Source organism: Oncorhynchus keta, chromosome 32 (genome assembly GCF_023373465.1).
Source record: "Oncorhynchus keta strain PuntledgeMale-10-30-2019 chromosome 32, Oket_V2, whole genome shotgun sequence".
NCBI classification, from domain to species: domain Eukaryota; kingdom Metazoa; phylum Chordata; class Actinopteri; order Salmoniformes; family Salmonidae; genus Oncorhynchus; species Oncorhynchus keta.
Window position 1 is genome coordinate 35,964,568 of NC_068452.1, and position 118,743 is coordinate 36,083,310.

General features: G+C 43.1%; 5 protein-coding genes across 16 annotated transcripts; 3 read left to right on the forward strand and 2 right to left on the reverse strand.

Moving 5' to 3' along the window:
* Positions 1 to 3,053: 3,053 nt before the first annotated feature.
* On the reverse strand, positions 3,054 to 9,534 carry LOC118378153 (4-galactosyl-N-acetylglucosaminide 3-alpha-L-fucosyltransferase 9-like). Of its 7 annotated transcripts, none has more exons than XM_035765103.2 (3): positions 9,463 to 9,534; positions 8,976 to 9,008; positions 3,054 to 8,205 (listed from the first exon to the last, which is right to left on the reverse strand). In XM_035765103.2, exon 3 carries the CDS (start codon positions 8,198 to 8,200, stop codon positions 7,154 to 7,156), a length of 1,047 nt encoding a protein of 348 aa, XP_035620996.2. In that variant the 5' UTR covers positions 8,201 to 8,205; positions 8,976 to 9,008; positions 9,463 to 9,534; the 3' UTR covers positions 3,054 to 7,153. The 7 variants fall into 7 exon arrangements, with proteins under 7 accessions (XP_035620996.2, XP_035620991.2, XP_035620994.2 ...); XM_035765098.2 differs by having other exon boundaries at positions 9,213 to 9,524; XM_035765101.2 differs by having other exon boundaries at positions 3,054 to 8,221; positions 9,213 to 9,524.
* A 40,150-nt stretch (positions 9,535 to 49,684) lies between these two features.
* LOC118365664 (adhesion G protein-coupled receptor E5-like) lies at positions 49,685 to 72,244 on the forward strand. 4 transcript variants are annotated; one of them, XM_052491586.1, is made up of 19 exons: positions 49,685 to 50,104; positions 55,286 to 55,363; positions 56,943 to 57,116; positions 58,645 to 58,797; positions 58,948 to 59,169; positions 59,486 to 59,614; positions 59,786 to 59,829; positions 59,954 to 60,058; positions 60,658 to 60,811; positions 61,131 to 61,250; positions 61,409 to 61,599; positions 61,792 to 61,953; positions 62,426 to 62,620; positions 62,968 to 63,185; positions 63,298 to 63,364; positions 63,463 to 63,554; positions 63,728 to 63,896; positions 64,413 to 64,514; positions 70,539 to 72,244. In XM_052491586.1, exons 1-19 carry the CDS (start codon positions 50,074 to 50,076, stop codon positions 70,578 to 70,580), a joined length of 2,448 nt encoding a protein of 815 aa, XP_052347546.1. In that variant the 5' UTR covers positions 49,685 to 50,073; the 3' UTR covers positions 70,581 to 72,244. The 4 variants fall into 4 exon arrangements, with proteins under 4 accessions (XP_052347546.1, XP_052347548.1, XP_052347547.1 ...); XM_052491588.1 differs by having other exon boundaries at positions 58,948 to 59,145; XM_052491587.1 differs by having other exon boundaries at positions 49,686 to 50,104; positions 58,948 to 59,160.
* Positions 72,245 to 80,805: 8,561 nt separating this feature from the next.
* LOC118364774 (prostaglandin E2 receptor EP1 subtype-like) lies at positions 80,806 to 91,891 on the forward strand. The gene is made up of 3 exons (XM_035746478.2): positions 80,806 to 81,077; positions 89,660 to 90,624; positions 90,876 to 91,891. Exons 1-3 carry the CDS (start codon positions 81,074 to 81,076, stop codon positions 91,137 to 91,139), a joined length of 1,233 nt encoding a protein of 410 aa, XP_035602371.2. The 5' UTR covers positions 80,806 to 81,073; the 3' UTR covers positions 91,140 to 91,891.
* A 351-nt stretch (positions 91,892 to 92,242) lies between these two features.
* LOC118365665 (long-chain fatty acid transport protein 1-like) lies at positions 92,243 to 103,101 on the forward strand. Its single transcript, XM_035748034.2, has 13 exons — positions 92,243 to 92,739; positions 93,097 to 93,264; positions 93,461 to 93,855; positions 95,147 to 95,314; positions 98,593 to 98,662; positions 98,819 to 98,910; positions 99,073 to 99,182; positions 99,333 to 99,542; positions 99,750 to 99,876; positions 100,030 to 100,167; positions 100,320 to 100,484; positions 101,135 to 101,281; positions 101,430 to 103,101. The coding sequence occupies exons 2-13, from the start codon at positions 93,098 to 93,100 to the stop codon at positions 101,585 to 101,587; spliced, it is 1,947 nt and encodes a 648-aa protein (XP_035603927.2). The 5' UTR covers positions 92,243 to 92,739; position 93,097; the 3' UTR covers positions 101,588 to 103,101.
* Positions 103,102 to 103,364: 263 nt separating this feature from the next.
* Positions 103,365 to 109,330, reverse strand: LOC118365666 (zinc-binding protein A33). Of its 3 annotated transcripts, XR_008088867.1 has the most exons (7): positions 107,252 to 108,084; positions 106,222 to 106,317; positions 105,835 to 106,065; positions 105,669 to 105,691; positions 104,590 to 104,708; positions 103,758 to 104,445; positions 103,365 to 103,664 (listed from the first exon to the last, which is right to left on the reverse strand). XR_008088867.1 is itself a non-coding variant. In XM_035748036.2 (6 exons), the coding sequence occupies exons 1-6, from the start codon at positions 109,295 to 109,297 to the stop codon at positions 103,904 to 103,906; spliced, it is 1,350 nt and encodes a 449-aa protein (XP_035603929.2). In that variant the 5' UTR covers positions 109,298 to 109,330; the 3' UTR covers positions 103,365 to 103,903. The 3 variants fall into 3 exon arrangements, 2 of the variants coding, with proteins under 2 accessions (XP_035603929.2, XP_035603928.2); XM_035748036.2 differs by lacking the exon at positions 107,252 to 108,084 and adding an exon at positions 108,959 to 109,330 and having other exon boundaries at positions 103,365 to 104,445; XM_035748035.2 differs by having other exon boundaries at positions 103,365 to 104,445.
* Between the last annotated feature and the right edge of the window lie 9,413 nt (positions 109,331 to 118,743).

Sequence of the window (118,743 nt, forward strand, 5' to 3'; positions counted from 1 at the left end):
TCAGTCCACCCAGACTGAGAGGTTTGGCCACAATGCAGATCCCTCAGTCCACCCAGACTGAGAGGTTTGGCCACAATGCAGATCCCTCAGTCCACCCAGACTGAGAGGTTTGGCCACAATGCAGATCCCTCAGCCCACCCAGACTGAGAGGTTTAGCCACAATGCAGATCCCTCAGCCCACCCAGACTGAGAGGTTTGGCCACAATGCAGATCCCTCAGTCCACCCAGACTGAGAGGTTTGGCCACAATGCCGCGGCACCCAGCCAGCCCTTTGTGCCGAAGCAGAGGAATGGGAAACAGATGTCACATAAAATACCCCGGCAGGGGGTTTGTTTATTGATTCATTTGTTGTATTTACTCCCTTTAAACAAAGCTGGATTACTGTGTGTGTGTGAAAGAGAGAGAGAGAGAGAGAGAGAGAGAGAGAGAGAGAGAGAGAGATAAAAAAGTGTGGTATGTGCGTGTGTGTACGTGCATTCGTGTGTGTCTGTGTGTGTGTTCGCACAAGTTTGTGTTGTGTGTGACATTCGAACACAGTCTACCGGTGATCAACAAGATGTCGACGACAAACACCATTTCCCTGTTTGTAACTCTTAGCCAAAAAGCGTTGATGTGATGTGATAGCTGCTGGGGAGACGATACCAACCACTATGACACTGGTGTTCAGCTAGAAGTTCACAGGGAAAACACTGACGTAATAAGCCCCAGGGCCTGTGGTTAAACTGCACATTTACTGCGGGGTCTGCTGCAGGTGAAACTTCTCTACTTCTCTCCTGTGTTCCACTGAGAGCGTCCTTAGCTACATCCTCAGGTGCTCTACACATCTGAAGTGGAGGACGGAGAGAAGAGAGAAGAAAAGAGGAGCGGGAGGTAAGATCTCTCCAGTCTCGCAGACCTACCTGGAGTGACTCATCAACATGATCTGTCTATTTTTACTCTGAGTCTCTGACACCAATCTACTGTAATGGAGAAGAGACGTTTCCTCTACTTCTCTAGTTATTCCCTAATTGCACATGGTGAAGTGGGAGCAGGGTGCTACTGTGTTTTCTCCTTCTCAAGAGTTCATAAGAGCCAGTTCTTCAACTCCTAACCTATCTAGGAGCAACTTTAATCGACTTCCTCTCGTCACTCAGACGACTTCTATCCAGCTCTTCCGTTGTGGCTCCCGGCCTCCCACTCTGCAGCCAGCCCACTCTGCAGCCAGCCCACTCTGCAGCCAGCCCACTCTGCAGCGTTCTGCTCTGCTCCCGCTGAAGTCACAGAGGTTGATAGCTGTCTCATAACTGTCAAGCACTCACTTTCACCGCGCCGGGTTGTCGGTGGCTAGCTAGACGCAGCATACCTCAAGCTGTTTTTACCCATCAGTAGGTAGAGGGGGGAAATGAAAAAGCATGTGTGACGAATTGAGGGTGAGGGTGAGAAAGCAAGCAAGTGGAGGAGGAGAGGAGATGGAGATTGGAGGGCAGAGAGGAAGATGAGGAAGGTGTGAAGAAATGCCGAGTTGTGGGGATCGGGAGACCCGAATCAGCACTTATGCAAACGCACCGTGGCGCCAGCCACACACACACACACACACACACACACACACACACACACACACACACACCTGTAAACAGCCACCCAGCATGTTTGTGTTTGTTGTGGAGCTGTGAGTATCTCCCATATTGCGGTGTCCTCCAGGCTACAGGGGGCTGGTGGAATAGAGAGGCCCCCTGTTGCGCACAGAGACTATTACATGGTCTAACAGAGCTCAACTAATAACCTACACCAGATCATCCAATTCCCACTTCCTCCTTTACAGATCATCACCTATCAGAGGAGCTGGGGCACTCCTACCTCGACTCCGATCTACACCTCTCTGCTCTGCTCTGCTGGTGGCCACTCTCTCTCTCTCCTCTCTGTCTCTATACTTCTGTAAAACAGGTAGCGTAGAGTTGCAGTCTTAGGGCAGAGATTCCGCGGGAGGCAAGAGGCTCTGATGCAAAAGTGTCCATATTTATTTACAATGCTCAATAGGTGATAGGCGGTGATGAATGTTTACCAGACTTACTTCTCAACCAAACCCAGTAAGTCTAGAACAGGCTTACCCTGTAGCTTTCATAGCTGTTACAGGTTGGGGGTGTCACTGGATCAAGCTGCCTCCCGACTTGAATTCCTCCCTCACTCTGTCTGTTTGTGTTTTATTTTGATCCCGTCTGCTGTTTGTTGCTGTTAATCTGTTTGATTAGCTGTCATGGAGCTCCAAAACAACATTTCACACCAAATATGTGGTTTTGGTGGTCGAGGACATCTGTCCCTTCTGCAAACATGATTCACACACAAATTCACAAAAATCGTAAGGCCAAGCCTACGTTCAGGTAACTGACAAAATAAAGGAAACACTGGAGTAAATGAAGGACACAAATTATATTGAAAGCAGGTGCTTCCACACAGGTCTGATTCCTTAGTTACTTAAGCAAATAAAACATCCCATCATGCTTAAGGTCATGTATAAAAATGTTCCGTTGCCCATTATTTTAGCTACCCTGGCAAACCAACTGAACACATATTGGAGATTCTGGAGTGGCGCCTGAGACTGTGTTTTCCACCACCGTCAACAGAACACCAAATGATGGAATTTCTCGTGGAAGAATGGTGTCGGATCCCTCTAATAGAGTTCCAGACATGTGTAGAATCTATGCCAAGGTGCATTGAAGATGTTCTGGCAGCCATTTGTTTTGACAGTTACCTGTACATACACTCCTCTGATCACCACCTGGTTGTGTTCACTCAGGCACCTTTATTTATTTGTGTGTGTTTGTAGGTTCATGTTTGTATGTGTATCATGGTTTGTTCAGGGGTTGGTGGGGGCCCGTCCAATCAAAATGAGCTTAGGGCCCCAAAAGAGCTAGAACCGGTTGACACTGTCCCCATTTGAGGTATTAGTGCTGTTTATATGCATTTGGTTTGCTTTGTGGACAGTTGTTTTTTGTGTCTATGCCTTTGTCCTGCTGGTGGTGATTGAATCAATGTATTGACTGACCTCCCAGGTAAAGAAAGATGACACGTGAACATCATTGTATTAAACAGTGCAGTCGTGTATTGACTTTTTAATGTTGCTGTTGGACCCAGGCAAAATGGCTCACTGATTGTGTTTTAGATCAGAGACAGTGGCAGCTTCTAAAATGGACTGTTAGGGTCTGCTTCACTGCTTTCTGCCAGGAACACAATGAACCCAACACAACAAGGACTGTCTGGGGAGGGAGGGGGGAGAGAGAGAGCATAGGAGGCTGGTGGGTGGAGCTGTAGGAGGACAGGCTCATTGTAATAGCTGAAATGGAATATGGTTTCCATATGTTTGATACTGTTCCATTACAATGAACCCATCCTCCTATATAGCTCTTCCCACCAGCCTCCTCAGAGAGTGAGAGAGACATATTTCCCACAGATCACACAAACCCACATAGAATTTGAAAACAAATCAAACGTGGATAAACTTCCATATCTGTTAGTCTAAATACAGCAGTGTGCCGTCGCAACAAGATCTTTGGCCCGTTGCCATGAGAAAAGGGAAACCAGTGGAGTGCAAACATTGTAAATACAACCTATATTTATCTACCTGCACATTGTTACAACACTGTACATAGCCAATAATATAACATTTAAAATGTCTATATTCTGTTAACTTGTGAGTGTAATGTTTACTTTGTCTGTCTGTTCCATTTGCTTTGGCAATATAAACATGCTTCTCATGTCAGTAAATCCCTTTGAATTGAATATATATGAGAGAGAGAGAGAGTGTGTTCTCTGTACAATCAAACCAGGCATTTACTAATCTACCAGAGAGAGTTCTGAACTACACACTAAAGAATGAAATAGATCAACAGAATATGACATGTAATGAGATGAATATGAAAAGGGAGAACGGAAACAACCTGTTCAAATTGTATTATCCCACGTAATGTCATGTAATCATCCAACAGAAGTGTTACTCACTGTCAGAGGTTGCTGATAACATTCTAAACAACACGTTGCATTAAACCATAGGTTTGCCAGGATGGACATGAGAAAGAGATGTGAGTCGGTGAGGGGGGTATTTTGGGGGACTGTACGTGAACATCACTTGGGAAGTCAGTGTGTAGCACCAGTCTACATGGAACTGTAATAGTTATAGTAGGGGGAGGTGCATCGACTGACTGTCTGCTGTTTCTTCACCGAGCTGGAACATTTTACCATCAGACAAATCTCCCTCCCCCACTCGTTCCCTCACCTCTTCCTCAAGTCTTTCACAAAATGTACACACACACACACACACACCCTTGCGTCAACCCTCCTTCCATTGCCTCACGCCTCCATTATTTTTCCTCTCCATCAACTCCGTGACACTCAGCAGTGAGCCGTGACATTACAGAAAAACAGAGAGGGTGGTAGAGAAAAGAGGGAGGTTGGGGAAGTAACACACGAGAGGGAGAATGTTGAAAGGGAGGAGAGAGCTAAATTTACAGCAAGCAAGCGTGCGAGAGAGAGTGGTAGAAAAGAGAGTGAGGGACATGTGATTTCTTCAATGTCAGGAGGTGACGTGGGGACGGCTGTTGCTGGGGGTGAAGGAGCGGTGAAGCAGCAACTCGATGGCCCACAGATCTGATGAGGGAGTGGTCCCCTTGAAAGAAAGAGCTCAATAATTTACAGCCAAGCGGGGGAAAGAGGGAGAGAAGAGAGCAGCAAGAAGAAAGGATAACAGAAGGGACTGGTGGGAGACAGCCATCAGTAATGGACAGGTACACTACGTGACCAAACGTATGTGGACACCTGCTCGTAGAACATCTCATTCCAAAATCATGAGCATTAATATGGAGTTGGTCCCCCCTTTGCTGCTATAACAGCCTCCACTCTTCTGGAAAGGCTTTCCACTAGATGTTGGAACATTGTTGCGGGGACTTGCTTCCATTCAGCCACAAGAGCATTAGTGAGGTCGGGCGCTGATGTTGGGCGATTAGGCCTGGCTTGCAGTCGACGTTCCAATTCATCCCAAAGGCATTCGATGGGGTTGAGGTCAGGGCTCTGCAGGCCAGTCAAGTTCTTCCACACCAATCTTGACAATCCATTTCTGCATGGACCTTGCTTTGTGCACGCGGGCATTGTCATGCTGAAACAGGAAAGGGCCTTCTCCGAACTGTTGCCACATAGCCGGAAGCACAGAATCATCTAGAATGACATTGTATGCTGTAGCGGTAAGATTTCCCTTCACTGGAACTAATGGGCCTAGCCCAAACAATGAAAAACAGCCACAGACATTATTTCGCCACCAAACTTTACGGTTGGCACTACACATCCAGTGTTCTCCTGGTATCTCTCTCTCTGTAGATGTATTCTACCTCTTTTTGAAAACCAGAGCAGGTCCCTAGACGCATGACTAAGTCTCAGAGTAAACACTGTCATCTATCTCATACGTGTTACCACATAGGGAGGTAATGATGACATCAATATGGGAAATTAACTGACATTAGTGGAGGTCGGAGATAGAAATAGACCGGAAATATAGAAATAGGAGGTAGAAAGTGATATTCGAATCGTTTCCATGACCAAAACATAATGAAACTTGCGGAAGAATGTAGGGGTTTTCTGTATGTACTGTACAGTTAATAAAGCATTAGAAGGGATCCTTCAAAGGCCAAGGGGATGTAAGAATGAAAGGGTGAACGTTGTGGGCAGACTTAAGAGTTCTTCATGATGCAGTCATTTTACACTCATTCCCAGGGCCACATTCTATTCTCTACATTTGAAAGAGCCGAAGACAAAAATCATGGAGTTGTTCATAAGTTTAGGTGATTATAGCCATAGCTAATTAGCAGCAGGTTTCAATTTAAACCATTAAGCAACAAGCTAATCTCCACCATTTCTCCAACCTCTCATTTGAGCTCAGATATTCATTCATTTGACAAATGGTATTCATTTTCTCACATATATAAATATTCATATTCACACTGAAGCAAATGGTTTTTCAACAAGGTAACATGCATGTGTACAGTGGGGTTGCAGTGCTGTCCAGTGGTCACCAGGTGTACTGCAACATATATTAATTTACATCTTTGAAACTCCCTTGGGTGGCAGTAAAGAGTGGTGTCTCATACTAACCCATTGTATTGTATTGGAACAGGTGTGTAAACTGGGTTTAGTAAAATCATTGTGCTGGAGACCACTGTACTACATCAATCTTTCTTCTCCTAATTCATACACTGAATCTCTGAGTCTGTGATCAATCCCTGTTGCCTAACAGTGGAGCGAACAAGGTCCCTCAACGTGTGAAAATACATGACACATTCATTGTGACAACCTAGCAACCATAGTACAGTAAAAGGCAATTGCCTAACAACTGTTGACAGTATGAGCAAGACCTTAACCTTCATCACATCACCACGAAACAGCCAAAAAGAGTAGAACCAACTAACACTATGATTTGACTATTAGATGTTCTATTTAACAAAAATGAATAGTTTCACCATATAAAAACGACAGGCCAGTTCACATAACAGGGTTGACCTTACAATGAGGGACAGAGGTAAATGAATCACATGAAACAAATTCATCTTCAGAGATGACTTTGTTAAAGTACAATAACTATGGCTTTACAATGATGTTGAAACTTGGGGATTAAGGGGGTTCAAATGTTCCTAGAAGTGACACAGGGTTGATGGAGGGACATGTCAATAGGCTACATTTTGGCACTTCAGCAAGCCTTTATACCTATCTGATTTATTGAATTCTTCATTAGGTCTCTATTAAAAAAGGTCACTTTGTTATAACAGGCTTTTAAAATGTAATATTAGTGCAGAACATTGTGCACCAATATAAAAGGGATGCGAAAGGCACTCTTTTAGTGGAACGACCCAATAGTAAACAAGTAGATAACGGTGGTGGTCACCTCCACACTGTTTTCATCAGTTAACATGCGATGGCGCAGGAGCAAAAGACAGAAGTCAAAAATATATACAATTTTGACTTGTAATGCCCCATTAATTGTTCAAGTGGGGAAAGTTCGGTGAATGCACTTTAATGAAATATCATTTTTGGCACTTCTGCCGTTGTGTAAAAGATACATATTGCTCAGTCCCCCCTGACTATGGACAAGTGGATATCGTTCATTTGCAGTAGATTTACTCCAAATGTCTCAGCATCACTCCTCCCAGAACCATTTATAGAGCTCAGTAACCATCCTATTCTCAGGGTGGCCTCTGATGTACTCACAGCTGTTGCAGGCATTCTGAATGGGGAAGTTGTTGATACGGACCGTGTGGATCCTCTGCCACTTGAAGTATTTACGGTATATGTCCTCATTCTTGTCCAAGAAGATGAGGTGTTTGGCCAGGGCTCTGGGCGAGCGGAAGTCATCCACATGGATGAAGGAATCTCCAGGGATGAACTTCTCATAGTTCCCTCTTGTCGGGCCCATGACCACAGGAACTGCGCCCAACTTGAGAGCGTTATATAGTTTTTCTGTGATGTAGTCCTTATGGACGGAGTTCTCAAAAGACAAGTAGAATTTACAGCTGGCCACGATCATTCTGTATTCACTAAGAGATACCTTTTTGTTGAAAGGGTCCCCGTAGGTGTGAATCCTGATAAATTTGCGCAGCTCCATGTAGTACCAAGTCCTCTTGTGTCCTGGGTTCCAGTTGCTAACGATCCAACAGACCAGTCGGTTTTTATGCGGGACAAACTCCTCCCTCTCTTCAGTCAGAGGGACGAGAGATCCATAAGGCATGTTGATGTCTGCATCCTGCCTGTAGTTCAAAGTCACATTAAACAGATCTTCCAAGCCAGGTATTCTATTCGTGTGTGCCGGCGATTCGAAATTCATCCACACCCATTTCTGGAAGGAGGGCCGTGGTTCTTGGGGCAGGTTGGATAAATCCTCTTCGATTTCTCTGTGGTGGATGAGAACGGCATCCGCTTGACTGTACAGCTCTCTGTCCGCTGTCAGGTGACAGCCTTCGATGTTGTACAAGGACCTGCAGGAGTTCAGTTTAAAGGGATGGTCAAAGGGCCAGTGCCAGACCAGCACGGTAACATCCTGTTTGTGCTCCGCCTGGAAGTGCTTGGCCAGGACAGGGAGCCAGGTGATAGCAGGTCGGTACAGTAGACAGGTCAGCAAGCAGCCCAGCAGCAGAATGCCCATCAGGCTCTGGTGCCCAATTCTACAATTTGGTCCAAGACACGTCATTTGGCCTGCCAAAAGGAAAGGCTGTTCGTTTATAAGTTTATTAAGAAAAGGCAAACACATCTAATCACTATTATTGCATGTATTCGTAAAATTGACAATGATTATTTTAGCACGAGGAATACTGGTCAATCATAAACTCAAACCACAGACAGGTTTTAGGGTGCGGGCAGACATCTGCTGACGAGGCTAGTTCTCTATCAGCAGACCGTTTCATTGGTTCACTAGTCATGCATATTATGTGGTTGTCATAACAGTAATCAAAGTCAATAAGACAAGCTTAGGTTTCTGTTAGGTTAGTGACTGAGGCAGTGATTGTCACTAAGATCCTGAGTTCACAGGACATGCTTTCCACCCAGAGAAACAAATTAGCCATGTGGTCAAACTAAACAAATACTCTGGATACTTATCCGGGCTATTGTGTGTAGACTCCACCCTCTGAACCAGAATATACCAATAACTATTGAAGATACAGTAAGACTATTGAACTAAGGAGTCATGGGACCCAATGTGTTGGGGGCTGTGATTTCACCCTTGCCCGGGGTAATTAACTACAGGTTGCAGGATATGTAACCTAAAGGTTACAGAGAGGACAGGTTCTACGTAAACATACTACACAGTAAAATAAAGACAGCACGTTATACACATGGGAAATACCAGAGTAGACAATAAATGACATGGTAATAACAAACCTGTGTGACTGTTTTGATAACAAGTTGCCATAAAGCCAGCTAATATTTAAATGTAGGATCTATACACACACGGTATCTGACCAAACCTTTGTTCCGATGTTCTTTCTGTTTCAACTTGTCTGTTCAAAGAAACACAAAATCATTTTTAACACAACCAATTATATAGACTTGATAAAAGACAAACACATACTAAACTCAACACTAAATCAGACAGACAGAGACTCCATTCAAACATAGAGAACAGCTACATCCAATAATTCATATCTACACCACATTCCACACTGCTCTTCAAGGAAATAATATTCTGGGTGAGGGGTGCTTACCTGCTCGCTCTGAGATTTGACTTTGAACTTAAACAGAATTATGTTGCTAGCTTTGACTAAAAGCCACACCTGACACCTAGCTGAGTCACATTGCAGTCATGTGTCTCCACATCCTTGAGTGAGGATAAGCCTAGAACTGGTGTGCTACTACAGGCAGAGGGACAGCCTCTCCAGCCTTTGCCCTTCATGTCACACCTTAGACGCACTGCCCACTTCCCTGCCGTGTGCAATTTGTCAAAGAAATACACACCTTCATAATGTGCTTAGTTTTGTCAATGTGGGTTGGAGAGCGACCCTCCTGAAGGTTCTCACTCCTGCCCCAGAGTTGTAAATGACCTGGTGCAGTTTATCAACCAGCTAATTATTAGAATCAGGTGCGCTAGATTAAGGTTGGAGCGAAAACCTACAGGATGATAGCTATAGGGGAACAGGGTTGGAGAGCCCTAGTATATCATGTGTAAGTAGTGTTATGAAATGTAAATAATATTTTAAAAGAGAATACATACGTGTAATGCAGTGTAAATATCAGAGAAGGAGGAAGTAAATACTCAAAATATTAATCGTAAATTAAAGATTAAACTTATCAGACAGTAAAGATTTGCTCTTTGGTAGGAGTCCTTTTGAAACCAGATATTAATTAGCTTCTTCTATAGCTGCATTTACACAGGCAGCCCAATTCTGATATTTTTCCACTAATTGGTCTTTTGACCAATCACATCAGATTATTTCACATCAGCTCTTTTTCAGACTTGTGAGGCATCTGTTTCTTAAACTAGACACTCACATGTACTTGTCCTCTTGCTCAGTTGTGCACTAGACACTCTTTCTATTCTGGTTAGATCCAGTTTGCACTATTCTGTGAAGGGAGAAGTACACAACGTTGTACGAGATCTTTAGTTTCTTGGCAATTTCTCGCATAGAATAGCCTTCATTTCTCAGAACAAGAATAGCCTGATGAATTTCAGAAGAAAGGTCTTTGTTTCTGGCCATTTTGAGCCTGTAATCGAACCCACAAATGCTGATGCTCCAGATACTCAACTAGCCTAAAGAAGTTTTATTGCTTCTTTAAATCAGCACAACAGTTTTCAGCTGTGCTAACATAATTGCAAAAGGGCTTCCTAATGATAAATGTGCCTTTTAAAATTATAAACTTGGATTAGCTAACACAATGTGCCATTGGAACACAGGAGTGATGGTTGATGATAAAGGGCCTCTGTACGCCTACGTAGATATTCCATAAAGAAATCTGCCATTTCCAGCTACAATAGTCATTTACAACATTAGCAATGTCTACACTGTATTTCTGATCAATTTGATGTGATTTTAATGGACAACAAAAATTATTCTTTCTAAAACAAGGACATTTTTAAATGACTCCAAATGTTTGAAAGGTAGTGTACACATATTATCGCTAAAAACTGCTTGCCATTAAACAGCTTTAGTACAAACTTTCACCACCTGTGATGAGCCAAACATCCTTCAGTTCTTGTTTATCTCACAAGCCTTCTGTAAACTATGAAAGCCCTCTATGTTCATGATAGATAGAGCTAAGGTTGCAAATCAGCAGGGAATAAGTGAGGATTTCTGAAAAAACAGGGAATTTATTGAAAGTTCCCTGAATTTTGCAACCCTAAATAGAGCACTATAATGTAAACAGACAGGCAATTCTCACATAAAAACTACACAAAAGTATGTGGCTCGTCAAACATCTCATTCCAAAATCATGGGCATTATTATGGAGTTGGTCCCCCCTTTGCTGCTATAACAGCCTCCACTCTTCTGGGAAGGCTTTCCACTAGATGTTGGAATATTGTTGCGGGGACTTGCTTCCATTCAGCCACAAGAGCATTAGTGAGGTCGGGAGCTGATGTTGGGCGATTAGGCCTGGCTTGCAGTCGGCGTTCCAATAAATCCCAAAGGTGTCCGATGGGGCTGAAGTCAGGGCTCTGTGCAGGCAAGTCAAGTTCTTCCACACTGATCTCGACAAACCATTTCTGTATGGCCCTCGCTTTGTGCACGGGGGCATTGTCATGCTGAAACAGGAAAGGGCCTTCTCCAACTGTTGCCACAAAGTAGGAAGCACAGAATCATCTAGAATGTCATTGTATGCTGTAGCATTCAAATTTGCCTTCACTGGAACTAAGGGGCCTAGCCTGAACCATGATAACAGACCCAGACCATTATTCTTCCTCCACCAAACTTTAGTTGGCACTATGCATTGGGGCAGGTATCGTGCTCCTTGCATCTGCCAAACCGTGATTCATCACTCCAGAGAATGTGTTTCCACTGCTCCAGAGTCCAATGGCTGCAAGCTTTATACCGATGCTCGGCCATGGAAACCAATTTCATGAAGCTCCAGACGAACAGTTTTTGTGCTGACTTTGCTTCCAGAGGCAGTTTGGAACTTGGTAGTGAGTATTACAACCGAGGACAGAAGATTTTTACGCGTTACGCGCTTCAGCGGTTCTGTTCTGTGAGATTGTGTGGCCTACCACTTTGGGGCTGAACCGTTGTGGCTCCTAGACATTTCCACTTCACAATAACAGCACTTACATTTGACCGGGGCAGCTCCAACAGGGCCAAAATTTGACATATTGACTTGTTGGAAAGGTGGCATCATATGACGGTGCCACGTTGAAGGTCAATGAGCTCTTCAATAAGGCCATTCTACTGCTAATGTTTGTCTATGGTGATTGCATGGCTGTGTGCTCAATTATATACACCTGTCAAAGGGATTGGCTGAAATAGACAAATCCACTAATTTGAAGGTGTCACCATATACATTTGTATATATGGTGTATATTGGCAGGAAGGATGTTTGGCATGCATTTTACATTTACAATAAATCATTAAAGTGGCCATTTTAGGCCATTTTTAGAGCTTATGTGTCCTGTAAGACCCTATGATCTGTAAACCCTACGTGATACAGAAAACAGAGTGTTAAGATTCAACATTTTCCATTAATTTATTCAACATTAAAAATATTTATATTTCAAAAGTACCCTTTTTGATTTTGTTAATTTTAAGATTGTTTGGATAATACACTCTACAAGTACATACAAGTTGAAGTCGGAAGTTTAGCCAAATACAATTAATGTAAGGGGTGCGTGTTGGTGGCAGGGAAGTCAGGTGCAGGAGAACGAACTTGGTATCAACGGAGTTAATAAATGCTGACAAAACTCAAACAACCAAAATGTACAAAATAACAAAGTGGGTAAAAACCTGTCACACACCAACACTAAATAGCACATCACATACAATCAAAACATTCTCTGACAAGGACATGAGGGGAAACAGAGGGTTAAATACACAACATGTAATTGATGAGATTGGAAATAGGTGAGTTGGAAGACAAGACAAAACCAATGGAAAATGAATCAGTGATGGTTAAAAGGTTGGTGAAGTCGACAGCCGAACATCGCCCAAACAAGGAGAGGGACAGACTTCTACGAAAGTCGTGACAATTAAACTATTTTTTTCACAATTCCTGACATTTAATCCAAGTAAAAATTCCCGGTCTCAAGTCAGTTAGGATCATCACTTTATTTTAAGAATGTGAAATGTCAGAATAATAGTAGGGAGAATGATTTATTTCAGCTTATTTCTTTCATCACATTCCTAGTGGGTCATAAGTTTACATACTCAATTAGTATTTGGTAGCATTGCCTTTAAATTGTTTAATTTGGGTCAAACATTTCAGGTAGCCTTCCAAAAACTCCCACCATAAGTTGGGTGAATTGTGGCCCATTCCTCCAAAAGAGCTGGTGTAACTGAGTCAGGTTTGTAGGCCTCCTTGCTCGCACAGGCTTTTTTAGTTCTGCCCACAAATTTTCTATAGGATTGAGGTCAGGGCTTTGTGATGGCAACTCCAATACTTTGACTTTGTTATCCATAAGCCATTTTGCCACAACTTTGGAAGTATGCTTGGGGTCATTGTTCATTTAGAAGACCCATTTGCAAACAAGCTTTAACTTCTTGACTGATGTCTTGAGATGTTGCTTCAATATATTCACATAATTTTCCTACCTCATGATGCCATCTACAGTGAAGCAGTGGCTTCTTCCTTGCTGAGCGGCCTTTCAGGTTATATCGATATAGGACTCGTTTTACTGTGGATATAGAAACTTTTGTACCCATTTCCTCCAGGATCTTCACAAGGTCCTTTGCTGTTGTTCTAGGATTGATTTGTACTTTTCACACCAAAGTACGTTCCTCTTTACGAGACAGAACGCGTCTCCTTCCTGAGCGGTATCACGGCTGCGTGGTCCCATGGTGTTTATACTTGCGTACTATTGTTTGTACAGATGAATGTGCTACCTTCAGGTGTTTGGAAATTACTCCCAAGGATGAACCAGACTTGTGGAGGTCTACCATTTATTTTCTGAGGTCTTGGCTGATTTCTTTTGATTTTCCCATGATGTCTAGCAAAGAGGCACTGAGTTTGAAGGTAGGCCTTGAAATACATCCACAGGTACACCTCCAATTGACTCAAATTATGTCAATTAGCCTATCAGAAGCTTCTAAAGCCTTGACATAATTTTCTGGAATTTTCCAAGCTGTTTAAAGGCACAGTCAATTTAGTGTTTGTAAACTTCTGACCCACTGGAATTGTGATACAGTGAATTATAAGTTAATTTTATAATCTGTCTGGAAACAGTTGTTGGAAAAATGCACAAAGTAGATGTCCGAACCGACTTGCCAAAACTATAGTTTGTTTACAAGAAATTTGTGGAGTGGTTGGAAAACAAGTTAATGACTCCAACATAAGTGTATGTAAACTTCCGACTTCAACTGCAACATTTCCAGAGTGGGCTCTGCTAAGCTATGATACATTTTGTAAGCACCACCAATACAGTGAATGGGAAAATGTATTAAAAGGGAACTCCCTCCGCTTGTGATTTGTTGAATGTGCAACCCTAAAGGAGAGATGTGATTGGTTAATCCCCTTTAATAATCTATTCAAAGGTACCAGAGACCCAACTCTGGAAATGTTACATGTTTGAAGATTATTATTGTTCCAAACAATATGTCAAAACATTTGGTGCCATATTATTAGCACACAATGATTACATCAAGGCTGTGACTCCACAAACATTTGGTGCCATATTATTAGCACACAATGATTACATCAAGGCTGTGACTCCAAACATTTGGTGCCATATTATTAGCACACAATGATTACATCAAGGCTGTGACTCCACAAACATTTGGTGCCATATTATTAGCACACAATGATTACATCAAGGCTGTGACTCCACAAACATTTGGTGCCATATTATTAGCACACAATGATTACATCAAGGTTGTGACTCCACAAACATTTGGTGCCATATTATTAGCACACAATGATTACATCAAGGCTGTGACTCCACAAACATTTGGTGCCATATTATTAGCACACAATGATTACATCAAGGCTGTGACTCCACAAACATTTGGTGCCATATTATTAGCACACAATGATTACATCAAGGCTGTGACTCCACAAACATTTGGTGCCATATTATTAGCACACAATGATTACATCAAGGTTGTGACTCCAAACATTTGGTGCCATATTATTAGCACACAATGATTACATCAAGGTTGTGACTCCACAAACATTTGGTGCCATATTATTAGCACACAATGATTACATCAAGGCTGTGACTCCACAAACATTTGGTGCCATATTATTAGCACACAATGATTACATCAAGGTTGTGACTCCACAAACATTTGCTGTTTGTTTATAATGTCACACCCCCCAGAAATGCTAACCTCCCATGTAATTGTAATGGTGAGAGGTTAGCATGTCTTGGGCCTTTTTTCACCCAACTTTTAATCTAAATCCAATGACATGGTGACATTTTCTGTTGACTTCAAGTTGAATTCACGTTAGTTGAAATCTCAACCAAATGTAAATTAAACTAGACTTTGAACTGACATCTGTGCCCAGTGGGTGGGACCAAATTTGGTTTATATTCAAAATTTGGATAACGAGGTTGCCTAGACTTATTCAATACAAAATTATTAACTGGAATTTTATTAGGCCTACAGTTGCATTGGGCAGGACTAGACGATGCAAACCTGCATATAGCAAGCTCAGAACTGTGAGTTTTATTGTCCAATCATGTTGTTTTCTCTGTGTCTGTGCATAGGAAACCCAACTAGTCCTTCTTTCAAATATAATTCATATGAACAAGTTTTCATCCTCCACAAGTCCAGGTGTTTTTCCAGGAGATTTTTTAAAACCATCCCAGCTAGCACATACCATTCTGAGAACTCCCCTCACTCCAGCCTCAACACTTGGCTCCCTGCAACCCGCCCAAGCCCTCCCTAGCCTGCACCCCATTGTCTCCCTGTTTTTCAGTAAATACCTGGGTTACCTTATCCCAGTCTCCTCGTCTGAGTCTGCTCTTGGGTTCACCTGCTCGCTCCGCGTAACATAATCTCCAATCCAAGAACCTGAAGTAAATCATTAGGCCATGGCTATCCTCTTCCTTTATTTAAAAAAAACCTCACATTAAATTAAATCAACTGTCATTATTATGTCTCCTAACAACTATAGAAAAGCTCAGTGTATTAGTAAGCAGTTATCTACATATTATTCCTATAACTGCATTCTCCCTGTTCTCCTCTTTATCTCAGTGAGACGTGGCTATTGTTGAGCAGAGGACGTCTCACCTGGTTGTGTTTCTACTCCCCATTCAGCACCAGGTATGTTTCCCTCACCCTTAATTACCTAAGGATATGGACATGACCTGGTGAACAGGACCTTGGTATTTGCCTCCTTTGTATTCATTAGGGCAAAATGGAAAATAAGCATTTCTTATTGGACAACTTCTGTTTGCTGTAGGGTTGCAACACTAACATAACAGGGAGGCTTTGTATGGACAAGTCCATGCTTTGCTGAACTTTAATGGCTCTAATTGCCATATTGTGTGTATTAATATGATGAGATGTAGGGTGTTTTAATGCCGTTTAGCAGGGGTGTCAAACTCCTTCCATGGAGGGCCTACTGTCGACAGGTTTTTGTTTTTTCCTTTCAGTTATGCCCTGGACAACCAGGTGTAGGAGTTCCTTACTAATTAGTGACCTTAATTCATCAATCAAGTACAATGGAGGAGCGAAAACCTGCAGACACTTGGCCCTCTGTGGAATGAGTTTGACTCCTGTGCCGTATTGGATCAGTGAAATGACTGATTATGGACACATTGGGTAAAGTAGGATTACCTACGTCTACTCTATCATGTTGAATGCTGGCCTTGTGCCTTTAACCCCTATTTTACAGTTGTTAATAAAGTTGCATTGCAATTTAGGCATTCATTCTTGAATAATGTTACTTGTAAAATGTCTCGTGAGCTGAGACCATCATAACCGAAAACATTCTTCTTTTTTTTTACTCCATTGCTTGTAAACAATGCAATTATATATAATTAAAGTTAATTAGATCATTACACTGCATAGCTTCAAAACATAGTTAAAACTATAATTTTGATCTCATGGCTGGTCCTGAGAGTGATTACATTTCTCAGCCCCACAGCTCAGCTGGTTACCAAACTGCCCTTATTGTGGAACACGCAAATTAGTAATGAGGAATATACAAGCATTGTGGCCAGCTGTAAGTTCCACTTGTCATTTGACAATACGAGAGAACACCCTGACTATATGACTGAGAAACTGTTCAATGCAATGAAGTTTATGAGAAGTTCATCCCAGGTGATGCCTTTGTCCATGTGGATGATTTCTCCAAACCGGAGAAGTTGGTTCAGTATCTACAGAGCATGAGTGAGGATGAATACTCTAAGTTGTTCAGGTGGAGGAAGTTCTTCAAAGTTAATTGATGTGTCTTTCCTATTAACCATTCCGGTCGACCGTGCCAATTTGTCCATCAGAAACAGCAATACCAGGTCACAACCAATCTGATCCAAATGGCACTGGGTTAGGTGCATGAATTGTTTCAGCAACTGAGCAGATATCTGCCTGATCCACTTTAGGCTGCGGCCTGTGAAGCCTAAGCTAAATTGGACAGACGTATGTATGTAAATAGTGGTGGAAACCCTTGATATTGCAGTAGACTTGAGCTTATTGTTCTTGGACATACAGTTCATTGTAATATGACATGTCTATGTTAAACATACCTAGAGCCAAGAAACTCAATATTAGGTCAAAGGTGATTGCCTAAAAATGTTAGGCTATTCTGCCCTACGAGGGCAAAGTGCAGTAAAAGTGAAGTAACTACGAATTCGTCAAATATATTTGATCTGTTGTAATGGCCAGGTATATTCTCTGATTAATGTGATATTTAGTTTCCTGACACAAGAACAAGCAAGTCGATCAGAATATATCATGAAGTACCCAAAATTGCTCTCTGTCGAGACAGAAATGACTTTGAAGTCAGATTTTGCAGTTACTTCTTTACATAGCTACTGCTTTTGCCTTTGAGGGCAGTATTGTGGGTTTGCTTTGTATTGAAATAACATTATTGTGTATACTTTATTTTATGTATGTAACTTTCTTCATTTAAAATGTGTTTGAAGGCGTTCTGTTGTGGGAATAAGTTGAGAATGTGTTGGGAGCAGGTTTAGGTAGGTTACTTTCTAAATGCAATCCGTTACAGTTGCTAGTTACCTGTCCAAAAGTGTAATCAGCGACATTACATTACGGAGTTTGGGTAATCCAAATGTTATCTGATTACTTTCAGTTACTTTTGGATTACTTTCCCTTTAAGCAGCATTAGAAGGTGACAACAATGTATATTACCAATTGAACAACATCTATTGCAGGATAAATCAATGTTAGAGTTTACATAGATGGCCATTAATGGATGTTGCAGGTGCGTCGGCCGTGTCGGAGGGGGATCAGGGGTTGTCGGTGAACCGCAAACATTTTTGCTCCATGAACTGTGGCCTCTCGCTCTGGAGAAGGGCGGTGGGGGAAAGGAGGGCAACCTCCCCCTTGTTACCCACATGTGCCCCACTACCTCCTCTCCTCCCCCATCTGATGATTAGCAGAACGGAAGCAGGCTTCCTACAGTCTGCATCAAGGGCCCCCTATGGGCTTTGGCCCCAGGGATTCAGACCCTGTAAGCCCTCGCATTAATCAGGCCCTTGATCCGCACTGTGCAGCCATTTTTCACTGGCTGGCCACTGATCGGCAGTTTAAACTTCTTCAATTCAACCATTATTTGGTTTAAATACACATACAGCACCAGTCAAAACTTTGGACACACCTACTCATTGCAGGGTTTTTCTTTATTTTTATTATTTTCTATATTTCCTCAGATTTCAGCCCAAATAAATGCTTCACAGAGTTCAAGTAACAGACACATCTCAACATCAACTGTTCAGAGGAGATTGTGTGAATCAGGCCTTAATGATCGAATTGCTGCAAAGAAACCACTACTAAAGGACACCAATACAAAGAAAAGATTTTTGGGCCAAAAAACACAAGCAATGGACATTAGACCGGTGGAAATCTGTCCATTGGTCTGAGTTCAAATTTGAGATTTTTGGTTCCAAATGCCGTGTCTTTGTGAGACGCAGAGTAGGTGAACGGATTATCTCTGCATGTTTGGTTCCCACCGTGAAGCATGGAGGAGGTGGTGTAATTGTGTGGGGGTGCTTTGCTGTTGACACTGTCAGTGATTTATTTAGAATTCAAGGCACACTTAACCAGCATGGCTACTACAGCATTCTGCAGCGATACGCCATCTCATCTGGTTAGCGCTTAGTGGGACAATCATTTGTTTTTCAACACACCTTCAGGCTTTGACCAAGAAGGAGAGTGATGGAGTGCTGCATCAGATGACTTGGCCTCCACAATCACCCGACCAACCCAATTGAGATGGTTTGGGATGAGTTGGACCGCAGAGTGAAGGATTAGCAGCCAACAAGTGTTCAACATATGTGGGAACTCCTTCAAGACTGTTAGAAAAGCATTCCAGGTGAAGCTGGTTGAGAGAATACCAAGAATGTGCAAAGCTGTCATCAAGGTAAAGGGTGGCTACTTTGAAGAATCTCAAATATAAAATGCATTGAGTTGGTTACTTCATGATTCAATATGTGTTATTTCATAGTTGTGATGTCTTCACTACTATTCTACGATGTAGAAAATGTTTTTTTTTTTTTATCAAGAAAAACCCTGCAATGAGTAGGTGTGTCCAAACTTTTGACTGGTACTGTATACATTTGTGAGAAGCAATCCACAACAACCACTATCCATAATTTGCAAAAAGCTAATAGCTAAATAAGAGAGCAGCAGTGTGATTCACATCAATGCGCTATGTAGATATCAATAATAAGTGATATCTGTACGCCCTTAAACTACACCACTGCTGTCGTCCTCCAAGTGTTTATTCAAATGTTATAATCTTTGGATAATGACAACAGTCACAGCATTGGAAGGCATAGTTTGGACTGTAGCCTATAAAAACCTGTTCCTACAATTTTCTCGCGATCGTTCAAACAAACATTTGATGTGTCGTCATAGTGGTCTCTGATTTCTGGTCAGACTCGGGCAGAAAAATGTCACCTTTTTTCAATGCTGATTTAAATGTAATTGAGGATATGGAAAGGTGCAAACATCCTTCTTTCTGAATTTAAACGTAATCCAATAAATAATCGTCTGGTTTTAAAAAAAGTAGTCTAATCTGCTGGTAAGAGATTACAGTTACCGGTTTTTGTATTCCGTTGGGAAATGAAAGATTTTCGGTGAACGAACGTAAAGGTGAAAAATGTACAATACTTTTTTTATAAAAGCGTTGCAAAAAGTCTGTGTGTCCACAAGATGTCGCTACATCCCTTTGTAAATCACTCAACACTTGAGATCACAGCTACTGGTATGCTGATCGTCTGCCTATTTAAGTAACACTGTTTGCTAAATGACTGCTTGATGGTCCTAAAATTCTTTAACAAAGCGAATGCTGGGGTTGATTGTGCCGTGTGTCCTGTCCTGTCCTCTCCACCGTATCACCCCTGAACCACATATGACCTGGACAACTTTCTCACAGCCTTCAGTCATCACATTGACTAATTTACACTACAGGACAACAGGAGGAATTTACAAACGAGAAGTGGGAACATTGACTATTGTATACGGGCACTTATTTATGGCATCAGATTCAGTAGTAGTTGCACAACGTTTGGGCCCTTCCTACTTGTACACTAGCAGTAGCATCCTGTGTGAACACCACAAGAGTTTCTGGAACCTGCTCTCCTCTCTAGCGTTACTGCGTTGATTGAAATAAACAATCTGGCCTTCCCAGTTTACAGGCCTGTCACTGCTATAACTTCATCAATTCACATCTGTGCAGGCAACAGTATGAACTGTGCTGTATGGGAGAAGGAGCTGGTTGTCACATGGGTTGGGGGTCATTTAAAACAAACTACTTAATTACACCTGTAATAACACTGTAACAAGGACCCTTTAAAATGAAGTGTTACCCCATGTTGTTCATATTGTTGGTGTCGCACAACTTCCAGAGGCAGACAGATTGAGATATGAGCAAAGAAACATGACACAACCAATCCTTAATCACGCAGAGCTTTGGGAGTGTTGGTATGGCAGAGCTGATGGTGATGGTGAGGTGTTAGTGGTTTAAAAAGGCCTGGATGAAGATGAGGAAGTTGCCTAGAGAGTGTGACACTAGCTAGGTTTCCATCCAATGTGCAACAGATTTTCATGCAACTATTCTAAAATCTGCATAAACCAACATGCCATTTTCCCACCAGAGATGAGTTTCCATCAAACAGACTTTTTGTGGTTAAAAGGCTGTGCGTGATGACGTAACGCACATAGAAATAAATTCCCATGCGATGAATGAAAAACGCATGGACTCTAGCGAACACCTCGTGGATAAGGTGCATTGAGATTATTATTGATAAAAACAATATTTCATCTGTCAAACGGCAGTCTGTCCTGGTGTGCGTCGGGTTATGTACCCATAATTTGATTGTTCTGTTTTCCGGTGAGTTTTTTTGTTATTAAACTGCCCGTTTGTAAACACAGTTTTTGCTCTCCTGTGTATGACTTCTCTGCCGCCAGTATGCACCCCTTACAGAATCACCGACCCGACTATGCAGTTAGCAGAAGCAGGTACCTCGGGTATAGGGATGGAGGAGCGCGTCCAGGAGCACGCAGCAATGCTCCTCCATCTTGACACCGCCATGGACCGCGTTGTCCAGACTATGGACCACTGGGAGAGACAGGGAGTTGTTCCAGCGCCTCCACCAGCACAACCGGGGTCTCCCCTCTTCCTCCTGGTCCCAGTGGGATTCATCTCCCCCTACCCCAGGAATACGACGGAAAGGCTGCAAACTGCCAGGGGTTCCTTCTTCAACTGGACCTATACCTCAAATCAAATCAAATTTTATGTCACATACACATGGTTAGCAGATGTTAATGCGAGTGTAGCGAAATGCTTGTGCTTCTAGTTCCGACAATGCAGTAATAACCAACAAGTAATCTAACTAACAATTCCAAAACTACTGTCTTATACACAGTGTAAGGGGATAAAGAATATGTACATAAGGATATATGAATGAGTGATGGTACAGAGCAGCATAGGCAAGATACAGTAGATGGTATTGAGTACAGTATATACATATGAGATGAGTATGTAAACAAAGTGGCATAGTTAAAGTGGCTAGTGATACATGTATTACATAAGGATGCAGTCGATGATATAGAGTACAGTATATACGTATGCATATGAGATGAATAATGTAGGGTAAGTAACATTATATAAGGTAGCATTGTTTAAAGTGGATAGTGATATATTTCCATCATTTCCCATCAATTCCCATTATTAAAGTGGCTGGAGTTGAGTCAGTGTCAGTGTCAGTGTTTGCCCCCGGTGATGCGTTGTGCAGACCTCACTACCCTCTGGAGAGCCTTACGGTTGTGGGCGGAGCAGTTGCCGTACCAGGCGGTGATACAGCCCGCCAGGATGCTCTCGATTGTGCATCTGTAGAAGTTTGCTTTTGGTGACAAGCTGAATTTCTTCAGCCTCCTGAGGTTGAAGAGGCGCTGCTGCGCCTTCTTCACGATGCCGTCTGTGTGAGTGGACCAATTCAGTTTGTCTGTGATGTGTATGCCGAGGAACTTAAAACTTGCTACCCTCTCCACTACTGTTCCATTGATGTGGATAGGGGGGTGTTCCCTCTGCTGTTTCCTGAAGTCCACAATCATCTCCTTAGTTTTGTTGACGTTGAGTGTGAGGTTATTTTCCTGACAACACACTCGGAGGGCCCTCACCTCCTCCCTGTAGGCCGTCTCGTCGTTGTTGGTAATCAAGCCTACCACTGTTGTGTCGTCCGCAAACTTGATGATTGAGTTGGAGGCGTGCGTGGCTACGCGGTCGTGGGTGAACAGGAGAGGGCTCAGAACGCACCCTTGTGGGGCCCCAGTGTTGAGGATCAGCGGGGTGGAGATGTTGCCTACCCTCACCACCTGGGGGCGGCCCGTCAGGAAGTCCAGTACCCAGTTGCACAGGGCAGGGTCGAGACCCAGGGTCTCGAGCTTAATGACGAGTTTGGAGGGTACTATGGTGTTGAATGCCGAGCTGTAGTCGATGAACAGCATTCTCACATAGGTATTCCTCTTGTCCAGATGGGTTAGGGCAGTGTGCAGTGTGGTTGAGATTGCATCGTCTGTGGACCTATTTGGGCGGTAAGCAAATTGGAGTGGGTCTAGGGTGTCAGGTAGGGTGGAGGTGATATGGTCCTTGACTAGTCTCTCAAAGCACTTCATGATGACGGAAGTGAGTGCTACTGGGCGGTAGTCATTTAGCTCAGTTACCTTAGCTTTCTTGGGAACGGGAACAATGGTGGCCCTCTTGAAGCATGTGGGAACAGCAGACTGGTATAGGGATTGATTGAATATGTCCGTAAAAACACACCGGCCAGCTGGTCAGCGCATGCTCTGAGGGCGCGGCTGCTGCAGCCTTGCGAGGGTTAACACGTTTAAATGTCTTACTCACCTCGGCTGCAGTGAAGGAGAGTCCGCATGTTTTCGTTGCAGGCCGTGTCAGTGGCACTGTATTGTCCTCAAAGCGGGCAAAAAAGTTATTTTGTCTGCCTGGGAGCAAGACATCCTGGTCCGTGACTGGGCTGGATTTCTTCTTGTAATCCGTGATTGACTGTAGACCCTGCCACATGCCTCTTGTGTCTGAGCCGTTGAATTGAGATTCTACTTTGTCTCTGTACTGACGCATAGCTTGTTTGATAGCCTTGCGGAGGGAATAGCTGCACTGTTTGTATTCGGTCATGTTACCAGTCACCTTGCCCTGATTAAAAGCAGTGGTTCGCACTTTCAGTTCCACGCGAATGCTGCCATCAATCCACGGTTTCTGGTTAGGGAATGTTTTAATCGTTGCTATGGGAACGACATCTTCAACGCACCTTCTAATGAACTCGCACACCGAATCAGCGTATTCGTCAATATTGTTATCTGACGCAATACGAAACATATCCCAGTCCACGTGATGGAAGCAGTCTTTGAGTGTGGAGTCAGCTTGGTCGGACCAGCGTTGGACAGACCTCAGCGTGGGAGCCTCTTGTTTTAGTTTCTGTCTGTAGGCAGGGATCAACAAAATTGAGTCGTGGTCAGCTTTTCCGAAAGGAGGGCGGGGCAGGGCCTTATATGCGTCGCGGAAGTTAGAGTAACAATGATCCAAGTTTTTTCCACCCCTGGTTGCGCAATCGATATGCTGATAAAATTTAGGGAGTCTTGTTTTCAGATTAGGCTTGTTAAAATCCCCAGCTACAATGAATGCAGCCTCCGGATAAATGGATTCCAGTTTGCAAAGAGTCAAATAAAGTTCATTCAGAGCCATCGATGTGTCTGCTTGGGGGAGGATATATACGGCTGTGATTATAATCGAAGAGAATTCTCTTGGTAGATAATGCGGTCTACATTTGATTGTGAGGAATTCTAAATCAGGTGAACAGAAGGATTTGAGTTCATGTATGTTTCTTTCATCACACCATGTCTCGTTAGCCATGAGGCATACGCCCCCGCCTCTCTTCTTACCAGAGATATGTTTGTTTCTGTTGGCGCGATGCGTGGAGAAACCCGCTGGCTGCACCGATTCCGATAGAGTCTCTCCAGTGAGCCATGTTTCCGTGAAGCAAAGAACGTTACAGTCTCTGATGTCCCTCTGGAATGCTACCCTTGCTCGGATTTCATCAACCTTGTTGTCAAGAGACTGGACGTTGGCGAGAAGAATGCTAGGGAGTGGTGCACGATGTGCCCGTCTCCAGAGTCTGACCAGAAGACCGCCTCGTTTCCCTCTTTTTCAGAGTCGTTTTTTTGGGTCGCTGCATGGGATCCATTCCGTTGTCCTGTTTGAAAGGCAGAACACAGGATCCGCGTCGCGACAAACATATTATTGGTCGTACTGACGGTGAGTTGACGCTGATCTTATATTCAGTAGTTCTTCTCGACTGTATGTAATGAAACCTAAGATGACCTGGGGTACTAATGTAAGAAATAACACGTAAAAAAAAAAAAAAAAAAAAAAACTCCCGACGGACGTGAGAGGGTGTCCGCTCTCGTCTCGTGCCTCACCGAGATAGCCCTGGAGTGGGCCAACGGCGTGTGGAGAGAGGGAGGTGGCGTTGGACCAGTTTGAGGAGTTCACCCCGGTGAGCGCCTCTTCCATCTGAGGCAGGAGACGAGTAGTGCCCAGGAGTAACGCCCTGGAGTTTAGGACCCTGGCTGCCGGCGCGGGATGGAGCGACAGGGCCCTGATCGACCATTACCGCTGCAGTCTGCGAGGACGTCCGTCGGGAGTTGGCCTGCAGAGACACCACCCTCACGTTCAACCAGCTGGTGGACTTGTCCATCCGGTTGGAGAACCTGCTAGCTACCCGCGGACGTTCTGATCGGGGCCTGGTGGTTCCATCCTCCCGCACCCCCTCTCCGATACCCATGGAGCTTGGAGGGGCCGTGCACAGGGAGACCGGAGGGGGTTCCAGCTCGTGCACATCTGTGGCCGCAGAGGTCACACTGCCGGTCGGTGCCAGGTTGGTTCCTCTGGGGATCGAGGCAGCAGGCAGGGCACTCTGGCATCACCCCAGGTGTGCCGGCACCATTCTCACCCAGAGCCCTCTGTTGCACATAGGTTTGTGTATGTCACTTTCCCAAAGTTTTCCCCGCATTCCCAGTATAAGGCGCTCGTCGATTCAGACGCGGCTGGGAATTTTATTGATAGAGCGTTAGCCTATAGTTTAGGGATCCACATTGTTCCAGTGGCTGTGCCTTTCCCCGTTCACTCTTTAGATAGTCAACCATTAGGGTCAGGGTTGATTAGGGAGGTCACCGCTCCTTTGGGCATGGTGGCGCAGGGAGGGGGTCACAAGGAGAGAATTAGTCTCTTCCTTATTGACTCTCCTGCGTTTCCCGTGGTGCTGCCTACCTTGATTAGCTTGTCATAACCCCACTGTTCTTTGACCACAGAGGGTTCTAACGGGGTGGTCGCAAGAGTGCTCAGGTAGGTGTTTAGAGGTTTCCGTTGGTGCTACTACGGTGGAGAGTCCAGATCAGGTCTCCACCATGCGCATTCCCCCTGAATATGCCAATTTGGCTCTTGCCTTCTCCAAAAAGAAGGCGACTCAATTACCACCTCATCGATGGGGAGATTGTGCGATAAATCTCCTGGTAGACGCTGTACTTCCCAGGAGTCACATGTATCCTTCAGTACCACCTCAGGGCACTATGAGTACCTCGTCATTCCATACGGGTTGATGAATGCGCCATCAGTCTTCCAAGCCTTTGTAGATGAGATTTTCAGGGACCTGCACAGGCAGGGTGTGGTGGTGTATATTGATGACATTTTGATATACTCCGCTACACGCGCCGAGCATGTGTCCCTGATGCGCAGGGTGCTTGGTCGCCTGTTGGTGCATGACCTGTAAATCAAGGCTGAGAAATGCCTGTTCTTCCAACAGTCTGTCTCCTTCCTAGGGTATCGCATTTCCACCTCAGGGGTGGAGATGGAGAGAGACTGCTTTTCAGCTGTGTGTAATTGGCCGACTCCCACCACAGTAAAGGAGGAGGTGCAGCGGTTTTTAGAGTTTGCCAACTACTACCGGAGGTTTATCTAGGGTTTTGGTCAGGTAGGGGCTCACATTACCTCACTACTGAAGGGGAGCTCGGTACTCTTGCAGTGGTCAGCTGAGGCGGACAGGGCCTTTAGTCACCTGAGGGCTCTGTTTACCTCAGCTCCCATGCTGGCCCATCCGGATCCCTCTTTGGCGTTCATAGTGGAGGTGGACACATCCAAGGCTGGGATAGGAGCTATGCGCTCTCAGCGCTCCGGTACGCCACCGAAGCTCCGCCCCTGTGCCTTCTTCTCGAAGAAGCTCAGCCCGGTGGAGCAAAACTATGATGTGGGGGGCCCGGACCTGTTGACTGTCATCAAGCCTTTGAAGGTGTGGAGACATTGGCTTAAGGGGGCTAGACACCCTTTTCTCATCTGGACTGACCACCACAATCTGGAGTACATCCGGGCAGCAAGGAGACTGAACCCTCTCCAGGCAAGGTGGGCCATGTTTTTCAACTGTTTTGTGTTTACCCTTTCTTACAGACCAGGCTCCTAGAACGCTAAGGCAGACGCATTGTCCCGGCTGTATGACACAGAGGAGCGGCCCATGCATCCCACTCCCATACTCCCCGCCTCCTGACTGGTGGCGCCGGTAGTGTGGGAGCTGGACACGGACATTGAGCAGGCGTTACATGCAGAGCTTAGTGAAATAATGTACAGGAATTCTCAATTACCTACAATCCTCAAGCAAACTTGCTACAATATTGTTTGTTTTACAGAGCATGTTCATCCATAAAACCAGTCAACATTGCAGTCTGAGCTAGGACTGGGCTGTGCCAACTAGTAACCATGAATTCCAGTCTGGTCTCAGACGAGACGTAACATGGTAAAAGTAAATCCGGGAAACTCAAATTAGCATAATATGTTATGTTTGGTATGGTTATATAAGACAGAAGGTTACTTGAGGCAAAATCGAAAGGAGGGTGGTTATTCGGAGTGGATTGGTGGGCGTATAACACAAATTTCATCAAGGACAACTTTAGCATTTTAGCTAATTAGCCACATTTTAGCTAATTAACCATCAGTCATTTGCCACACTTGATGTTCTGACTCATTTTCTGTATTCTGACACACGTTATGTTCTGAGTTCATCTTCTGTCTCACTTTGTAAAAAAGAAATTCTGCAATCCAGAGACAGAGTCCAGAAACAGACAGAGAGATACAATAGCTGACCCACTCAATCTCTCAGCACACTTTCCTGTGTGGGATGGTGGATAAAGTCCAAGAGGAAACCGTGTGTGTGTGTGTGTGTGTGTGTGTGTGTGTGTGTGTGTGTGTGTGTGTGTGTGTGTGTGTGCAAATTTACAGCTGGTCGCTGTGTGCCTATGGTTTAAACACAGCTGTCTGTGTCGAATACAATACTTCTAAGCTCACATCTCAATGTGAACAGCCACTGGTGTTGTTCTATGTACTGCCTGTCATACAATAAGTAACCTGTAGCCATACTGTCATACAATAAGTAACCTATAGCCATACTGTCATACAATAAGTAACCTATAGCCATACTGTCATACAATAAGTAACCTATAGCCACACTGCCTGTCATACAATAAGTAACCTATAGCCATACAATAAGTAACCTATAGCCACACTGCCTGTCATACAATAAGTAACCTATAGCCACACTGCCTGTCATACAATAAGTAACCTATAGCCACACTGCCTGTCATACAATAAGTAACCTATAGCCACACAGTCATACAATAAGTAACCTATAGCCACACTGTCATACAATAAGTAACCTATAGCCATACTGTCATACAATAAGTAACCTATAGCCACACAGTCATACAATAAGTAACCTATAGCCATACTGTCATACAATAAGTAACCTATAGCCATACTGCCTGTCATACAATAAGTAACCTATAGCCACACTGCCTGTCATACAATAAGTAACCTATAGCCACACTGCCTGTCATACAATAAGTAACCTATAGCCACACTGCCTGTCATACAATAAGTAACCTATAGCCACACTGCCTGTCATACAATAAGTAACCTATAGCCACACTGCCTGTCATACAATAAGTAACCTATAGCCACACTGCCTGTCATACAATAAGTAACCTATAGCCACATGCCTGTCATACAATAAGTAACCTGCCTGTCATACAATAAGTAACCTATAGCCACACTGCCTGTCATACAATAAGTAACCTATAGCCACACTGCCTGTCATACAATAAGTAACCTATAGCCACACTGCCTGTCATACAATAAGTAACCTATAGCCACACTGCCTGTCATACAATAAGTAACCTATAGCCACACTGCCTGTCATACAATAAGTAACCTATTGCCATACTGCCTGTCATACAATAAGTAACCTATAGCCATACTGTCATACAATAAGTAACATATAGCCATACTGTCATACATTAAGTAACCTATAGCCATACTGTCATACAATAAGTAACATATAGCCATACTGTCATACAATAAGTAACATATAGCCATACAATAAGTAACATATAGCCATACTGTCATACAATAAGTAACATATAGCCATACTGTCATACAATAAGTAACCTATAGCCATACTGTCATACAATAAGTAACCTATAGCCATACTGTCATACATTAAGTAACCTATAGCCATACTGTCATACAATAAGTAACATATAGCCATACTGTCATACAATAAGTAACATATAGCCATACTGTCATACAATAAGTAACATATAGCCATACTGTCATACAATAAGTAACATATAGCCATACTGTCATACAATAAGTAACCTATAGCCATACTGTCATACAATAAGTAACCTATAGCCATACTGTCATACAATAAGTAACCTATAGCCATACTGTCATACAATAAGTAACCTATAGCCACACTGCCTGTCATACAATAAGTAACCTATAGCCACACTGCCTGTCATACAATAAGTAACCTATAGCCACACTGCCTGTCATACAATAAGTAACCTATAGCCACACAGTCATACAATAAGTAACCTATAGCCACACAGTCATACAATAAGTAACCTATAGCCACACAGTCATACAATAAGTAACCTATAGCCACACAGTCATACAATAAGTAACCTATAGCCACACAGTCATACAATAAGTAACCTATAGCCACACAGTCATACAATAAGTAACCTATAGCCACACAGTCATACAATAAGTAACCTATAGCCACACAGTCATACAATAGGTAACCTATAGCCACACAGTCATACAATAGGTAACCTATAGCCACACAGTCATACAATAGGTAACCTATAGCCACACAGTCATACAATAAGTAACCTATAGCCACACAGTCATACAATAAGTAACCTATAGCCACACAGTCATACAATAAGTAACCTATAGCCACACAGTCATACAATAAGTAACCTATAGCCACACAGTCATACAATAAGTAACCTATAGCCACAGTCATACAATAGGTAACCTATAGCCACACAGTCATACAATAAGTAACCTATAGCCACACAGTCATACAATAAGTAACCTATAGCCACACAGTCATACAATAAGTAACCTATAGCCACACTGTCATACAATAAGTAACCTATAGCCACACAGTCATACAATAAGTAACCTATAGCCACACAGTCATACAATAAGTAACCTATAGCCACACAGTCATACAATAAGTAACCTATAGCCACACAGTCATACAATAAGTAACCTATAGCCACACAGTCATACAATAAGTAACCTATAGCCACACAGTCATACAATAAGTAACCTATAGCCACACAGTCATACAATAAGTAACCTATAGCCACACTGTCATACAACAAGTAACCTATAGCCATACAGTCATACAATAAGTAACCTATAGCCACACTGCCTGTCATACAATAAGTAACCTATAGCCACACTGCCTGTCATACAATAAGTAACCGATAGCCACACTGCCTGTCATACAATAAGTAACCTATAGCCACACTGCCTGTCATACAATAAGTAACCTATAGCCACACTGCCTGTCATACAATAAGTAACCTATAGCCACACTGCCTGTCATACAATAAGTAACCTATAGCCATACTGTCATACAATAAGTAACCTATAGCCACACTGCCTGTCATACAATAAGTAACCTATAGCCACACTGCCTGTCATACAATAAGTAACCTATAGCCACACTGCCTGTCATACAATAAGTAACCTATAGCCACACTGCCTGTCATACAATAAGTAACCTATAGCCACACTGCCTGTCATACAATAAGTAACCTATAGCCATACTGTCATACAATAAGTAACCTATAGCCATACTGCCTGTCATACAATAAGTAACCTATAGCCATACTGCCTGTCATACAATAAGTAACCTATAGCCATACTGCCTGTCATACAATAAGTAACCTATAGCCATACTGCCTGTCATACAATAAGTAACCTATAGCCATACTGCCTGTCATACAATAAGTAACCTATAGCCACACTGCCTGTCATACAATAAGTAACCTATAGCCACACTGCCTGTCATACAATAAGTAACCTATAGCCACACTGCCTGTCATACAATAAGTAACCTATAGCCACACTGCCTGTCATACAATAAGTAACCTATAGCCACACTGCCTGTCATACAATAAGTAACCTATAGCCACACTGCCTGTCATACAATAAGTAACCTATAGCCACACTGCCTGTCATACAATAAGTAACCTATAGCCACACTGCCTGTCATACAATAAGTAACCTATAGCCACACTGCCTGTCATACAATAAGTAACCTATAGCCACACTGCCTGTCATACAATAAGTAACCTATAGCCACACTGCCTGTCATACAATAAGTAACCTATAGCCACACTGCCTGTCATACAATAAGTAACCTATAGCCACACTGCCTGTCATACAATAAGTAACCTATAGCCACACTGCCTGTCATACAATAAGTAACCTATAGCCACACTGCCTGTCATACAATAAGTAACCTATAGCCACACTGCCTGTCATACAATAAGTAACCTATAGCCACACTGCCTGTCATACAATAAGTAACCTATAGCCATACTGTCATACAATAAGTAACCTATAGCCATACTGTCATACAATAAGTAACCTATAGCCATACTGTCATACAATAAGTAACCTATAGCCATACTGTCATACAATAAGTAACCTATAGCCATACTGTCATACAATAAGTAACCTATAGCCATACTGTCATACAATAAGTAACCTATAGCCATACTGTCATACAATAAGTAACCTATAGCCATACTGTCATACAATAAGTAACCTATAGCCATACTGTCATACAATAAGTAACCTATAGCCACACTGCCTGTCATACAATAAGTAACCTATAGCCACACTGCCTGTCATACAATAAGTAACCTATAGCCACACTGCCTGTCATACAATAAGTAACCTATAGCCACACTGCCTGTCATACAATAAGTAACCTATAGCCACACTGCCTGTCATACAATAAGTAACCTATAGCCACACTGCCTGTCATACAATAAGTAACCTATAGCCACACTGCCTGTCATACAATAAGTAACCTATAGCCACACTGCCTGTCATACAATAAGTAACCTATAGCCATACTGTCATACAATAAGTAACCTATAGCCATACAGTCATACAATAAGTAACCTATAGCCACACTGCCTGTCATACAATAAGTAACCTATAGCCATACATAAGTAACCTATAGCCATACTGTCATACAATAAGTAACCTATAACCATACTGTCATACAATAAGTAACCTATAGCCATACTGCCTGTCATACTAAAAGTAACCTATAGCCATACAATAAGTAACCTATAGCCATACTGTCATACAATAAGTAACCTATAGCCATACTGTCATACAATAAGTAACCTATAGCCATACTGTCATACAATAAGTAACCTATAGCCATACTGTCATACAATAAGTAACCTATAGCCATATTGTCATACAATAAGTAACCTATAGCCACACTGCCTGTCATACAATAAGTAACCTATAGCCACACTGCCTGTCATACAATAAGTAACCTATAGCCATACTGCCTGTCATACAATAAGTAACCTATAGCCATACTGCCTGTCATACAATAAGTAACCTATAGCCACACTGCCTGTCATACAATAAGTAACCTATAGCCACACTGCCTGTCATACAATAAGTAACCTATAGCCACACTGCCTGTCATACAATAAGTAACCTATAGCCATACTGTCATACAATAAGTAACCTATAGCCACACTGCCTGTCATACAATAAGTAACCTATAGCCACACTGCCTGTCATACAATAAGTAACCTATAGCCACACTGCCTGTCATACAATAAGTAACCTATAGCCACACTGCCTGTCATACAATAAGTAACCTATAGCCACACTGCCTGTCATACAATAAGTAACCTATAGCCACACTGCCTGTCATACAATAAGTAACCTATAGCCATACTGTCATACAATAAGTAACCTATAGCCATACTGTCATACAATAAGTAACCTATAGCCATACTGTCATACAATAAGTAACCTATAGCCATACTGTCATACAATAAGTAACCTATAGCCATACTGTCATACAATAAGTAACCTATAGCCATACTGTCATACAATAAGTAACCTATAGCCATACTGTCATACAATAAGTAACCTATAGCCATATTGTCATACAATAAGTAACCTATAGCCACACTGCCTGTCTACCAATAAGTAACCTATAGCCACACTGCCTGTCATACAATAAGTAACCTATAGCCACACTGCCTGTCATACAATAAGTAACCTATAGCCACACTGCCTGTCATACAATAAGTAACCTATAGCCATACTGTCATACAATAAGTAACCTATAGCCACACTGCCTGTCATACAATAAGTAACCTATAGCCACACTGCCTGTCATACAATAAGTAACCTATAGCCACACTGCCTGTCATACAATAAGTAACCTATAGCCACACTGCCTGTCATACAATAAGTAACCTATAGCCACACTGCCTGTCATACAATAAGTAACCTATAGCCACACTGCCTGTCATACAATAAGTAACCTATAGCCACACTGCCTGTCATACAATAAGTAACCTATAGCCATACTGTCATACAATAAGTAACCTATAGCCATACTGTCATACAATAAGTAACCTATAGCCATACTGTCATACAATAAGTAACCTATAGCCATACTGCCTGTCATACAATAAGTAACCTATAGCCATACTGCCTGTCATACAATAAGTAACCTATAGCCATACTGCCTGTCATACAATAAGTAACCTATAGCCATACTGCCTGTCATACAATAAGTAACCTATAGCCATACTGCCTGTCATACAATAAGTAACCTATAGCCACACTGCCTGTCATACAATAAGTAACCTATAGCCACACTGCCTGTCATACAATAAGTAACCTATAGCCACACTGCCTGTCATACAATAAGTAACCTATAGCCACACTGCCTGTCATACAATAAGTAACCTATAGCCACACTGCCTGTCATACAATAAGTAACCTATAGCCACACTGCCTGTCATACAATAAGTAACCTATAGCCATACTGTCATACAATAAGTAACCTATAGCCACACTGCCTGTCATACAATAAGTAACCTATAGCCACACTGCCTGTCATACAATAAGTAACCTATAGCCACACTGCCTGTCATACAATAAGTAACCTATAGCCACACTGCCTGTCATACAATAAGTAACCTATAGCCACACTGCCTGTCATACAATAAGTAACCTATAGCCACACTGCCTGTCATACAATAAGTAACCTATAGCCATACTGTCATACAATAAGTAACCTATAGCCATACTGTCATACAATAAGTAACCTATAGCCATACTGTCATACAATAAGTAACCTATAGCCATACTGTCATACAATAAGTAACCTATAGCCATACTGTCATACAATAAGTAACCTATAGCCATACTGTCATACAATAAGTAACCTATAGCCATACTGTCATACAATAAGTAACCTATAGCCATACTGTCATACAATAAGTAACCTATAGCCATATTGTCATACAATAAGTAACCTATAGCTACACTGCCTGTCATACAATAAGTAACCTATAGCCACACTGCCTGTCATACAATAAGTAACCTATAGCCACACTGCCTGTCATACAATAAGTAACCTATAGCCACACTGCCTGTCATACAATAAGTAACCTATAGCCACACTGCCTGTCATACAATAAGTAACCTATAGCCACACTGCCTGTCATACAATAAGTAACCTATAGCCATACTGTCATACAATAAGTAACCTATAGCCATACTGTCATACAATAAGTAACCTATAGCCATACAGTCATACAATAAGTAACCTATAGCCATACAGTCATACAATAAGTAACCTATAGCCATACAGTCATACAATAAGTAACCTATAGCCACACTGCCTGTCATACAATAAGTAACCTATAGCCACACTGCCTGTCATACAATAAGTAACCTATAGCCATACAGTCATACAATAAGTAACCTATAGCCATACAGTCATACAATAAGTAACCTATAGCCACACTGCCTGTCATACAATAAGTAACCTATAGCCACACTGCCTGTCATACAATAAGTAACCTATAGCCACACTGCCTGTCATACAATAAGTAACCTATAGCCACACTGCCTGTCATACAATAAGTAACCTATAGCCACACTGCCTGTCATACAATAAGTAACCTATAGCCACACTGCCTGTCATACAATAAGTAACCTATAGCCACACTGCCTGTCATACAATAAGTAACCTATAGCCACACTGCCTGTCATACAATAAGTAACCTATAGCCACACTGCCTGTCATACAATAAGTAACCTATAGCCATACAGTCATACAATAAGTAACCTATAGCCATACAGTCATACAATAAGTAACCTATAGCCACACTGCCTGTCATACAATAAGTAACCTATAGCCATACATAAGTAACCTATAGCCATACTGTCATACAATAAGTAACCTATAACCATACTGTCATACAATAAGTAACCTATAGCCATACTGCCTGTCATACTAAAAGTAACCTATAGCCATACAATAAGTAACCTATAGCCATACTGTCATACAATAAGTAACCTATAGCCACACTGCCTGTCATACAATAAGTAACCTATAGCCACACTGCCTGTCATACAATAAGTAACCTATAGCCATACTGCCTGTCATACAATAAGTAAACTATAGCCACACTGCCTGTCATACAATAAGTAACCTATAGCCATACAGTCATACAATAAGTAACCTATAGCCACACTGCCTGTCATACAATAAGTAACCTATAGCCATACATAAGTAACCTATAGCCATACTGTCATACAATAAGTAACCTATAACCATACTGTCATACAATAAGTAACCTATAACCATACTGTCATACAATAAGTAACCTATAACCATACTGTCATACAATAAGTAACCTATAACCATACTGTCATACAATAAGTAACCTATAGCCATACTGTCATACAATAAGTAACCTATAGCCATACTGTCATACAATAAGTAACCTAAAGCCACACTGCCTGTCATACCCCCCTTCTCCCCCAACAAGATTTAGATGCAAGTGGCTGTTCCACTGGTTGTCATAAGGTGTATGCACCAATTTGTAAGTCGCTCTGGATAAGAGCGTCTGCTAAATGACTTAAATGTAAATGTAATGTAAATACAATAAGTAACCTATAGCCATACAATAAGTAACCTATAGCCATACAATAAGTAACCTATAGCCATACAATAAGTAAACTATAGCCATACAATAAGTAAACTATAGCCATACAATAAGTAAACTATAGCCATACAATAAGTAACCTATAGCCATACTGTCATAAAAGAAGTAACCTATAGCCACACTGCCTGTCATACAATAAGTAACCTATAGCCATACAATAAGTAACCTATAGCCATACTTTTATACAATAAGTAACCTATAGCCATACTGCCTGTCATACTAAAAGTAACCTATAGCCATACAATAAGTAACCTATAGCCATACTGTCATACAATAAGTAACCTATAGCCATACTGCCTGTCATACTAAAAGTAACCTATAGCCATACAATAAGTAACCTATAGCCATACTGTCATACAATAAGTAACCTATAGCCATACTGTCATACAATAAGTAACCTATAGCCATACAATAAGTAACATAACAGTCATACAATAAGTAACCTATAGCCACACTGCCTGTCATACAATAAGTAACCTATAGCCACACTGCCTGTCATACAATAAGTAACCTATAGCCACACTGCCTGTCATACAATAAGTAACCTATAGCCATACTGCCTGTCATACAATAAGTAACCTATAGCCACACTGCCTGTCATACAATAAGTAACCTATAGCCACACTGCCTGTCATACAATAAGTAACCTATAGCCATACTGCCTGTCATACAATAAGTAACCTATAGCCACACTGCCTGTCATACTAAAAGTAACCTATAGCCACACTGCCTGTTATAGTATAAGTATAATCCCAAGGCTCGATCATAGGCCCCACACTCTTCTCAATTTACAGCAACAACATAGCTCAGGCAGTAGGAAGCTCTCTCATCCATTTATATGCAGATGATACAGTCTTGTACTCAGCTGGCCCTCCCCAGATTTTGTGTTAAATGCTCTACAACAAAGCTTTCTTAGTGTCCAACAAGTTCTCTATCCTTGACCTTTATTTTGGAGGTGTTCAGAACAAGGTTGTGGTTGGGGAAGAAGAATGCCCCTCTTCCCACAGGTGTGATTACTCCCTCTGAGGGTTTAGAGCTTGAGGTAGTCACCTCATACAAGTACTTGGGAGTATGGCTACATTTACATTACATTTAAGTCATTTAGCAGACGCTCTTATCCAGAGCGACTTACAAGTTGGTGCATACACCTTATGACATCCAGTGGAACAGCCACTTTACAATAGTGCATCTAAATCTTTTTAGGGGGGGGGGGTGAGAAGGATTACTTACCCTATCCTAGGTATTCCTTGAAGAGGTGGGGTTTCAGGTGTCTCCGGAAGGTGGTGATTGACTCCGCTGTCCTGGCGTCGTGAGGGAGTTTGTTCCACCATTGGGGGCCAGAGCAGCGAACAGTTTTGACTGGGCTGAGCGGGAACTGTACTTCCTCAGTGGTAGGGAGGCGAGCAGGCCAGAGGTGGATGAACGCAGTGCCCTTGTTTGGGTGTAGGGCCTGATCAGAGCCTGGAGGTACTGAGGTGCCGTTCCCCTCACAGCTCCGTAGGCAAGCACCATGGTCTTGTAGCGGATGCGAGCTTCAACTGGAAGCCAGTGGAGAGAGCGGAGGAGCGGGGTGACGTGAGAGAACTTGGGAAGGTTGAACACCAGACGGGCTGCGGCGTTCTGGATGAGTTGTAGGGGTTTAATGGCACAGGCAGGGAGCCCAGCCAACAGCGAGTTGCAGTAATCAAGACGGGAGATGACAAGTGCCTGGATTAGGACCTGCGCCGCTTCCTGTGTGAGGCAGGGTCGTACTCTGCGGATGTTGTAGAGCATGAACCTACAGGAACGGGACACCGCCTTGATGTTAGTTGAGAACGACAGGGTGTTGTCCAGGATCACGCCAAGGTTCTTAGCGCTCTGGGAGGAGGACACAATGGAGTTGTCAACCGTGATGGCGAGATCATGGAACGGGCAGTCCTTCCCCGGGAGGAAGAGGAGCTCCGTCTTGCTGAGGTTCAGCTTGAGGTGGTGATCCGTCATCCACACTGATATGTCTGCCAGACATGCAGAGATGCGATTCGCCACCTGGTCATCAGAAGGGGGAAAGGAGAAGATTAATTGTGTGTCGTCTGCATAGCAATGATAGGAGAAACCATGTGAGGTTATGACAGAGCCAAGTGACTTGGTGTATAGCGAGAATAAGAGAGGGCCTAGAACAGAGCCCTGGGGGACACCAGTGGTGAGAGCGCGTGGTGAGGAGACAGATTCTCGCCACGCCACCTGGTAGGAGCGACCTGTCAGGTAGGACGCAATCCAAGCGTGGGCCGCGCCGGAGATGCCCAACTCGGAGAGGGTGGAGAGGAGGATCTGATGGTTCACAGTATCGAAGGCAGCCGATAGGTCTAGAAGGATGAGAGCAGAGGAGAGAGAGTTAGCTAGACAGTGCACTGTCCTTCTCTCAGCACATATCAAAGCTGCAAGCTTTTAAATCTTGACTTGGTTTCCTCTATCGTAATCGCACCTCTTTAACCCCAACTGCCAAACTAACCCTAATTCAGATGACCATCCTACCCATGTGTCACGCCCTGACCATAGAGAGCCTTTTTAATCTCAATTTTGGTTAGGTCGGGGTGTGACTAGGGTGGGTAATCTAGGTTGTTTTGTTTCTGTTGGCCTGGTATGGTTCCCAATCAGAGGCAGCTGTTTATCATTGTCTCTGATTTGAGATCATATTTAGGCAGCCATTCCACACTGTGTGTTGTGGGATCTTGTTTATGTGTAGTTGCCTGTGAGCACTCCATGGCTTCCTCTGCGCTGATGCCCAGTCCAGGCACGGTGTCCAGTCCCACTCCAAGACCAGAGCCTTCCTCTGCGCCGGTTCCCAGTCCAGGCACGGCGTCCAGTCCCGCTCCATGGCAGGAGCCTTCCTCTGCTCCAATATCCAGTCCAGGCGTCCAGACCCGCTCCATGGCAGGAGCCTTCCTCTGCGCCGATGTCCAGCCCAGGCACGGCGTCCAGTCCCACTCCAAGGCCGGAGCCTTCGTCTGCGCCGGTGCCCAGTCCAGGCACGGTGGCCAACTCAGCTCCATGGCCGGAGCCTTCCTCGGCACCGGTGCCCAGTCCGGGTGCGGTGGCCAACTCAGCTCCATGGCCGGGACCCTCCTCTGCGCCGAGGCCCAGTCCGGGTACAGCGTTCTACCCGGCTCCATGGCCGGCCACAGGGTCTGGGCGGGGGCAAAGTCCCGCACCAGAGCCTCCACCGACGCTAGATGCCCACCCGGACCCTCCCCTATAGAGTCAGGTTTTGCGGCCAGAGTCCACACCTTTGGAGGGGGGAAATCATGTTTATGTGTAGTTGCCTGTGAGCACGCCATAGCTTCACTTGTCGTTTGCTCTTCATTGTTTTTGTGCGTTTCACGAATAAAAAGATGTGGAACCAAAAACACTGCGCCTTGGTCCAAATGTTCTTACGACGATCGTGACACCATGCTAGATTACGGAGACATAATTTAAAGATCGGCAGGTAAGGGTGCTCTCGAGCAGCTAGATGTTCTTTACCACTCAGCCATCAGATTTGCCACCAATGCTCCTTATAGGACACATCACTGCACTCTATACTCCTCTGTAAACAGGTCATCTCTGTATACCCGTTCCAAGACCCACTGGTTGATGCGTATTGTTGGGGAATAATCAGAATTGGTGGGTAACATAGATAAGATGTTTTATTTTCATGATATGCTTAGGAGTTATTTCTCATAAGAATGTATTTTGTTGTACTATAGTGGTGGCCATTGGCAGTTATCTGTTCTATGTCAAGACTAAGTTGCATGGGCTGCAGAGAGGGGAGGGGTCAAGGTATCATCATGTGTAAACATATCTTTTGCGCCACTGTGTCTGTGTGCCAGTCACTCCCTACTTTTCCCATCGAGGAGAGGATGGCAGTGTCTGGAATCATTCTATGCTCCCCGTGAGCTTGTCCAGGATTGGTTGTATTTAGAATTGGTTGTATCTAAATGACCATTTGATATATGCCTGTTGATATGGAGGATTGGTTTATGGTTCTGGGTTTGAGTAAGGAGACAAAGCTGAACGATTTATTATGTCTATGCTGTCTGACTATGTGTGTTCTTTGCTATTAAAGGATCTCAGTTGCAATGTAGAGGGGGCTCTCAGAGAATTCACTGATAGACACTGAATTGATCCGAGAGTCACAGGGTTGTGATAGAGCTCATGTAATTAAAGATGGACTTTGATAACTAACTCTGTGTGTGGTTTGCGCTCATGATTTGGTAAATAGAGGACATTTCCACAACAGTATTTATAAAACCCTCTTTGGCCTCACTCCCCCCTATCTGAGATATTTACTGTAGCCCTCATCCTCCACATATAACACCCGTTCTGCCAGTCACATTCTCTTAAAGGTCTCCAAAGTACACACATCCCTGGGTCGCTCGTCTTTTCAGTTCGCTGCAGCTAGCGATTGGAACGAGCTGCAACAAACACTCAAACTGGACAGTTTAATCTCAATCTCTTCATTCAAAGACTCAATCATTGACACTCTTACTGACAGTTGTAGCTGCTTTGTATGATGTATTGTTGTCTCTACCTTCTTGACCTTTGTGCTGTTGACTTTACCCAATAATGTTTCTACCATGTTTTGTGCTGCTACCATGTTGTTGTGTTGCTACCATACTGTGTTGTCATGTGCTGCTGCCTTGCTATGTTGTCGTCTTAGGTCTCTTCATGTGGTGTTGTGATGTGTGTTTTGTCCTATATTTATATTGTATTGATTTTATTTTTAATCCCAGGCCCGTCCCCACAGGAGGCCTTTTGCTAGGCTGTCATTGTAAATAAGAATTTGTTCTTAACTGGCTTGCCTAGTTAAATAAAGGCTAAATCAAATAAAAAATAAGTAACCTATAGACATACTGCATGTCCTACTATGTGTAACCTATAGCCATACTGCCTGTCCTACTATACATAACATATGGCCATACTGCCTGTCCTACTATGTGTAACCTATAGCCATACTGCCTGTCCTACTATGTGTAACCTATAGCCATACTGTCTGTCATAGTATAATATCCTATAGCCATACTGCCTGTCCTACTATACATAACCTATGGCCATACTGCCTGTCCTACTATGTGTAACCTATAGCCATACTATATGTAACCTATAGCCATACTGCCTGTCCTACTATACATAACCTATGGCCATACTGCCTGTCCTACTATGTGTAACCTATAGCCATACTGTCTGTCATAGTATAATATCCTATAGCCATACTGCCTGTCCTACTATACATAACCTATGGCCATACTGCCTGTCCTACTATGTGTAACCTATAGCCATACTATATGTAACCTATAGCCATACTGCCTGTCCTACTATACATAACCTATGGCCATACTGCCTGTCCTACTATGTGTAACCTATAGCCATACTATATGTAACCTATAGCCATACTGCCTGTCCTACTATACATAACCTATGGCCATACTGCCTGTCCTACTATGTGTAACCTATAGCCATACTGTCTGTCATAGTATAATATCCTATAGCCTGCCTGTCCTACTATACATAACCTATGGCCATACTGCCTGTCCTACTATGTGTAACCAATAGCCATACTGCCTGTCATACTATACATAGGCAGTATGGCTATAGGTTATGTATAGTATGACAGGCAGTATGGCCATAGGTTACATATGGTGTGACAGGCAGTATGGCTATTGGTTACTTATAGTATGACAGGCAGTATGGCCATAGGTTACGTATGGTGTGACAGGCAGTATGGCTATTGGTTACATATAGTATGACAGGCAGTATGGCTATAGGTTGTCATACTATACATAACCTATAGCCATACTGCCTGTCATACTATCCTTTCAAAATATCCCAGGTTTCCCCATTTCTATTTTTTTATTTCACCTTTATTTAACCAGGTAGGCCAGTTGAGAACAAGTTCTTATTTACAACTGAGAGTTACATGGCGAGGTTTGTAAATGTCTAAGCAAGATGCCTGGACAAGTGAATACATGGTGACTCCTATAAATGGTGTCTGAGGGAAGCGGTGTTGGCAGATAAAAACAAATGACAGGACTCTAATAGAGGCCTACCATTCCAACCGTTACGATGACGTTGAAGGCTGAATGGAAGAGAGAGACGAGGAGGAGGGAGGGGTGAGTGCTTAGATGGGGAGAGTGGGTGACAATTCTATAAATAACTAAATGTAAATCATGATTTCCGAAAAGAGTTTAATAGGACAGGCCTCAAAATGAGAACCAACGTATCTCTACCTCACTACCCTGTCACAGGAAGCAGCAGATTTTACAACGTTCCTAAAACAGCTGCCAGGAAATGGAATCTATTATGTCACCATCAGGGTATCTATTCAATATCCTGGTCCCAGATCTGTTTTCGCTGTCTTGCCAACCCCTATGGTCATTGTCACGCCATTGGCACAAACAGATCTGGGACCAGGCTATCTATTCAGGGGCAGTGGGACCAGGGTCAGTACCCTTTTGCCTACATACTGTACTGTACAGCCAACAGTACCACGTTGTTCACACACTAGTGAAAGTTCTGAAGCTGTGGTCAACCACCTCAGACTGGTGTTAGAGTGCCACTTTCCATTGTGGACAGGCAAGGTGCTCTCAATAAGATTATTTCTTTCCATGAAGTCATCAAAACGTAATAATCTATCCAGTGCAGTATATCAGCTACGTGGTGGTGCTGCTGCTGTAATGCTTGACACGATGCAACAGTTCTGTTAATGTTTGCAACTCAACAGTTCATTGGTTGCAGAGCAACAGCTTGTGTTTAGTAAGGGGATGTGGTTATGAGAGGGTGGTTTTCAGGGTTGAGTTAAATATATTCTGCTTTATAAAAGGCTGGTGTAGATTAACAGAGCAAGGAAGTCACCGAGCGAGCTGTGAAGACATGATCTACACTAGCTGTTAGATCATTTTGTTATCTTGTAATGACTTCTCAGGAAGTAGTTGAGACAGGCAGCCCATGTTTGAGGGATGTCTTTTGTTTGAGCCTTTAGAAAGAAACACAAAAAACAAATAGATCCAAAATAAAGCCCAAACATTTGTTGAATTTATTAATCATCTGCAGAAACAGGAAAAGGGGTGAGGAGACATCAGGATGAGCTGGAACCGAGCCAAGATCATGTCTATTGGCCTCTGATTGGCTCGCTAGCATATAACGGGACTGTGTGGAATTGTGTGTGTTGAATGGCTAGTAGAGGAACTTTGGGACATAAACTGGTCTGTGAAGTGAATGTACAATGACCCATAAAAATCACTCCAAGAACAGTGCAAACCACTTACCCACTGTGCAAAAACATTGCATCACTGTTTCCATGTCATTTCAACCCCAAAAAACTGATTAGGTTTGCAGAAATTCATCAACGTAAGGGAATGTTCTATTTTTTTTCCTACCTAACTTTTAACCTAAATCCGATGACAGGGTGAAATTTGTGGTTGATTTCAAGTTGAATTCACGTTGGTTGACAGATCAAACAAATGTAAATCCAAACTAGACATTGAACTGATGCCTGTGCCCATGCATTAAATCAGTCAGGCTATTATGGTGAACATGCCCATTTCTAGGGTAATATGATGAAGCAAGAAGAGTAAACTCAAAGGGTAAAACTGTCACGATGTTCGTCATAATGAATGTCGGACCAAGGCGCAGCGTACGTTGAGTTCCACATAATTTAAAGAAGTGAAACTTTAGCAAAGACTAAACAATGAACAAACAAACCGTGACTACAACACTAACTCAAAACATAAACATTCAAACAATATCCCATAACCCACAGGTGGAAATATGAAACTTAAGTATGATCCCCAATTAGAGACAACGATTACCAGCTTCCTCTAATTGGGAATCATACAAACCCCAACATAGAAAATTAAACCTAGAACCCCACAGAAATAATAAACTAGACTAAAACCCCTAGTCACGCCCTGACCTACTCTACTATAGAAAACACAGGCTTTCTATGGTCAGGTCGTGACAACAACAGAAGGGCGAACTTTAATCTGACATGACATTTGACATGATTTAGGGTTTTTGTGTATTTAGTGAAAATGTTTATTTTCCTTGGTACTGTAGCCCAGTCTCACTGACTGGCTTTAACATCAGCTCTGAATAAAATCTGTGGTGGACTATTTATACATCTGTGCTCCACTTCTTTTCTTGTAGGGTCCAGAACATGTACAGCAGGCTAAATACTGTTGTAATCCTGTGTATAAGAACTACATTATCTAAAGCAAAGGCTTTGTGTACATACTCATTGTGAGTGAGGAAGTACATCTGCCCACTAAGCTATTCTTTTTGTTTTTATGTATTGTAAGAAAGTTGTTGGGAAATGAGCTACCCTAGATTAATTATTGGCAGTGATTATTTTGGAAGGGATAAATGGTAGGTTATCAAAATGTTTCAGGCCCCACCTGCTCAAATATCTCAAAAGTGCAGCTTTTTAAATCACATTCCTTTTCTCTGCATTAGTTCACAGTATCATTTGACGGTGTAACTTAGCCAGAGTTCACTCATCACTACCATAAGAATCCTTGGCGCCTACGGGCAGTACGTACAACAAACCCACACTAGGAATCCTTGGCGCCTACGGGCAGTACGTACAACAAACCCACACTAGGAATCCTTGGCGCCTACGGGCAGTACGTGCAACAAACCCACACTAGGAATCCTTTGATCCCATTGTTGGCACCACAAGTCTTGCCCAGGTCAGATTCTCGTCACACTAGGGTCACAGTACAGCAAAACTGCTGCTCCTCCCTGGGCACCAGAACAAATCTAGTCAAGGCCATGCCAGTTGTCTGTCACCACTAGGTCCACAGGTCACCAGAGCTCCATGCCTGTGCTATTGTTTAGGAGCGAGGGACACTGGCGTATTCCAGATGGCCGTTCCCACCAGTCAACCAAATGTCCTCACCCACAGACCCAAATTAGACAGATCTATACTTGTATGAACAGACCCTGTAGACATTTATTGGGACTTAAGAGTTATAAGATGGGAGGTAAGGACCCATTTGCATTAGTTAGTATATACACTGTCACGGTTTTCATGTGGTGAAGAAGAGTCGGACCAAACTGCAGCGTGTATATTGCGATCCATGTTTAATCACACAACGTAACACAAACTCAACAAAAACAAACGTAGTGAAAACCGAAACAGCCTTAACTGGTGCAAACTGCCACAGACTAAGGACATCAAGACACTAAGGACAATCACCCACAATACAACCAAAGAATATGGCTGCCTAAATATGGTTCCCAATCAGAGACAACGATAAACACCTGCCTCTGAGAACCACTTCAGACAGCCATAGACTTACCTAGAACACCCCACTAAGCTACAATCCCACTATCTACACACCACATACAAAAACCTATGTCACACCCTGGCCTGACCAAATATATGAAGAAAAACACAAAATACTACGACCAGGGCGTGACATACACTGAATGTACAAAACAAAACACCTGCTCTTTTTATGACATAGACTGACTCCCTTATTGATGCCACCTGTTAAATCCACTTCAATCAGTGTGGATGAAGGAGGAGACAGGTTCATGAATAATTTTAAACCTTGAGACAATTGACATGGATTGTGTATGTCTGTCATTCAGAAGGTGAATGGGCAAGACAAAAGATTTAAGTGCCTTTGAATGGGGTATGGTAGTAGGTGCCAGGTGCACCAGTTTGAGTGTGTCAAGAACTGCAACGGTGCTGAGTTTCACACTGATTAGTTTCCTGTGTGTATCAAGAATGGTCCACCACCCAAAGGACATCCAGCCAACTTCACCCAACTTCAGGAAGCATTGGGTCAAGATTGACCAGCATCCCTGTCGAACGCTTTCAACATATTGGAGTCCATGCCCTGACGAATTCAGGCTGTTTTGAGAGCAAAACAGGGTGCAAATCAAGATTAGGAAGGTGTGTAAAATAATTATTTAGTATGTTTAAAAAATATTTAAAAAATCCAAAACACAAACATTAGAAAAACATCCATTACATCACACATGCTCACACCGCCATCTCCAGCGCCGCATCACTCTCTGCCACATGGCCTCAAACTGCACCACTTTGTTGTTTCTCTGTCGCCCACGCACTTTCACTTTTTTAAATAATAAAGCATTTGACCTTTCCATAATGTGTTAATGGAGGATTGGTCGATTTCCAGTTTAAATATATGTTTTTTCAAGATGATTGACCAAAAAAAGTATAGTCCAACCTATTGAGTATCTCATTGCACCCTCATATGCAGACAGACACTTTGACATTGGAGCATCCCCAGAAGGCTTGTATTATTGAGTCATTGTTAAAATGACTGCCATTGAGCTGTAGAATTTGTGAATGTTGTCTCTTGTATAATACATTCTATACATTAGTTTAGTTTACACTGGATTAAGCATACATTTTGGTTACCTGTAATTGTGTTTATGTTCCAATATTTCCTCACTCTTGTGCCAATATCAGTTCTTTTAAGTCTTGGTTCCAATTGTGTTTTTTTTAAGAGATTGGATAGTTGGATAGGCTCTTTGCAAGTTTTGTATATCATATAAATATAGTTCTGACACAAATAGGATTCCCTCAACATTACTCTGGCGCCAAAAGATTCGGTAAAATATACATTTTAAGTTGCATGTTTTGAAAATATCTACATTGGTCAATCCAGAATTGCCTTTGATGTAGTCATGGAAATAAATGTATTTGCTAGTCATTTTGTTGATCTCTGCTCTTTAGGGTTCCATGACAACATGACCTCTCAGACTACGCTCTGACAGGAAGATCTGTTTGCTTTAGGACATTTATTCTGTATATAACCCTTCTTACAGGTTTAGGACCTTCATTTGACCGGTTGGTAGAGCATGGTGTTTGCCATGCCAGTGGGGTGTTCGATTCGCACGGGGACCAGTACTGGATAAGAGTTTTAAAAAAACATATCCACTCACTACTGTAAATTGCTCTGGATAAGATGTAAAATAATCCTGCAGCAACAGGATTTGGTCCCGTGCTCCTGCTTTTTCTATTCTCTTTTGCTAGTCCTCCCGGTTTTGACCCTTGCATACCCTGACTCTGAACCCACCTGCCTGACCATACTGGCTGCCCTGACCTCGAGCCTGCCTGCCACTCTGTACCTCCTGGACTCTGACCTTATTGTGATCTTTTTGCCTGTCCATGACCATTCTCTTGCCTGCCCCTTGGAAACTAATAAGTATCAGAAACTCGAACCATCCGTCTCCTGTGTCTGCATCTGGGTCTCACCCCGTGCCCTCATAGGTTGGTCAAAATGAGGCTACATGAAAAGTGGAATACTGTTAATATAACCGTGTGTTAGTGTGGGTTTTCAATGAATTAATGTAAATTACAAAGCTTATCTGCATTTCCTGTGATCAAATTAAGTGCCTACAGTGGTGAGGTCTGCCACTAAGGTGTTGACAACACCATAACCAAAAAGAACACCGTCTCTATAACATTGTCAGAAACGCCACGTTGCACTCGGCTTCTTTGCCCTCAGCCCTCCCTCTTCTAAGACAAATCATAACTGTACTAGCAGGACTAGCAGAAGTACAGTTGATATACTGTTGGAGATGTTACAGTATGTAACAGATCTCATCTTCTTCTGAAGAGGAGTAGCGAGAAGGATTTGAGGACCAAAACGCAGCGTGGTAAGTGTCCATAATGTTTAATAAAAACAGAACACTGGAACAAACCAATAACGTGCATCAACGAAACATTCCCGTGTGTCGACAAACACTGACACGGAAGACAAAACACCCACGAAACACAGGTGGAAAAAAGGCCACTTAAGTATGATTCTCAGAGACAACAACACCTGCCTCTGATTGAGAACCATACTAGGCCGAACACAGAAACCAACATAGAAAAACAGACTGTCCACCCCAACTCACGCCCTGACCATACTAAACAAAGACAAAACAAAGGAACTAAGGTCAGAACGTGACACAGTAAGTCATCATCTGACACGAATTAGCATAACGCAACGGACATAAATATTACTAGAAAATATTCCTATTCATGAAATCACAAGTGAAATATATTGAAAACACATCTTAGCCTTTTGTTAATCACCCTGTCATCTCAGATTTTGAAAATATGCTTTACAGCCAAAGCAAGACAAGCATTTGTGTAAGTTTATCAATAGCCTAGCATAGCATTATGTCCAGCTAGCAGTAGGCAACTTGGTCACGAAAATCACAGAGCCATCAGGTGACCACTTACGCTCATTCTTCAACATAAATGCGTGAAACTATGTCAAAATGCTGTAGACACCTTGGGGAATATGTAGAAAAAGGAATCTGGTTGATAGCCCATTCACTGCTCAATAGGGACGCATCGGAACGCAGGGCTTTCAAAATACGAGTCACTTCCGGATTGGATTTCTCAGGCAATATTTTTACAGTTTTGGAAACTTTAGAGTTTATCCTAAGCTGTCAATTATATGCATATTCTAGCATCTTGTCCTGACAAAATAGCCCGTCTATTTTCCAAAATAGCACATTATTTTTCCAAAAATGAAAATACTGCCCCCTAGTTACAAGAAGTTAAGAAATAGTGGCATTAATAGTTAAAATCCTAAAGAAATTGATTATGACACAACAGCAACGATGATATTGTTCCTTTGAGAAAAATGTTGACTGCATTCTGTGTTTTTACCAAATAAACCACACTTTCATACTTGTGCTAATCCTGTGGTTTGTGTGGATGACTATTCTGTTTTCTGTCCTATACTTTTAGAAAACAGAACTTTAAAATAAATGTTTTACTTTAAATCATAACATTTGATTTACCCACAGCTTCCCAGAAAAAAACATAACTTGATTTTAATGTCCATTGTTAATGGATTCCACTGGGAGCTTTGTACATTACACTACATTGTTATCAGTATGAACAGACGCCATCTGCTCAAAGACGAAAAGGAGAGAACCATACATTTGTCATCACCACCATTAATAGACAACCACAGCCTATGGGAGTGTGTCCAAGCAGTGTTCTGTATAACAATGAACAGTCTCACTACACAGACTCCTTAATGTCTGATTCAATTTAGACCATACAGTCTGATAGAGTGGAGGAAGTGGAAAACAAGGTTGTAGATAGAAAGAGAGGGAGTGGAAACTATTTGCACATCATTCCACAGTATATATCCATAATATGACATTTGACATGTCTACTCCTTTAGAGAGAGAACAAGGAGACCACTTAAAAGGAAGCAATTCCTAAAACTTCCATAAAAAAAGCCATCACCTACAGAGACATGAACCTGGAGAAGAGTCCCGAAAGCAAGCTGGTCCTGGGGCTCTGTTCACAAACAGACCCCACAGAGCCCCAGGACAGCAACACAATTAGACCCAATCAATTCATGAGAGAACAAAAAGATCATTCTTTCCAATGTGTCAAGTAATTAACAAAAACAGAGCAAACTAGAATGCTATTTGGCCCTAAACAGAGTACACACTTATTTCACTTGCTTTGGCAATTTAAAGAAATGTTTTCCTTGCCAATAAAGCCCCTTAAATTGGAGAGGCCAGTTTAGGTCGTGTTGTCATGGAACCCTAAAGAGCAGAAATCAAAAAATAAAAACAGCAGCAGTTGCTAAACCCCCCTCCTCGTCCTCCAACCTCATTTCCCTTCCTCCCTTGTTTCAGGGGTGTGACTCAACACCAGCGGCTCAGCTGAATCTCTGCCCAGAAACCTCTTAGTATGTCAGTGAACCAGACACAGCCCAGACCACCACAGTCAAACACACAGGGTGGAACAGAAGGAGAGCGAGTCAGAGACAGAAAGTTCTAGGCAAGTGATGAGAGCACAGTGACTACTTGTCATTTTCTCTCTCATTTGGTGATGTCAGCAGAACTCAATCTACTAGACAGAAGCTTGACTGAGTTGATGGATACGGGTGCCATTTTTCTTCAGTAAAACAACCCTGAGAAGTTTGGAGAAACTCCTGAGAAGAAGAGAAGACGGATCTTGATCACACTTTTGAATAGACCGTTCAGATAGGGGCAGAGTTTCAGCCCTGGTCTAATCTTGTGCGTTGTGATTCTCATAGAGATAGTGAGATTCTTCTTCACCATGACAGGCAGACTGCATCTCCTGATTCTGGGTGAGTCCTTTTTGTAAACTGTTTACACAGAAGTCATGTTGCCATGGAGAAGGTTGTGTGTTTGGGAGAGAAAGCACAAAACCAGACAGTGTTTGTTTGGTCGGGGATGGTTAGATGAAGAGTAAAGTAAAAGACGTGATTGTTGAACTTGAAGAGGCAAATCATAACTTGAATTTTCACTTAGTCTCCCATTGATATCAAAGCATAACTAAGTGATAATTTGACTTAAATTTGCCTGAAATGCTAATGTGCAAATTCATTGGCAGGTCATGATCAGGGTCCCACAGGAAGTCACTACAGGGTTGAACACCTCTCAGTTTAGCCTGCTCCAAGATCTGTTCTTACTGTCAAATCAAATCACATTTTATTTGTCACAGACACATGATCAGCAGATGTTAATGCAGGTGTAGCGAAATGCTTGTGCTTCTAGTTCCGACAATGCAGTAATATCCAACGAGTAACCATAACAATTTCACAACTTCTACCTTATACACGTGTAAAGGAATGAATATGTAAAAAAATATATATATGAATAAGTGATGGTATAGAACGGCATAGGCAAGATGCAGTAGATGGTATAGAGTACAGTATATACATATGAGATGAGTAATGTAGGGTGTCTTGACAACCCCTATGGTCATGGTCACATGCCAAACAAACAGATCTGGGACCAGGCTACTCTCACAATGCAGTGGACATCATTTCTGACATAAGCTGAAACTACATTTAGGAACAACTGGAAAATGTTAAGTAAAGCGGAATGGTTGAGTTAGTGGTGGAAAAAGTACCCAATACTTAAGGAAAATTAAAGGTACCTTTTATAGAATATTACTCAAGTAAAAGTGAAAGTCACCCAGTTAAATACTACTTGAGTAAAAGTCTAAAGGTTTTTGGTTTTAAATGTACCTAAGTATCAAAAGTAAATATATATATATCCTTTCAGATTCCTTATACTATGCAAACCAGACGGCACAATTCGAGTTTTATAAATGTATGGTTAGCCAGGGGCACACTCCAACATCATGTACAAACAAAGCATTTGTCCTTAGTGAGTCCGCCAGGCAGTAGGGATGACCAGGGATGTTCTCTTAATAAGGGTGTAAATTAGACCATTTTCCTGTCCTGCTAAGCATTCAAAATGCAATGAGTTCCTTTGGGTGTGAAGAAAAATGTATGGAGTAAAAAGTACATTTTCTTTAGGAATCTAGTGAAGTAAAAGTTGTCAACATAAAGAGTGAAGTACAGATACAGCAAAAATCGACTTAAGTAGTACTTTAAAGTATTTTTACTGAACTACTTTACACCACTGTGAGCTATTTTAATCCTTTGTATTGAAAGGAGTCAGATGACAGCAGAAATGTATCTCTCTCGTTCTTCTCAGTAATTGCAGGTTTAATGATATAGTGGTTTAATCAGAACATGTGAGAACATCTAAGACATAAGGTAGGGGGGAGAGCACAGCAAGTTCCTTTGAGATATTTGAGGCGACAACATGCCATTGTGTGCCAAGGTTGGAATCCATTTCAAATCCTGTTAATAGCCTGTTGAAATTGTTGAGTTGTTCAGTTAATTGCAACTATTTTACATGTGGCTAATAGATCTGTCTTGCTTCCCTTTTACGGCATTAGCGTTTATAACTTATTTCCAGTAAGTGGAAAATCAGCAAGTACTTTTCACTGGTTCATTGAGTAAGACAGAGCAATAGGGACACAGCTCTTAAAATGGAAACAATGACACTCATCATAACCTAAAGGACAGACCGTTGTCATAACACTGAATGACTTTTGGGAATCTGAGGACTAAGAGCCTGAAGGTGCACATTCCTTGGAATTAGCAGTAGACACAGAGAGAGAGAGAGAGAGAGAGAGAGAGAGAGAGAGAGAGAGAGACTCTCCCTATTCTTCATCCTAGACTCTGGGTCAGTCTCTCTAAATAGACCCTCTGTTCCTCGGCCTTTAAAAGTGGCATCTATACTCTGTGATCTCCCCTGAAGCAGCCCACAGTCTGATAACACTCACACCCCTCACCCATATAGTCTTTGAAACTCAAATGTGTACACACACACACACACACATATATATATACACACTTTGAGATTTAAAAAAATCCTTGTTGCCATGACATCACAGCGAGGTGATAACATTCAGTGTGATTTCTCGCTGCCGTGAAGACAGGAAGTCTTTGATGACACATTGCAAGGGTTGGCTAATTGAGGAGAGGTGACGATCCCTCTTTACGTGCATTTGGTTAGTTAGTGTCTCAATGGCTGAAACATTTTATGTCACATTCTTTACAATTTAGAAGTATCAAATAAAAAAATGTTATTGGTCACACACATATTTAGCAGATGTTATTGGGGGTGTAGCGAAATGCTTGCAGTAACAATACACAACAATTCACACAAATCTAAAAAGTAAAATACTGGAATTAAGAAATATAGAAATATTAGGACAAGCAATCTTGGAGTATGGAATATATAAAACAGTATGTAAAGTGACCAGCGTTCCATGACTATGTATGTACATAGGGCAGCAGCCTCTAAGGTGCATGGTAGAGTAACCAGGTGGTAGCTGTCTAGTGACAGTGATTAAAGTTCAGGGCAGGATATTGGGCGGTGGCCAGCTAGTGGTGACTATTTAACAGTCTGATGGCCTTGAGATTGAAAAACAGCTTCGGTCTCTTGGTTCCAGCTTTGATGCTGCACCTGTACTGACCTCAGCCTGTTCACCCCGCAACCATCCAGAAGGCGTAGCTCGGGTGGCTGAGGTCCATGATGGTCTTCCTGGCCTTCCTGTGACACCGGGTGCTGTAGATGTCCTGGAAGGCAGGCAGTGTGCCCCGGGTAATACATTGGGCAGACCAGACTACCCTCTGGAGAGCCCCGTCTTTGTGGACGGTACAGTTGCCGTAACAGGCGGTGATACGAGAGGATGCTCTCAATGGTGCATCTGTAAAAGTTTGTGAGGGTCTTATTGGCCAAGCTGAATTTCTTCAGCTTCATGAGGTTGAAGAGGCACTGTTGCGCCTTTGTCGCCACACTGTCTGTGTGGGTGGACCATTTCAGATTGTCAGTGATGTGTGCGCCGTGCGCCAAGGACCTTGAAGCTTTTCACCTTCTCCACTGCGGTCCCGTAGATGTGGATGGGGGTGTGCTCCCTCTGCTGTCCACAAGGCTGTCTCGTCATTGTTGGTATCAGGCCTACCACTGTTTTGTCATCTGGAAACAAACGCGACGAACGTGGCCACGCAGTCATGGGTGAACAGGGAGTACACAAGGGGACTGATCACACACCCTTGTTGTTTGAATGCCTTACGGAGGGCATAACTGGACTGTTTGTACTCAACTATATTCCCAGTCACTTTGCGGTGGTTTTACAAGAATGCTGCCATCTATCCACAGTTTTAATAGTCACAGTGGGAACAACATCCCCTATGCACATCATAATGAACTCAGTCACCGTGTCAGTGTATATGTCAATGTTATTCACAGAAGCAACCTGGAACAAATCTCTGTCCACGCGATCAAAACAATCTTGAAGCATGGATTCCGATTGGTCACACCTGCATTGAATAGTCCTTACCATGGCTACTTCCGGTTTAACTTTCTGCCTATAGGAAGGGAGGAGCAGGATGGAGGCGTGATCTGATTTGGGTAGGGGAGGGCCTTGTAGCCATCCCGGAAGGGAGAGTAAGCAATGGTCGAGAGATTTTGAAGCTCGGGTGCCGCAGACGATGTGTCGATAAAACCTCAGTAGTGTTTTCCTCAGATTTGCTTTATTAAAGTCCCCAGCTACAATAAATGCATCCTCAGGATATGCGGTTTCCAGTCTGCACAAAGTCCAGTGTAGTTCCTTGAGAGCCGTCATGGTATCAGCTTGAGGGGGAATATACACGGCTGCGATGATGACCGTAGAGAATTCTCTCTGGAGGTAATGCAGACTGCATTTGATTGTGAGGAATTCTAGGTCGGGTGAACAAAAGGACTTGAGTTCGTGGGGGGTAAGAACAAAGGAGCAAATTCAGGAAAGTTGTATTTCTGGCAAAAATGCTTGTGAGTTACCGCCGCTCTAATATTCAAAAGTTATTTCTGGCTGTATGTAATAATGCAAAGGACGTTCTGAGCTAATAAGGTGAGAAATAACAGAAAAGGGAGCCATGAACAGGGCGACCATGTCTATCAGCGCCATCTTGAAAGCTATGCAAGGGGAAATAGATAAGCCTTGAGAGGCACCTAAGGGTAGAATAATGACAAGCCATGATGTCAACTGTCACACTCTGGCAAAACACGGTACATCCATTCTGCTTCTCCGTTCAATGGTAGCAGCTGGAAAGTTAGTGTCAGTCTGGTTGGCAGATGGAGTGGAAAAGGATAAATGGAGGGTTGTGAAGGGAGAGAACAAAGCTACTGTATCAGAGAACATTGTTTGACAGATGGTTCCTCAATGAAAAGTTACACTATTTAAAAACGTTTTTTCTTCATATTTTTTACTAGTTAGAGTGAAACAGAGAGCACCATAAAAGTGAAACTTAAACAGTGCCTACAGATCGTTTAAGAAGACTCTCTCTCTGTGACCACAACATTCCACACAACTGCTGCCTCTTCTCTCCACCCATTACCACAATGGACTGACTACTCATTTACTATCATACAGACTGAGGAGGTCTACAGTCATTATCACACAGTCCCATGCCAGGTGATGACTTCCTGGTAAAGAGGAAATGGTCACCTCCGGACAGCCGTGTGCAATTCAGGGGTTATTATGGGCATATCCTGTGAGCACAGTTGCCGTAGGAACAATCTGCTGAAATCCAGATAGGGGGTATACCTTTTTGAACAGAGAGAGATAAACCTTTACAAACTATTGCTGCAAGTTTCTGTGCCTGAAACCTCTCCAACTGATTAATGTCCCAACCTTACAATCATAGTCAAAGGTCAGTTCTACAAAAGTAGTTTTGTTACTCCCCCAATACCATTAATGTTCTGTGCTATCCAGGATCCTTGGGACGTCCCTACCATATTGAATTTGAAATGTAAAAAGGTAAGGGTGAAGGTTAGGGTAAGGTGAGAGTTAAGGTTAAGGTTAGGCTTTAGGGTAGGGATGTTCCAAGTATCCAGGATTGCACTGACCATACGATAATTGGACAACTTATTGTAGAATCTGCCTGTTGCTTACTCTGCAGCTCTTCACCTTGCCCTGCTGATGGAACATGTATCAGGCTGTCCTAAAGGATTCTATACAAATGGGAAACATTGCATTGGTATGTACATCTGTCTTGTATTATATCTTCTATATAGAGTTGAAGTCGGAAGTTTACATACACTTACGTTGGAGTCATTAAAACTCGTATTTTCAACCACTCCATAAATGTCTTAACAAACTATTGTTTTGGCAAGTCAGTTAGGACATCTACTTTGTGCATGACACAAGTAATTTTTCCAACAATTGTTTCCAGACAGATTATTTCCCCTATAATTCACTGTATCACAATTCCAGTGGGTCAGAAGTTTACATACACTAAGTTGACTGTGCCTTTAAACAGCTTGGAAAATTCCAGAAAATTATGTCATGGCTTTAGAAGCTTCTGATAGGCTAATTGACAGTTGTTTTAGTCAATTGGAGGTGTACCTGTGGATGTATTTCAAGGCCTACCTTCAAACTCGGTGCCTCTTTGCTTGACAGCATGGGAAAATCAAAAGAAATCAGCCAAGACCTCAGAAAGAAATTTGTAGACCTCCACAAATCTGGTACATCATTGGGAGCAAACCCCTGAAGGTACCACGTTTATCTGTACAAACAATAGTACGCAAGTATAAACACCATGGGACCACGTAGCTGTCATACCGCTCAGGAAGGAGACGCGTTCTGTCTCCTAGAGATTAACTTACTTTGGGGCGAAAAATGCAAATCAATCCCAAAATAACAGCAAAGGACCTTGTGAAGAGGCTGGAGGAAACAGGTACAAACGTATCTATATCCACAGTAAAACAAGTCCTATATCGACATAACCTGAAAGGCCGCTCAGCAAGGAAGAAGCCACCGCTCCAAAACCACCATAAAAAAAGCCAGACTACCGTTTGACACTGCACATGGGGACAAAGATCATACTTTTTGGAGAAATGTCCTCTGGTCTGATGAAACAAAAATGTAACTGTTTGGCCATAATGACTATCATTATGTCTGGAGGAAAAAGGGTGAGGCTTGTAAGCCAAAGAACACCATCCCAAATGGTCTTCAAAATGGACAATGACCCCAAGCACACCTCCAAAGTTGTCAAAATGGCTTAAGGACAACAAAGTCAAGGTATTGGAGTGGCCATCAAAGCCCTGACCTCAATCCCATAGAAAATGTGGGCAGACTTGAAAAAGCATGTGTGAGCAAGGAGGCTTACAAACCTGATTCACTTACACCAGCTCTGTCAGGAGGAATGGGCCAAAATTCACCCTACTTATTGTGGGAAGATTGTGGAAGGCTATCCGAAACGTTTGACCCAAGTTAAACAATTTTAAAGGCAACGCTACCAAATACTAATTGAGTGCATGTAAACTTCTGACCCACTGGGAATGTGATGAAAGAAATAAAAGCTGAAATAAATCATTCTCTATTATTTGGACATTTCACATACTTAAAAGTAGTGATCCTAACTGTCCTAAGACAGGACATTTTTAATTGGATTAAATGTTAGGAATTGTGAAAAATTGAGTTTAAAATGTATTTCGCTATGGTGTATGTAAACTTCCGACTTTATATCTGTTATATTTTGAATGACCATTCCCATTCCCCAACCATTCTACCTACCTCTCTTCACACTTTCTCAATAACTCTGTTTTTGACCCCAGATGAGAATGAGTGTAATCCTCCTAGTGATGAGTATAACTATGACACTGAAACACCACATATCTGTGGTGAGAATGCAGCATGCTTCAACACCAAAGGAAGCTTCTACTGTCAATGTGCTCCTGGGTTCAGATCATCATCACAGCAGATTAACTTCACAGCTGACAATTGTTTAGGTAAACAACTCTTTTTTTTAGTTACCTTATAGGATTTCTATACATTGCAGTCCTGGCCAGAGAACACAGCATGCTGCAATTTTGAAATCCATACACTTATTTGCTATAGTGACTATACTGTACTGAACAAAATATAAACTCAACATGCAACATCTTAAAATAATTTACTGAGTTAGTTTATATAAGGAAATCAATCAATTGAAATAAATTAGGCAGATATGAATCTGTTTGTCACAGATACCTTTAAAAAAAAATAGGGGCGTGGATCAGAAAACCAGTCAGTGTCACGTTCGCCATAATGATGAGACCAAGGCACAGCGTGAGTAGAGTTCCACATTTTAATAAACTGAAACTCACCTAACCAACCGAATCCGTGACGCTACTGATGTGCACTAAGGCAACTATACATAGACAAGATCCCACAACACAAATGAGGAAAATGGCTACCTAAATATGATCCCCAATCAGAGACAACGATAAACAGCTGTCTCTGATTGGGAACCTCATCAGGCCAACAGACATTAAAAAAAAACCTAGACATACAAAAACTAGAGTACCAACACTAGTCACACCCTGACCTAACCAAAATATATAGAAAAACAGATATCTAAGGTCAGGGCGTGACAGTCAGTATCTGGTGTGACCACCATTTGCTTCATGCAGCACAACACATCTCTTTCGCATAGAGTTGATCAGGCTGTTGATTGTGGAATGTTGTCCCACTCCTCTTCAATGGCTGTGTAAAGTTGCTGAATATTGATCGGAACTGGAACACACTATCGCACACGTCGATCCAGAGCATTCCAAACATGCTCAACATTTCTGGTGAGTAAGCAGGCCATGAAAGAACTGGGACATTTTCAGCTTCAAGGAATTGTGTACAGATCCTTGCGACATGGGGCTGTGCATTACCATGCTGTCAATGGGTCTCTGGATCTCGTCACGGTATCTCTGTGCATTCAAATTGTCATAGATTAAATGCAATTATGTTCGTTGTCCATAGCTTATGCCTGCCCGTCACTCTGTTCACAACGTTGACATCAGCAAACCGCTCGCCCACACAACGCCATACATGTGGTCTGCGATCGCTAGGCTGGTTTGAAGTACTGCCAAATTGTCTAAAACAACATTGGAGGAGGATCTTGGTAGAGAAATTAACATTCAATTATCTGGCAACAGCTCTGGTGGACATTGCTGAAGTCAATTGCACGCTCCCTCAAAACTTGAGAAATCTGTGGCATTGTGTTGGGTGACACAACTGCACATTTTAGAGTGGCCTTTAGTTGTCCGCAGTATAAGGTGCACCTGTGTAATGATCATGCTGTATAATCAGCTTCTTGATATGCCGGATTAACTTGGCAAAGGAGAAATGCTCACGAACAAGGATGTAAACACATTTGTACACAACATTTCAGCTCATGAAACATGGGACCAACACTTTACATGTTCCGTTTTATATTTTTGTCCGGTGTATATTCTACGTTTGCATTTGAGGTGTGACTGACTATTCCTTTCTCTGTGCCTCAAGACATCAACGAGTGTTTGGAGAATAAGGACATCTGTGGTCCCAATGCCGAGTGTCACAATACATTAGGGTCCTACTCCTGCTTCTGCAATGAGGGGTTTGTCTCCAGTACTGGAGTGGAAATATTTGTATTTGGCCAAGGAGTCACATGTGAAGGTAAGATACCAAAGAGAACTGGTAATAACACTAAATATCAAAAGATGGGTACAGTACATCCAGAGAGCATATCAGACATATACAGGATGTCATCCTGTATGAAATGGTGAGAGTTTCATTTTCCTAATGGTCGTTCTTACCCACATGTAGATAGAAACGAGTGTGAGGACGACATCACAATTTGCGGGAAGCATACACAGTGCGTCAACACACCAGGCAACTACTCCTGTGTCTGCAATCCAGGATTTGGCCTGAAGTCTGGCAAAGCTCAATTCACAGGGAATAGAGAATCGTGTGAGGAAATAACAGATCAGAAAGCCACCACAGACCAGACAGCAACCACAGACAGTGAGGATGCTCAAGGTGCTAAATGTATGGGAGGAATTGTATTATCACCCTGGATGGGTTTTCTAGAAATCCTGGTTGGAGGCCTCCAGATTTCCTGCTAATTCCAGGAATCTTCCAACTGGGATTTGAGGAAAACCTGGGAATGTTGAGAAAGTTAAATAATATTTGATCTATACCCCTTGATGTATTTTGCTCAATTGCTCCTTTTCCTCATGAAGCACCAGATACTAATTTCTTTATGACCAGAATGTGTAATTGATATTATGTGAATTGATCGGTTTTAGGTAGATCTGAACATCTTGTGAAAATGTCACCTGTGCTTTCTGTCATTCCTTTGTAGACTTGTGTAAAATAAATAAGTTTATCTGTGGAGAGAATGGAACGTGCCATAATGCCACCAACAGTGGCCATCGGTGTGCGTGCCATGCAGGATTCACCAACTACGGAGACCCGCAGGGGAGATGTACTGGTGAGAATTACATTTATAGATCATTATTCTCATTGAGATGGAGCTGTTTCAACATTCAAATTTCAATACTTCCGCTGCATGATCAAGTTGTCATCACTTCATCAATCATTTCATAATAAAATATATTTTCCTTTAAGATGCCTTATTCACTCATGTCTTCTCTTTCCACAGAGTTGAACTGTGATATGTTTGCGAGCGAGAAGCATCTTAAGATGGTAAGCCACATGAGTAGACAGTGTAATGATTCACATTTTGTTCTGCAGAACAAAATACAGACTAACTTCCTCCTCTCTCACGCCTGCTCTCTCTCTCTCTCTCCTCACTTTCTCTCCTCATCAGGTCATCCCAGGTCTGCAGGATGCTGTGGCCCTGATGAGAACCAGTTGTCTGGAGTTGAGGGAGAGTAATACGGCAGAACAAGTCGATGGAGAGGCCCTGCTAGAGGTACTACTGCTTATGTATATATTTATATTTGAGGCTCATTATAATCCATCATAGAGGTTGACATATGCAGGTTCAGCCCACACACATTAAGGAAAGGATACATGCAGGGAAACAACGACTGACCAGCACTGTTGGTACATCTTGCTTATAATGGAAACTTTCGATGTATCAATCAGCACATCCTCATCAGCAGCCTTGGTTTCCTCACCTGGTTCACCAACTACTTATCTGATAGAGTTCAGTGTGTTTGTTGTCTGAACCTCTGGCAGTCTCTATGGGGGTGCCATAGGGTTCAATGCTTGGGCCGACTCTCTTCTCTTCTTTTTTTAACTAGGCAAGTCAGTTAAGAACAAATTCTTATTTTCAATGACGGCCTAGAAACAGTGGGTTAACTGCCTGTTCAGGGGCAGAACGACAGATTTGTACCTTGTCAGCTCGGGGGTTTGAACTTGCAACCTTCCGGTTACTAGTCCAACGCTCTAACCACTAGGCTACCCTGCCGCCCCTATGAAAATTACTTCTAAACATAGCATTGTAGCATTGTGGTTAGTGACTGTGTCTATGTACCCCTCCTCCCCCACCTCTCTCTGTCTCTGTAGACTCTGTTGTCTGCTATAGACAGGCTCCTGTCTGGCGGGCCTCTGAAAAATAACAAGGAAGTGAGTGTCTTGCTGGAACTGGTAGAGACTGCTCTGAGAATTATAGGACCTCTGCTGAAACACCCTGAGACCAGGAGGTCCAAAACTCACACCGGTAGGAGAACATCCTGAACTCAGCCATGAGTGCAGACAACATAAACTCAGCCATGATTGTTTGGCTTTTGAAGCCACCTAACGGAAGACAAGTTGTTATAACTTCCTTCGTAGAATATGTTCATTTGTGGCCATTTTTGAATAGCTTACAAATTTTTTCATTAGATTATATGGATTGACTTTTCATTGCATAATTTTCTGTGCACAAGTCTGCCTTTCTAGCAGAAAGGAGAGTTGTAACATTCTGTTACATTCTGAGAGTTGTATCATCTCACCTACTGTAGGCCTGTTTGTGAAGATGTGAATGTATTTGCTTCCAGAGGTGGAGCTGTTGGTGCAGAGAAATGCCTCCTCACCCCAGGGGCCCCTCACCTTGTCCTCTACACACGCTCAGCTAGACAGCCACTGGGAGACTGCTGCTGGAGACACCTCCTACCCAGGTTACCATCTTCATCATCCTCATCTTCATGATCAGCTTCAACACTGCCATCATAATCCCACCACAATCATCAGAAACAATCTTTATAATGTAATGATATAATGTGAAATGAATGTACACAGTGTACAAACTCCTAGACTTAAACATTTGCTTTCTCAGGATTTGCAACAGTGTCCCTGCTCAGCTATAAGGGTCTGGAGACATCCACCAACCATTCCTTCTCAGGGCTGCAGGCACAGGAGGGCCACAGCTTTCAGATCAACTCCAAAGTGGTGACGGCCACTATGAGTAACAAGGACACATCCTTTCTCAAGGAGCCAGTCACATTCACCTTCTCCCATTTGAAGGAGGTGAGGAGCAAAAGCATTACCGCTCTATCCCATTATTATAGTCTATGTGAATGTGGTAGTATCAAATCTGCTTCATATGCTCATATGCTGCACCTGCTTTGCTTGTTCTGGGATGGTCACTGTGTGAAGTGTCCTGGAGTAACATAGTTTTTCTACCTCTCTTCTATGGTAATTATGAATGTTGTTTCCCAGTCAGATGAAGGGAACTACACCTGTGTGTACTGGGATGAGTTGGGAGAAGGGACCTGGTCTGATCGAGGCTGTTTCCTGGTGCAGTCCAATGCCACCCACACTGTGTGCTCCTGCTACCATCTCAGCAGTTTTGCTGTTCTTATGGCTCTCTATGAGTTCAAGGTGAGGGGGGATTTCTCTCTTAGTCTAGCTGTACTTCTGTTGTAAGATAGAGCAGGAACAATGCCTTTTCTAATAGTTTCATTTGACTTTCTATGTAATTGTGCAATAGGAAATTGTTTGGCTTTTAAAAAGCTTGCATTCATTTGAGAACAGTAAATCCATGAAGATTTCTTCTGTTTTAAATTAGTTCTGTCTTGCCTGGCTAGATAGGGCTCCATTATTATTTCTCCAGGGGTATGTTGTCTATATTATTAAGACACATGCATGAAAGTTGTGTCAGTCACTGTGACTCACAGGAGGTTGGTGACACATTAACTGGGGCTCGTGGTAATGGAGTGGAATAAGTGGAATGGTATCAAATACATCAAACATATGGTTTCCATTTACTCCATTCCAGCCATTATCATGAGCCATCCTCCCCTCAGCAGCCTCCACTGCTGTGACTATATGGTGACGTGTCTTCCTCCTCCAGGACACATTCCAGCTGCAGCTGATCACCTGGGTGGGCCTGTCCCTGTCCCTGCTGTGTCTCTTCATCTGCATCCTCACCTTCTCCCTGATCCGCTCCATCCAAAGCACCCGCAATACCATCCACCTCCACCTCTGCCTCAGCCTCTTCATCGCCAACCTGATCTTCCTCGTCGGCATCTCACGCACCGAGAGCCAGGTAAGCTTGCATCCAACCAATCACATATGCTCTGCCCTCGAGGCAGAATTGACCTCGGGAACAAGACTGAATAAGGAAAACTCCACTGAACTTTTCTGGCCGTGGGAGGTCAGAGGATGTGACAATGTGTGTAACATTTACATGTGGCGTACGTACTCTGTCTATGTGGGTGGTGAGAACAATGTTTTAGTAGGAAGAAATGTTCATGTATGCAACGATTGTGTTGTGGGTAACTCATTGTACTGTGAACCTTATCACTATCTACAATATATGTCATTTTCTTCAAATTTAGTTCTCGATCACTCTCACCCCTTTATTTCCTTTCTCTTCATCCCTCTCTTCTTCAGGCTGGTTGTGCGGTGGTGGCTGGGCTGCTTCACTTCTTCTTCCTGTCAGCGTTCTGCTGGATGTGTCTGGAGGGAGTGCAGCTCTTCAGGATGGTGGTCCTGGTCTTCAACACCACCTTCAGGCCCCTCTACATGATGGTGGGGGGCTACGGCGTTCCTGCTGTCATCGTCGCCATCTCTGCCCTCGCCAACGCCAAAGGATACGGAACCGAGCGCCAGTGAGTGACCACTACATTGATCCCTGACAGTGTCTGACTCTCTGTCCTTCTCTGTTGTGTACTATAGAGATCAGGTATTCATGTGTCTTCATGTGTGCATTGTGTGTTTTAGCTGCTGGCTCAACCTTGAGGATGGATTCATCTGGAGCTTCTTTGGCCCTGTCTGTATCATCATCATGGTGCGTATCACAGATGAAAGGTGGAATAGTTTCATCACTCCTACTTACAATGTTTTGTGTCATGTTAGAGTTCTACTTATCTCCCTCTCCCCTCCTAGGTGAATGTGTTTTTCTTCCTCATCACAGTGTGGAAGTTGGCCCAGAAGTTCTCCAGCCTGAACCCTGACCTTGACAAACGCCGCAAAATCAAGTGAGCCGGCAAAGAAACGGACCTTCTCACACAGGCTGCGTTATAGCCCATAACAAAGGACCACTGTTTTTCCTGGCCAGAACATGTGGGAAAAAAACAGGCCTTACTATAAAATGACATGTTGTGACCCATGCTCTCGATCTAACTTTATGTGTGTTTGTCGCCTCCTGCAGGTCATTCACCATAACTGCAGTGGCTCAGCTGTGTGTGCTGGGCACCATGTGGATCTTTGGCTGTTTCCAGTTTGAGGAAAGCACGCTGGCCATGTCGTACCTGTTCACCATCCTCAACAGTCTGCAGGGGGTCCTAATGTTCCTCATGCACTGCCTGCTCTCTAAACAGGTACGTCACGACTCAAGACTCTGTCAATCAGGGTCCTTAGTATTTTTTAGGAGCTAACAGTGTCATGTAAAATGCATCATAATGCAGAAACCACATTGGCCCAACTCTCGAAATAAATGTCTTTGGGTTATACTACTTTGGCTGAATTCCAAATGAGTTGTTAAGTGTTTAAATAATACTGATTGGGTTTAGTTTACTGTAGGGCCTACAGTTAAGGGTAGGCCAATATGTGCTTGTTGGACTCATAACAACTATAGTGGATAATTAAGATGATGCATAAAAGCTGTTTACCATTGAAATAAATGGTCAAGGTTCTGTCTATGTAAATGGCCGTTCCCTCTCTCTCATGAGCATGCTTTACCACATGCTCAAACATGGTCACACTCGAGAAGGAACGCCTACTTACAGAGACAGGAACAATGGAGGAACGAACAGCTGGTTCTGGTCTACTTATTCCCTTCCTCCCACCCCTGCTCGACCATCTTTCCTCATAGTGCTCTCTTTTGCACCTTGTAGGTGAGAGAGGAGTATGGCAAGATCCTGGACAGCATCTGTGCACTACAGAAGACGAAGTACTCAGAGTTTTCCTCCAACCAGTCAAGCAACAGCAAATCACAGGTATTAACTCTTACTAATTGAGTAGCCAATATCTAAAAGAACAGAAAGTCCTCCTCCAACACTGTTGCATTTGAGTGACAGCGAACACGAGGCAAAGTTCTGCCTAAAAGTTCTGCATAAAAGTTTTGCGAGGTAATGTTCTGCGATTAAAAGTTATACCATATTTATTGTTTACGAACTGACGAACTGCCCATGGAAAAAGAATGGGATGGTAAAATCTATTTCTGTCATGTACTAAGAATTTCTAGATCTTGAGGTGCAATACATTTAAATAGATCCTCAAGGAAGATGGATTGCTTTGATTATACTTCTTGATGATAAACACATTTATATGGACCGAATAATGACCATCCAAACTTTAAAAATATTTATAATAATCTAAATAGATACAAATAACACTTACAGTTTTAAGTAAGTCAGTAGACTGTAAAGGAAATCGTACTACCAACTATCCCCCTCTGGTGCTCAGAGATGATGAATATTATGGGCACGTTGGAATTGACTGACATTGGCTCAGAAACCCGGATCTCGTAAGATAGACTTGGAGGAGGCTTAATCAAGCTAGTCGGATTGATTATTTTCTGGTATCCTTTTCTATGGTGCCAAAAGTGAAAAGTGTATTGATTGAGGATCGAATGCGATCATATCATCAACTTATATCTCTCCATATAACTATGACAGATTTTCCACGAGGACAAGGATATTTACAATTTCACCTAGGTTTATTGACTGACAGAACTTTCTTAACAAAATCTAAAGACATAACATACCTTTCTTGCACAATACAGGTTCAACTGATCCACTTATCATATGGGAGGCCAATCAATTGAATCTTCATCCCCCAAAAATTGGTCAACAGAGAAAAGGCTTACAACAGAAATAGAAAATCTAACATTAGACATCAATGGTGTTGATGAATGTACTGCAGAAGCACTGAATAATCTATACACAACGTAAAATGAGTTTGAGGAACTTATTAATGAAAAAAATTGTTTAACATATAAAAAAACAGAGCAAATTGGATGGAGAATGGCAAAATAATGCAAAAAGTTTTCCCTAAACCTTCAATTTGGAAACACAACCGAAAATAACCTAAGGAAAAAGTTACAAAGATGGACAAATTCTTCTCACCAAAAGGATAAACATATTTTAGACAAGCTCTTGTCAAGTTCCTCAAACCTCATTTGACAATGTGTTTTGTGATATCTTTCTCCCCAAAAAATCATATTAAACTATTTCAGACACCAAAAAAATATTGTAAAGGCCTAATTACACAGGACAACCTCTGACCTTGATGGCATTCCAATAGACATATATTCAACTTTTTATGAACTACTGAATGATCCACTACTATTATGTTTAAATTACTCTATATTAATTGCCACCTGTTGGACACACAAAGAGTGAACGATCACTCTCTTACTGAAGCAGGAGCCAGGAAGGCAGTACAAAGACCCAGTATCTTAAAAAAGAAAATGCCCCAAAAAAGTTGCATTAAAAATGTCCTACCGGACATTATTCATCACGATCAGACAGGATTCTTAAAATGAATATATACTGGAGACAACATTACACAACTACTAGAAATAATTGAAAACTACAGGAATGCAGGGAAACCAGGTATAATCTTTATAGCAGATTTTGAGACCGCCTTTTATCCTGTCTAGAATCTGTGTAACTGCCTGGATTTGGTTTTTGTTGCAGAATCTCTCATAAGATGGGTAAAAGTAATGTACAACAATTCTTCATGCAAAATAATAAATAACAGTTACTGCTCTGAGAGTGTGAATAGTAAAGAGGAGTAAAACAATGTGTCCTCTCTCACGAGACTTATTTGGTATAGCCATTGAACTGTTAGCTGTAAAAATCTTGTGATAACATAACTCGTGATAACATTAAAGCTGCACTGCAGAAATCGCACCCCCATTTCCTGGTTGCTAAAATTCTAATTTTAGTATGTGACAAAACAAGCACATAGTGTAGAACCATCTAAACCACTGTAATATACAGTGGGGAGAACAAGTATTTGATACACTGACGATATTACAGGTTTTCCTACTTACAAAGCATGTAGAGGTCTGTAATTTCTATCATAGGTACACTTCAACTGTGAGAGATGGAAAAAATCCAGAAAATCACATTGTATGATTTTTAAGTAATTAATTTGCATTTTATTGTATGGCATAAGTATTTGATACATCAGAAAAGCAGAACTTAATATTTGGTACAGAAACCTTTGTTTGCAATTACAGAGATCATACGTTTCCTGTAGTTCTTGACCAGGTTTGCACACACTGCAGCAGGAATTTTGGCACACTCCTCCATACAGACCTTCTCCAGATCCTTCAGGTTTCGGGGCTGTCGCTGGGCAATACAGACTTTCAGCTCCCTCCAAAGATGTTCTATTGGGTTCAGGTCTGGAGACTGGCTAGGCCACTCCAGGACCTTGAGATGCTTCTTACGGAGCCACTCCTTAGTTGCCCTTGCTGTGTGTTTCGGGTCATTATCATGCTGGAAGACCCAGCCACGACCCATCTTCAATGCTCTTACTGAGGGAAGGAGGTTGTTGGCCAAGATCTCGCGATACATGGCCCCATCCATCCTCCCCTTAATACGGTGCAGTCATCCTGTCCCCTTTGCAGAAAAGCATTCCCAAAGAATGACGTTTCCACCTCCATGCTTCATGGTTGGGATGGTGTTCTTGGGGTTGTACTCATCCTTCTTCTTCCTCCAAACACGCGAATGGAGTTTAGACCAAAAAGCTCTATTTTTGTCTCATCAGACGACATGACCTTCTCCCATTCCTCCTCTGGATCATCCAGATGCTCATTGGAAAACTTCAGATGGGCCTGGACATGCGCTGTCTTGAGCAGGGGATCTTGCGTGCGCTGCAGGATTTTAATCCATGACGGCGTAGTGTGTTACTAATGGTTTTCTTTGAGACTGTAGTCCCAGCTCTCTTCAGGTCATTGACCAGGTCCTGCCGTGTAGTTCTGGGCTGATCCCTCACCTTTCTAATGATCATTGATGCCCCACGAGGTGAGATCTTGCATGGAGCCCCAGACCGAGGATGATTGACCGTCACCTTGAACTTCTTCCATTTTCTAATAAAATGGGGCATTAAACCTCTCTCTTAAAGCCTCTATTACACCAAAATTATATCTAAATCCAAACTGATTTTCCAGATGGATACTAAGAGGCACATCCAATGTCAAAAGTGAGCTTTTTGCTTTTCTACTGATTAAAACAAAGCATTGTCTGCGATGTGATAACGTAGCCCTGTTTAAAGTATTCTTCTTTTAAAATGAAGCCATACAGAGCTGGTCAAAATACTCATTTCATCCTCCAGAAGAGGCAGAACAAATATTACAGCAAATAATGTCTAAACTCTGTACTGCTTTTTTTGGGGGAAGAAATGTAGAAGGAAGGTATCATGTTTATGAATGACCATGTAACTAAGGACGGTAAAATTATGTCACACAAGAAATGACCAAATATATATGGAGATAAATACAGAAGTATAACCAAGTCATTGTAGCTCTGCCACAAAAAATGGAAGAGACAATTACTCAAAACAGAAACAAATTAATTGGTTTGTCTGCCTCAAACAATAAAACATGCATGGCTTAAAATGACAGGTATAAATCATCAAATGTACCAGTTTCAATATAGGGTTGAGAGGTTTGACAACTATACAGCATAAAATTCAAGATAGTTGGGAGCAGGTTTTTGGTGTCCCAATACCTTTGAATCAGGTTTATGAACTGACATACAAAACAAAAAATGGACGCATCAATCCAATCTTTTCAATGTAAACTATTATATAAAATTCCGCCACAAACAAAGTCCTCAATATATGGCACAATGAACAGTCAGCCCTGTGCAGACTCTGTCATGAGGAAACACAGTGGCTCGGTTTTGGAGTCAGGTCCAGGAGTGGTTGTTACAGTGTCTTGCAAAAGTATTCATCCCCCTTGGCATTTTTCCTATTTTGTTGCATTACAACCTGTAATTTATATTGATTTTTATTTGGATTTCATGTAATGGACATACACAAAATAGTTCAAATTGGTGAAGAAAAATGAAAAAAATTAAATAAAATGTAAAAAACGGAAAAGTGATGCGTGTATACGTATTTACCCCCTTTGATATGAAGCCCCTAAATAAGATCTGGTGCAACCAATTACCTTCAGAAGTCACATAATTAGTTAGATTGCACACAGGTGGACTTTATTTAAGTGTCACATGATCTCAGTATTTATACACCTGTTCTAAAAGGCCCCAGAGTCTACAACACCACCACCAAGCAAGCGGCACCATGAAGACCAAGGAGCTCTCCAAACAGGTCAGGGACAAGGTTGTGGAAAGTACAGATCGGGGTTGGGTTATAAAAAAATATCAGAAACTTTGAACATCCCACAGAGCACCATTAAATCCATTATTACAAAATTGAAAGAATATGGCACCACAACAAACCTGCCAAGAGAGGGCCGCTCACCAAAACTCACAAACCAGGCAAGGAGGGCATTAATCAGAGAGGCAACAAAGAGACCAAAGATGAGCTGCCAAAAGGCATGTGGGAGACTCCCCAAACATATGGAAGAAGGTACTCTGGTCAGATGAGAATTTAACTTTTTGGCCATCAAGGACAACGCTATGTCTGGTGCAAACCCAACACCTCTCATCACCCCGTGAACACCATCCTCACAGTGAAGCATGGTTGTGGCAGCATAATGGAGTCGGGATGTTTTTCATCGGCAGAGACTGGGAAACTGGTCAGAATTGAAGTAATGATGGATGGCGCTAATTACAGGGAAATTCTTGAAGGAAACCTTTTTCAGTCTTACAGAGATTTGAGACTGGGGTGGAGGTTCACCTTCCAGCAGGACAATGACCCTAAGCATACTGCTAAAGCAACACTTGAGTGGTTTAAGGGGAAACATTTAAATGTCTTGGAATGGCCTAGTCAAAGCCCAAACCTCAATCCAATTGAGATTTTGTGGTATGACTTAAAGATTGCTGTACACCAGCGGAACCCATCCAACTTGAAGGAGCTGGTGCAGTTTTGCCTTGAAGGCAAAAATCCCAGTGGCTAGATGTGCCAAGCTTATAGAGACATACCCCAAGAGACTTGCAGCTGTAATTGCTGCAAAAGCGGGCTATACAAAGTATTGCCTTTGGGGGGGATAGTTGTGCATGCTCAAGTTCTGTTTTTTTGTCTTATTTCTTGTTTGTTTCACAATAAAAAATATTGTGCATCATCAAAGTGGTAGGCACGTTGTGTAAATCAAATGATACAAACCCCCAACAAATCTATTTTAATTACAGGTTGTAAGGCAACAAAATAGGAAAGATGCCAGAGGGGTGAATACTTTCACAAGCCACTGAGTCATATCTCTGTTCAGATGGACCTACAAACTGTACTGTTAGGAGATCTGAAAAACCACGATCAATCGATGGGAAATATGATTACACTCTTTGTTAAAGTATTTATCTTTAGTCTTGGTAGAAAGGGTACAAATAGAGAGGTTCAAGAGGTTATCAGGTTAACGGCCAATTTGGAACATTTGTTTTACAGCGTATTGTAAAATTCTCACTTCTTTCCCCATCCAGAGACATCTTTAATGAATCAGTCCATTAATTTAATCATTACTGACCATGGTTTGGGACATCATGTTCAGGCCTGAGCAGAGGTGTGATCAGTCTAGTCATTTCCTTCAAGTGAGATTGTTTAAAGGCAATTTTAAACACCTTTCAAAGCACAACAAAGGAGGAAAAGAACTGTCCTTTTTGATGATTTCCATAAAATAGGCAAACGTGTGATTCTGGGCCAGAGCCGATAGTCCCTAAAGATAATGAGGTGGGTGAGGAAGGTGTTAAGTGGAGCATTTTGTCTGGCAGGTGAAAGAGAGACAGCAGAGCCACTTGTGCATTAATAATGAAGGACTGTGATGACAGAGTCTGATCAAAAAGCAACTGATTGATGTTGTCTGTCTTTGCCCTCTCTCTGTCTGTGTCCCCCAGACATCCAAGAGCGCACAGAACACGGGAGAGTCTCAGATCTAGGGGGCTGGACGCTGGTTGCTGGACATGACCCCATGACGCCTAACCTCGTGACCTCCTAGCAACACCTGGGAGTTTTATAAAACCAGAATCACCCTGGTTTAATGACAGGCATAAGTTAACGCTTGCCTGGTCTGAGATCTGTTTGTGCTGTCTTGCCAAAAGAGCACAAAAGGACCAGGATAGATTGATGGGATAGTTGATGTCTGTTTTTTTTTGTGACAACTATATTTCGCTTTAAGCAGTATTGTGCACATTTTTTAAAGATTCTGTAAATATTACTGTACTCTCGTTGGGCTGGCCTGGATATTATTTTAAGCTTAAACTCCAAAGAGTAACGATAAAACTTATTTATTGTTTTACACTGATTTTCCTATTGACAGTTTCATGTGTCTTTTTCCAACCTTGATATTCTTTGGATTATATAATGCTGATAAGAAACCCACCTCCTACTGTAGAAGAGTGGACTAGTCCTGCATGGTTTAACCAGGGACAACTCATCATGGATTATTACATTTTAATTTTTTTATTTTTTATTTCACCTTTATTTAACCAGGTAGGCAAGTTGAGAACAAGTTCTCATTTACAATTGCGACCTGGCCAAAATAAAGCAAAGCAGTTCGACAGATACAACGACACAGAGTTACACATGGAGTAAAACAAACATACAGTCAATAATACAGTAGAAACAAGTCTATATACGATGTGAGCAAATGAGGTGAGAAGGGAGGTAAAGGCAAAAAAGGCCATGGTGGCAAAGTAAATACAATATAGCAAGTAAAACACTGGAATGGTAGTTTTGCAATGGAAGAATGTGCAAAGTAGAAATAAAAATAATGGGGTGCAAAGGAGCAAAATAAATAAATTAATTAAATACAGTTGGGAAAGAGGTAGTTGTTTGGGCTAAATTATAGGTGGGCTATGTACAGGTGCAGTAATCTGTGAGCTGCTCTGACAGTTGGTACTTAAAGCTAGTGAGGGAGATAAGTGTTTCCAGTTTCAGAGATTTTTGTAGTTTGTTCCAGTCATTGGCAGCAGAGAACTGGAAGGAGAGGTGGCCAAAGAAAGAATTGGTTTTGGGGGTGACTAGAGAGATATACCTGCTGGAGCGTGTGCTACAGGTGGGTGAGCTGAGCGAACTGAGATAAGCTGAGATAAGGGGGGACTTTACCTAGCAGGGTCTTGTAGATGACATGGAGCCAGTGGGTGGGCATTATGCATTATCCAGGTACTTTCTCTGATCTTAAAATACATAACAGATGAAAGCAACAAATTATTTAAAAAATAGTCATAAGCTATCATGGTTTTATTTATTTTTTAATCATTGTTTAAAACAACCATCAAAGGTCGAGTTTAAGAGTCAAATTGAAATCATGTCAGATTGAAATGGATATTCTGTGTATATAGATTTATTGTATCTCATTTTTAAAACGATCAACCAAAAAATGTACAAGGATCATGACTGCTACATCGTTTCTAGTAAGGTGTGCATCCTGTCAAATAAGGACAAATTAAAATCATTGTAAATATTTTCTTAGTAAAGATAATTTGTATGATTGTTTTTTTTCCTGGGAAATTGCATGCTTTTACCACTGTACTGTAACTTCTCTGATTTTAGACTTTATTTTCCATGCAATATTTTAATTCAATAAAATTAAAATATTTTGTATCTGTGTAGCTTGATATTATTTTGTTAAATATGGTTCAAGATACTGTATATCTAAAATATATTTCTGTCTCCTTTTTAGATTAAGGCAACTGCCGTATGTGTAGTCTACCAGAATCTGATGTGGAATTGTTTTGAAAAGGTTTCTGATTGGTTCAGAACTGTTTGTGTTAGTACAGACGTCAAACTCTGAATGGGTGGGGATAAAGTCTCCATCAGATTAGCTCAAAACAGCGCCCTCTGTCAGTCATCTAGAGTGTATATATATATATATAAATCATTAAATGAAGGTCATTATCAAAGCCTGCAACCCCAACTTTCTCTCTTCTCCTCTCCCTGTATTTACCCTTCTCTCCAATACTCCTCTATCCCTCTCTCCATCTCCAACTGCCCTTTATGTTAGTGCTATTCACCTGGCCAGGGGTCCCATACAGAGCAGAAGATGGATAGGAATACAGAAGCACTTACTTCCCTCTCTCTGCTGTTAATTTCTCTCTGCTGTTAATTTTCTTCACCTGCTCAGATGGAACACAATCACCCCACTGGGCATACCTTTGTAATTTCAACGTGGAAATGTGTGTAATATTTGGTTAAAATGTTGATCCATGAGTTTTCAACCTTTATTCACCCACTCAAAAAGACAGCCAGAAGTGTGTGGAATTCCCAATGTGTTATCAACCATCTAAAACCCATCTAAAAGCACAACATTCCAATTGAAAAACAACGTTTGATTTTTGATGTAGTTATCAACCATCTAAAACCCATCTAAAAGCACAAAATTCCAATTGAAAAACAATGTTTGATTTTTGGTGTAGTTGTCATCAAAATCTGTTATCAATGTGGTTTCAACCATTTAAATAACAACAAAGTTCAAAGTGGAATACAATGTCAGATATTTTCTATTTATAAAACAACTTAACGTGTAGTTACGGTAATCACTGATTTATTTCAGCTTTTATTTCTTTCATCACATTCCCAGTGGGTCAGAAGTTTACATACACTCAATTAGTATTTGGTAGATTGTTTAACTTGGGTCAAACATTTCGAGTAGCCTTCCACAAGCTTCCAACAATAAGTTGGGTTAATTTTGGCCCATTCCTCCTGACAGAGCTGGTGTATCTGAGTCAGGTTTGTAGGCCTCCTTGCTCGCACACGCTTTTTCAGTTCTGCCCGCAATTTTTCTATTGGATTGGGGCCAGGGCTTTGTGATGGCCACTACAATACCTTGACTTTGTTGTCCTTAAGCCATTTGGCCAAAACTTTGGAAGTGTGCTTGGAAGATCCATTTGGAAGACCCATTTGCGACCAAGCTTTAACTTCATGACTGATGTCTTGAGATGTTGCTTCAATATATCCACGTAATTTTCCTCCTTATGATGCCAATTATTTTTAAGTGCACCAGTCCCTCCTGCAGCAAAGCACTCCCACAACATGATGCTGCCACCCCTGTGCTTCACGGTTGGGATGGTTTGCTGGTCAGCTTGCAAGCATCCCCCTTTTTCCTCCAAACATAACGATGGTCATTATTGCCAAACGTTTCTATTTTGTTTCATCAGACCAGAGGACATTTCTCCAAAAAGTATGATCTTTGTCCCCATGTGCAGTGTCAAACGGTAGTCTAGCTTTTTTTATGGTGGTTTTGGAGCAGTGGCTTCTTCCTTGCTGAGCGGCCTTTCAGGTTATGTCGATATAGGACTTGTTTTACTGTGGATATAGATACGTTTGTACCTGTTTCCTCCAGCCTCTTCACAAGGTCCTTTGCTGTTATTTTGGGATTGATTTGCATTTTTCGCCCCAAAGTAAGTTAATCTCTAGGAGACAGAACGCGTCTCCTTCCTGAGCGGTATGACAGCTATGTGGTCCCATGGTGTTTATACTTGCGTACTATTGTTTGTACAGATAAACGTGGTACCTTCAGGGGTTTGCTCCCAATGATGTACCAGATTTGTGGAGGTCTACAAATTTCTTTCTGAGGTCTTGGCTGATTTCTTTTGATTTTCCCATGCTGTCAAGCAAAGAGGCACCGAGTTTGAAGGTAGGCCTTGAAATACATCCACAGGTACACCTCCAATTGACTAAAACAACTGTCAATTAGCCTATCAGAAGCTTCTAAAGCCATGACATAATTTTGTGGAATTTTCCAAGCTGTTTAAAGGCACAGTCAACTTACTGTATGTAAACTTCTGACCCACTGGAATTGTTAAACAGTGAATTATAAGTGAAATAATCTGTCTGTAAACAATTGTTGGGAAAATTACTTGTATACTGCACAAAGTAGTTGTCCTAACTTGACTTGCCAAAACTAAAGTTTGTTAACAAGACATTTGTGGAGTGGTTGAAAAACGAGTTTTAATGACTCCAACCTAAGTGTATGTAAACTTCCCACTTCAACTGTACATCACAGAAGACTGAAATATAAATAAACGGTTCATCAAAGAAACTCCGGATTTTCAGGTTTATGTTTATTAAAATATGAATAACATTCCACCCATGAGGCCACTAGAGGGTGATTTGGTCATTTGGCTGCAGGATGGGGCTACCTTAGATTTTTGGTTGAGATGAAGACATGAATCCAACATGTTAATTATTAACTCGTAGATTACATTTGAAATCAACCAAAGCTTGAAACCCTATGCCTATATGTATTGTCTAGTTTGAATTAAACCCTGGTTTGAATTCAAACAATAGTTGTTGATGACTTCACAAATGCTATAGGCCTAAATAGTCTCATTGATGATTACGCTTTATGAAGTATGGTCACATTTCGTTTGCTCTGTTAAACCTACACTTTGGAATGACTTTGATAGCAACAGTGAATCTATTTAGTTATTAAGAGATCTCTCAATAATCATTCTCTTGATAGCACATTGGTGGTAGTCAGTGACAAATATCAAATCTAAGCAGGGCTCTGTTAAATCTCTGGAAAGGAGACTAAAGGGATAGCTGTAGAAATGTCCCATAGGTGGTGCTTCCCAGCCTATTTTTTTCTGATAGTGGGTATAACATTGAAGATCTGACGTTGTTTCAAAAGTAGAAATTCAACATATCTTACACAAGGATTGAGTCAAAACGGTTGGCTGGTATTCCCTCACCCTTCTGAGCATTGGGTGTGAATACCCTTACCCGCTATGTACTTATAACTGATGGGTTTGGTTTTGCCCACTATAGTGCTGTCCGGTCAGAACATGTTGTTGAGGCCCATACTGAACCCTTGGTAATCAACACAATCACACAGACACAGCTGATACCCTCAAAGTTATTTATGTGTGGTAATCCAAATGACTTCAAATCTCACTGTTGTGGTTCTATAAGGGAAATATATGCACACAGGTAAACAGTGTTAGTTAAGGGGTATAACTATGCAATATACACATGTACATGAATAAATGGGAAATGGCATTACACTTACAACATGGGATCAAACCCCAAACAGAAGCCATGGATTACAGGCAACATCCGCACTGAGCTAAAGGGTAGAGCTGCCGCTTTCAAGGAGCGGGACTCTATTCCCGGAAACTTAAAAGAAATCCCTCTATGCCCTCCGACAACCCATCAAACAGTTAAAGCGTCAATACAGGACTAAGATCGAATCGTACTACACCAGCTCCGACGCTAGCCGGATGTGGCAGGGCTTGCAAACTATTACAGACTACAAAGGGAAGCACAGCCGAGAGCTTCCCAGTGACAAGACAGCCTATAGAGAGGAGGTCAGAGACCTGACCATGTGGTGCAAGGACAACAACCTCTCCTTCAACGTGATCAAGACAAAGGAGATGATTGTGGACTACAGGAAAAGGAGGACCGAGCACGCCTCCATTCTCATCGACTGGGCTGTAGTGGAGCAGGTTGAGAGTTCCTTGGCGTCCACATCAACAACAAACTAACATGGTCCAAACACAACAAGAGAGTTGTGAAGAAGGTACGACAAAACCTATCCCCCCTCAGGAAACTGAAAAGATTTGGCATGGGTCCTCAGATCCTCAAAAGGTTCTACAGCTGCACCATCGAGAGCATCCTGACGGGTTGCATCACTGCCTGGTATGACAACTGCTCGGCCTCCGACCACAAGGCACTACAGAGGGTAATGCGTACGGCCCAGTACATCACCAAGGCCAAGCTTCCTGCCATCCAGGACCTCTACACCAGACGGTGGCAGAGGAAGACCCTAAAAATTGTCAAAGACTCCAGCCACCGTAGTCATAGACTGTTCTCTCTGCTACCGCAAAGTAAGCAGTACTGGTACTCTCCCAGGGACTTCCTTCTTTCTATTTTTAACCTTAGGCTCCACTCTGCTCTAAAAGCCTAAGGAGTACCTGGGATTCCCTTATCGCCACACATCCCCTGGATGAGACTCTTTTGAATTCTCTCAAATCTGTTGGCCTGGTCTCCACTCTCTCCTTCAAACTTAACTAGACCGAAAAAAGTGCACCTGCGGTTACTTCTTCTGGAATAGTTAGCTCCTATAATTTGGAGAACAGGGGAACAGGAAGGTGATGTAGAACAATGTTTTCTCATAATTATATTGTCACTTCTTAATAAAACTTGGATGATAATATCTTCAACGGTTGAACTCTTGATTCAGTATTCATACCCCTTGACATATTACATATTTAGTTGTGTTACAGTCTGAATTCAAAATGGATTACATTGATTGTTGTCTCACCCATCTACACACAATACCCCATAATGACAAAGTGAAAATATGTTTTTAGACATTTTTGCAAATGTATTGAAAATGAAATACAGAAATATCAAATTTACATAAGTATTCACACCCTGATTCAATAGTTTGTAGAAGTACATTTGGCAGCGATTACAGCTGTGAGTCTTTCAGGGTAACTCTAAGCGCTGTCCACGCTTGGACTGTGCAATATTTGCCAATTATTTTCAATATGTTTTAAGTTCTGTCAAATTTCTTGTGGATCATTGCTAGACAACCATTTTCAGGTCTTGCCATAGATTTTCAAGTAGATTTAGGTCAAAACTGTAACTCGGCCACACAGGAACATTTACTGTCTTCTTGGTAAGGAAATCCCATGTAGATTTGGCCTTGTGTTTTAGGTTATTGTCCTGAAAGGTGAATTCATCTCCCAGTGTCTGATGGAAAGCAGAATGAACCAGGTTTTTCTCTAGGATTTTCCCTGTGCTTAGCTCTATTCCATTTATTTTTTATTCTGAAACACTCCCCAGTCCTTAACGATTACAAGCATACACCTAACATGATGCAGCCACCACTATGCTTAAAAATATGTTTTATTGGATTTGCCCCAAACATAAAAATGTGTTTTCAGGACAAAAAGTGAATTGCTTTGCCACATTCTTTGCAGTATTACTTTAGTGCCATGTTACAAACAGGATTCATGTTATGGATCATTTTGTATTCTGTACAGGCTTTTTTCTTTTCACTCTGTCAGTTAGGTTAATATTGCAGAGTAACTAAAATGTTGTTCATCCATCCTCAGCTTTCTCCTATCGCAGCCATTAAAATCTGTAACTGTTCTGAAGTCACCATCAGCCTCATGGTGAAATCCCTGAGCAGTTTCCTTCCTGTCCGGTAACTGAGTTTTGAAGGATGCCTGTATCTTTGTAGTGACTGGGTGTATTGATACACCATCCAACGTGTAATTATTAACTTCACCATGCTGAAAGGGATATTTAATGTCTGATTTGTTTTAACCCATGAACAATAAGTCCCTTCTTTGTGAGGCATTGGAAAACTTCCCTGGTCTTTGTGGTTGAATCTGTATTTGAAATTCACTGCTCGACTGAGGGACCTTACAGATAAGTGTATGTGTGGGGTACAGAGATGAGGTAGTCATTCAAAAAATAATGTATAACACTATTATTACAAACAAAGTGAGTCCATGCAATTTAGTATGTAACTTGTTAAGCAGATTTTTACTCCTGAACGTATTTAAGCGTGCCATAACAAATGGGTTGAATACGTATTGACTCCAGACATTTCAGCTTTTCATTTTTAATTCATTTGTTTACAAAAATAGAAAATATAATTCCACTTTGACAATATGGGATACTATGTGTAGGCCAGTGAAAAAAACATATTTTTAATTCAAGCTCTAACAACTAAATGTGGGGGGAAAAGAAGGGTGTGAATACTGAGATACTGTACATGTGATTTTGGGAATGCTCAGTGGTCTCAGACCTCTGGACATACATTAAATAGCTTCTTCAAACCTTGATAGAGGTAAATGTATATATGTCGCCTCGTCTATTTTACTAGGAATGAATTTTGACATTCTATTGGATTCGATGAAATTGTTCATGTGTGCCATAATTGCTGCCAAAAAATGCAATTAAAATAAAGTGGTTTGATCCAAAAACTTATTTTCAATGTTCCTGGAAAGTCTACTTTTTTTGACATTGTTATTCTGGAGAGGTCCACAGCTAAGCTGCATGGCTCAGCTACATAAGCTTTAATGCATCTCCACCATCAAAGACCTTTGTTACTTGCTCATGTTTTTTTGCTGTGCAAATCATGTGCATGTTATGTCTTGTTTGATTGATTGACACAATACGTTGACAAATGACATTGAAACAATGTTGATTCAACCAGTTGGTGCGTGAACACATGGAGGGCAGGCCTGAATGGAATGGATGTCTCTTATACACTACAAGTTTCTGGATGAATAATGCCAGAGATGTGGGCAAGTGACTCCTTGCATCAAGGATTTCAGCAGCGCCAGCAACAACAACCACAGGGCACAAACAAGATAGAATCACATTTCCATTAAAAAAGCATCAGTGTGTAGAAAACAGATGGGTTTCTTTTTAAGCCAGTCATAAAGCCAGCAGAAATTGGATACACCTATTTGATTTATACACCCCAAATCGCAGGGCAATCCTTAGTTAACCTCTACAGGATTGGTGTGTGTGTGTCCCCACAGCCCCACGGGACAGTTAATCTAACGTAGACTAATATGATTGGCATGAGGTTGTAAGTAACATGAACATTTCCCAGGACATTGACATATCTGATATGGGGGGAAAGCTTTAATTCTTGGTAATCTAACTGCACTGTCCAATTTACAGGAGCTATTACGGTGAAAGAATACCATGCTATTGTTTGAGGACAGTTATGAACTTGAAAATGTATTAATGAACCGATGAGGCACATTTTGATACAACATTTTGAACAGATATGCAATGGTTAATTGGATCAATATAAACATTGCACGTACACTGTTGTCCTCTAGTGGACAAAATCTCAATTGCGCCTGGGCTGGTATAATACATTATGGCCTTTCTCTTGCATTTCAAAGATGATGGTACAAAAGAAATACAAAAAAAATCATTGTTTTTTTCTTTGCATAATGTTTTACCAGATCTAATGTGTTATATTCTCCTACATTGTTTTCACATTTCCACAAACTTCAAAGTGTTTCCTTTCAAATGGTATCAAGAATATATATATCCTTGTTTCAGGTCCTGAGCTACAGGCAGTTAGATTTGGCTATGTCATTTTCGGCCAATTTCTTTTTTTAAAGTTGGATCCTTAAGAGGTTTTAAAACATTAACAAAGCGGTTTGTTCATTTACAGCTGGCTCCAGATTGCTCCGTTAAGGTTGAACATTCAAGGTGACAGCTTATTTCTAAACTTCACGGAAGGAGGTAGGATAAATAAATGTAAACTCAAATGAGAACCCCAGTCAGGAGCTCTCTCTGCTGCTCTGTCTTTTGTTGCTATGCTACCTGGTTTTGTTTTGTTGTTCTTTCTCAGGATTCCCCACAGGTGCCTTGGAGACTGATGGAGAATATGGAACTGCTGCGTCTTACCCAAAATCCTCTCAGGCACAGCCAATTGAAGTGCATGCAGGAGGAGACGGCATCACGTTCCTCTGAGCTAGACTGCTACTCAGGGACAGAAAACAAAGAGAAATGAAATGGCTTTATCACCAAGAGATTCAGCTGGAATGTAGAGGGACTGTCCCGTTTTGTTTACCTTGCCTTATCTTTGTGTTTACCTACCAGACCTGTAAAGAAATTAACAAAACATTTTTAGATTTTATGTGGAAAAAATAACTACAAATAAATCTGTTCTGTCTAGTAAATGGTCTGAAGGTGGTTTTGAATGTTTGCAAATTGTTTTATCTGATACTTTATGAAAACTTTTAATTATGGGTGCTCTACAGATCCTTTTGAAATGTAATTGTCTACCAATTATCTAATATCTACCAATCAAATTTTGTAAGTTCCATGAAGAAGCTATTTTATCTTATATTTTATTTATATTTTATCTCCTCACAAAGTAGTACTGTGAAACAACAAAAATATTACCATTCAAACAAATCTGTATTCTTCCCTATATGATATTGTATCTTAGAAAATTACCTGAGCTGCTAATAAGAGACTGGAATGAAAAAATGTATCTAATATGTTACTTGACAGCCTTTTTATACTGAAACCAATTAGAATTATTAGTGGAGGCAAAAAGGTGACAGGACCACACAGCCACACGTGACCCCCTGCAGCCCAACTGTTACTTATAATCGTTATCACAGACAGACCAGAGACTATATTAGGCAGAACATCCTGGTGATGATGTCAGAGAGGGGCTAAGAGAGAAGATTATGCAGGTCCTGCGGGCGAAGATCAGATAAAAGCGTCAGAAGAGTCAGAGAGGGGGTGGGAAGGGGGAGAGAGAGTGGAGATATAGACTCAGAGAGAAAGAGAGGAAACAAGTGTCACAATGAGTGTCTCAGTGACTGGACTATGGTGATGAGAGAAGAGACGGTGCTCCTCTGCCTGCAGAATTGAGTTTGACAGACCCATGCTGGCACAGCTGTAGACGAGAGGCTGATTTGGGTATCGGATGGGTAAGACCTTTAAAACATTGGTTCAATTATTTTAATTCGCTATGCCACAATTAGGTTCTAATTGACTGTCATCTCATCAATCAAAATTGGAGGGGGGGGGGGTTACTTAGCTAACATTTGGAATTGTTTTAAGATGGTAATTTAGCTATTTGATTTAGTATTGTTGAAAGTATATATAAAATATATAAAAAATGATTTGATAAAATATTGAATTTGGCCTTTACCACTATAGCTCATAGAAATGCATTGAATAACACATTCAAAAATGAAAGAAAAGAGACTAAAAAAAGAAATCATAAGAAATACGGTTTTGAAGTGTCTGTCCTATATCTAGGAGATATCTGTTGGTTTTTTTTCACATATTTAACCCCTTATTTTTGTTGGCACAAAACTACCTCCATACTTCCATGAATTTGTATGGGTTACCTTCAGAAGAGCCTACCCTTTCCACAGTGGCGTCATTAGTTTGTAGCCCAAACGGTTCAGAAGCTATAGACGGTTTCGTGAGAAGACCCTTTTTAGGGATGTCTCCTGGTCTGACAAACAGCACGGTTGCTCTGCCACTTTCCACTGCAGATGTGGAAGGACAACATAGGTGGATATGTTGGATTAAGACATGCAAAATAACAGATATCTCTAAATTTAAGGATTTGTATATGGATTCTTGTATTATGTTAATTAAATAGTCTATTTCTAAATACATTCCAATAATCAACTACTTCTATTTTCAAAGAAAAACTATCAAAATAGTTACTTCAAAATGTGAAATACCCTAAATAATATTTGAACCCCCATCTATTTCATATGTATTTTAGCTACGATAGCTCTTCTCAAGTTTGTGAGGGGAGGAGATGTGTTTGCAGTTGTTATAGCATGGTTGCATCTGCAGTTAGGTTTGATAGGGAGCACTTGTGTACTGTGATTCAAACAGGAGCACAACGCAGTGAAGACAATCAAGGGGAAACGTAATGTATTCACTTCAGATGACATGACGACTAATGGCTCGTCTTAGGTCATTGTCACTGCCCTGCCTCTACTAACATGAAGCCTGTGCTCTTATAACCAGGGAGGTTCTTTGTCAGTTTTACTTACTCTCTCAAGTTGAAATGTTCAACTTTATATTCACCTTGGTTCCTCCGTGGATATACCTCCATTGGCAAGGAAGCCTCTAAAAGAAGGGGAGGGGAGTGACAGAGATGGTGCAAAAACTGCAGCAGAAAGAAAGAGGGATAAAGGAGTACAGTGAAAAAAAGCTATCCAGCAAGTTTACAAAGCTACTGATTGTAACGGTTGTCATCTTCCTCTTCTGAGGAGGAGTAGGAAATATCGGACCAAAATGCAGCGTGTTAAGTGTTCGTCATATTTATTACACTGAACACAGGAAACAAACGAACAAGCGAATAAAGAAAAACTGAACCAGTCCCGAATGGTGAAAAACACTGAAACGGAAAATAACCACCCACCAACAAGAGTGGAAAAACAGGCTACCTAAGTATGGTTCTCAATCAGAGACAACGATTGACAGCTGCCTCTGATTGGGAACCATACCAGGCCAAACACATAGAAATATAAACACAAAAACAAAACATAGAATGCCCACCCAAACTCACGCCCTGACCAACCTAAAATAGAGACATACAAAAGGAACTAAGGTCAGGACGTGACACTGATTATTCCCATGCCCACCTGGAGATGCTGTATTGTGCCAGGTGTAATTTTACCCCAGCAGAAGGAAGGAAGGATGTAATTTGCTGTTTGAATAGAGCTGGCTCATGAGTGTGAAACATCATTATCCTCTGTCAGGCTAGCATGGCTGAAGTGGATTGGGCAGCTATACTAGCAGACTGTAGAGGAAATGAATGAAGACTTGAGTGCTGGCCATGTTCAGTGATGAGATCAGTAATCTTCTCATTCAAGTGTTGACTTGAGAGAGCAATAACCCTGCATCAATTTTCTGTTCTGAGATGCTCAGAAGTAACGTGTAAGCAATCTGTTTTTCCACTCTCTTTCTTTAACCCGTTGAGACCCAAGCATATATCCAAATTAAAAATGATATATGCCTCTGATTATGAAAATAATTACTTTTTTGAATTTAAGTTTGTAGAACAATTTTGTGGAAACGTTGCAAAAATGCAACATTGGTGTCACGTTCTGACCTTAGTTCCTTTATTATGTTTTCTGTGTCTTCACCATACAGAACTGTTTCGTTTTCGTTTCGTTCTTTCTCTTTGTTGTTTTGTATTTTCGTGTTCAGTGTCTTTTCATTAAAAATGACGAACACTTACAACGCTGCACGTTGGCTTCCTCATCAGAGGAAGACAAATCGCTTTACAATTGGGCTTCAATGGTATGTCAGTGTATTAACACAATTGTGAAATAATATTAAAATGACATCAAAATGGATCACAAGCATGTACACATGATGGAAAATATGATGTAATGTATACACATTTGAAATTAAGTCATATTTTGTCTGAAATAGACAAATTGATTCACTTGTACGATCCACATTTTTGTATTTTTCCACCAAAAGCATATATTTTTTCAATAATAAACTATTTTGTGTGTTTTCTATGTATGGAGAACATCTAACTTACTTTTAGTCATACTTGGTTGTCATTTCTAGCGTTGGGCCAGTAACCTAAAGGTTGCTGGATCGAATCCCTGAGCTGCCACGGTAAAAATCTGTCGTTCTGCCCCTGAACAAGGCAGTTAACCCACTGTTCCTAGACCAGTTAACCCACTGTTCCTAGACCAGTTAACCCACTGTTCCTAGACCAGTTAACCCACTGTTCGTAGACCAGTTACCCCACTGTTCCTTGACCAGTTAACCCACTGTTCCTAGACCAGTTAACCCACTGTTCCTAGGCCATCATTGTAAATAAGAATTTCTTCTTAAATTACTTGCCTAGTTAAATAAAATAAAATAAAAATATACATTTATTTGGAGAGATAACCTTCTATCTTACTTCTTTACCATACATTGAATGGTCGTCATTGTAGGATTGTGACCTTATACACCACTTTATTTTTAAAAGAGATACATTTTTGTTATTTTGATGTATAGAGGTGGCATCAAAGTTACTTGTAATGTATTTGGTTGTCCATATTTACAATAAATGGAACGGAAACCATCTCTCTAACTTGTCTGTCAATTCATTAATGTGGCCCGATGTTCCCTGCAAGAGACTAAGATGTGCAGGAAAAGACTAACATTACTCAAGGACTAAGCATACACAAAGCAAGGATTGAAAACAACCTCCACAAACCAGTCTGTTGGCCTGTAACTATTCAGCAAAAACAGCTGTCACTTAAATCTGCCCCCAAAAATCATTCTTGGTTATCAGGTTAACTCATTCAATTGTTGGGAGCATACAGTATTTAGAGTGTGAGACTTTGTCTTTCTTTTTTATCAGCCAAACCATGAAACTAGTACTCAGTTCTGTGATGATGAGTAATCATCACCCATTCGCATGGCTATCTGCTCCCAGGGTGCCCCATGGGTCTTGTCATGTGTCATTTCTGTCACAACAAATACAGAGGACCTTGGAAAAAGGGATATGTATGCCTGGAGAGTGCAGAGTGACACTAAGGCAACGATTTGAGGGCCGGCTTGAAGTTATCGGGTTCGATGTGTGTGCGTGCATGCCTGGTGTGTGTAACTATGCATACATAGTGCATTCAAATCAAATCACATTTTATTTGTCACATACACATAGTTAACAGATGTTAATGCGAGTGTAGCGAAATGCTTGTGCTTCTAGTTCCGACAGTGCAGTAATATCTAACAAGTAATCTAACAATTCCCCAACAACTACCTAATACACACAAATCTAAAAGGGGTGAATGAGAATATGTACAGTAAGTATATGGATAAGCGATGGCCGAGTGGCATAGACAAGGTGTAATAGATGGTATAAAATACAGTATATACATGTGATATGAGTAATGTAAGATATGTAAACATTATTAAAGTGGCATTATTTCGTGGCATTGTATAAAGTGACTAGTGATCCATTTATTAAAGTGGCCAGTGATTGAGTCTCAATGTAGGCAGCAGCCTTTCTGAGTTAGTGATTGCTGTTTAGCAGTCTGATGGCCTTGAGATAGAAGCTGTTTTTCTGTCCCTCATCCCAGTTTTGATGCACCTGTACTGACCTCGCCTTCTGGATGGTCGCGGTGTGAACAGGCAGTGGCTCGGGTGGTTGATGTCCATGATGATTTGTTTGGCCTTCCTGTGACATTGGGTGGTGTAGGTGTCCTGGAGGGCAGGTAGCTTAGTCTCTGGAGAGTCTTGCGGTTGAGGGCGGTGCAGTCTCTGTACTAGGCTGTGATACAGCCAGACAGGATGCTCTTGATTGTGCATCTGTAAAAGTTTGTCAGGGTTTTGGGTGACAAGCCAAATTTCTTCAGCCACCTGAGGTTGAAGAGGCGCTGTTGCGCCTTCTTCACCACACTGTATGTGTTGTTGTGATGCGTGATGTGTATGCCGAGGAACATAAAACTTTCCACCTTCTCCACTGCTGTCACTTCGATGTGGATAGCGGGGTGCTCCCTCTGCTGTTTCCTGAAGTCCATGATCATCTTCTTTGTTTTGTTGACGTTGAGTGAGAGGTTGTTTTGCTGACACCACCCTCAGAGTGCCCTCACCTCCTCCACGTAGGCTGTCTCGTCGTTATTGGTAATCAAGCCCACTACTGTTGTGTCATCTGCAAACTTGACTTGGAGGCGTGCATGGCAACTGCAGTTGTGGGTGAACAGGGAGTACTGGAGGGGGCTGAGAATGCTGAGATGTTGTTTCCTACCTTCACCACCTGGGGGCGGCCCATCAAAGACCAGGACCCAATTGCACTGGGTGGGGTTGAGACCCAGGGCCTCCAGCTTGATGATGAGCTTGGAGGATACTACGGTGTTGAATGCTGAGCTATAGTCAATGAACAGCATTCTTACATAGGTATTTATTTTGTACAGATGGGATAGGGCAGTGTGCAGTGTGATGACGATTGTGTCGTCATTGGACCTGTTGGGGTGGTAAGCATACTGAAGTGGGTCTAGGGTGGCCGGTAAGGTGGAGGTGATATGATCCTTGACCAGTCTCTCAAAGCACTTCATGATGACAGAAGTGAGGTGGTAGTCATTTAGTTAAGTTGTCTTTGCCTTCTTGGGTACAGGAACAATGGTAACCATCTTGAAGCATGTCGGGACAACAGACTGGGATAGGGAGCGATTGAATATGTCAGTAAACACACCAGCCAGCTGGTTTGTGTGTGCTCTGAGGACGAGGCTAAGGATGCCGTCACACGCCCATGGTTTGCAGATGTTAATGTGAGTATAGCGAAATGCTTGTGCTTCTAGTTCTGACAGTGCAGTAATATCTAACAAGTAATCTAACAAATTCACAACGACTACCTTATACACACAAATGTAAATGGATGAATGAGAGACAGCCTTGCAAGGGTTAACACGTTTAAATGTTTTACTCACATCAACCACAGAGAAGGATGGGGGGGCAGTCCTTGTTAGCGGGCCACGACGGTGGCACTGTATTATCCTAAAAGCAGACAAAGAAGGTGTTTAGCTTGTCTGGAAGCGTGACGTCGGTGTCCGAGACGTGGCTGGCTTTCTTTTTGTAGTCTGTGATTTCCTGTAGACCCTGTCTGTCTCGTGTCTGAGCCAATGAATTGCTGTCCCTGTACTGGCATTTCACTTGTTTGATCGCGTTGCGGAAGGAATAACTACACTGTTTATATTCAGTCATAGTCCCAGACCTCTTTCCATGGTTCAGTTTTGCGCCAATGCCGCCATCCATCCACAATTTCTGGTTAGGGTAGGTTTTAATAGTCACAGTGGGTACAACATCTCCAATGCACTTCTTTATAAATGCACTCACCGAGTCAGCGTATAGGTCGACGTAGTTCTCTGAGGCTGACCGGAACGTATTCCAGTCCGCGTGATCAAAATAATTTTGAAGCGTGGCTACCGATTGGTCGGACCACCGTTGAATGGTTCTCGTCACTGGTTCATCCTGTTTGAGTTTCTGCCTATAAGACGGTAGGAGCAAGATGGCATCGTGGTCAGATTTGCCGAAGGGAGGGCGGGGGAGTGCTTTGGTTGCATCGGGGAAGTTATAGTAGCAGTGATCAAGGATTTTGCCCATGCGCATTGCGCAATCAATATGCTGGTAGAATTTAGGTAGACTTGTTCTCAAATTTGCTTTGTTACAATCCCCAGCTACAATAAATGCAGCCTCAGGATATATGGTTTCCAGTTTGCAGTCCAGTGGAGTTCCTTGATGGCCGTCTTGGTGTCTGACTATAACTGACGAGAATTATTTTGGTAGGTAAAATGGCAGGCATTTGATTGTAAGGAATTATAGGTCGGGTGGGCAGAAGGACTTGAGTTCCTGTATGTTGTTATGAATACACCATGAGTCATTAATCATGAAGCATACACCCCCGCCTTTCCTCTTCCCAGAGAGATGTATTCAGACCCCTCTCAGTCCCCTCAACTTTCCCACATTTTATTTAGTTACAATACCCCATAATGACAAAGTGAAAACAGGTTTTTAGATTTTTTTTGCAAAAAAACCCCAAAGAATCTAAATACCATTTACAGAAGTATTCGGACCCTCTGCTATGAGACTCAAAATTGAGCTCAGTTGCATCCTGTTTCCATTGACATCTATGAGACGTTTCTACAACTTGATTGAAGTCCACCTCTGGTAAATTCAATTGATTTGACATTATTTGGAAAGGCACAGACCTGTCTATATAAGGTCCCACAGTTGACAGTGCATGTCAGAGCAAAAACCAAGCCACTAGGTCAAAGGAATTGTCCGTAGAGCGCCGAGACAGGATTGTGTCGAGGCACAGATCTGGGAAAGCGTACCAAAAAACACCTGCCGCATTGAAGGTCCCCAAGAAGACAGTGGCCTCCATCATTCTTAAATGGAAAAAGTTTGGAACCACCAAGACTCTTCCTAGAGCTGTCCATCTGGACAAACTGAGCAATCGGGAGAGAAGGGCTTCGGGACAAGTCTTTAGCCAGAGACCGGACTTGAACCTGGTCAAACATCTCTGGAGAGACCTGAAAATAACTGTATAGAGATGCTCCCCATCCAACCTGACAGAGCTTGAGAGCATCTGCAGAAAATAATGAGAGAAACTCCCCAAATACAGGTGTGCCAAGCTTGTAGCGTCATACCCAAAAAGACTTGAGGCTGTAATCGCTGCCAAAGGTGCTTCAACAAAGTACTGAGTAAAGGGTCTGAATTCTTATGTAAATATGATATTTCAGTTTTTTATTTATAATAAATTAGCAAAACAATCTAAACCTGTTCTTGCTTTGTCATTTTGGGGTATTGTGTGTAGATTGTTGAGGGGGGGAATGTAATCAATTTTAGAATAAGGCTGTAACGTAACAAATTGTGGAAAAAGTCAAGGGGTCTGAGTACTCTCCGAAGGCACTGTAAGTGTTTGGATATGGTTCCTGAAAGGGCACAGAGGCAAAGAAAGCACCAGGCATGTTCCCATTAGTGTCTCATTACAGACTTTTCAGTGCAATCAGGGTCTGTTCTAATGCAATGTTAAAATCCTCAAGAGTCCTACACAGACCACCTGTCACACATAATCACTCAATGTGCCTCCTCAAAGAGAATGCTCGTAATCACACAGGTGCACTTGAGATATCTAGGAGTTTTGTTAAATTAAATTAGTACTAAGTTGTAGTCATGCAGAAAATGACTTTCCCTTTGGAGAGACATTTCATTTTGACAATTCAACATAATTTATTTTTAACTGATCAATGGTCTTATGTAAGTATGACTCTCAGATTCTCAAATTGTCTCAAGTCACGCCAGTACTTATCCCTGTCCTATTACAACTGATTACACAATCTGGTCTCAGCGCATTTAGTATAATTCTGCACGTAAATCCATGACACTCCATTTAGTATGTTTGTTTCGTATGGTATGCATTAATTTGTTGATGTCCATCTCCCATTTCGTATGATATGTTACAAATTACAATTCTTATTACGTCATAAATGTGCAAAAGGGACAATGTTACAAATGTGCAAAACATACAATATGTTATGAATTTGCTAAAAGTATGATATGTTATGAATTCTAGCTAGGTGGCTAACATTAGCTAAGTTAGGGGTAGGGTTAAGTTTAGGAGTTAGGTTAAAGGGTTAGGGTTAGCTAAAAGGGCTATGGTTAGGGGCATGGGTAGCTAACATGCTAAGTAGTTGCAAAGTAGCTAAAACAGTAGTAAGTCGTTGAAAAGTTACTAATTAGCTAAAATGCTCAAGTTGTCCGTGATGAGATTCAAACTCGCAACCTTTGGGTTGCTAGACATTTGCATTATACACGCACCCATCCATCCCAACTTAAACAATAATCTGTCTTATGTACCCATACCAAACGTAACATATGATAGAAATTTGTGTGCCCTGAATTTACATGTACTATGTTACATCTAGTCTATGAGACCAGGCTGGATTACATAGATCTAATACGCAAGTGCTGTTTGCTTACAAACGTTTGAACCAGTCTTCAACTTAATATCTCTCATTCTTTGCAGATGGCATTGAAGCTGAATACTCCTTGCTCCTCTATGACGTCATGGCTACAGTCTCTGCCCCCTCCTCTCCCTCTGTCCTCCATCACCTCCCAGAGCTCAACTTCTCCTCCTGCCCCTGCCCCTGTCCATCCATCCAGACCCTGAATGCCACCACAATGCCACCCCTCATCAACCCTCCCTCCTTTGGATTGTCCTGTTTCACCATGACCCTGGGTGGCCTCTCTAACCTAAGCGCCCTGGGCATCCTGGCCAAGTCCTATGTACGCTTCAGACATCGGGCCAAAGCTCCGTTCCTGTTGTTAGTGGGGGCTCTACTGCTAACCGACCTGGCTGGTAATTTGATCCCTGGTGCCTTTGCCCTCCATCTGCACCTGGGTCAGAGTCAGAGGCACAGGGTGGCTGCAGGAATGCGTGACACCACCGAGCCTGCCGGGATGTTTTGCCAACTGTTCGGTGCCAGCTTGGTGTTCTTCGGCCTGTGCCCTCTATTACTGGGCAGTGCCATGGCCGTGGAGCGTTGTATGGGCATTACCCAGCCCCTCCTCCACTCTGCCCTGATCACGGTGTCCCACATGCGTCTGGCTGTCCTCCTGCTGTCCTCCCTAGCCCTGCTGCTGGCCGGGCTCCCTCTGGTGGACGTGGGTAGTTACACAACCCAATTCCCTGGTACCTGGTGCTTTCTGACAGTCCACGGGCCGCTCTCCACGGCTGACACCAGCCTGGCACTCACCTTCTCTGGCCTGGGGCTCACGGCGCTCAGCCTCTCCCTGATTTGTAACACCCTGAGCGGGCTGGCTCTGCTGCAGGCCAGGCTCAGCTCCCAGGGCATCAGGACAAACACTACAGCAGCACCAGGACGATATTCAAGAACCTCCTCCTCTCCGCTACGCTCGCTGGATGTAGAGATGATGGCCCAGTTGACAGCGATCACGATGGTGTCCTGTGTGTGCTGGAGCCCCTTTCTAGTGAGTAGCTAGAGCCTCCACTGACATTTGACATTGTTTATACTGTAGATGGTTTAACATTGGTAGCCTGCTTATTGTAGACAAGGCTTTTGCTTGTTTAAAAACAGACACATAAGTGTTTCTAAAATTAATAGTAGGATACAACATATTCACCTCATTTATTCAGGCCTGTCTCATGTCTCATACATACAGTGTGCCACAGTGGCTTTTTATGTCCCTAACATAGTGGCTTTTCTGTCCACCATCACCAGATCTCCATCTCTCTGCTGGTGGGTCAGTTCTGCCGCGGCGGGCAAGGCTCCAGCCACACAGTACGTCAGTCAGAGAAGCTGGTTCTGTTGGGCCTCCGCATGGCCACCTGGAACCAGATCCTGGACCCCTGGGTCTACATCCTGCTCAGACGGGCTGTGCTGCGCAGGGTCTTCCAGGTCCTCCAGCCAGACTCCAGGTCCACCCTGACACAGAGCAGCTCCTGCACTACAGCCTCACGCAGACAGGGGATTGGACTACACTGACCCATGAATGTGTGTAAAGATATTCCTATTTGTGGATACACTCTCTGTGATGAACTGAGTGAGAACTCAAAAACACCAAGTGAAACAGGTTTGAGATACTTCACATCGATGCATAGCCCTACAGTACAAGAATGTGGACATATACTCATAGCAGAAGAGCAGTTGGCAGTCATGGGATAGTCAATTCATAAACACATTAGATGTTTCACTTAGTTTAGTGACCTGTAAACACCTGCAAGCGTATCAGTCTCTAATTTGTATTACTGTATTTGTGTTGAAATGCTTCTAAATAGTGAAGAAGAGGCGAAGCGACAGGGTTTACTCCGCCCAAAATCTTTCCATGAAAATATGACCACGAAGTGAGGAATTTTTGAATGCTCAATGAGTGTCAAAATATTGCTAATTTGCTACGTGAGGCTTATTTGATCGAATATACGTTTTGTTATGGTTAGGTTGTTACACGTGGTATTTCGGCAACTTTGAAAAAAAAGTTATTTATATCAGAGTTGTGCCTGTTGTTCAAACGCTTTTTCTGCACTCTCATTGGCTAGAATGGTCCCACCTGAGCTCGCCTCCCGCACCTGCTTTACATCTTTGAGGACATGTATTTCCATTGTTAGAGCGGCCACTTGACTATCTTGTCAATATAATATATAATCTTTGTTGTAACCCACAAGACTGTAATGTTTATGTTTACTTTAAATGGCCGCATGGAATTGCTTCATTGTGATTCAAAATAAACAGCTGCTCCTTCACAAAGTTTCATTTCAACATTTGTAGAACGAATTAGGCTACTGTAGAGGTCAAAACTATTTGACTCATAAGGAAAGTATAGCTTACCCGAGAGCCTCTGTATGACAAAAGTAGAGAATAGATCAGGGCTTTTTGCATCACACACATATATCGTATCAGTAGGATATCTGTATACAGTACACAGTATTTGTTGAATGTGATTTTATATTCTCAATATGTAGCAACACGTGCAATCATTGGTCAACTGGATGACGTGAACCTGAAACAGGCGGGTCAAGAGGCGGATTCTCCTTCGTCATCATAACATCGGCCAATGGGATTGAGTCGGTAATTCGATGAGGAGCTAATGGCTGAGTTCACAGAGAAAGGACGATACTATTTGGGCGGTGCGGTTGGTGGTCGTCGCAATGCAATAACATTCAATATGGAGTACATAGTACTGTGATTCTTATATTTCGGCTACTACAAATAGATAAGTATCCATTAACTGTCTAGTCATTCATCATTTAGTGAATCTGTTTCAGAATTCTTTAGAGCGCGAAGGCTATGCATTTGATGTTCATAAATTGATGCATTGTTACAGGACAGGCGTTGTTCTGATAGCAATTTGGTGCGGTGACAGTTAAACGGTTGTAACATTTAGATACGTATTAATGTAGCAATATTTCAAATGATAAATGTTATCCTCGCAACGAACGCAGCAGCGTGTGGTGGCGATTCTAATTTGTATACAAGCCTGGTAGTGGCTAAAGCGCTATTGAACGTTTTGTAGAATACTCGGTTACTAGGTGAAAGGTTAGGGACATCGCTCTCAAATAGTTCGTCGTCGGGTCGTGTATGATCATAGGTAAGAGACCAGGCCTACGCTCTGATACAATTTTTGCACTTTAACTAGCCAGCCTAAAACAACAAATAAATCACGGTTCAAACACCAACTATACAGTATGTAATCCTGTAAGCCATACTATAAGGTCGTGACTACCTCGCATTTAATTGTAATTCATTACACATATTTACATTTTCACTGTTCAAATTAGTCAAGTTAGTCATTTTTACAAGAGTCTCTCTGTCCTCCACTGCCAAGTGTAGTACACACTCTATCCTTACCCCTCTGCCATTACATTTTAACACCATGCTGTAGGCCTGTCTCGCTCACTTATCCCACCCTTATAACCCTTTGAATCTCCTCTCCTCCACTGCTAAGGATGCGCAATGCAGCGAGTGCCTCTTTGTCTCTGGGATCGCTGGGTCTGCTGCGTCTCTTCGGGGTCCCCTGGTCCTGGAGCTTAGCAGCAGGCTTCGGGGTCTTTCTGGGCACAGGTGGTTGGAAGTACCTCTACATCGTAGTCCGTACTGCCAAAAGAGACCTAAAGTGGGTGCCTTTAATTTGTTAAGAATATGAGCTGTGCTTACATCAAATTCTACTACCATTAAAAAAACACATTTAGACTGCTGAAGCAGGCACACACATTTTCTTCAGGAAATGTACCTTTTACTAGTTAGTCATCATCACTATAGGTAAAATAGTGACATTCTCTCCCTAATCTCCCTTTCTGTACTCCTTCCAGTGGCCTTTACGTGTTGTTACGAGTCAAGATAGCCTTGTGGCACCACCTACGGCGCAACAGCAATATCCCCTCCATCTTTGCCCAGACGGTGAAGCAGCACCCAAATAAACCCGCCCTCGTCTACGATGCCACAGGAGAGACGTGGACCTTCACCCAGCTGGACCTGCTGTCTAACGCTGTGGCCCAATGGGCTCTGGCCCAGGGCTGGGCCCCGGGGGATGTGGTGGCCCTCTTCATGGAGAGCCGGCCCTTGCAGGTGGCCCTCTGGCTGGGCCTGGCCAAGGTGGGGGTGGAGGCAGCACTCATCAACTTCAACCTGCGGAGGGACGCTCTCCTGCATTGTGTTGGAGTGTCTGTGTCCAGAGGGATTGTGTTCGGAGCCGAGCTGGCTGATGGTAGGTGGAATTCAGAGATGGTGAAATGTGGGGTTTGGGGTCTGTATTCACAAAGCGTCTCAGAGTACGAGTACTGATCAAGGATCGGGTCACTCCTCTTATTCATTATGATTTAAAAGGCAAAACTGGTCCTAAATCAGTCCATGCAGGTTTCTTGCAAGCTTTCCAAAGATAATTTCCAATGTTCTGATGGCCTGTTGCAATATTCCATCTCATAATTCTGTCTCTGTACATCTGAGTGGGTCAACTGTCTGGCAACAGTCTTACGTCTGCTTATTTCAGACATCAAACTGTCATTATAAAGCGTTCCAACAATTTTTTTGTTGCAATATTCCATCTCAGTATTCTGTCTGGCTTTCTGTTTGTCTGGGTCAACAGTGATGTTCTGTCTGCTCATTTGTTTTGTTGCACTTTTATTGTTCACATTCTATGCATAATGCATCAGTACACTATCATTCTTGTAATTATGATTTGTCTCTTCCCTTGACCAGGTAGTTAATCGATAACTACCTTTCAATTCTGTATTCACTCTCCCAGTTAAAGTCCACTTCTGAAATATCCTGTGGCTCACTCGTCTCTCTGTCTTCTATCCCTCTCCGTCTTCAATCCGTCTTCTATCCCTCTACTCTCTCTCTCCCTCTTCTATCCCTCTACTCTCTCTCTGCCTCTTCTTTCCCTCTACTCTCTCTCTCCCTCTTCTATCCCTCTACTCTCCCTCTACTCTCCCTCTACTCTCCCTCTTCTATCCCTCTACTCTCCCTCTTCTATCCCTCTACTCTCCCTCTTCTATCCCTCTACTCTCCCTCTTCTATCCCTCTACTCTCCCTCTTCTATCCCTCTACTCTCTCTCTCCCTCTACTCTCTCTATCCCTCTACTCTCTCTATCCCTCTACTCTCTCTATCCCTCTACTCTCTCTATCCCTCTACTCTCTCTATCCCTCTACTCTCCCTATCCCTCTACTCTCCCTATCCCTCTACTCTCCCTATCCCTCTACTCTCCCTATCCCTCTACTCTCCCTATCCCTCTACTCTCCCTATCCCTCTACTCTCCCTTCTATCCCTCTACTCTCCCTCTTCTATCCCTCTACTCTCCCTCTACTCTCCCTCTACTATCCCTCTACTCTCCCTATCCCTCTACTCTCCCTATCCTCTTCTGTTCCTATTCTCTCTCTCCCTTCTTTCTTTCTCTCCCTTTCTCTCTGCCTCATATCTCTGCCCCTCTCTCCTCTATTTCTCACACTCCTCTATCTATCTCTCTCTCCCTCCCTCCTCTCTTTCTTTGTCTCCTCAGCCATGTTGGAGGTGAGCTCATCCCTGAGCCCGTCGATGGTGCGGTTTTGTACAGGAGAGCTCAGTGTAGACTGTCTTGCCTCCCTGGCTGCCCAGAATCTGGACGATATCCTGGCCTCTGCCCCTACACTGCCCCCTCCTCCCTGCATCCCACCCAAGAGCTTCAATGGTGAGTGTCCTCCTTCCCCTCACATCTTATTGTTCATCCAGTCTCCTATAACAGTCTCCTATAACTCACCTGTGGCAGGACACTTATTTTGAATCATTTCAGAAAGCAATATTGTGTATAACACCATAATAATACACACTACTATGCCATGGTAACATATACCTCACAATCTCTGGCCAGTCTCCAACAAGATCAAATGTATCTGGCAATATGTAAAACAGTTTAGCTAGAGTCCACAACTATCAGCTAATACCCATCTCACATTGACAGCTTAGTAGGTCAGAGCTGATGGGTAAAATATGGCCACAAGAAAAAAATGGATCTGTATGCATGGTGTGTTTTCCACATGAATATTCCACTGTCATCCTCACTTTTTCAGGTGAAATAAAACAGTTCAGTCACTTTTCCTTGTCACTCACTGTCTCGCTCAGACAAAGAGCTGTAATTACCAAGACTAAATTCAAAGCTCTTTCCTTAAAATGATTGATCCATCCCAATTTCCAGGTGATTTTGTATTCTACTCAGTCCTGGTTATTTTTTGGTATGCGTGTCACAGATTCAATCTAGGGCAGATGTGGCTTTGATTGACAGCTCCAGGTGTCAGCTGAGCTTTAAATAAATAATGTGTTGTTAATTTGCCCTGGAGATAAGTTCATACTAACTTCTCCTCACATACCCTCAGCCAATTCCATGTATTTTATTTATTCCAGTACTAGCGTACCTGATTTAACCTGTCAACTAATCATCAAGCCCTTGATTAGATGTATCAGCCTCCTGAGTGGCGCAGCGGTCTAAGGCACAGGCGTTACTGCAGACCCTGGTTCATTCCCGGGGCAGTGATCGGGAGTTCCATAGGGCAGCGCACAATTGTTTAACTTGGGTCAAATGTTTCAGGGAGCGTTCCACAAGCTTCCCACATTAAGTTGGGTGAATTTTGTCCCATTCCTCCTGAAAGAGCTGGTGTAACTTAGTCAGGTTTGAAGGCCTCCTTGCTCGCACAGGCTTTTTCAGTTCTGCCCACAATTTTTCTATGGGATTGGGGTCAGGGCTTTGTGATGGCCATTCCAATACCTTGACTTTGTTGTCCTTAAGCCATTTTGCCACAACTTTGGAAGTATGCTTGGGGTCATTGTAATTTGGAAGACCCATTTGCAACCAAGCTATAACCTGACTGATGTCCTGAGATGTTGCTGCAATATATCCACATAATTTTCCTACCGCATGATGCCATCTATTTTGTGAAGTGCACCAGTCCCTCCTGCAGCAAAGCACCTCCACAACATGATGCTGCTACCCCCGTGTTTCACGGTTTTTCCTCCAAACATAACGATGGTCATTATGGCCAAAAAATTATATTTTTGTTTCATCAGACCAGAGGCTTTTTTTATGGCGGTTTTTGAGCAGTGGCTTCTTTCTTGCTGAGCAGCCTTTCAGGTTATGTTGATGTAGGACTAGTTTTACTGTGGATATAGATACTTTTATACCTGTTTCCTCCAGCATCTTCACAAGGTCCTTTGCTGTTGTTCTGGGGTTGATTTGCACTTTTCTCACCAAATTACGTTCATCATTAGGAGACAGAACACATCTTTTTCCTGAGCGGTATGACAGCTACGTGGTCCCATGGTGTTTATACTTGCGTACTATTGTTTGTACAGATGAACGTGGTACCTTCAGGTGTTTGGAAATTGCTCCCAAGGATGAACCAGACTTGTGGAGGTCTAAAAAAAATTCTGAGGTCTTGGCTGATTTCTTTTGATTTTCCCATGATGTCAAGCAAAGAGGCACTGAGTTTGAATATAGGCCTTGAAATACATCCACAGGTACACCTCCAATTGACTCAAATGATGTCAATTAGCCCATCAGAAGCTTCTAAAGCCATGACATAATGTCCTGGGATTTTCCAAGCTTTTTAAAGACAGTCAAATTTAGTGTATGTAAACTTCTGACCCACTGAAATTGTGATACAGTGAAATAATCTCTGTAAACAATTGTTGGAAAAATTACTTGTCATGCACAATGTAGATGTCCTAACCGACTCGCCAAAACTATAGTTTGTTAACAAGAAATTTGTGGAGTGGAGTGGTTGAAAAATGAGTTTAAGACACCAACCTAAGTGTATGTAAACCTCTCACTTCAACTGTATATATTTATTTATTTTTATCAGGTGTACTAGAATGGGAATAGATTGAATAAGTGGACCAGGCTGGGAGTACTCGAGGAGAGGTTTGGGAAACTTTCTCTAGGGTAACTTTCTCTAGGGTATTGTTTAGTCAGTCTCGGGCGTATCAGTGGGCAGCCCAGTCAGTCAACTGGCCTTCCCAGAGAGTATTATGGAGATGCCGGGGTTTTGCTAAATGGGGTCTCTGTGTTCTCATTTAGTACAGTGTGAGTGGGTGTCTGCATCTTGGTTTGCGTGGGTACCAGTTACCACTTGTCTCTCTGTGGTTGTGGGTGTCAGTCTCACTGTTGTAAATAGAATGTCATGTTATTTAACCTTTCCTTCCTCTCTTCATCCTCCCCTGCTTCACTCTTCCCTCCCTTTTATCCTTCCTCCACCCTCCCATTCCCCCCCTGTCCTTCTCTTCACCCTTTCCTCTCTCCATCCTCCCCTGCTTCACTCTTCCCTCCCTTTTATCCTTCCTCCACCCTCCCATTCCCCCCCTGTCCTTCTCTTCACCCTTTCCTCTCTTCATCCTCCCCTGCTTCACTCTTCCCTCCCTTTTATCCTTCCTCCACCCTCCCATTCCCCCCCTGTCCTTCTCTTCACCCTTTCCTCTCTCCATCCTCCCCTGCTTCACTCTTCCCTCCCTTTTATCCTTCCTCCACCCTCCCATTCCCCCCCTGTCCTTCTCTTCGCCCTTTCCTCTCTCCATCCTCCCCTGCTTCACTCTTCCCTCCCTTTTATCCTTCCTCCACCCTCCCATTTACCCCCCCGTCCTTCTCTTCGCCCTTTCCTCTCTCCATCCTCCCCTGCTTCACTCTTCCCTCCCTTTTATCCTTCCTCCACCCTCCCATTTACCCCCCGTCCTTCTCTTCGCCCTTTCCTCTCTCCATCCTCCCCTGCTTCACTCTTCCCTCCCTTTTATCCTTCCTCCACCCTCCCATTCCCCCCTGTCCTTCTCTTCACCCTTTCCTCTCTCCATCCTCCCCTGCTTCCCTCTTCCCTCCCTTCCTTTTATCCTTCCTCCACCCTACCATTTCCCCCCCTCTCCTTCTCTTCACCCTCTCCTTCACCCTTTCCTCTCTCCATCCTCCCCCACAACCACCAACCCCAACAGATCGTCTGTTCTATATATACACCTCAGGCACCACAGGACTCCCTAAAGCTGCCATAGTGGTGCACAGTCGGTGAGTCTCTCAGTCTCAGCATCCTAGTATCCAGCAGTGAGACACTTGTCTGGTGTATTTCTGCGTATAGTAATTCCCAATGCTATAGCATAGCTTAGCACCCACTGCATTCATGTATTTGATTATTGAATCCGTTTTGTGTTGTTCTATCTTCAGGTATTACCGTATCGCTGCTTTTGGCTACCATGCTTTCCGCATGCGCCAGGATGACATCATCTACGACTGCCTTCCCCTCTACCATTCTGCAGGTGTGTGTGTCTTCTCTTCATCCATCTCTCCATCTTTTGCTTCTGTCCCATCACCTTCTACTGTCTTTCAGGAGTCATTTGGTTTGGTCTGACAGTGTGGTCCTGATTCTCCTCCTCAACCTGTCACCCTCACTGGCTGTCCAATGTTCCTCTCCTTTACAGGTAATATCATGGGTGTAGGCCAGTGTCTCATCAATGGACTCACTGTGGTGGTGAAGAAGAAATTCTCAGCCAGTCGCTTCTGGGAAGATTGCATCAAGCACAACTGCACTGTATGTAGAAAAAAGCTTGTGTATCCTTTTCTATGAGCATAGGAAGAACATCTGACTCTTGAGTGGTCGATGTGCAGCTATAAGATTTTTGATTGAAACCCGCATTGAATTTAAATCTGATGTCTACGCTGTTCCCCATCCGTCCACTAGGTGGTGCAGTACATAGGGGAGATCTGTCGCTACCTGCTGTCCCAGCCGGTGCGGCCTTCTGAGAAGGGTCACCGGGTTCGCCTGGCGGTGGGGAATGGGCTGCGTCCTAGTGTCTGGGAGGCCTTCACCGAGCGCTTTGGTGTGGCCCAGGTAGGGGAGTTCTATGGAGCCACCGAATGCAACTGCAGCATCGCCAACATGGACGGCAAGGTAGGGGTCATGGGTAATGTTGTCAACTGGCTCAAAAAGTATGTAAATAATAGAGAGCCATATATTTTTGCTAAAGAATGCAACTTTTATAGATGCACAATGTGGTGTACCTCAAGGATCTATTCTTGGGCCATTATTATTTCTGATTTACATAAAAGGATCTTCCTGTGGTATCAAATACTTTTTTATGTCTTCTCCACTGACAAGGTGGGAGCTTGTGGGTTCAACAGCCGCATCCTGCCCAATGTGTATCCAATCTGCCTCATGAAAGTGGATGAGGAGACCACAGAGCTGGTGAGGGACAGGCACGGCCTGTGTGTGCCCTGCCGTCCTGGTAAGTAAATGGGCACCAATATTGATAAATATAGGACTTTTACAAATGTTAACCTGGGTAACTGTAAAGCATGTTGTGAAAAATGTATGTAAAAAGGGATTCATAACGACACTTGGATAGATTGACCTCTCCATGTACGACTCCTCTCTTCAGGGGAGCCAGGGCTGCTGGTGGGAAGGATCAACCAACAGGATCCGCTACGGAGGTTTGATGGCTACGCCAACCAGGATGCCACCAGGAAGAAGATTGCCAACAATGTCTTCAAGAAAAATGACTCGGCATATCTGTCAGGTAAACCCACAGGCTCTTAGTGTGATTTAACAATAATTATGGATGTAATGTTTACTTCGATTATCATACTTGGAATTAGTGCTATTATATCAGTCCTTGTCTTTACCACAATGTAATGTGTCATCAACTCACCTCGCTCTACCTCCTCCCAGGGGATGTGTTGGTGATGGATGAGCTAGGCTACATGTACTTCCGGGACCGCAGTGGAGACACGTTCCGCTGGAGAGGAGAGAACGTCTCCACCACCGAGGTGGAGGGAACACTGAGTGGTCTGCTGGGCCAGGCCGATGTGGCTGTGTATGGGGTATCTGTACCAGGTGGGATGAAGTTCACATTATGTGCATCATGTTACATGTATGATGGTGACAGGAGTTGAAACCAGGAGTTACTCTCCACTTAAAGGCCCAGTGCAGTCAAAATTCTGTTTTTCCTGTGTTTTGTATCATTGTACAGCTGATGAAACCAGTGCTATTTCCTGATAGTTCCTGGTTAAAAATATAATCTACACAGGAACTTCTAATCGGCTGGTTTTGCATGGGTGGAGTTTCGGCTTGCCTGGTGACATCACCAGGTGGTAATTCTAGTTAATCGACTAATAAGAGTTCCAAACCTCTCTGCCAGTAACAGCTAGTTTTCAGTTGTCTCCTCTACCCTCAAACCACTCCAAGGCCAAATTCTTGCTTGAGAAAGTTTTTTTGCTAAAAAAAAAAAGCTATTTGTTTATTTTATTTTTACATTTTAATGGGGGAAAAAATCACTATTGTACTTAATTGTTACCCAGAAATGATTTGATATTGATGGAAAAACAGCTGAATTGGGCCTTTTAAATGTTGATTTGACAGCATTGTCCCTGTTAAATAAATGTTAAACTGGACCAGTCTACAGGGAGGTTGAGTGATTAGGAAGACTTTGGCCCTTTGCAGCATGGTGTTGTGAAAAGCCTGGCGTGTTGTTTGTCTCCCCGTAGATGTGGAAGGGAAGGCAGGGATGGCTGCCATCGCAGACCCAACAGGGACATTTGACTGTGATGTGTTCCTGCGAGAGGTCCAACGGGCCCTGCCCCCTTACGCCCGTCCCGTGTTCCTACGCATCTCCCCACAAGTAGACACCACAGGTGAGTGGACTGGACACAAGGCTAATTCTAATGTAAAAAAATACAATTGATGGATATTTCACAAGGCCTTGCATAAAGCGTCTAATGCTCATTCCAAGAAATAATCAAATATATTAATGACCAATTGTCTTTGTTTCCCTCCTCCTAGGTACCTTTAAAATCCAGAAGACCCGGTTGCAGAGGGAGGGATACGATCCGCGCTTATCAACTGATCAGATTTACTTTTTGAACTCCAGAGCAGGGCGTTATGAGGCTGTGAATGAGGAGCTACACAGTGCTATAGTGGAGGGTAGAATGGCTCTATGAGATTGATTATTTTAAGCTGGGTTTACACATGTTTATGAGGCTGCTTTGAGCCACAGCTTGTTGTAGCTACGTTAAATCTAATCACATAACTGTTTTCACGGTGGTATGGACAATCCTCACGACCAAGTGAAGAATCTTGTAGTGTGTGAGCCCTGTCTGTGCCACATGGTTTAGTATGGCACCACTAAGTTGGCAAGACAACAAAATACGACAGGAAAGATGGTCGTTTAGTGCGAGAGGCTCAGCCATGTTAGGATCATGAAAGTCATGTAGTGCACACCGGCTTTAGGAAAGTAACTTTCAAGGTGTCAGATACTGGAGACTGTGATATGCTGGAGTGGAAAGCCTGATCATGCCGTTATAATGCATTGTAAGACGTGTCATAAGCATGCATGACCCCTTATAATGTCTTATCAACTCATAATGATCCTGTCTCAACTTGATATGTTCATACGCTGTGGAAAATAACATAGTATTATAAAGGCTCATCTGTGCTTAGAACACGTTATAAAGCAGTACACCTGCAGGCTTTAAGTAGTGTTATTGCTGAAGTCTCCATGTATTAGTGTTTCTCCCTGGATCTAGTCTAGATCAGGGGACTGAAGGGCTACTGATCAATCAATAGGGAAACCTTAGTACTGTTACAAAACCATCTTTTAACACTGTATCAACAACGTCCAAGGACAAGGTTGGATGAGGGCTTTTTCCCCTTTTTGTATTTCTTAATTTGTGTTGTTTCTTAGTTTAGCCAAATGAAAACGTTCAAGCCTTCAACACTACGATGCACATAGAGCAGAGCAAGTTTTCACATGAAACCAGGATGTCTGTTACAATGACAGCATTTGTCTGTTTGTTACAATGAGAGTGTAAAGGCAATGAGAGCTGGGACTGAACATACCACAGTCGTTGAGATACCAGTCTCTTGAAGATTGTGTTCCAGGCTATTTGCTCCCAACCTTGTAATAGTAGTGTGCCACCATGTAAAGAACAAAATACTGAACAGGTTTTTAGCAATATGAGTGTCCATGTTGGATGAGGTGTTGCTACCTGTGTGTTAGTAGTATGATAGAACATGCCACAGCTGAACATGCCTCTTATTCCGAACACTAACTGTAGGAGTTTCGATTGCGAGATTACATTTTTTTTTTTAGTGTAGAACTAAACCTGATTACGTAACATGTTTGAAGTAATGGATGATATGCACTGACTGACCACTCAGGTTCACACATATTGATATTATGTGCCTTGTGGGAACCCTGTGGAAGCCCTGTGTGTCCTGGAACTATTGGGGTTTTATGCTCAACCTGACTAGGGAACTCCAATACATAAGAACATTATTTAAACAATATCTTCAAAATCTGTCAATTAGTCAACAATCATGGTTGCCCTATTATTATGTAATAAAGCAATTTCTCAGAGTAATATTGTAGATAGAATTGATTGGGAACATTATTCTAGCTCTCCATTTTCATACATTTGTTTAGGTGTAACTCAAAATAAAGGTTTGTAAAAGACACCAGTGTTGTTTTATTTCGTGTTTCAGAACAGAGTTATAAGGGCTCTGACATTCTAGGACAAACTTGTACCGTTTTAGAGCTGCTAACTAGTTTCAGGTCTACCTATTTCAAGACTTGCTACTTCTCAAGTCAACATGTACACTTGACTGTCCAAAACAATAGGAACACCTACTCTTTCCATGACAGACTGACCAGGTGAAAACTATGATGTCTTGTTTCTATCACTTGTTAAATCTACTTCAATCAGTGGAGGAGACGGGTTTAAGAAATACTTTTATGCCTTGAGACAAATGTGTATATGTGCTATTCAGAGAGTGAATGGGCAATATAAATGGAGTATGGTAGTAGATGCCAGTGGCACCGGTTTGAGTGTTTAGAACTGCTGCTGGGTGTTTCACGCTAAACAGTTTCCTGTGTATATCAAGAATGATCCATCACCCAAAGGACATCCAGCCAACATGACAGAGCTGTGGGAAGCATTGGAGTCAACATGAGCCAGCATCCCCGTGGAATGTGTTCGACACCCTGTAGAGTCCATGCCCCGACGAATTGAGGCTGTTCTTAGGACAAAAGGGGTGCAACTCAATATTAGGAAGTTGTTCCTAATGTTTGGTATACTCAGTGTATATCATCTGTAGACACACAATACTCACAATCATAAGACCATTACATGCTTTATTCCAGACTTTCCCAACTGATCAGCCTTCATCATCTAGGACTAGGTAGTAAACTCAACTGGATCTGTCTGTAAGTAATTGAGCCTCCACTGCTTGTTAGTAATGAACCCCCATGGAGCCCTCTAGAGCACCACAGCAGCAGACAGCCTGACGGGCAGCAGTCTCAGTGGGTGTTCCTTACAGGCAGTGCAGAAGTAAGGAAACACCCGGGGTGAGATGAGGTCTGTAAACGTATAGAGGGGCGTCCTCTCCCGGGGGTCAAAGAAGGTCACCTTGCCCCTGTCCATGTCCAACACCACCCTGATGACCTGCGGCTCCTTCCTCATCATGGTCAAGGGCGCCCACGGTGCCGTGCACGCCTTGTGCTCACCATTGCGGAAGCGTATAGTCCAGAAGCCCTCGGCTGGCGTCAGCACGTGCTTGCCCTTCCTGTTGATGGACTCGCTGGCCACGCCTACCACCCAGTATGTGTTAGCCTTTACCTCTACCTCCCAGCTGTGGCGGCCAGAGCAGAACCCCTCAGAGCCCAGTAACTCAGCACTGATGTCAAACCTCTCGGGGTTGTTTGGGAGCTTGAAGACCTGGGAGCAGCACTGGACCACAGTCAGATCCTCAGACAGGATGAAGCAGCTAGCAGCTGTGTTGGGGTCCAGAGTCACAGGAGCTGGGGAGAGAGGGGAAGATATGAGCCTCAAATGGAAGACAGAGATGATAGAAAGAGCAGAACTGAGATTAAATTAAATAACTTTATTTCCTGTGAGGAAACAGTACAGTCACTTCTACCGACTCATATTTGATTAATACTCACTATATTGAATGATGCTCTTCATCTTGTCCCAGATGTTGAACTTTACAGAACCCAGGTGCTTTGCCACATCAATCAGAGTTCCAGGAATCATCTTTGGATCCAGCGGCATATGCCAGGTTCTGGAATGACGACATTCAGTGATGAGTCATATCCTGTCTATTATACCAGCGAAAATATATATTATTTTACCATGAAATTGATGTATGATAGATTGTATCATATTTATTGCTATTTTGTGTCAAAGTAAAGTTCATTTTAACATGATGATCTGTTTTTATTAAAGGTAGACTCAGTGAAATGACATTGCCACGAGCAGCACCGCAGATATTGCGATGAGCGAGATGCAAGACTCACACAGTCATACACAGTATCAATGTGTGCATGGGTTCGCTTCATGCTGTTAGAGTGTGGTAGGTACCAAAACAGCTAAGAAGTGTAGCCTTTTATTTTGTTTACTTTGTGCACCTGCGTCATATCACTGAGTCTACCTTTAAAGGCTCTATTCCATCAGTTACGCTTAAGCCGAAATCCGCATAGCTTTTTGTTTTGGTGGTGTCTGAGGTGGAACTGTGTTAGAGCTGTCAAATACACAAGTGGCTCCTGGCATTACACCTAAAGTGGACATTGCTGTTGGCTGCACGGAGTCGCCTTGTTTACAATTTCAAATACTGGAGTTTGAAATGTAATCTACACCTGAATTACGCTGATAGAAATCCTTATTATTTAGTTGTATGATTTTCTATTTGAGTGTCATTATTTCTATATTGCCTAAACTTTCAACGTGAGTGGGAGGGGTGTGGCTTTGTGACTATGAGCAAGAGCATCTGCTCACCATTTTGACAGCTCCAACACAGTTACACCTTCGACACCGCTGGTTAAAGATTGATCTGATTGATTCTAGGCATAAGTTAAGATAATAATTGAATCTGAAACACACATTAGCCTTAGATGTGTCTGCCACATTCAGTAGCTAGATGACTGTTGTGAGGCAGTATGGGTCTCTGTCTATTTTTGTATTTTGCCTCTGTTAGCGCATGACATCAACCCGTGGCTCAAATGAATGGCTATTCCTGACTTACCTCTTGATGATATCCTTGTAGTTCTGAAAAGCAAGTAAATGTATCACTTTTAGATGGACAGCTACAATATTCCACATGCATGTTATGTTTCTATATTTGAGTCTTTATTTTGCTTTGGGAATTCCCTTTGTACTGTAAGTAGGGTTTAACTTCATACTGTGTATACCTGTAAGAATGGGATGTCCTGAGACCTCATCTCTTGCTCTACGGTTCTGATGGTGTTTGAGAGGGACGTCAGTTCGTTGGACATCTCCTCAATCTTCTCCTTTAGAAGCAGACTCTTCTGATCCTCCTCTGCCTTCAGAGCATTCAATCTGACTGCCTCCTCATCTCTCAGGAACTGGCGAAGGGTTTCAAACTCATCCTTTATCTGCCTTTCAGTATGCTCAACCTGGTTCTGAAATTAGACATGTTTAAGACATGAAAGACCTGAAACCCTCAATGAACCCAGGTTACATTACTGATGATGGGTTCCATGAGCATTAGAAGATGTATTGATCCAGAAAGGACACCAACAAAATCTTTCTAAAGTGCTAGAAATACAATATCCCACCTTGATGTGCTCTGCCGTTTGATCACAGACGACCATAGCCTTCTTGAACAGCTGCAGCTTCTCCTTCAATGGGGTCAATGCGGTCTTGAGTTCCTCCTGGAATGTAATGGCAAGATATTTACACTTTAACACATACTACAGGATCAGACTGGCCATAAGCCAGGCTGTCAACAGCACAATGTGTTGGTTTCATCTGTCAGGTACCGCTGCATCGCAGCCCCATCACAGCATTCAGCTCCATGTGTAAAGGTTCTCAATGCCTCCTTGACTCGAACATCCAGATCAATTGATAGCTGGACCTAGCTAATGCAACATTAATAGAGTCTGGATCATGTGACTAAGTGACAGCGAGGGTGGAGAAGATAATGAAACAAAAGACTACACACAGATTCAGAAAGTCAACGTGCCAAAGCAATGTATAGAATGTTTGGACATGGAGCTTTCTGCATTGAGGTACACTGAAGCTCATGATCCATGCTCTGTTGATGTTGTCTTTGAGAATTCAATTCTAACATTAAAATGTTTCTTGTTCCTAGAACAGGGTCAAGGACAGCTGGTGGGCCAGGGGAGGAGGGGAACGTAGGGGGGTACACTTAAGAGACCTGGGATCTGGTTTCATTCCTCCCAGGGGCCCAAGCATCGACCAACCCAACATATGAATGTATTAATAGAATGATCAACTTTTCCAAACCCCCCTGTTAACCATCCCACTGTGTCAAAGATGGTTTCTATAACACACACGGTTTTACAAAACAAAACTGTCAAACTAAAAACTAAAAAAGTAAAATATTCCTTTTAATGATGAAAGAAGTGCTGCTGGTTTAGCAACTTGTGAAAGTTTTGAGCATTATTTGACAATGTGGGCGGTAAAGGATGGCAGCTGGAGGTTAGATGAGACTGAACATACAGATGAAAGTTAGTTTCCCTCTGACAAGCAAAGTTAAGAGCGAGGGTATGGATGATGAGTGACACAGTCAGTGACAGTGACACTGACGGCACAGTGAAGACAACCAAGGTTGTGTTCGCCTACCTTACAGTCGTGTGCACCTTCCCGAATGGGGTAGAGCCTGTGCCCCTTGTGTACCGCCGACGTCTGGCATGCAACACAGATGGGCTGCAGATCGTCCAGACAGAAGAGTGAGAGCGTCTCTCCGTGTTCCTTACACCCCATAGGGTTATTCCTGCTGCTCATCTCCTTCCTGAAGGACTCGCAGGTCTTCTCCAGAATGGTGTTTACCACAATCTCATTCATGGAGGAACGCCTCCAGCATAGAGGGCAGAAGTGGCAGTCGTCCTCACTGTCCTGGGTACTCCAGCTGTCTTGAAGGCATGTTTTACAGAACCTGTGTCTGCAGGAGAGCACAACGGGTTGGTTGAAGATAATTCCACAGAGGGGGCAAGAGAGATTGTCTTCGCGGTGCCTGGACGTCATTCTGCCTGTCAGGTTTTTAAAACAGGGCTGGAGCAGCAGCAGGGTCAGATAAGGTTACTATGCTCCTCCCAACGCTGTTGCCAGGGTTCTCTGGGGTCTACCTCAGTTAAACTTTAATGCTTAAAGGAAATGAATATGTCCATAGGGCTTCCATCTGCTTGAGTAGTGGATATGCAAATAAACACCTCCCACTGCATGATAAATCACAGCTATCCACCAGATATATTTTAAGGAAGACCAGAGAGTGAGTGATAGTCCCATTTCATTGACGCAGTGTTCTGAGATCAGTGTTGTTGGAAAGGTGGAGATTGGCACGTCAGAGTGATGATGCAAGGGGGTCTGCCTTATACAGCCAATAACATTTTGGTGAGGGTGATGCAATAATCATTTGATCATTTACAGTCACAAGACTGGTGGGGCAGCGTATTCCAGAAGAATGATACGCTCCATCTGGGATCTCTGGGATCAAACACAATAACCAAGAAAAGATGGGAAGACGGTGAGTATTAATAGAAGGAGAGAATGTATTAGGTGGGAGGGAGGAGGGTAAGAAAATACCCCTCCACTGACCCCTGCAAAGTTTTCCACAGTCCAACTTAGCCTTGACTAAGTGTTGGGTCTAACATTTGACAAATTCCTGTCCTAAAAACAGCCCAGGGTCCAAGATGGGTCCAGCCCAGGGTACTAAATTGTTGTACAAATGGACCATAATTTATTATTTTTTTTATTTTGTCCTAAATAAGTCAATTTAAGTCACTGTAAATGTCTAACCTGCATTTGTTGGTAACACTTTACCCAAAGCCTACAGGTATAATGCATTATGATGTGGTTGTAAGACCTATAATGTCTTAACAGGATGGTTTGTTTTTAAAAAGTTTAGCTCATTTTCAACCTAGGGTGTTGTTGTTTCTGGATGTTACTAAATAACCAGCAAGCTCATTTAAAAACGGTTTGGTGGAAACAACAACACCCTAGGGAAGTTGAAAATAAGCCCAACTTTTAAAAAGCAAACTATCCCTTTAATGTATTCATTTTGTTGTCCTGTTCAGCTTTCTGGTGCCTGATGCTCTCATTCATATCAGAATCATGAGTTTTATAAGAGGAACATCAGAACAGCAACACTTTTGGGCACACTTAGGGACTATTTATCAAAGTTTAGTGGCATTTAGCTGAATGTGGATTCTGGTTGTCGAAACTATTATTATAGTAACCTAATAGTTTGGGTAGTGGGACTTAGCCCACAAGGATCAACTCCTGCACTGGGAATAGATTTAAACACTAAATAGATTTGCTGTCGCAGCTTACCTTGCAGTACACCACTGCCTCAGCTATTGGGTACACTTTGTGATCCTTATGGTCAACTGACCAATGATAATCACAGATAGGCTGCAGGTCTGTGACACAGAAGATCTTCAGTTTGTCCCTGTGTTCCTCACACGTTCTCTGAGGACCTCCAGGGTAGTCGATAATGCACAGGGGACAGATTTCAGAACCCTGCTGCTCCCAGAACTCATCCAGACAGAGATTGCAGAAGCTACAGCCACAGGTATGACAGCTGAGAACCACGGGAACAGAGAAGACCTTTCTACATACAGCACAGGAGAGATCATCATCCTCCAGGAGAGTGGAAGATTTGGCCTCCATTCTCCCACAGAGCTAGAGCTGGACTCCGGTATGCATCTATAATAGGCCGCAGTGGCTCAGATATGGTTACGCTGGCCTGTGAGCCTTCACCTCTCTGACATTTATTTTACTCCAAGCTTTGTAAATCAAGTGTGAACTTTATAGTGACATTGAATAGCAGCCCAATGAATATCTACAGTGCCTTGCAAAAGTATTCATCCCCCTTGGCGTTTTTCCTATATTGTTGCATTACAAACTGGCATTTAAATTGTTATTATTTGGATTTCATGTAATGGACATACACAAAATAGTCCAAATTGGTGAAGAGAAATGAAAAAAAAGTACTTGTTTTAAAAAATTTAAAAACTGAAAATTGGTGAGTGCATATGTATTCACCCCCTTTGTTATGAAGCCCCTAAATAAGATCTGGAAGCAAAAAAAATCCTTCAGAAGTACATAATTAGTTAAATAAAGTCCACCTGTGTGCAATCTAAGTGTCACATGATCTTTGTATATATACACCTGTTCTGAAAGGCCCCAGAGTCTGCAACACCACTAAGCAAGGGGCACCACCAAGCAAGCGGCACCATGAAGACCAAGGAGCTCTCCAAACAGGTCAGGGACAAAGTTGTGAAGTACAGATCAGGGTTGGATTAAAAAAAAATATCAAAAAATTTGAACATCCCATTGAGCACCACTAAATATATATTTTTTTTATGGAAAGAATATGGCACCACAACAAACCTGCCAAGAGAGGGCTGCCCACCAAAATTCACGGATCAGGCAAGGAGGCAATAATCAGAGAGGCAACAAAGAGACCAAAGATAACCCTGAAGGAGCTACAAAACTCCACAGTGTCACAAATACCACCGAAGGTGGCTCCCCTTCCTGCTCGGGTGGCGCTCGGTGGTCGTCGTCGTCGGTCTATTAGCTGCCACCGATCCCTTTTTCCTTTTTGTTTGTTTTTATCTAATTGTTTTCACCTGTTCCTTGTTGGGGTTTTGGAATGGGTGTTTAAGTTTGGTGGTGGCAGCATCATGCTGTGGGGATGTTTTACATCGGCAGGGACTGGGAAACTGGTCAGAATTGAAGGAATGATGGATGGCACTAAATACAGGGACATTTTTGAGGGAAACCTGTTTCTGTCTTCCAGAGATTTGAGACTGGGACGGAGGTTCACCTTCCAGCAGGACAATGACCCTAAACATACTGCTAAAGCAACACTCAAGTGGTTTATGGGGAAACATTTACATGTCTTGGAATGGCCTAGTCAAAGCCCAGACCTCAATCCAATTGAGAACCTGTGGTATGACTTAAAGATTGCTGTAGACCAGCAGAACCCATCCAACTTGAAGGAGCTGGAACAGTTTTGCCTTGAAGAATTGGCAAAAATTATAGAGACATATCCCAAGAGACTTGCAGCTGTAATTGCTGCAAAAGAGGGCTATACTAAGTATTGACTTGGTGTTACCTTAAATTCAAATTAAGTCATGGAGTTAATTTCAGTTGATTTGACTGTAATTTGTGCCAAAAGAGAACCTGAACTGGAAAATTATTATAATTCGTGATTATAATTAACTACCTTTTGAGAAGAATATCATTACAATATCATCACAAAATTTTGAAATCAACTGAGGGCCTCCAGAGTGGCGCAGCGGTCTAAGGCACTGCATCGCGGTGTTAGAGGCATCACTACAGACCCGGGTTTGATCCCAGGCTGCCGCGACCGGGAGACCCATGAGGGGGTGCACAATTGACCCAGCATTGTCCGGGTTCGGGAAGGGTTTGGCCGGCTGGGATGTCCTTGTCCCATCATGCTCTAGTGACTCCTTGTCGCCAGCTCTACGGTGTTTCCTCTGACACATTGGTGAGGCTGGCTTCCAGGTTAAGCAAGTAGTGTGTCAAGAAGCAGTGCGGCTTGGCAGGGTTGTGTTTCAGACGACGTGTGGCTCTCGACCTTCACCTCTCCCGTCCGTACGAGAGTTCCAGCGATGGGACAAGACTCTTAACTACCAATTGTATGTCACGAAAATTGGGGAGAAAAAGGGGTAAAAAGTACAACAAAAAATAAACTGAGATCAATTTCCCTGACAGAATGACCCCTCTGAAGAGCAGCATGAAGTAAGTACAGAGACTCTTCAATGAAGGATTCCAGCTACTATGTAAATGTACACCAGCGGGAAGCTTCTGATTCCCAGGTACTACTGACACACACACACACACACACACACAGCCATCCAATGACATAGACAATCAACCGAGCCCACATACGGTGGTTCATCCCACCCTACAATATAGCTGACTGACATGAGTGACCGACTTCACACTGACCCAAGGAGGAATGGGGGCTGAAGCTAAAAACTGGGTGTTACTGCCCACATTTTTAAGGTACTCAAAATGTTGGATAAATCATGCATGAGATATAAGTAGCCTTATCTTTAGGCTATTTTACAACTTAATGTTAGATGGTTCCTAACCCTGAAAGTAATCTATTAGCCAGGAGAAACTATAGTCCATGGTTTGGATTTCATTAAACAGTCACTACAAACTTCAGCTAAGATTAGTCACCGCTAGCTAAAATTCAATAGAATGACTGAGGCAACAGCATCATTTTCCTTTTTTTTTAAACTAAATCACCTTAAAGTAACATCAAATTAAGGTTAAGGAGCCATCTGACATTAAGTTGTAAAATTAAGTTGTAAAATACTGAACTTATCCTTTAAGGTTATGCAGATGTTTGTGAAACAGACCATAACAAACTACTCCTTTAAGCATACCTTGTAGTGCTCCAGTGCCTCTTTAAAGGTTTACACCCTGTGGTCCACATAGGTCCCTATTAGAGGACACTCAGAAAAGATAGGCTGCAAGTCAGTGACACCGAAGAGTGACAGTGTGATCCAATGTTCCTCACACTCTCTCTGTGGAGGTTTCTGAGGTCTTTTGATGATGCACATAGGACATACTTCAAAGCCCTGCTGCTCCCAGAACTCATCCAGACAGGGTATGCAGAAGCTACAGCCACAGGTCGGGCAGCTGAGGTCCAATGGGACAGTGAAGACCTCACTACATACAGCACAGCAGGAGAACACGTGTTCCTGGAGAGTTTTAGCCTCCATTCTACCTCAGAGCTGGAGTTGAATGTACAGCTCTTTACTGCATGCATGTGTCTATAACAGGCTGCAGTTGTCTCAGACATGGTTACAGTGACCTGAACCTATGGCCTGTAAGGTTTCGCCCCTCTGACACATTTTTCTCCAAATATTTGTAAATCCAGTGTTATTGAATGTGACATTGAATGGGAGAAGGGGGAATCCACAAGTGAACAGTTCATTTGCACAACTATTTTTTTATCTACACATGAACAGAACATTATTACTTCACAGAAAAAGTATAAATCAACTGAGAACAATTTTACATAGGATGACCCCTCTGAAGGGTAGCTTGCACGTCCCTTCTGATTCCCAGGTACTGATTCCCAGATACTGATTCTCTCTCTCCCCTCTCTCTCTCTCCATATCTCTCTCTCACTCACACACACAGACAGACCTACAGACAGACCTACACACAGACCCCCCACACACACACACAGCCATCCAATAACAGACATTCAACTGACCCAACTTATGGCTGTTCACCCAAACTACAATATAGCTGACTGAAGAGACCAACTTTAAAGTCACGCTCTGTAAGATGTGCATACCATCAAAGAGTGGGACACCAACAAAAAAAGAGACCGTTGTACAGTAGGTTGCTTGTTTTGGTATGATACTTAAAAAATATGTATTGTTAAAGTAGTCTATGGGCCAGAATAAACAGCAATTCATGATTAGGTTTTCTTTAAACAGCCACTACAAACTTCAGCTAACATTATCCACCACAGCTAGCTAAAAATCTATGGAAGTGATAGGGGCAACCATGCAACATTATTTTTGTATTATTGACAAATCCCCTAACTAATGTCAAACTAAATAATTGAGTTGATTTCACTTGAGAAAATTGCATAGTTGCCCGTATCAATCCCATTGACTTTTAGCTAGCAGAGGCTTGTCTGTAGTGTCCATTTAAAGAAAACCAAACCATAGATTACACTTTCTCCTGGCCCATAGAATTCTTTCAGACATCTACATTAAGTAGTAAAATACGTCACACTTTCCCTGAAAAAAATACGACAGTGTATACTATGGTAGGAATACTATAGTATTCACTCTAGTGTTTTTGCAGACTTTAATGTAGTATTTACAGTTTATTATAATATAAATACTGTAGTAAAAAAAGAGTATATACTATATTATTCACTGTAGTTATAATGACACAAGGTGAGACCCAGATGCAGGCACAGGAGGCAGATGGTTTGAGCTCTGATATATTTTATAGTCCAAGGGGTAGGCAAAAGGCAGGTCGGGGACAGGCAAGAGTTCATAACCAGGTCAAGAGTCCAAAACGGTACAGGGAGGCGGCAGGCTCGAGGTCAGGGGCAGGCAGAATGGGCAGGCAGGCTCGAGGTCAGGGGCAGGGGCAGGCAGAATGGTCAGGCAGGCAGGCTCGAGGTCAGGGGCATGCAGAATGGTCAGGCAGGCAGGCTCGAGGTCAGGGGCAGGCAGAATGGTCAGGCAGGCAGGCTCGAGGTCAGGGGCAGGCAGAATGGTCAGGCAGGCAGGCTCGAGGTCAGGGGCAGGCAGAATGGTCAGGCAGGCAGGCTCGAGGTCAGGGGCAGGGGCAGGCAGAATGGTCAGGCAGGCAGGCTCGAGGTCAGGGGCAGGCAGAATGGTCAGGCAGGCAGGCTCGAGGTCAGGGGCAGGCAGAATGGTCAGGCAGGCAGGCTCGAGGTCAGGGGCAGGCAAAATGGTCAGGCAGGCAGGCTCGAGGTCAGGGGCAGGCAGAATGGTCAGGCAGGCAGGCTCGAGATCAGGGGCAGGGGCAGGCAAAATGGTCAGGCAGGCAGGCTCGAGGTCAGGGGCAGGCAGAATGGTCAGGCAGGCAGGCTCGAGATCAGGGGCAGGGGCAGGCAGAATGGTCAGGCAGGCTCGAGGTCAGGGGCAGGCAGAATGGTCAGGCAGGCAGGCTCGAGGTCAGGGGCAGGCAGAATGGTCAGGCAGGCAGGCTCGAGATCAGGGGCAGGGGCAGGCAGAATGGTCAGGCAGGCAGGCTCGAGGTCAGGGGCAGGCAAAATGGTCAGGCAGGCAGGCAGGCTCGAGGTCAGGGGCAGGGGCAGGCAGAATGGTCAGGCAGGCAGGCTCGAGGTCAGGGGCAGGCAGAATGGTCAGGCAGGCAGGCTCGAGGTCAGGGGCAGGCAAAATGGTCAGGCAGGCAGGCTCGAGGTCAGGGGCAGGCAAAATGGTCAGGCAGGCAGGCTCGAGGTCAGGGGCAGGCAGAATGGTCAGGCAGGCTCGAGATCAGGGGCAGGGGCAGGCAGAATGGTCAGGCAGGCAGGCAGGCTCGAGGTCAGGGGCAGGCAGAATGGTCAGGCAGGCAGGCTCGAGGTCAGGGGCAGGCAGAATGGTCAGGCAGGCAGGCTCGAGGTCAGGGGCAGGCAGAATGGTCAGGCAGGCAGGCTCGAGATCAGGGGCAGGGGCAGGCAGAATGGTCAGGCAGGCAGGCTCGAGATCAGGGGCAGGGGCAGGCAAAATGGTCAGGCAGGCTCGAGGTCAGGGGCAGGCAGAATGGTCAGGCAGGCAGGCTCGAGGTCAGGGGCAGGCAAAATGGTCAGGCAGGCAGGCTCGAGGTCAGGGGCAGGCAGAATGGTCAGGCAGGCAGGCTCGAGATCAGGGGCAGGGGCAGGCAAAATGGTCAGGCAGGCAGGCTCGAGGTCAGGGGCAGGGGCAGGCAGAATGGTCAGGCAGGCAGGCTCGAGATCAGGGGCAGGGGCAGGCAGAATGGTCAGGCAGGCTCGAGGTCAGGGGCAGGCAGAATGGTCAGGCAGGCAGGCTCGAGGTCAGGGGCAGGCAGAATGGTCAGGCAGGCAGGCTCGAGATCAGGGGCAGGGGCAGGCAGAATGGTCAGGCAGGCAGGCTCGAGGTCAGGGGCAGGCAAAATGGTCAGGCAGGCAGGCTCGAGGTCAGGGGCAGGCAAAATGGTCAGGCAGGCAGGCTCGAGGTCAGGGGCAGGCAGAATGGTCAGGCAGGCTCGAGATCAGGGGCAGGGGCAGGCAGAATGGTCAGGCAGGCAGGCAGGCTCGAGGTCAGGGGCAGGCAGAATGGTCAGGCAGGCAGGCTCGAGGTCAGGGGCAGGCAGAATGGTCAGGCAGGCAGGCTCGAGGTCAGGGGCAGGCAGAATGGTCAGGCAGGCAGGCTCGAGATCAGGGGCATGGGCAGGCAGAATGGTCAGGCAGGCAGGCTCGAGATCAGGGGCAGGGGCAGGCAAAATGGTCAGGCAGGCTCGAGGTCAGGGGCAGGCAGAATGGTCAGGCAGGCAGGCTCGAGGTCAGGGGCAGGCAAAATGGTCAGGCAGGCAGGCTCGAGGTCAGGGGCAGGCAAAATGGTCAAGCAGGCAGGCTCGAGGTCAGGGGCAGGCAGAATGGTCAGGCAGGCAGGCTCGAGATCAGGGGCAGGGGCAGGCAGAATGGTCAGGCAGGCAGGCAGGCTCGAGGTCAGGGGCAGGCAGAATGGTCAGGCAGGCAGGCTCGAGGTCAGGGGCAGGCAGAATGGTCAGGCAGGCAGGCTCGAGATCAGGGGCAGGGGCAGGCAAAATGGTCAGGCAGGCAGGCTCGAGGTCAGGGGCAGGCAGAATGGTCAGGCAGGCAGGCTCGAGATCAGGGGCAGGGGCAGGCAGAATGGTCAGGCAGGCAGGCTCGAGATCAGGGGCAGGGGCAGGCAAAATGGTCAGGCAGGCTCGAGGTCAGGGGCATGCAGAATGGTCAGGCAGGCAGGCTCGAGGTCAGGGGCAGGCAGAATGGTCAGGCAGGCAGGCTCGAGGTCAGGGGCAGGGGCAGGCAGAATGGTCAGGCAGGCAGGCTCGAGGTCAGGGGCAGGCAGAATGGTCAGGCAGGCAGGCTCGAGGTCAGGGGCAGGCAGAATGGTCAGGCAGGCAGGCTCGAGGTCAGGGGCAGGCAGAATGGTCAGGCAGGCAGGCTCGAGATCAGGGGCAGGGGCAGGCAGAATGGTCAGGCAGGCAGGCAGGCTCGAGGTCAGGGGCAGGCAGAATGGTCAGGCAGGCAGGCTCGAGGTCAGGGGCAGGCAGAATGGTCAGGCAGGCAGGCTCGAGGTCAGGGGCAGGCAGAATGGTCAGGCAGGCAGGCTCGAGATCAGGGGCAGGGGCAGGCAAAATGGTCAGGCAGGCAGGCTCGAGGTCAGGGGCAGGCAGAATGGTCAGGCAGGCAGGCTCGAGATCAGGGGCAGGGGCAGGCAGAATGGTCAGGCAGGCAGGCTCGAGATCAGGGGCAGGGGCAGGCAAAATGGTCAGGCAGGCTCGAGGTCAGGGGCATGCAGAATGGTCAGGCAGGCAGGCTCGAGGTCAGGGGCAGGCAGAATGGTCAGGCAGGCAGGCTCGAGGTCAGGGGCAGGGGCAGGCAGAATGGTCAGGCAGGCAGGCTCGAGGTCAGGGGCAGGCAGAATGGTCAGGCAGGCAGGCTCGAGGTCAGGGGCAGGCAGAATGGTCAGGCAGGCAGGCTCGAGGTCAGGGGCAGGCAGAATGGTCAGGCAGGCAGGCTCGAGGTCAGGGGCAGGCAGAATGGTCAGGCAGGCAGGCTCAGAGTCAGGACAGACAAGGGTCAGAACCAGGAGTATGAGGAAAAACAGAGACTGGGAATAAACAGGCGCCAGAAGAAAACCGCTGGTTGACTTGGCAAACAAGACAAACTGGCACAGACAGACAAAAAACAAAGGTATAAATACACAGGGGATAATGGGGAAGATGGGTGACCCCTGGAGGGGGGTGGAGACAAGCACAAGGACTGGTGAAACAGATCATGGTGTGATAGTTGTGATATAGTGTTTGTTTTATTATCTTTGACACAGAAGTGGAGGCTTCTCCTTGAGGAACACTAAAATAGCTAATTTTCCATAACAAAAGGATAAATCGAAAGTCTATACTTGGCATGTAGGCTTTTCACTTACAGGTTCCACATATTGGGATATGGGTGAGGGGAATGTGCAGGGTCTATACAAATGAAATACTGTAGTATTTACTATAGTTTAAAAATTGTAGTCTTTTTTTGTGGACTGTAGTGTTTTAGCTGACATTTCTGTAGTATTTACGACAGTATACTACAAAATGATATACTAAGTCCTACACATGATCAAGGGATAGATACTACAGTGTGTAGTATAGTATTTTTTTAAAGTGGGAAGGACCTTTTTTCAGAGCCATGCTGCTCCCAGAACTCCAGACAGGGTTTGCAGAAACTACAGCCACTGATATTACAACTGTACAGTGCATTCGGAAAGTATTTAAAACCATTGACTTTTTGTTATGTTACAGCCTTATTCTAAAATGGATTAAATCGTTTTCAGAAATGTTTGCAAATGTATTACAAATAAAAAACTGAAATACCATATTTACATAAATATACAGACCCTTTGCTATGAGACTTGAAATTGAGCTCAGGTGCATGCTGTTTCCATTGATCATCATTGAGATGTTTCTACAACTTGGAGTCCACCTGTGGTAAATTCAATTGATGGGACATTATTTGGTAAGGTACACACATGTCTATATAAGGTCCCACCGTTGAAAGTGCATGTCAGAGCAAAAACCAAGCCATGAGGTCAAAGGAATTGTCCGTAGAGCTCCGGGACAGGATTTTGTCGAGGCACAGATCTGGGGAAGGGTACCAGCAGCATTGAAGATTCCCAAGAACAGTGGTCTCCATCATTCTTAAATGGAAGAAGTTTGGAACCACCAAGACTCTTCCTAGAGCTGACTGCCTGGCCAAACTGATCAATTGGAAGAGAAGGGCCTTGGTCAGCAAGGTGACCAAGAACCCAATGGTTACTCTGACAGAGCTCGAATGCCTCTGTGGAGATGAGAGAACCTTCCAGAAGGACAACCATCTCTGCAGCACTCCACTAATCAGGACTTTATGGTAGAGTGGCCAGACGGAAGCCACTTCTCAGTAAAAAGGCACATGACAACCCGCTTGGAGTTTGCAGAAAGGCAGGAAAGGGCTCTCAGACAATGAGAAACAAGATTGTTTTGTCTGATGAAACCAAGATTGAACTATTTGCCCTGAATGTCAAGTGTAACATCTGGACAAAACCTGGCACCATCCCTACGGTGAAGCATGGTGGTGGCAGCATCATTCTGTGGGAATGTTTTTCAGCGGCAGGAATTGGGAGACTAGTCAGGATCGAGGGAAAGATGAACGGAGCAAAGCACAGAGATCCTTGATGAAAACCTGCTCCAGAGCACGCAGGACCTCCGATTGGGGCGAAGGTTTACCTTCCAACAGGACAACGACCCTAACCACACAGCCAAGACAATGCAGGACTGGCTTCAGGACAAGTCTCTGAATGTCCTTGAGTGGCCCACCC

Excerpts from the sequence above, each read along its gene's own strand:
- LOC118378153 (XM_035765095.2), bottom strand. The coding sequence starts at position 8,920 with ATGGCAACTTGTTATCAAAACAGTCACACAG. Across the intron at positions 8,206-8,889 it reads TTATCAAAACAGTCACACAG|GCCAAATGACGTGTCTTGGA; the intron begins GTTTGTTATTAC and ends TCCTTTTGGCAG.
- LOC118365664 (XM_052491586.1), top strand. The coding sequence starts at position 50,074 with ATGACAGGCAGACTGCATCTCCTGATTCTGG. Across the intron at positions 55,364-56,942 it reads AAATGGGAAACATTGCATTG|ATGAGAATGAGTGTAATCCT; the intron begins GTATGTACATCT and ends TTTTGACCCCAG. Across the intron at positions 58,798-58,947 it reads CCAAGGAGTCACATGTGAAG|ATAGAAACGAGTGTGAGGAC; the intron begins GTAAGATACCAA and ends ACCCACATGTAG.
- LOC118364774 (XM_035746478.2), top strand. Across the intron at positions 90,625-90,875 it reads TGTGCTGGAGCCCCTTTCTA|ATCTCCATCTCTCTGCTGGT; the intron begins GTGAGTAGCTAG and ends CACCATCACCAG.
- LOC118365665 (XM_035748034.2), top strand. The coding sequence starts at position 93,098 with ATGCGCAATGCAGCGAGTGCCTCTTTGTCTCTGGGATCGCTGGGTCTG. Across the intron at positions 93,856-95,146 it reads CGGAGCCGAGCTGGCTGATG|CCATGTTGGAGGTGAGCTCA; the intron begins GTAGGTGGAATT and ends TTGTCTCCTCAG. Across the intron at positions 98,663-98,818 it reads GCCATAGTGGTGCACAGTCG|GTATTACCGTATCGCTGCTT; the intron begins GTGAGTCTCTCA and ends TTCTATCTTCAG.
- LOC118365666 (XM_035748035.2), bottom strand. The coding sequence starts at position 107,653 with ATGACGTCCAGGCACCGCGAAGACAATCTCTCTTGCCCCCTCTGTGGA. Across the intron at positions 106,318-107,251 it reads AAGGTGCACACGACTGTAAG|GAGGAACTCAAGACCGCATT; the intron begins GTAGGCGAACAC and ends ATTACATTCCAG. Across the intron at positions 104,446-104,589 it reads GAAGAGCATCATTCAATATA|CTCCTGTGACTCTGGACCCC; the intron begins GTGAGTATTAAT and ends CTCTCTCCCCAG.